Here is a 144179-nt window from a genome sequence, read left to right as displayed (position 1 = left end):
CTGACCTTATTATCACTTCATAAATACTTTATGGCACGGGTTGACACAAGAAGATAAGAAATTCAAGAACAAGAAAAGGCCATTCCGCCAGCATGGTCCGTTAGCAACCAGGAGAAAAAAAAAAAAAAAAAAAAAAACCTAACCAGGTTACTAGGGGAAATGAAACCTTGGAGAATTTGTGGCTTGATGGACTGCCATTTCTCGTGACGGCTGGCTAAAGGTCTTACTGTGGTCACAGAGAGGGTTATACATTATTGGTTCAGCAACTCTGTCCGAAAGCCTGTTCCAATGGTTCACCAACCTTTCTGTGAAAAAACTCCTCCCCTCAGTTCTGAATATGCCCTTCTTCAGCTTCTACTCATGGCCCCTGACTCTGTTCTCTTTGACTTGTGAAAAATCACCCACAGCTGTTACTTTGTTAAACCCTGTGATAATTTGAAATACCTCTATTAAGTCGCCTTTGACTCTCCCTTTTTCTAGGCTATATAGATTCAGCTTTCAGCCTATCTTCATATGATATGCCTTTAAATCCTGGAATTAATCGTGTTGCTCTGCTCTGTACTCTTTTCAATGCCTCTATGTCTTTCTTATGGTATGGGGTCCAGAACTGTACACAGTATTCTAGGAGTGGTCATACCAGTTCAATAAATAATTTTAATATAAATTCTCTAAATTTTAATTCAACTGCCTTGGCTATATACCATAACATTCTATTTGCCTTTTTTATAGCTTCTCCGCATTGTCTAGCTGGCTTAAGAGTTTCATTCGCGACTACCCCCAAGTTCTTTTCGTACAGAGCTTCCTCTATTTCGTTACTATTCATATTGTACTTGCCTTTGATGTTTTTACACCCAATGTGCATGTGCCATGTGTCAGCCTAAGCTTTACTCTTGTCTAAATCTCTTTATATTATTAAAGCTGCTGACGTCACATTTGCAGACGTCAGTTTTGTGACGGCTGCAAATGTGCATAGCTTACTGATTATGTCTTGGTCCAGGCCATTTTTATAGATTAGGAATAACAATGATCCCAATACTGATCCCTGTGATACCCCACTTGTTACGTCTCTCCAGTTTGATACCTGGACTCTCTGCTTTCTATCTTGTAACCAGTTATGAATCCATGCTGCTACTTTACCATTTATTACCACTGATTTAATCTTTAGGTATAGTCTTTCATGCGGTACTTTGTCAAATGCTTTTTGATAATCTAAGTAGATTATGTCACACGCACTATTGTCGACTCTAACCATCACCTCCTGAAAGAAATCTAGCAAATTAAATAAGATCTAACCTTCCTAAAGCCATGTTGGCTGTCACCTATAATGTTGTTACTATATAAATATTCCTCTATTTTGCTCCTTATTGTAGTTGCCATGATTCTACATGATTGATGTTAAACGTATAGGTCTGTAGTTCCCAGGGTCAAATGTATCTTAAATATAGGAACAACAATGCCAATTTTCCAGTCCAGTGGGATGGCTCCTTTATTTATAGAGTTGTTGAATATGGAACATGTTGTTTTAAAAATCTGTTCTCTAGTTCCCCTGAGGACTCCTGGACAGATTCCATCAGGCCCTGAGGATTTGTTTATTTTAAGTGCTGCTAGCTCTCTTAGTGCTTCATTCTCTTTTATAAAAAAACTCTGGCAGTGATGTCTGTACATTTTGTTAACTGTGTTATATTGTATACATCTTCATTTGTAAATACTGATATTGATTAAGTACATCTGCGATTTGGTTGTTTTTTTGTCACCAAATTGCCATTGCTGTTACATACACTACTGACTCCCTCTTTTAGTTTCCTTTTAGCATTAACATATTGAAGAAACCTTTTTGGGTTAAGTTAATTATCTACCTGTACTTGTTTTTCTAATTCCCTTTTCTCTCTCCGAGTCTGTTTTTTAGGTCTCTACAGACTGTACTCTATGTGTTAGGCTGCTTCCTTTGATTTTGTAGAAAGATATACTTTTCTTTTGTTTTTAATACCCAGTTTAATTTACCCATCATAGTTTATTTATTAATTTGTCTTTAACATTATAGAGTAATCCATTGCGTATCCGCCCGTCACATATCCGTCCTAATCATTTATCCACCATGATCAATCTCTTCAGCAATGTTAGTTTATTAGTGAACAGAGAAGAATAGTTTAGAGACTGTAGATCCTTCCAAAGTTTTAGTACACTGTGTTGTATGTGCTCCAAGCGCAACTATTGTTTGGAGAGTCACATGAGCTGTTTAGTGTGTTGATATGTAAATAAATCCTGTTGCCTGCGGGGCGTATCAACTTCAACCTCCGTCTCGATCTCCTGCCTGTCACTCAGCAGTGAATGCAAACACCCCCACAGCAGACGGCTACTCTGTCACAGGCATTAATACCCTGTATCTTTCTAAACAAGGGATTTAAGGGAGCTCCCAACTAAAAGCTGAATCTCAAAACAATAAGTGTGTGAATATAGTAATTGCTACAGCTGTGTATAATGGTATTTAAAACAGGATTCATTCATCTGGCTTTTTACATATCCACCCTTACTCTGGTTCCACTGCAGTCAGATTACTGTATCCCTAAATTTAATCCAATTGTTTTCAACTTAATTATCTATTTATTAGTATTCTATCCCAGTCTCTGTTTAGAAGTTCCTGTTGCATTCCTTTGTAATCTTCTCTCCTGAAATTGCATAACATAGTCTTTGATTTATGTACTGCCCTTGATTTATTTGCCACAAACTGTATCATCTAATGGTTGCTTATTCCTAATGGCTCCCTGACCTGTAAATTGTGTATCATTGCTTCATTGTTTGTTATTGCCTAATCTAGACATGAGTTGTGTCTAGTCGGAGCATTCATCAGTTGTGATAAGAAACAATCGTGCAATCATTCCCATGCCTGAGCTGTTGTCTGAGGTCATGTGGTCCCAGTTTATGTTTGGGAAGTTGAAGTCTCCCATATTTAAGGTGTCCCCTTCCTTACTTATTGTTTTGATGCGTACATATACTTTTTTGTTTAATTATTCATTATTAAACAAAAATGATGTGTTCTGAGTGGGTAAACACGACTGTTGGGGGGGGGGGGGTACATGTGGTATGGGGGGGGGGGTAACTGGTGTCTCAGTGTTAAACAACTTGATAATGAATACTGTTGAACTTCTTGCACTGGCAAAAAAAATTCCCTCAAAATGTTGTTGAGACTTATTTCCTTAAAATCAATGTCCATATTTTAAATACATTTAAATATATTAACAGTCCATGTTGTAGTCTTTTTAGTATTTTTTTCATCTTTGTTTTCTTCTATTTCATTTAATTTTATGTGTCTACTGTAGATGGTTTCTCTTTTTTTCAGGTGGATTACTGTCTTCACTAGGAAAGATGGTACTGTGTCAGCTCTCTGGGACCACCTTGGTTTTTGTTTTCCCATGGGCAATGGCGAACTGGCCTCCCCAGACGTGCAGGCTCGGCAGCCTCAGGCACGGCAGGCTCGGCAGCACTAGGTGATGCAGGTTCGGCAGCCCTAGGGGATGCAGGCTCAACAGTCCTAGGTGATGCAGGCTTGGACAAGGCAAGAGTTGACCATTGGGAGGGTACGACTGGAGCTGACCCTCGGGAGGTAGCTTCAGCTCCTCTGGTGGTGGAGGTGGGAGTAACAGGTAGTCTCCCCCCTAGGGGCAGAGGCGGGAGCAGCGGGAAGTCTCCCCCTGGAGGTGGAGGTGGGAGCAGCATGTAGTCTCTCTGTCACTGGGGACTAGTGCAGCTCTCCTTCTTCTCTCGCGGGGGCCTGGTGTGGCTCTCCCTAAGACTTTGGGGACTGGTGCTGCTGTCCCTTGATCGCTGAGGATGGGTGTGGCTCTCCTCTGGGCCCTGGCATGGACATGCCTGCTGCCTGTGGAGATGGGATAGGCATGGATCCTCCCGATGGGACTGCAGATGGTGGGGCCCATCCCATATCTGCAGCCAGATAATTGAACACCATGGCTGCAATGTTTAGGCGGGACAATGTTGCTGCTCCCAGGCTTCCAATTTCTCCCCATCTCTAGCCTACAACAGGTTGCTCATCATCGGGAGCGCCTCCTGGAAGTTCCCCTCAGGGTCCATCAGCCAGTCCCAGATTTCCCTCGTGAGCATTGGATGCTCGTGCTCCACGCTCGTGGGTGCAGCAGCTCCTCCCTTACTTTCCTCTGTGATCATCTTCATTTTCTCACAAAAAAATCCAGAAATAAAAATTGTGTACCTACAGTACCATTCCTGGCTATGTATTTGAAGGCTCTGTTTCCCACTTTCTGACACCAAGTGTAACAAGCTTTGTGGGTGCTGTTAGACCAGGAAAGGAAGGACACTATATGGTAAGTGAAGGTGCTGCTGTGCAGATTTTAGTAATAAATAAAAGGTTTAATCAAAACAGAAACACTTTATAAAACAGAAACACTTTACAAACAAAACGGGATGATGGTCAAAATAAACAGACAAACCAGCACATGTAGTGATAGTTTTCGCTATTATTTTATTCTTACTTTACCTCATGATTCACATCTCTTGTTCCACCTCTGAACACACTAACCCCAAGTGCGAGAAATATCTCTCTTTTAAGCAGCTGTGGCAGGACTTGATTGCTAATCATTCAATCTGACCTGGTACAGTCTGCACGTGAAGTGATTGTGCAATCCCCGTGCCCACATACCAATATACATTTTAACTCACCCGTGCTATATAACCCACACCATACAAAATAACCCAAAATACACCCAGGGGCAGGTGCTACCCCGTCACAGCAAGATATTTATAGTTACAAATGTATCAGCATAGCATAAAACATATAACTCATGCACTTTATGACCATATCTGTCCTGCTATCCCAAGGCTATAAAGATTAAATAAAAATCTGAAATGAACACCATTTTTTATAATGAATTTGATGTAGGAGATAAAAAGGTCAATACCAAGCACGGCTGGGTTGACAATCTTTTTGTCTTCAAATACGTTGAGTTCACATGTCATCAGTCCTCTCATGAAGCAAGATGCTCTTGTCTAGGACGGAATTGACGACCTCTGTTTCAAAAATCTGGAAAGTGCTACCTCCCCTTATTTACATTACATAGCATATAAAATAATGAGTGTGTATGTCCCCCATACCTTTGCAGATGAAAAAGCCCCAAAGCATAACAGCAAAATAGTGTTCAGGAAAATAAACTTGCATAACATTATTTTCAAAGGGCAATCCCAGTGGATGAAAACATGATCAATATCCTCTGTCAAATCACTGAAGGGGTGAATGATCAGAAATTGATTTCAAAAAGGTTTCTGCCTTTATTGACAGAAAATTATATTAGTCATGTCAGACATTTTAGAATCTTCCTAGACCAAGCAATTAGAGTCCTTTCTGATGGTTCAAAGAGCACTGTGGACATCGATGGACATCTATCTGGAGAATTCAAAGATAAAGAGATTGCTCTTTGTCATCACCTCAGGTGATGCACAGATTAAGGGAAAAATGTAACCCTTTCCAGATACACATTCACCTTAATACCCCGTCAATGTTAAACGTGTACAGGAGCAACTTCAAATGCATAAAGATTTTGCAGGATGTTGGATTACATATCAGCATAACTTAAAAATAAATGAGGGGACATGTTTTATTTGGGAATGCAATTAGTTATTTAAAGTATCTTGATTCAAATCTTCTGGAAGCAACATGAAGAATAAAAAAGATCTGATAGCTTGTTTGTAAAATGATACATATTTGTCAAGAATCCCATGTTTTTTCTTATATCAATATATGCTTGTTTGAACTAACCAAACTCATTCAGAGAAGCTTGAAGTTTACCACTGGCAATACCCTGACGAAACCCCAGTGGAACAAACATTACCAGAAAACACAATGGATTTAGAGTAAATATTCCAAAGGGTTTCTGATACTATATCACACTAGTATGGTACCACAATCTGCAATGGAATAACAGTTTATACAATTTTAATAATATTATTTTGAACTGTGGTATCATTCTACCGGGTTCACACCATTGCTGCTTCCTTAGTACTATTATTGCCCCACAGTGCCATTGTGCCCTCATAAGGTTTTACCACCTTATTTCTGCATAGCAATTTAGCATTTTTCCCATACTTTCCACATTGTTATACAATGCATTTACAATAGTTTACCACTGCCATGTTTTCATTATGCTTTACCATACCTATTTGGGTTTTAAAATGCTTTCACTTTGCTGCTTTATTACACTTTGCGATAGTAATCTTTTATAGAGGTTTTGCGACTGTATTGTCATTGAAAGTACATAAAGCTAACAACACAATTCTAGTAAATCTTACCTGTATTGTCATTGCTTTGTTGATTTCTAGTTTTTCTATATAAAAGATATTTAATTTCTACCATTTATTACTTTCACTGCTTAACTTAAATTAACTAAAATAATTTTAAAGCTTGGTTGTCACTCATTTAAGAAGATTTACCACAAGTTGATAAGGGACCAATTTGTAATATATTTTGCATTCTTTTAATATTGTATTTTTATAAAATAGTTTTTTTCATTTCCCGTACACTGTGTAAAACGTATGGGCAACTGAATACTGCACCCTGTCTTAAGGCCATTGCACACTGGATCCGATAATGCATCCGAATTTACCGTGCGTCTAAACAGAATAAAACATCACGTGCATTCCCTATTGCACCTTGCACACTGAGTCCGTAATTGTCGTACGACGGTGATGTGTCAATTTTGGAATCGAAACAAGTTCGATTTGATCCGATTTAACATGCATTAAAAATTACACTGACCAATGAAAAACGACTGGGAAGACACGCAGGTTCTTGAACAAAATAGAAAATCACATTGTGTGTGCTGCCAAACAAAAATTACTTTATGATAAATCCAACAAAGATTACACAGACTGTGGTTAAAAAAAAAAAAAAAAAAAAAAAAGAACAAATATGGAAAGGCATTGCTGTGGACTTCAGCATGAATGATATGTATATTATAATGCATGAAAACATGGATTTTGTGCAGTATAGGTTATTACAAGCATATACTTTTTATATCAGTTCTCTATCAGAGAAAGAAGAGTGACAGGGCAAGAGCGGGCAGGGCTTAAGAGTCAGAAAGGAGGGGCAGTACATGAAAGTGATGGAAAGTATTTTCGGTAGCTCATTGCTAGCTTCCCAACTATATAAATATATATATATTACAGGAGCAAATGTTTGAAAAATTAAATATTGGTCATATGGTTCATGATGCTATGACAACTGTGCTGTGTAATATCATATGTTTTTTTTTGTTTGTTTGTTTTTTTTTATGTATTGCGTAACAACATTATTGTAGTCTATTAGAAACTTAATAATTATAAAATGTTTTCCATCAGCGTTTGCTGATCATTAAGTTTATACTACATTTAACTTTTTTTTTTTTTTTGGTGTTCAAAGTTATGTACAACAGAATTTTTTATTTTTTATTAAAATACTGAAACTAGGTATATTTACTACAAAGCCTCCACTGCACACCAGCTCTCTGAAGTATGATATTAACACATCTAGAGTGCAATGGACAGATGATGGATGCTAAATGCCAGTGTGCAAAGGCCTTTACGATGTTCAAGTTTGCAACGTTCAATAGGGAATGCACATGATGTTTTTTTTTTTTCTGTTTAGATGCACGTTAAATTCGGATGCGTTATCGGATCCTGTGTGCAATGACCTTTAAGGAAAGCATTGCATACATACTAGTTATGTCTTTACGATGGAAGAAAAAAAGGAATGCAGCGAGCAAGTAACATAGGATTAGAAAGAAACTGTGTGCAGTTGATGCAGAGAAAGCAGTTTCACAGAATATTTTTTATATTGGCTGTGTTTGCGGGTGGGTAAAAGTTCTATTGATTTTCAAATGCATGCCCTCTATGTTAAATCTAGTCCCTAACAAGTCAACATTAAATACCAGCCATTTAAAACAATGGTTTATTGCAGTCACCTGAACATTTTACTGCCCCATATTCAGAATATATGTTATAGAAGACCTCAGTTGCTATAGAATCAAGGTGCTATTTATTCTGAAATGAAGCTAGATTTAATGAAGGCCTGGGGCTTGTAAGACTACGTGCTGAATGGAACTTTAATGGCTTCAGTGGGAGGTAGGGAGTAGGGGGGTGAGCTTAACAAAAGAATAACCTCTTAGAGTGAATTTCTAAGCCTGGCACTTTTTATCGGCATTATATGGCTGAGGCCATCTGCTTGTAAACCTATAGCAGTGTCTCCAGCCACAATATCTCAAAACAGTGCTATGACTTACCTGCAGGCTCCATGCTGCAACAATGAGCTCATAGATGAAGCAGCCGTGTTAGCAGTCTGGACCAGAATAATACTTATCTGTAATGAAACCTGACTGCAATAGGAACATGTACACTTATGGATAGAGCAGATATGATGCCATTTACAGCTTTAAGGTTTGTGAATTCATGAAATCATTCACACATACTGTGGTTCCGTAAAGAGAAATTATTATTGTAATACGATGACTTGTGGCATATGTGAGCCCAAGAATGTCAATAGCCTGTTTCTGTCTGAAAAGACTGTAATTACCAAGGTGGCCAGCAGGGGTCAACCTAGAGTCAGTAAGCCAGGGAAGCACACCTGTAGGCAACCTATAGGTGTTAAAAGTGCAATTAATCATTGTGTATAAAAGCCAGCTCATCTGTGTGGTTCTGGTGGAGAGATGGATGTGGAGTAAGGAGCTGGAAGAAAAAGAGAAGTCAGGAGAAAGAGTAGTTTATTTTGGCTGTGGAACGACAAAATTGATAGATTTGTTAAACACGTAAACAGCGTCCAGTACTGCTCAGGGTGAGTGCTATTTCTGCCGCTGGCCAGCTTTTAACACCTGTCCCATTACCACAATACTTTGTTAACCACAACAAAGTCACAGCTGCATGCATTGTGGGGATAGTTATGTCAAGGCTTGTTTTTCTGCATCTAGAACTATGTTAGAGTAGACAAAGTTCTAGGAATGAAGACTGGACTGCATAATGTAATTGTAAATACATCAGGCCATCCAGCAAAGCTCACATACTTCTGCAGTCATTCCTACAATAATCTCTGGATTTGAAGTATTATGGATGTTCTTGTATTTACTGCATCTTGTAAAGTGCTTTGTGTGGTGTTCCACTATGAAAGGCGCTATATAAAATAAAGATTGATTGAATAATGTGCTAATGGTTCATTGGCAGGGCCATGAGCAGCTTCATGAATACAATTTCTATTACATGCAGGCTTACTCAGCAACCAGTTCAAGATACAAAAGGGTGACCAGTGTCTTTCATTTCACATTAGACTCCAACAAAATGCACCTGCATTTTCCTGCAACCTGAACCCTTCTGCATAGCCCTGATTAATGTGTGTACATGTCCTTATTGATGTATACATTCCTTATTTGCATCTTTGCTGAAATATTACCTATAAAATGTCAGAAAATATCAGTATATCACCCATATTTCCTTAAAAAATATGTGCTAAAGAATGTCCAAACTAAGTTTGGACAATCCTCTGTATAATTACGTACACATTTGTGACATATGGCTATACAGATAGACAAATAACCTTCACATACCACATGTCTTTTTAACGTTTCAGAATACCTAGACAAGCAGTTCTCTAGATGTATTTGAGTGTGGCATGCAGTACAAACAGGCAGTGTGGCATACAGTACAGACAGGCAGTGGGGCAGTCCGATGTATACCTAGGTTCGTAGATTTTAAAAGATTCTTGTGGTTTTTTATATCTTTTTTTTTTTTTTTATGGCTGCCCACAAAACAATAATATGCTTACAGGTGACACTAGTCATATTAAGTTAAATATATTCTGCACTGTAAAAAACCTACAAATTCCACGGAAAATTACAAAACAGTTTGGATAAATCCAGGCGCATGTATATAAAAATACAACTCTAATGTGTACAGTAGCAAACCCACATATGACTGTATGTCACTGCAATGTAAAGTAAAAATCAAATACAAGGTCTCAATGTAATTTGTGTACAGTTCAGTGACACTGGTAAGCATGGCTAAAAAGGTTAGTAAACATACACTCTATTGGCATTGCCATTCACAGGAAATATAATCAGTGGATAAAAGGTAGCAAAACACTTTTGGGAGTATATGATAGTCACTGTAGCTGAGAAGTATGTCTCACTACAGAAAAATAAATTCTGTGGGTGAGCTGTAATACAGCTCATCTATATTGATGAATTATATAAAAAATATCCCACTCGCTTTTAAAATATGAAATATAAAGTAATACGATTATGTTAAATAGAACCCAATCCTGTATGACCTTTCTGTTGATACTATTCTGTGAATAATCTGTAAAAACGCTAGCCTCATATTTAGTGCTTCATAGCACAATCACTACTGTATAAAGTTTACATAATGATAAATGGTTTTATTGCACTAGTAGCAGTTATCATGCAGAGTGACAAAATCCCCTGGGTCATAATACTGCCTGAACCATATATCACTGGTTACAATGTAGTAAAGCAAACAGAATCCAAGGAAACTCATATAAGGAGACATTTGTTAAATGTATCACACCTGCAAGGTATTGACACTGTATTAATTATATCACTGTTTATTTTGTTTTGTTCACTTTGAGTTATTTAAATATGACCCATTTTATTGTGATGTGCATTTTTTGATAATCCCTGGATTTTGTTTTGTTTGAGCACTTGGCTTTGCAGGTGGACTAAGACTTTAACGAGCTACAGCCAAAACAATTGGAAGGAATGAGAAGATTGGCTGGCCATTTAATTACAGGCTAAGCTGGTTATCACATGTGACTCTAAAAACCCTTTCTCTGTTGTACAAGGTGTGAGCATCTTTTTGTGAGTAAAAGGTGTATATGGCAGAGATCGGTTAACCCTGAAGGACGGCAGTCTAGTACGAAGTTGGACTGAATCCAAAGGATTTAAGAGCCTCACCTACAAATAGTGGTTCCTTGGGTGAAGCGGCAGTCAGTATGGACTTGTTATCATGAGCAAGTGGGTCATTTTGAATGGAGCAGACTTTTGCCTTAATCTGTCCCCGTTTCTACTGGCCAGGAATTGGTGCCGATATACAAGCAATGGGTGCAGCATGTGAACAGTGTGAGGTTAGAAAAGCCCCTACTGAAGAAAGAGTGTGTTGGTTCCTATAAAGATTTCTGCACCTTTAGAATTGGTAGCAACTGAATATTTGACTTTGGGCAGTCCTAGTGATCAATACTAGTAATTTATGATAATTTTCCAAATTTGCTTAGGCAGTGCCCACTTGTGATCAGACTGCTGTTACAACTGCACAAGCTCTTTGGAAATGTGTGATTCAACCCTTTGGATGCCAGAGTAGAATCCATTCTGACCAAGGAGCCAATTTTGAGTCTGCCCTAATCAAAGAACTGTGTAAACTGTATGAGGGCGACAGAGAGCCCTATCATCCACAATGAAATGGTGGTTGTGAATGTTTCAACAAGACACTGTTGAACCTACCGAACACCTTAGAAGAAGAGAAACAAAATTGTTGGCCAGAATATTTGCCTGAGTTGGTTCATGGCTATAATAACATTGTTCATTGCTCCACAGGATAAATTCTGATGGCACACTTTTCGGAGGACGCATGTGTTCATCTTCATCTCTCTCGAATTAGCGCGGGGGTTGCAGTGGTGAGCCAGGCTAACGAATTGGTCACTTCAAATTAGGGAGAAAATGAGGATGGGCCATGACACGAGAGTGCAAGAGCAAGGCAAACTAATTGGGAGATGGCAGCCTGGACCATATATAATCAAGCCTGAAGAGGGTTTAGGCCCCCAGAAAACCATACATAGAAAACTGTTGTGCCTTTGTATGTTTCACAGTTGCCAAGTCTGCTTACAATAAGCAAGATTGGGCTTGTTTTTTTTTAAAAAGTTGCTTAATTTTTTTTTAGAATCATTAGAATTTTACAACTCCTATCCCTACTCCGGTTCAACTAAGAAAAACTGAAATGTGTTGAGCTTGTTTTGAAAGGCAGTGCTGCTCTTGGTCTCGTGAGACTTGGCAACACTGGCATGTTTATTTACCAAACCACTTGATGTAACAGCTCATCCCCCAACACTTAATCCAGAGGTTCCAATTTGTGGCTTTTTTGCCCATTCCAGCTGATAGAGGCGACCAGACGGAACCCCCTGAACTTATATTGAGGATGTCTGAGCGTGGTAACTTAGGTCAACCACCCACACTTTATTGTGAGTAGATGTAGCTTTATTCATTAAAAGTGTTTAGGCTTAGCCATGGGGCCCATGGCACTGAAAACCAAAAGGGAAATGTCACACCTGCAAAGTATTAACACTGTAGTATTTATATCACTGTTTATTTTATTTTGTTCACTATTTGAGTTATGAAATATTTCATGTTTTTATTGTGATGTGCTCATTTTGATGATCCCTGGACTTTGTTTTGTTTGAACACTTGGCTTTGCAGGTGGACTAAGACATTAACGAGTAACAGCCAAAACAACTGGAAGGAAAGAGAAGACTGGCTGGCCATTTAATTAGAGACTAGGCTGGTAATTTATAACACACAGAATATAAACTACTGTTGTTTAATTAAGAGCCAGCTCTGAAGATGAGTTCAGCTTGAGAGACAAGCAAGCCCAGGAACTCGTAGCCCTTTGTGAAAGGATGTGCCTGCATTGATGGATGTTTGTGCCTCCAGACTAAAGTCCTTGTGCTGATGAGCAAACTTGTCCTCAGAAAGTTGTGGTGACTATTATATATTTGGAATTTTAACTTCAAAATCTTAACCAATCAAAAAGTGACATTTCATGTACTTGTAACTACATTATATAAGTTGGGGCCCACTTAAATTGTGGTGTTAAGGAATTTCGTGGACTTTTTGTCTGGACTGACTTTCCAGTTTGTTTTCTGAAAGCTATTTATTTGATGTTCTGTTCAGCAGCCGCTGTAATAGCCTTTCATTTAATGTGTTATTCTGAAGCTAAAATAGCAATTGATTGTATTTTCTCCATTGTCACATTACAAGATGCAAAACAATTACCTCCATCTGCACATACAGTTTCTTTTGGAAATGTCTTGACACGACCCTCTGCCGTAATATACTTTGCTTTTTTTGCTTTCTCGTCCATTTTTGGTATTTTACCTCCAATGCTGAAAACTAGATTTTAGCAACCTAAATCAAAACAATGCAGCACTGACTTTGTCCCACCCCTACTGTACAGTACAGATCACAGAAAAGCCAGTACATTCGCACTGATAGGCTGATTAAAACATCGTTGAACAGTATACAAGAAAGTTAACCACTATTGAGTATTTTTTTTTAATGTTATTTGTCTAAAGTCATTTTTTTTTTTTTTTTTTGTTTGTTTTTTTTTTTTTTTTACTTTTGTATTTTATATAGACAAATGAGTGACCCCCCCCCCCCCCCCCCCCCCCCCCTGAAGTGACCACCCCACTAGTTATTGAGCTCAATAAGGAAAGTAATTCCTACTGCTTTTAAAGAGATGACGAAACTAGTTCGCCTTAAATACACATCTCAGGGATTTCTTTGTGTAAATACGTTCAGGCTGACTGCAAGTGACTGAGGTCTATTTTTTGTTTGCATCTACATTTAAGAGCCAATTGAAGTAAACTCATCTTTGGTGAAACCTAGTGCAATTTAAGATTTTTTTTATAGTGTTATTTATATATATATATATATATATATATAATATATATAATATATATATATATATATAAGATATTTCTATAAAAATTTCTATAAAGATCTTTACAGAAGTAACTTTAAGAAGTGCAAAATTAAATTTCAAGAGTAACCCTAAAAGTAATGTTATAAAGCATACCATACCTGCAATGCATGTCATATGCCTTACAAATGAAAAATGATGCCAAAAGTGCATAGTTTACCTCCTGTGACTAATGCTGTCTGGCCTTTTAAACCTCAATATAATGAAAGTGATTCTTTCTGGTTCTCTTTTCTAATATGCTGCCCACCTCGTCGTTGAAAACAGCCATCTTAAAAAAGAATCCCTGAATATTGCCTTCAGTCTTTTTCTCTTTAGAGAAAATCAAATTCAGAAAGAGCCTGTTAACCAATTTCCTGATGATTTCCCTTCCTATATAGGTAACATCATGTGTCCCAGGATCTCATCTGCCATAGTCATTGTAAATGTCTAACTGCAGAAATCAAAATTTTATACACCATGTCTGGTGATACATTTTAGTGATAAATCATATTATCACCTGCAGCCGAGATAAAATAAGTTGAAGATGGCTGTGCACAAGAGAAGTTCTCGGAATTTGAATGAACTGGAACAATTTTGCATTGAAGAATGGTCAAAAATAACTAAAGAATCATGCCACAAATATCCTAATCTTGCCTGCCCATTGGGTAGGTATTGCTGAGCTCTCTATGCCAGAGCTGCAGATAGGCCCCTTCCTTGGATGATGCGCTCAGTCCTGCCTACCAAGGGGATAAAACTGTCATCCAAAGGAAGCCATTTCTTTTTTTCCATCGAACCCATGAGGGTGACCGATGCGACCTCACATTTGGTGGTCGTCTTCTCTTTCAGGGAACCAGGGTTACGGTAAGTTACCTAACGTTCTACTTCTAAATCTATAAAATCTCCATATAGTTTCCATTAATCAGAACTTATGATTGAGTGTTAAAGTAAATAATGATGATAATACTACCTGTTTTAAGAGCTTTACCAAAAAAAGTCACAATATTAGCTTATTAGGCTATATTAGACTATTATGATCTGTGTCAGTATTGAATTATAATAAACTGTATGCTGTAGTTACATTGTAGCATGACTAGAATATTTACACTATAACTGTCTGTTAAGTGGTTTTGTAATAAGCCTATCGCTAGTTCATAATCATCAACACCTTTAATATGTATATTTTTATAAATAGATTATTAAACCTGTGTGACCATAAATACACTTGGTGTGGTCATTACAAGAGACGTCAAAAGAAAGAATCAGAAAATCAGGCAAAATGCATAGAGAAGTGCTGACAATGTAGAGCCTGGCATTTTCTTTTTATTCTTAGCTGCCTAAGCTCAATGCGAGTGACTGCATGAAGAGATAAGAATGGTTGGCTCACAAGGGCAGGAACAGCACAGGTAGCCAAAAGAGAGCTTTGTCTACTTGTCAGTCTAACACACAGCAACCTCAAACTTAGCATGACAGTATGAATACCGGACAGTCATGTAACCTCAATAGGTATAACGCATTTCTCAACAGAAAAAAATTGCTGTTAGGCTATGTTAAACCAAACCTCAGATTGATAGAACATGAAATGGTCTATCTAACGTAACAGCATGTCTGTAACAAAAATATTATTTCATCTCTATATGCATATGTTGGGTTTCTGTTTTAATAAACTAAAGAGAAAGAAGGATGGTAACAATTTGATCGAATACAAATGCTTCTAGTACAGAGAGGTATTAACACCAGCAGAATACGGGACCCCCAGTTTCTTGCAACAGTTGGGTTGTTGACCAAGCGTGTGTGAGTACGGTTGCGTAAAAATGTAGCTTAAAATAAACAATTGCATTTAAGAAATGTAGAATAAGAACAGCGAAAAACTAAAATGTGAATACACTTAAGGTCTGTGGGTTGCATGTGCCATTAACAAAATGCCCAGTAAACTTAAAATAAAGAAAATAATTAATGAAGGCTTGCAGTGCAGCGAACAGCTCAACAATGACACTAAAAAGGAAGTGCAAAGGTATCAAGCTGAAAAAATACATCTTTGTGAACTCCAATAAACCAACGTTTATTTCAGTCAAATTGTAGAGTGTCAGAATAAAGTTTTGAGTCAACACAAACTGATTTTTTTCATCTGTTGCATCTTGCATCCCAGATATAATAGATTGAGTTACATTGTTTACTGTACAAGTTTAAGGATGATTTAATTGTGAAGCAGATTCCCCAGTTAGATGATGAGCTGATAAAATATGTCTTCAGCCAAAGAAGCAGGCATGGTAATTTAAGAATACCGTTACCATAATGAAAAACATGTAGCGTGAGTTTTGTACTAAAGCAGGGTCAGCTGTTGCAGGGAAAATAAAGTTTATTTCTCAAACTGACCATTTCAAGAAACGTGAAAGCAGAACACGCAGAAATGCTTGGGACTGTAATTAGGAAGTGTACTGCTGAAACACAGAAAGGTGGATTAAAAATGAAATGTACTGCAGCTTATTCGATTGCACTAAAAAAATAAAAATAAAGCACATTCACTAAATTTAGCTCTCAGATTGTGCTAATGAAAATATCTAAAATTATGACAATGTGCTTTTTGTGGTGTATTTAATATTTTAAATATAGCAGAACGAACTCACTGCAATTTAAACTTGTATTTACTAACGAATAAACTGTAATACGTAATGTGTGTGTTGCATTCTGTCAATTCAGGACTTCACTAACACTGAGCATGGGAGCTGCAGCATGCTATTTCCCATAGTACAACTGTGCACAATTAAAGGTGCGGTCACCAATTCCATATACAACACTTGCAAAACATTTAAAATATAAACATGCTGAGTTAATTGCAGTCATCAGCTGCACAGATTAACCATTCAGCAGAATGAGGCAACAAACAAGTGAGTGCAGACACAACAAACCTGGTTGCAATGGGGTAGGGCTCGGTTTACTACAGCCATTTAAAATTGTACAAAGCCACTGGTACACTTGGTGGTTCCTACTGGAAACATTAGTACTTGAGATGAAAAGGTTGAATACCACAGATAAATTCAGTCAAATCACTTTGATATTTTATAATAAAAACACAAATGTTTGATCCCCAATCAAAGCCTGAAAATTGCTAAAAAAAAAAAATAAATAAAAAAACAAACAATGGGAAATCCTTAAAAAAAAAAAGATGAAAATGCGAAAAAACTTAACAAAACCAATGGGAAATAAATCGATTTAATAATATATATATATATATATATATATATATATATATATATATATATATATATATATATATATATATATATATATATATATATTAGACATTTTTTTTCTGTAGAGCAAATATACTGATTCTCCTTTAAGAAACAAGTCCCAGTAAACTAAACTAAAAAAGATATCATCATTGTACCATGATTTAAATTGATGCTGAAGGTCTGACCATGTATAATTCATTGTTCTAGACTCACCATGGCTAATTACTTCTCTGACCATGGCTGAATACTTGTAATTTGTCAAATTCATTCATACAACTTTCTGAAGACTACATTTAAAGACTAAAAATGGGTGCATGCTGGAATTTGACCTTACACTATAAATAGGTGGTTGTACTTTGCAGGGAGAATGTTTGATTCATTGCTCAAGATTAGTGGATTCACAGATGTATTACTCTTTCTTTTTCATCTAAAATATCAATGCTCATCAAAAAACGCCTAACACAATCTTGAATAATTGTGGTTTTGGCAATGATTCTTCTGTATAGTATACATTATAGGACTGAACACATAAGTATAAACAAGACTTAAAGCAAATATATTTAACACAATTTTAAATGTGGGTGAGTTTGATTCAATGATAAAAACAAACACATTGCACTAAGCTATACCCTCACTCTTAAACCTCCACTCCCTGTCAGAAATGGACAAATGGGAAAAAAAAAAATAAAATCCTATCATTTTGTTTTTGTTTGTTTGATTTTTTACTGTCATCAGCTTCATTTAAAGCATACCTGTACCAGTATAATCTCAGGTCAATGCATTTTGTAGAGTACCAGATGCTTTACTAAAGGCAGTATTAATTGCAATGTCTGTTGTTATCCTAGTGATACCTCACGCTGCAGCATTGTACTTCCTTTGTGTGGCTGCAGTACAAGCCTGCCCCCTACTGTAATAACATGGAAAAACTAATCACTGCTAACAGAATGCCAAACACATAAGCATGTGTGGTATGTAAAGTTACAACTGTGATTTAAAAAGGTAGATTTATTATTATTTAATAAATATTGATATTTTGCCTGCTCTTGCATAAGGAGCATATAGAAAGGAAACTGACATTAGGCCATTGTTATGAATGGCATCCACAAATCAATCCTAAAATAATCTAATCATGCTAGGGTAGCACAGTCATCTCTCACATAAACCCATTTTGGTACACACCTAGTTTGGTATGCAACTGAATTTAAAAAAAAAAAAAAATCATAAACTTGTTTTTGATTTGGTTGACGGAATGTAAGCTTGGATATGAAGATGTATCTTTCCAACTTCCAAGAAGGACAATAGGCAATAGAGAAACAGCAGCTGTCAAAATATTGGGTGAGGTGATGCATTCCATCTCTTAAACAACCCAATATTACACTGTCTATACCGTCAGTCTTTTGAAATGTAACAAATAAAACAGTAATCAATACTTGCTCTTGTGTCTGTTTACTCTACAGGAATCAATATGAACCTCTATTGAAATTGTGTGCATTGGAATGTGACAGTTCACATAATCACAATCGGAACCTACAGGTATATGATATGCCACATGTAGCAATATACAGCCAGTCATATGAGTGCTTATGTCACTGTAAACAACAGACATAGAATACATATAGCCTTGCAATTTATGTCAACATGAAATGCTGGAAAGTTTATCAGAGGGACAAAAAAAAATTATGTTAGTAATGTCAATAGCCTACGGGAAAAGCTTCATTTGCCTCATACTTCTCCTGTCTGACTGATTCATTGAGATCCGACATGCCTCATGGCGCATTTTGAACTGTAATGCTATTGGTGTCACCGTAAGCTAGTTTGTCTGTAGCCTCTAAGGACTCATCTAGAACTATGTTTATTCCAGCATACTGTAGCCACAGGGTGGCTATGACAAGGGACAGATGAAACTGAGGAAGCTTCTTTAGTTTAAAGAAAACAGGAATGTTGAAAACCCCAGCAGCTACAACACTGGGGGGCACTTTACTGGGAAACAGATGTATTTTTTTACAGCATAGCGGAACAACTTTTAACCATGTTACAGTTTACGTTAAGCAGTCCCATACAGTTAATTGCTTTGTCATTCAGAGCTACTGTAATTCTCTCTCTCTGACTCAACAACTCCTTTTAACTTGTTCTAAACTGCTCTCACCTAAGCTCTGATGTGGGAGCCCCAGTAAGCTTCCTTAAGCCAGTTGCTAACCACCAGTCTACCATAATGGCATAATCCCACACAATTAACACACCTCTGGAATTAATATATTGCCCCACGGACGGTCATTTTTATGTTCCTGACTGTCAGGTAAACTAGCTCTGATTAGGAGCCAAACTAACGTAAATACTTTGTGACACTACAGTTGTCCATTTGAATCTTCAGAAAAATATACGACTCAGCTTTTACAGATAACAAGATTTCCAATCAAGAGTTCTTGGATATGGCCACCCTTGAGCTCCAGCAGTCCTTGGATGCAAGACAGAATCTGGATGTGATAGGATTGTCAGTTATTCGTTTTATTTGACCAGAAGAGGTTATCCTCAGCAAAAGGATACTTAAGTATTATTTTTCTAATACTCTACAGAATGTACTGTATATTAAAAAATATGTACTATGCAATATGTTTAAATAACTAACTCTTTATGAAATATCAATTACAACACTCAGAACACCTAAAGGCTTTCAATTGTCATATGTATACTGCAATTAAATATCCCTTTAAATGTAATCCATGGTGTACGTTTTCCAGTTCTTTATTTTGAGGAAATTAAGAGTATAGAAATAACAAGTTTGTTAAAACAAAAGAAAGCTGACGTTAGTGCTGCAAATCACTATCTTCAGCATGTTGTAAATAAGGGTAATCAATTTCAAGAGCCTGGATATTGCCTGCATTTCTTTAGAACATAATACAGTTGCTGAACTGTTTTGCAAATACATAATGAAGCAAAATCATTCAGAATTGTGTTCTTCGTAGTGGAATGCTGTCCACTGATTGTTTTTGTCTGATTTTACTGTGTATCATAAGTTTTCTGTAAGCTTGATCACTTCTTTCACCATTGTTACAAAAGCATAAATCTCCAGCACATGCTTTTCATACCAAGTGGATTGGCACAGTTACAACATATTCAATGTTATTTCTCCTTTCCCTGTAGAAAATAGTCTTCCCTACCAAGGAAAGATTTTTACATTGCATGAATCAGTCTTGGGATTCTCTTTAAAGGGGGATATTTAATAAGGTCAAAGCTGGTGACCAAAGGGGCCAGTCTACAGTATTTAAGGGGTGTGTGGTCTGGGGGGGTGGGTGGGGGGACTTGAGGATTTTAAACTGCAACAGTATTTAGAGCATATTGAATAAACCCATCAGTAGTCAGACTGAAGTTGTACTTAGAAGGTATAGAAAAAATAACCGTCATCTGTGTATCTCTATCCAGTTAATTGGAAACACTCATTAAATATCTATAGTGTGAAAAATCTCTTGGGTGTTACTCAAGATGAGAATGTATGCTCATTGTGAAAACAAGACACTACCCCAGGGACAATGGGCTCAGCATATTCAGAATAGCTGTGTCTGCCGCTTAACCCTAAGCATCCAAACTATCCCAAGCAATCTGTTGCTGCAGTTTAGACATTTCAGTACCACACCCTTATTGAATAGCTAATGAGCAAATTCAGTGCAGCTTAATTTGATGTAAAAAAAAATGATAATAATAATAATAATAATAATAATAATATAATAATAATAATATAATAATAATAATAATAATAATAATAGTAATCAGCATTTGGGAACATAAACATGCTAGATATATTTGAATTCCGGACACTGGATCAATAACATATTACCCATAACTGCAGTCAATAGCTTACTTAATATGAATTAGCAGTACTACCAAAGAGCTCACATTTCCCTACACGAAAGACAGACATGGCGCTGATTCTACAGCGTTTAGACTAACATATGCGTCTTGTATGTGTGTGTGTGTGTGTGTGTGTGTGTGTGTGTGTGTGTGTGTGTGTGTGTGTGTGTATATGTATGTACTATATTTCAGAGTTTAAACTTGTCAGTGGACCGCAGATAATTGAAATTGCGGATGAACGGCGCACGGATAAATTAGGTTCTACTGTATTTCAAAACTTCTGCCTTTTGCTTTCCTTTACAGGAACTTTTAGTCTAGTAAAATACTGTATAAAAATGACATGATTTACACGTCTTTTATACAGGAATATATGAGACCTACAAAGTGATGGCAAAACATACAGTAATAGGTAAGAAAACTGAATAATTAATTGATATGTGTATACTATATATATAATATATATATATATATATATATATATATATAGTATATAATATAGTATATATAGTATATATATAGAGGAATATATAGTGGAGCATACGTATTGCTTTTAAAATTCATCCTAGGAATTTGAAGTCTTTTCCTTAACTTCAAAACACTGAAAATATAGGTGAAACTTAAAGACAAATATTTAGGTGAGTGGCTTCATTTGTCTACTAAACCTGTTTTTAATTCTGCTTACCAAATGCTAATACAATACATCTCAATGTGAATCAAACTGACTGCTACTACTTGCAGAACCAGTAAGTAATACAGTATATTACATCTTCAAATTCTGTTATAGCTCAGTCACTTTTTTTTTTTTTGTAGAGGAAACGAAATATATAATAATACCGGTATATGTATATATACACCATATGTTAAGATATATTATATATATAATATATATATAATATAATATATAATATATATATATAATATGTGTGTGGTGTGTACATGATATTATATATATATATATATATATAATATATATATATATATATCTATATATATATATACTCTGTGAGACACAATATCTTTAGGCAGAAGCTCTCTTGCTTGAGTGAGCAGAGATGAAATCTAATGTGAAAATGAAATTTAGTATTCCACTCAGTCATCATTATCATCCACTAGAAGGAAATTGGCACATCATCATCACCTAATTAAAATGTATTCCCTTCATTATCTTGGTTATCTGAATAGTCCATTTGAATAAATGGGTGCAATTTGTGACTTTTCATGGTCACAATTATGTCAAGAACACACAGAACACAAGAAAAGCCTGAACATATGTTGCAGGGCTTTCTAATTATACAATACAAGAATATGAGAGGTTTTTACTGACTCCTTAAGACAATTAGGGACTGGAGAATATGGAATTGCCTCCCTCCAGGATTCTCTTTAAGTGGACAAGGCCATAGACCCCAATCCTGGCCACTGACAGCAGCAGTTGTTAAATTTGCCTGACTGGATTATGAAAAGTATTTATTGGATTACCCAACTCTTTTTATAAAGGAGATGTAAACCAAGATTGCTCGGTCATGCATTTTATACATGCATTATATTGCAAATATTACGGTATGCTGTAATGCAGTGAATGAGTCATAAGTAAATCAAAACCTGTCAGGTTCTACATGCAAAATATGTTTTGATTCAAAGTTTATTTATTTATTTATTATTAATATTTGTATTTCCTATAACACAATTGATTATCACAACAGTTGGAATGTAAAAACAAATGATGAATAGTCTACTGTAGCAAAAAAAAAGGTATTAAAACAATTATGTTAAAAAGAGGATTAGGGTTATAATTATGACTGTCAACCAAAGACCTCTTAAATTTGCTTTTGGGGCTTCGATTAATAACCACATTAGTTTGCAGACATCATTTTAATGTCTTAATCAATGTCTCTGATTTACTTGTATTTATTTGGATGTGGTTAGGGTGTATGCATACAATATTGTAAACAGATTAACATTTAAATTAATTGATATATGCTTTTAAAAAGTTCTTGCAATTTTATTTAAATAATGATAATAATAAATATGTACATTTCACCTAGTTTATGTAATTGTTAGAAAAGTCTTTAAGATTTCTTATCTTGTGTCCTACCTACCCTTAAAAAACACATACACTTATGTGTGCTGTTAGTATACAGTCAGTATAATTGTGATGCACTACAAACTGTATCCACTAACGGTTAAGGAGTTTCTTAGCCCATGTGCCATTGTCTTCATTTGAGGACATTTTTTTTTATTACAGTATAAATTTAAGAGTAGTGTTTCTGTTTGTTTCAGTTGGGGCAACCTTAACCCCAATTGGTTTTACAATTATGCCTATTTACTTGGTGCTGGCCAAGGTTTCCCTAATTATTTCTTCTAACTTAACTTGCATTTTTTATATAAATTAGAACAGGGGACTCCAACCCTGGTCATGGAGAGCTACTGTGGCTGCTGGTTTTCATTTTAACCAATCTCTCAGATACTTAATATAACCAATTATTGGCTTAATTAGTCAAGATTATCAGGTGTTCCAGATCTTTAGCCACTGATGATGTAAAGACACCTATAAAACCTGCTGGATAGAGGCTCTCCACGACAAGGGTTGGAGACCCTTGAGTTAGAAGAAACAATTAGGGCAACCTTGGTCCCCATTGGTTTTACAGTTGTGTTTATTTGCTTTGTGCTGTGCAAGGTTGCCCCAATGGTTTCTTGAAAATTGTCTTGTGTTTTTGACATATCCACCTTAAATGGCCAGGCACTTTTGATAACTTGATGTTTTTTCACATTTCCATTTTTGTTTCAGATATCATTTCTTTTTCACTTAATGGATAATAACACACACACACACATTACGGGAATAGCAAAATTGTTAACCTATATTGAGGGAATGTATTGCTGTTTGGATAAATGTAAATAGTAGCCTAGTCTGTTGAAAGGGTTAAGTTGTGAATCTGCAGCATAGCAGTTATGTAGTTGGAGTTAAAGTATGACTAGTTAGGGTTCAAATCTTGCCTCAGAATGATGATGACTTGAAAAAAAATCTCGTCCAGCGAATTCTTATTTGGCTTCATCTTTCAAAATACTGCTTGTTTTCTCCACTAATCATGTAGTACTGACAATATAATGCAACATGCTTCAAACTGAAGGTTATAGTAGAAAATATTTTATGCAAAACTATGTTGAAGTGGCATGGTCTTGAAATCTAAATGCTATATTTATATTGTATACAGTGCATTTTTAAACACGCTGGCAGTGTGAACAGTTAAATTTATCAGAATAAAATATGATGGGCTACTGTTTCTTTTCTCTGCTGGCTAGTGAGAAAATGCGTTTAACAGACGAATTAGGGTAAAGCGTTAAGAAGATACGAAAAGTGTTGTCAGTCATGATACAATAATATTATTCTGCTGCTGGGGAATTAAGGGCTTTTTGTACATTATGGGGCTGATGTAAGGATATGTGCAAAGTGATTTGCAGGCTGCAAAACATCCATATTGCTGCAAAAAAAAATGTGTTTAGCTGGCGTAAAGTGGGACTTTAGCAGTCCCTAAAAATGCGCAATATGTAAATAATGGTTTTCACCTGGCGTTCTGCACCCGCTATCAGATTAGCACTTTGACATCATTAATCCATTTAAATGATATTAAAATATATTCAAATGAAAACGATTGTTGAAACAAATTAGTAAGAGCTGTATAAAACCACACCTCCAGAGACCTGTCATTGGCCTCAGGGTGGCTGCTGTGGTACACTTTCTGATACGGTGATGCTTGACTCTTGTTAAGGACAGGTAATAAAACCTTTGGAGGAGAAATGCAAGACAGAGAAGACCCTGCATATTCAATCCCAGGACCATTTTGTTTGGGATGGATTGTCCTTTCTGCTTGCCTTTCCACTTGGCTCTAGTGCTGGTCGTCCTAGCAGACTATACTGTTTCTACTACCGTATCTGGCAAACCTCGTTGGAATAGACAGCAACGTTCAACAGCCAGACCCAGAGTTGGAGCTGGGTTGGGTTTGGGTGCCATAATAACCCTTCTGCTTGGCTCAGGAGGTCCTTGCGCAGTGGGAGCTGCCACGGCTGAACTGACAACATGTCTGAGAGGAGAGCAAACCAGGGGTGTCTCGGCCATATGGGTGCATCCAGCAAAACCTGTGCTCTCTCCACCCTGATCCTCTCTAGTGTCCGGGGTAATAATGGTAGAGGAGGGAACCCCATACAAGCACCCCTGTGACCAGGGGTAAGCTAGCGCTTCTACTCCCAGGGGGCATCCCTCTCTCTCCTTGGAGAACCAAAGGGGGCAATGAGTGGTCTCGGCTGTTGCAAAGAGGTCGACTCGTGCAGATCGAAACTTCTCCCAAATCTGTTTCACCACTTGAGGATGCAGTTTCCATTCCGAGCTGTCTGGAGCTCTTCTGGACAGGATGTCTGCTGCCTTGTTGTCCACACTGGGGAGGTGAACAGCCCTGATGGAACGTAAGTTTCTGTGTGTCCAGGAAAAGGAGTCTGTGCTCTGCGAGGTGAAGGCCCTGCGAGTGCAGGCCGCCTTGGTGGTTCATGTACGCTACCACTGTAGTATTGTCAGTCTGGACCAACACATATTTGTGCACTAACTGCTGGCGAAAATGAGATAACGCCAGGTTCACTGCTTGCAGCTCTTTGGCACTTATGTGCGCTTGCTGCCAATGTCCCTTCCACTGACCTCTTATTCCTCTCCCATTCCAGACTGCTCCCCAGCCCAGGCTGGAGGCATCTGTAGTTATCACTTCCATTCTGTGAGGGGATCCAAGGCGTAGATTGCCAGGACGGAGCCACCACTCCAGTCTCTTTCGGCATTGTCTGGACACTCGCACCAGCCAGTACCGATCTCAGACCGGGTGCACCTTGAGCTTATTTACCCAGGCTTGAAACGGGAACATTCTCAGCAGCCCTAGTGGAACGATTCTCGAGGCGGCATGCCATCAGACCCAACAACTTTTGATATACTCTGACCTGTAGGAGAGAGTCTTCTCTGAATAGGGAGAGTGTGGCCTCCAACGACCGAATCCTGTCTTACAATAGTGAGGGAAACATGCTCACAGAGTTCAATTTGATCCCCAGGAACCCTGGGGACTGACAGGGTAGAAAGTTGCTCTTCTGTTGATGTATTGAGAGCCTTAACTTCATCACATCATCTATGACCTATTTTGTGTGTGCCTCTGCACATCTTTTGGAATGCACGCAAACTAGCCAATCGTCCAGATAGTTCAGGATATGAATATCCAGCAGCCTGAGGGGAGCCAGTGCTGCATCCATGCACGTTGAAAATGTGTGGGGCTCCAGCGAAAGGCCAAACGGCAGCACGCAGAATTCATACACGTTGCCTTGACCTTTCAAGGCGCAGATATTTTCTGTGCGAAGGATAGATCGGGACATGAAAGTAGGCATCTTGCAGGTCAATCGATGTGAACCAGTTGCCCAGTTGGACAGACTGGAGGATACGCTGTGCTGTCAACATATTGAGCTACTTCTGTTTGAGGAACAAATTGAGGACCCTGAGGTCCAGAACAGGTCTGAAACTGCCGTCCTTTTTGGGCACCCCTGGAATAAAAGTCGCTGAGGGCATTGCTTCGATCTACAAAGCACACAGCGTTCTTCTGTTGAAGATTTCGATCTCCTGTTGAAGGAGTATCGCTTTCGCTGGCTCGCCGGTGGTAGCACATCCTTGAAGGGTGGTGGACCTATGCGAAATTGTAGAGCATATCCATGTCTCTTTGTTGATAGCTCCCAGGAGTCCTGGGTGCAGCCTTGCCATGGGTCATTGCCTTTGGTAAGTCCGGTTGTGAGGGGGGTTGGTGGCTGCCGGGGACCGTCATGGACGCTCTCACTTGGGCTTAGAAGGGGCGGGTGTTTCTTATGCCCCGGCCTCGGTCTCCAGCCGGAGAACTGGTTACCCCAGGGACCACCGTGGTACCTTTCAAGGCTCACATCAGTGGTCACTCCGAATGTCTGCCCCGGTGTAATAGGGGCATTTAGCAGTGCTGCCTTCTCGGTCTTGACGACCTTGGCCTGCACTAGTACTGTGTCTGTGTCCCTGATGGTGGGGAATGTGCCTAGACCTGCTTATTGGGCTCCTGCAGTGTGTAGCAGGGCCTTTGCTGTCCTAGAGGCTGAGGGGGCAGATGCTGGGTTGCTCCAGGATGAGCGCACCAGCTCCAGAAAATCCTGGCACAAGGGGAGGGCATGTTGTGGATGCCCCTTCTGCTTTAAGAAGCGGTTCCCCTTTCCCTCCTTGTCCGCTGGCCAGAGAACGTCCGCAGCAGCAGCCGCACGCTGGATCAAGGCCCGGAACTCCTCCCTCTTTGATACATGCGGAAGGGGCAGTATAGAGCCCCCTGCTGTGGCCTGCGTAACTGATGTGGCGGGTTCAGACACGTCTGCCTGGGCTCGGAGGTCTGTGTGCCGGACATTGGGTGGTTGGGACTGCCCGGTGATATGGGGCAAGCTGCCCTAAGATTTTAGTAGGGTCTCTAGCATAGTCTTCTGAGCCCTTACAGTCTCCACTAGCTCCGCAAAGTACCGCTCAGCCGAGCTTTGGGCACCTCTGAGGTGACTCCGACGGGGATCATCTGTGCGGGGGAAGGGGAGCGGTGCCTGCGCGACCGCCTGTCCCCTGGTGAGTGTCCCCTTGAGCAGTACCGCCTCGGCGATGACCATCTTGTATCCCCTGAGAGGTGTCTACGCCTCTGTACCGGTGATAGGGAAGGGGAGGGTGACCCAGGTGTGCGGGGGAGCGCTCTGGTCACTGTAGTAGGGGCGGTCCAAGATGACCTCTGCAGAGGCCCTTGGACCACAGACCTCATTCTCCCATGGCTTGGGGAGAGAGACTCAGCTGGAGATAAGGGTGCTCTCCGGCACTTAGTTCTTCTAGAGAACTTCCTACATGGAGAGCAGTCCAGCTCACCTGGCAGTTCTTTGGCCACATGTTCTGGCCCTCGTCCTGCCTGGGCAGCTTCGCCACGCACTGGTCGCACTGGTGGAACTCAGCGGAGGACCCAGTCAATTGTACTGACGTGGCATCATATGCGAAGCTGCTGCGCTCGGTGCCGATAGTAGCGCATTGCCGGGCTGTAGATGGCTCTTAAACGATTCACCGGTGCCGACTCAGTCGGTGCCGGGATCGGCGTCTAAAAGAGTGCGGTCGGTGCCGAGAGGTCAGTGCAGAGTCAATTGGTGCCGAGGTTGGTGCCGATGAGTAGCGAGGTCAGTGCCGGGCTGTAGACGGCTCCGAAGAGGTTCACCACTGCCGGGATTGGCTTCGAAAAGAGCACAGTCAGCGCCGAACAGTTGGTGCCAAGTCGACCTGTTCCAAGTCGATGCCGATGGTAGACACGGTCAGTGCTGGGCTGTAGGTGGCGCCTAAGATGGTTACACCAGTGCCGAGTCAATCGGGACTTGGTAGATGATGTTTATGTTTTATTATTGAATTTGAATTGAATTTACACCAAACAAACTGAAATATACATACAAAACATAGCTCACACATAAAACCTTTTTTCTATACAACAAAACAGCAACATACAACAAAATATACAACAAAAACACCTGCTTATTCTCTTTACTTCTTGAAATATAAACATAGCAAGGCTCCAACAGGTCAGTATAAAACAACTGCATACACAATAATGACCAAAGGCTAAGCTTGCATGTAACAACGTTATTTACCCTCTGCTTCTGGTAAATCAATCCAGCCACAATCAAATCAAACATATACCCTTCAAAAATATATTATTTCTTAGCAGATATTTTTTCTTCAATTATTAAAACTTGAAACAAAACTTGATCAAAATAATTGTATTTTATTTAAACACGTTTTGCTGACAGCGTCACATTGTCAGCATTGAAAATGCATGACGTACGCCAAAACATGTGAATATTCTCAAAATGAACACCATTTACTTAAGAGTTGCAATATTCACGTGCATTCACTGCACGTGCAACATGCCAAGATGTGACTATCAAAGTGGAGGGTTCTCAGCTTGCTTTTCTTATTGGTGTTCACTGTAAACACGTTTGAAGTTATACCTAGACTTAAGGATGCTCAACGGAATAATGCTTTTGGACATTTTCGAATCTCAATCAGCCATGGCACAGCATCTGAATATTTCCCAGAGCACTATAGGACAACTTTGGCACCGATACCAGTAACGTGGAACAACACTTGACAGCCCAAGATCCGGTAGACCATGTGTGACGACAGCAGCCCAGGACAGATTTATACAACTAAGTCATTTACGTGACAGGTTCACCACTGCAACCTCTACAACATCTGCAGTATCAGGAATGTGTAGAATTTCCAACCAGACTGCCAGAAACCGCCTACGGGAGGCAAGTATCCGAGCAAGAAGGCCAGTTAGAGGAGTGATTCTTACGCCGCAACATCATCGACTATGACTTCAGTGGTGTCATAATCACAGAGTATGGCCTATACAAAGATGGAGAAATGTGGTGTTCAGTGATGAATCAAGATTTCTGCTTTAACGTGCAAATGGAAGAGCCCGGGTATACAGGCAACGTCCGTTTTGCGGACAACTGTGTGCGACAGGTGAGAGTGGCATGGTGTGGGCAGCAAGCTCAGACAGTGGCAGAATGAATGTCTTAATGATTTGTGTACAGGTTAAGGTTTTTTGGAACTGTCTATTTACTATGCAAACTGACATACTAATGCTGTAAAAGGTACATTCAAAACACTGATGCGTTTCTTTTTTACCACATGAGACAGAGGGAAGCTTGCTTGTTAGAATGAACTAACAGCCTTCATAACGGTGATGCTAAAGCTGTCACCAAAACTTCATCAGGCACTGTGGGAGAGACTACAAGCAACCACAACCGAAGCATCCTGGTCCTGTGCAGTGCTGCTGTTACCCAGCAGCTGCTCTCTTTACACGTGTGCCGCAGCACCACTTAAAAAATGATTATTATTCATTGTTATCTTTACCTTGGGACCCAATCCCAAGGTAAAGCTAACAAGGCTTAAAAAATAAATTAAAAAATCTATCATTTTTTCTTTCAATGAGCCATGAAAGAAAAAATATATAAACCAACTAACAATAGTAAAGGACTAATTTCACCCTCACTGGAGCTCAATGCACAGTGCAATGCTATAAATCACCAGGTTGCTTTAAGTATGTGTAGTTTTTAAGGTGTCAGTAACCCACTGATTTATTGTGGGCTGTTGAATCATCATGAAGTATAGCAGCTTTTGTACTAGCAGGCAGTCAGATTTCATCCTGGCTTGGCAGAAAAATGCTAACACCTCAGCATGATCAGTGTGGGTTGACAATCCTGTTTGAAGTGCAGCCTTTTAGATCAGGATGTAAAACTACCAACCTGCTATAAAAATAATGAATATCCATCTGTTATCAATAACTATCCTAACAGGGTGCAAGGCAGGACTACAGGATGGGACACCAGTCCATTGCAGGGCACCACACATCAACCTAGGTCAATCAACCTGACCAGCATTGGACTGTGGGGGGGAATCAGAGTACCCAGAGAAAACCCATGCAGATGTGGGGAGAACATGCAAACTCCACAAATCAGACCCCTAGGCTGGAATTAAATCCAGAACCATAGTGCTGTGAAGCAGCAGTGCTAACCACCATGCCACTGTGCCACCCACATAATAAAGATGGAAGAAAGTGTTACATTCCAATGTTTCCAAGAGCTCATCACACAACCAGACAGTGATGGGGCCTATTTAACACTGGAGCTGCTGAGCCCTGTTCAGACTTGCATTTTTATACTGGTATCATTGCGGAACAGTATCGCAACATCTTCTTACACTGCAGTTGTTATCGGTGTGGTACTGTTATAACTGTATCGATATGAAACCCAGTCAATATAAAGCCATACAGATCAGTAAAAGAAAGAAATGCATTAAGTTGTAAAACAGTTTGTGTAATATTGTAGGCTGTTTTTATTTTTTTAGTGCTTGCCTCTGATGATGGTTCTAGTTGGATTTGTAGCTGGACTGGGGTGTTTACACTTCAACCAGTGCATCTTTGGCTTTTTCTTATTCTTACTGTGATTGGCTGCAAAGACAACAGAGCTAGCCAGAGATTGGATAATGTTTGTTGGGTTGTTTTGTCTATTATACAGTTTTAATGTAACTGAAGACATTGTATTCTGGGAGATGTAGTTGTTAGTAGAAGTTTTAAGGGAGGCGGGAGGGGAGGCAGACCAGCTGTTCTATGCGTATATTTCTGATTTTTAATGTGTAAAAAAAAAAGAAGCTGCTTTGAACAGTTCAAGTGTGGACAGGTGGATCGGTATGACAAGGAAATAGATGAGTCTGAGGCATGTGCACACAATGTGCATAGTATTTACAATGTAGCAAAATACTTAATTTACTGCAGTAATATGGTAATAAGCATTATGTTTAGCTGGGCGAATGTATAGCAGTCAATAGTTTTAATATACTGTAATGAAATATTACATAAAATACCTTAAATAATTAGCTTAATTGATTCAGGAATTCACAATTCTCATTATATATATATATATATATATATATATATATATATTTAGGGGTATTTATTGTATCCAATAGTTAGCCTTATATAATATAAAAATATATATCATATATAGCTATATATAGATATATATATATATATATCAATTATAATATATATATAAACCTTCTCCAATAGTTTAATTAAATAAATATTACAAAATGGTAATCAATGAATTCAGGTGTTTTTATTTTTTATTTATAGTTTTTATATTTACTTAAGAAGTTACAGTAGTAAATTATTGAAGGGAAGTTCGATTAAATGGTAAAAACATTAAAAAACTTTAAACACCAACAAATCCCATTCTATAATTGCACGTGTCTACTCTGTTTTTCATCGACATTCTGGGCAAAAGTAAAACAGACTTCTTATATCTTAGAAAATCAGCTCAATCCGACACCACTTTATTGACTCTCAATAGAGAAACTTTTCCCTAGCTCTCTATATCGCACAATCCACATTGCATGCAGCATGACGGAAGTCCGCATAGAGAATCAGTGGAGTTGAGTATTTTGGTGTAATAGAATATCTTTGATATGTATATCGACATAAACCAGTTTAAATGAGGACAAGTATAGCCCAACAGTATCGGTCTTATACTGCTGTTGAAAAGTGAACTGAGGACAATTTGACCAGTATCATACCGATACAAGTGTTAACACAGCTTCTGTTATTCTTCAATACGCCAGCAACAAATTGGCTTCCTTTGAAACTGTGTCAACTGTAGGAGCAAGTGTGTGTGTGGCAGAACAGAAACTTTGGTTCACGTACAGTACCTGACAGACCAATTCAGCTTTCTGTTTGGTCATACTGTACATTAAAACGTTATATTAAAAATAGTATACTTTTTTCCTGATGAATTCCTCAGTTTACCATGAGTTTGTTTAAATGTGTTATACAAAAAATCAGTCACTGCTCTGTGAATAAAGTTTGTTTTGGTAGATCTATAAAAAAAAAAAAATCTAGACAACAATGAGTGCTTCCTGATCACAGGTGCAATGGAAATGTGCGACCATGTCGCTGTTCTTAACAGTAAGGAAATCACAAAATAGAAGAGGCTAACATAAGTAAGTCATCTTCTACACCATCAAACAAAACACAACAGGAATTTAATTTATTTTTATTTGAAAATAATTAATTTATATAAGGGGATTTAATATCAACAACGCTGTTGTGCAAAATATATAAATGCAATGCATTTTATATAAATTAGGAAATAACTTGGACATACAATTCTAAACAAGAAAATTAACAAAGACTAAACGACAAAATCTTAACTTTAACTGTGCGCCTGCATCATCAACAGTATTATGGGCCTGATTCACAATTATTATTATTTTTATTTTATTTGGTTTGGAGTTTTAAACGTAAAGCAAGTTTATACACGGTACAATAGCATCTAATTTAATATTCATACTACAGTCCATTTGTGATTAAATTGGCTATAAGTGTTAAAGTATGTGTAACTCTATGGCACTCCCTTTATATTTGTACTACTTTGAGACAAAAAAAATAAATAAATAAAAAAATAAGGCCTAACCAGTATCTTAACCCACAATTTTGGGTACACAACTTAAAAATACAGCCTCTCGTGTAAAAGGGTGTGTATTCATCTAAAATGACACTACCACACCCTCCCCCAGAAATAACAAGTCTTACAAATTACTTTTTTAGGGAAATTAGTATGTTTTGCTTTTTTTAAAAGGTACAACATATAATCATTGAAATGGAAAATAAACACCACAGTTTATTTGCCTCAATTTTATTAATTTATTCTACAATACAAAGATTCAAACACCACATATTGTAAAACCCTTAAACTTTGTAAACTAGTTTACGTTTTGTAAGCTAGTCAATGATGAGTTAAAAAAAAAAATGGTCTGCCCTGCCAGACTATCACCACCACCTGTAGAAGTGCACAGGGAAATTGAAGCCTTTTTCAGCTATTCACTCAAATACCAGACAGCCTTAGCTTGCAATAAATCACAGTGAGAGCCAAGCCCTGTGAACACAGTTCTTTACTGCAGGGCTTTTTTTTTTTTTTATCTGAAGCACATGAAAGGGATTGGGTTTATTTTCTATTTCAATGAAAACCACAGTCTCTCCTACTGAAACCCAACCAATAGGAACTCTATGTCTGTTGAAAAACCTTGAATAGAACTTTGTAAAAACATATTTTCCTCTGTACTTGTAGAGATCTTAAGAGGTACCATCCATGTCAGGAAAGTGGTAGTGCAACAAGCTTAGTCTGGTTCCAAAAACACCTTAGCTCTGTGCAAAGACAACTCAAGGCTTCAGTAAACAAGAACTCTGTTAAAGCTTAAGTGGTGCTTTTTCTAACAAAAAAAAAAAAAAAAAAAAACAATAAATATGCAAAAGTGACAGTAAACAGTCCACACTCTTCATCGATGTCTAGGTGATGGCTGGCATGACCTTTGACCTTTGAAGTCAGTTAACTATGAGGCTATGAGTTAATAAAGAGGCATTCCAAATGACTTCCAATTTGGGGCATCAAAATAGAGCTACATTCCATGTCTAAGTCGCAGACTTGGTTTTGATGACAGTCCTCCTGAAGCTAGCTGTCTTACTTTTTCTTTTTAAATAAGCTTTTTAACTTGGATGTCTTCTTATTCTTGTCAACATCATCACAGGAGTCTTGGGACATACTATTTATCTTCTGTTCCTTTGCTACTCTGCTCTCAATGTTCAGTGAAGTAAGAGAAGGGTAGCAGGTTTCTGAGACAGGCAGCCCACTGGTCAGCTGGCCCAAACTGTAAGACTTCTCCAAGATGCCATTATAGACCACCTTGCTGGCAGGGCTGTAGACCATGCTTTTGGATTCAATGACACCCACAGAGTCAGTGGAACCTTTGGACTGATCAAAGGATGTCGGTGAATCTGTAAAACTCAGTTCTTGATCAAACAGCTCATCCCTGGAGGTTTTTTGAGAAGGAACTTCCTGAACTGTGCTTGCAAACTGTTTTCTTCCTAAATAATTGCTATCTGACCATGCATCCTGTCTGTCCCTGTAACAGAACACACAACATTGAGTTTTTAAGATACATTTACTTGGTTCTACAATCCTAATCATCACAGTCAAGATTACTCAAGATTATTTAAGGCCTATATCAGTCTATTTGATATTTAACTGTGAGGAATCTGGAAAGAACACAAGTAATATATTATTTATTGATCTATATACTAAATAATAGTAGCATAGCTTTACAAAATAATCCCAATAACAGTACCCTGCAGGCCAAAACAAATGTTACTTCGGAGGTTAAAATCTAATTTTAAAAGTTTCTGCTAAAATTATAATAGCAAACAATAGGAAAAAAACATATTTGTTCCCATTCAGTACATACCATTTTTTCTCTGCACTAAAGCTGATAGCATCCTCTTCCTCCTCTGTGCGATAAGCTGGAGGACAGCTGGCCATTAACAAAAGATCAGGATCTGAGGAGAGCATGACAGGCTGGGGCTGTGCAAGTGAACTCTTTATGCTGCGCCGTGAGTGGCACTGGCTACTGCTTCTTAATGAGCCCACCTTCATTAGTGGAGCTAAATAGGGCAAAGGTGAAAAAACAATTAGTTATCTACTGTTGGTTACACAATGCAAAACACAAATGCAAAAGGTTTATTAGATTTCTGCTTTATAACAGGTGAAGGTAGCCTGAGAACTCTCCTTGAAATATTAGCTTTTTAATGGAACTGGATTTATGCTATATTCTACAAAAGTGTTCTATTAATTCCCCATAATGCTTTACTAAGCATATTTTTAATATTGACAAATAGCACTTTCGAAATTCAAGCTTTTCAGTAAGTTTAAATTCCGTCTCAGATTTTTCTCTCATTTAAATTAGCTTTTTGTTATAATGCCTTATTAAACAAGAGACTAAAGTTTTAAATAGTACAACAAACAGCCCCTTTACAATAATACTGCAACAGTAAAAGGTACCTATAGCAGGATAGCATCAGGAATGAGAATCAGAGACAAGAGCTGCAGTTTAAGCACTGTTGCACATTTTTAATAGCCAAAAACAGCAACAAATACACAGGCACAAGGGCCAAAACAAAACAGCAAGTGACTTTAGGCTGGGCATTCACATTCACTAGTTAACCATTAATCATTCAATTAAGACTCCAGCCACATTCTCACATTTCCCCTTCCTGCCAATCCTATAGTCCCAATACCCACACACTCTTTACATTCAGGGCCTTCACCCTGCCACAGTACCTTTACCTGCACAGAGCTTATTTATAGTTTAAGAAGTATTTCTAGGCCTCCTTTCCTGTCCCATTTGACTGCTGTCCCTGATTTGCATACTGGGAGACACATAGGTAATGCTGAAATGCCCCATTGTGAACATTGGAAGCACAAATTATATACAGTATTTTAGCTCAGAAGAGTGTCAAAATCACTGTATCTACACTACTGGAATGTCTGACCTTTTTCCTATATTATTATTCTACATGTGCCTGTATGCACCAGATGTCTTCAAGACAATCAACCACACAGCTTGAATTATCTTACTAGTTCAATAAGAATATGTTTTATATATAGTAAAACCTTAGTATCGCTGGAATTTGATTATTTTTAAAAGGGGCACATAACACATTATCAGTTTATTTAAACAGCTTGTTTCATGAGTTTACCTGTAAATACAGCCTACGTAATGTCTGTGGCACAAAATACTTCAATATACCATTTGTAAAAAGTGCTGCAGGAAGAAAATCTTTTGTTTTTTCTGCTGCTACAGAATAAAACCTGTTACCCGCAGGACTAAGATCTGACATCTCCTGTTGTAATTTTTTTAAACTGTTGTTCCAGTACTTAAACAGGCCTTGTGTATGTGCTGTGTAAATGTAATGTGTACTTTGTGTATTGTGTTGTCATTATGTGTTTTTCTTATTTTTAATTTGAAACCTGCTGCTGTACTTTCTAGACCACCTTTGTAAACAAGCTACCTGAAGCTCACATGGACTTCCTAAATCAAAAAAAAAAATCATTCAATTAAAAATTACAATTATATGGTTAAGAAATGCTGATTTTAAGCTTTCTAAATTTAGAGAATGTTTGTATTTAAAAGTAAGTAAAATAAATGCCAGGCTTTGACCTATTTTTAAAATTTAAACAAACATTGTATCTTATCTATCATAACTATACAAATCCTTGGATTAGGACGTACTGGAAAACTGTGGAATGATTGGAGGAGTGTCTTCGTCTAAGTCATCTACTCCACCAGCAATAGGGTATGGTGGAATGGAGACTCTTGGCATGACTACCCAGCTGTGTTCTGAGTAGAGTGTGGCTGTCAGGGTGGGTAACCCTGAGTTGTGAACTATAGGAAAGCCACAGAGCTTCTCAATCTGCTGCCAGCGATGTAGACGCTCACGCAAGCAAGCTGTTACCTCAGACAGCGCTTTCCTGAAAGCAAAAAAAAAACAGTCAGTTTAATGAATAAAATACAGTAGTTCTTATGGTTTAGGAAAAGGTTCTATAATTACACATTTAGCATTTCAACTGATTGACCGCAGCAGCCAAAAACCCAAGAAAAAAGCAAAGTTATTCATCTTACTTTGCTTCAATAATTTTGTGGTCAACCTCATCCAGAGATGAGCTATGGGCTACATGAAGTGTCCCAAAGACAGAACTCCTCTTCTTTTTTATCTTCTCTGCCTAAAAAGGAATTAACAGAGACATGTAATGCCAGTGGTGTAGAAAACTGAAGAGACACACCACAAATGTAATGCCTGGAAGGTGAAGAGGTTAAGTCTTGCAACACCTTTTTAAATTTGTTTTATTAATGTAGTCGTCTCCATTTTTTTTACCCTGGTTTTCTCCCCAATTTAGTGTGCCCATTTATTATCTGTATCCTCGGCTCACCGCTCGCAACCTCCCCGCTGACTCGAGGAACAGAGGATGACGCACGCGTCCTCCGAAATGTGCTCCTGCCAATCTCTCATTTTTCACACTGTGGATCCACAGCGAGGCCACCAGACCTATAGTGCCGGAGGAAAACACAGATCTGGTGGCTCCACTGCAGAACCACAGGCGCCCTATTGGGCGCAGGGGTCGCTGATGCACGATGAGCTATGGATTTCCCTGCCGACCTAAGCCCTCCCTACCCGGGCAGCGCTCAGCCAATAATGCGCCACCACCTAGGAACTCCCGGTGATATAGCCTGGACCCAAACCTGCGTTCCACAGGCTATAGGGCACACCCCACGCTCCATGTGGAACGCCTTTACTGGATGCGCCACTCATGCGCCTCTGTGTGAGCCCGATAGTGTGTTTCTTATCAGCTACAATATGATCCCCGCTGTGGCGTGATGCATCTATTTTTTTTACCATACTAGACATATTAGTGAACCAAAAATGTGCTTTTTTAAAGCAAAACACTAAACACAGAAAGTTATTTTTTCTTTCACTTTGATTAAACAGTTGCAAGAGGAATTTAGTCATTGGTCACCCTACACAAGGTGTAACAGAGTTGTTTTATGAAATGCTTTAATAAAGAATTCTCGAGAAAGTCAACCTGCCTAAATGCTATACAGGTGTTGTGCAGCCAGCTTTTAGACACAATATTAATTTGTTTCCCAAAGGCAGGGGTTCAGATAAGTGGTCTTCAGGTTTACATGTATTATACTGATCCCAGTGCAGACCAAAACATTTCTGATAGAATAAGACACCTGTAAAACAAGACAAGTCATAAAGGGAAAATAAATCATGGTTATTTGAAATCTGGCAGCTTGTTTACCTCTTCCTTGGCAATGGATAACTGCAGCTCAGCATTCTGTTTCTTGATATTATAGTACTGCACCTCCACCTCATGTGTCAGCTGGAGCCACTTCTGCAAAGCCTCAGCCACTGACCAATCCCCATGCTTTTCAAACTCTTTCTCTGCCTTCAATAGTGCCATACGGACCTACAATGAGTAAAAACAAGCAAGTTTATACCATAGGGAAACATTTTCCCAAAGTAGGGGCAGCAGCTCCTACAGGCCTGGGGTTGTTTCCCATGAAAGCTTTGTTATAATGTGCTGCAGCAAGATTTGTACAATCTAGTGCTCGCTGCAATCTATTCCCACTGTACCTGAACCAGCTCCTCTTCTGCATACTTGAGCTGGCTCAGCTCACTCTCTGCCCCCTCCCTCAGGGCCCGCAGCCGATGCGCTTCCCTCTTGGCATCGCTAATCTCATCTTTCATCTTTTGCTCTAGATTTTGCTTCTCCACAGCAACTGTTCGATTTTCCTCCTGGGCTTTTTCAAGTCTAAATGAGACAAAATGAAGACAATAGCAGGACAAAGACACCAGCATTTTTTTTATGAGCTTGGGGCAAAAAACAACCTGCTACATGTGGCTCCTACTACAGTTTCTTGGTGTCATTAGGCAGTAGTATGGACTAAAACCAGAACTCCTCATTAAAAGCCATGCTAGTAGTCCAGTGTCTTTCAAAAACACAGTATACCAGTATGCTATACTGTACAATAATGAACCCTATTCAAACATTTTTTAAAAAAAGGCAAAGCAATATTAACAGAGATAGCTTTAAACAAATGTAACTGCATGTCTGATTAAAGCCTGCTTACCGTTGCTGTAGCTCTTGAAGGCTCTGCTCTGCGCTTTGGAGGCTTTCTAAATCTTTCATCATTTTTGAAATGTGTTCCTTAGAGGATTTATTTTGAACATAAGCAAACCAGCAGCCTCCAACACCAATAATAATAGAAACCATCAGGACAAAATCCTTCACCCAGTTGTGGGAAGGACCTTAAAGACAAAATCTATATGTTTATTTTCATTTACAAAATATATTTTACAGTAATACAATTAAAGTTTGATTCATCTCGTGCTGGCTGTACACAGGTCTGGGATAGATAACTCCACTCAAAACTGCAGACTGCTTAAACACTACATGAAATAAACCTCAAACCAGTAATCAAATCTAATGTAAAAAAATATAACTGCACATTTTAATTTTGTTTTCAGTATAAAGGCTGATTTACTCATACACGAATAAAGCGAGGAGAGACGAGCGACACTCCCATTATTTAAATGTGTCCACACTGCTGGGAAGAGATAGCATCCTTAGCAAGGCAACTTTCCCTGACCACTCTCTAGTGATTTTTTTCTGAGCACACCCACGGCCGGTTCGAGTCCAGGCTATTCCACTGGCTTAGGTCGGCCAGGATGTCCTTGGCTCACCGCGCTCCAGCGACCCCTCTAGTCTGGCCGGATGCCTGTGTGCTTGCCTGTAAGTTGCATTGTCGTCTGACGCTGTAGCTCTGATGTGGCTGCATGGTGGGTCTGCAGTGTGAAAAGAAGCGGTCGGCTGACGACACACAGCTTGCGTTCGTCTTCGCCGCTCCCGAGTAAGCGCAGGGGTGGTAGCGGTGCGCTGAGATTCAAAATAATTGGCTATTTTAAATTTCAGAAAATGATAAAAAACAATTGAAGACTACTAAATTAAAAAAAAAAAAGTAAAGCAGGGCAAAACGGGTCTTACTTAAATGTAAGAAAGGATAAGAAACATTTATAATTGTGCAAATCTAGATTTATAATTACACATCAATAGAATTCGACTGAAATGATTACACACCACATTTGCCTCATAGAGATCAATTATAAGTCACTTCTACTCATATAGAGAAGCGCCATTTGGAACCAAAGTATTACAATCATGAAATACTTGGTACACAAAAGCATGTTGTCCCATTGATTTATAATTTAGTAAAGTACTAAGTATCCACATCATTCTGTCTACGCTATATCAAAGAAATACGTTTTTTGTCAGGTTGCATAAATAGTCTTGAGCTTTGCGAATGAGCTTTAATACCAAAAACTAATAATTAGTAATTTTCTGCTTTCCTCAAGGCAGTCTGCCTTAAGATACAAAGCGTTTCCTTTGCTTATACAAGTTTGATGTAACAGATGTAAATAGCTGCTGCACATACAGTGTTGGAAATACTGTAAAACAATCAAATTCATTGTGGTAGCCCAGAAGTGGATGGAAGTGCTTTTTGCATGCTGTACTGATAACTCTTTGCGTGGCTCTTTCCAAGGTATTAAAAAGTTAGAGATCCTTACTGAAAAAATGCAGTATAGCAAGCAAGCAACTTGAGGCATTGCAGCAGACGCAGCGCTGGCTTTGTTCCCAAAACATTGGACATTTTTTTCGCCCTGCTCCTTTTATCACCTCACTCGCCTCGGCATGTGTGAATGCACCCATCGTTCATCACACCAAATGCAAAACTGAGGTTGTCCTAAGACACTGATGTCTGAACACTTTGTTTGCCCTATCGTTTCGCCTCGCCCCAGTCTTGCTCAAGTCGTGTATGGGTAAATCCGCCTAAAGACACTGAAACAACTGTATTAGTTGTTCTGTTTTTGTATTCTGTTATATGTTTTTCTGTGTGCTCAGTGCTTTTTAATAATATGATTTGTCTGGGTACACAATGTTGTGAAATTCATATTCTACAAAAATAAACTCTGGTCTTTCTGGCAGCCCTGGAAACTAGATCTGTCTACTACATTCTATTGGCTGCAAAGACTAAGCTATACCATTGTCTTCGATTCATTCTGGCATTGCCAAATGCATCTCCTGCTAAAGCCTCAACTGCTCACTGATTGTGGAAACTGTCCAGTTAGAACCTAAGACAAGTGAAGAAAATAAACATTCCCTACTGACAAAGTAATTTTGTGACACACAACCTCAGCTGTGCTGTGCATACTGTAAGGATATCAGGTGCTGCTTTCAGTTCTCAGTGTGCACAGCAAGCTGTGGTATTTATTTGCATGTCAGCCCAAAGCAGGAGGCTGTTTGAAATCAGTCTGCTGTACTTAAATCAACAAAAGGCAAAATACTTGATTTGTAGGACATTAAATTAAAGTGTATCTCCAGAGGAATACAGTGCTCCCTCGCTATAATGCGGGTCTCAGGAAACACACAATATCAGCGTTGCACTCAAAGAGCGCTATAAACAAAAGGGGATAGGGGGTGCCACGGGACACAAAACAACACACATCTAAAATACAAAATTAAAAAACTCCCTCTCTAAAATGCACATATAGTGAAGCAAAAATTTAACTTTCCGTGAATTAACCATAAAGCGCCATGTAATCAATGCTATATTTATTTAAAAAAATAATAATAATAAAAATAAAAAAAAACTTAACATTCCCACTCATGGATCATTTTAATTAGCCGTGTTTAAACTATAAGCAGCCTGGCTAAATGGTGGTCGAGAGTTCAGTTCGAAGCGACAGACAAGCAAACCAAGCGCGAGAAGGAGAGCAGGTCGGGGGGGGGGGGGGGGGGGGGGGAGAGGGAATGGGGGCTCACCCAAGGTTCGGCTGCTGGAGCTGGGCTGAAGCAAAGGTGAAGCATCTTGTCTCCTGCAGAAAGCCGCAGCTCCTCTCGCAGCAAAAAAGTAAATACATTAGGAAAGATAACCATGTAGTAGGCCTAATATTTATTTAGTCCTCAACCTGCTGACCTGCTATGTCCCTCCTCGCAAGCTGAGGTCCTTCGACTCTGGCCTGCTTGTTATCCCCAAGAAAAAATGCACCACACTTGGAGAATGTGCATTTCGCTTCATGGCTCCTACTCTTTGGAACTCTATCCCAGCTTTGGTGTGTAATGCTCCCACCATTGCTCGCTTCAAATCAGCTCTCAAGACCCACCTGTTCTCTCTTGCTTCCCATGCTCTTTAAGCCTGATATCTGCTATTAGCTGCTGTGTTGCTGCTACTATTTCATGTATTATGTTACTATCATGTATTATGCACTTTCTGCTGTACTTAATGTATTATGCATTGTTTTTTTTTTTTGTTATTTTTACTGTATATCATGTGTTATGCATTTCTCTATATTTAAAGTATTATGTATTTTCTTGTCGTTACTGCATCTTGTGATGGTGGTGCTCTATGAAAGGTGCTATATAAAATAAAGATTGATTGATTGATTGATTGACTAGAAAACGACTGCTGAATAAGATGTCTGTGTTATAAAGTGCCAACGCAGCTTTTCTTCAGTTCAGATACTGTATCAAAAGGGACATAGACAGAAACGGAAGTTAGACTGAGAAGTTGTTTACAGTTTGAACAACACCAGTACCGTATTTACTGTAGAAATATTGCATGAATCATTAGTATAGGGAATTGGGGGACATGCTGTAGGAGGATTACATCCGAGGCGCATTATAACCGGAGCCTTATCGCGAGGGAGCACTGTACATGATGTTTTTAATTTAGGCTCCATAGCAGGCTTGAGTATTCTTGTTACGATGTTGCTTTATTGACACATTAAACTGACTGTTATCCCTAGTATAAAGATTAACTTTGCAACACACTTGTTTCTTAAATAAATGAATAAACCAAATAAACTAGCATATACTAACGAAGAGGCGGCCCAAATAACACAGCATCCAGGGCTTTGAGATTTAGTTTCTGCTTGTGGCGCTGATCCAAAATTTTCAACTGGGACGTCATGAATGCAGGTTCATTAGCAGCAATCCTATAAGAAAAAAACAAACAAGCAAAATCAGTGAACACATACAATAGCTTTATTCTTCTACTTGCAATGTATTGCATGCTGAAAGTGTGTAGAACTTCATCAAGTGTTTCTAAAAGCAATAGGTTTTCTTGCCTTTCAACCAGAAACCAGTATGACCTACATATAGAGACTGGAATAAAATAAATTTTAATAACATAAAACTGCTAAGTAAAATAACTGGTTCTGCAACAGATTTGTTTTATAAAGTTACATTTTTTATTCTGAAAAAAGGACACGGTTTTGCAAATGTCTCAAAATAAAGAGTGCATATATCAAATAGTTACTGGTTGTTTTTATTATGTTTTTATAATATCCATTTTATATTCAGTCAATAAGTAATGAGTAACATGTGGCTGATGTATGTGTTTAGTTGTATTCAATAAACTAATTATTTACCTTTGAAAGTCAAATTTTCAAGAGTTAAATATTAATCTTCAAACCAGGTAAAATGGTTGACACTTCTAGTGTTTAAATAAAGCATTTCTATAATCAGCATCCATTGCTGGTTCTGTTATCCCCGCAACATAAAATAAGAACAAAACAACTTTTACTGTTTTTTTTTTTTTTGTTTTTTTCTTTCTTGAAAGAGATTGAAATCAAATGGTATAATCCTAACTTCTATACATGGCTGCAACTTAAATTATTAATGAATTGCCCTACATTTCTGTTTGAAATTCACTTTTAGTGGTCACTGAAAAGTATAGCCTACTGCAACTGTCAGCAGTTTTATTAAGGACAATTGACAGTTAATTCTAAATTTCTACCATTAAAGGACTCAACATTTGGGGTTCCTTAGGGTAATTGTGTTTGGAATACAAACATTCTGGCAGCCAGCTCAAAATGTATAGCCTAGTGTGTTTGATTCAGTTTATAACTAATGTGTTTCTTCTGCAAGCTTTTGCAGCACTGTGTTGATTTCTTTCATTACCAGCAGTCTGCAGTATTGAGTCAAGACATATATAATTCTTGAAAATATTCCTTCACTTTAGTAAAACCAAACTGAGTGAGAAACCTAGGTTGTACTCCAAAAACACTAAACATAATTGTACAATGATACATAGGACACAGAAACAGCTTTTCTAACTACTATACAATAGAAACATTTTCACTGCTACAGCTATAAATACTAAGTTAGAGCTAAAAGGTATAAAAAAAGGCCAGCATCTTTTGAAACAGTCAGGGCAGTGCAGGTTCACGCTCTGGCCGTGCAAAGTTGCCTGTCTTAGCTAGAGATTCTGGAGGGAGCATGTTTTGGCTCCCACAGGGAGTGTTTCTCTTCATCGAGCTACAGCGGACCCTGTAGGCCAAGCGTCTGGTGAGCTCAGGTGGACGTCTGCAGGGTTGGCCCCACGCTAATGCATGTTAGAAGTCTTACTGGACTCATATCACTCAAACTGACTTATAGGAAATGTCACAAATGCATAATAAACCAAGACATGTTCGGTGCTAAGCCTTGTGTTTGTGTGTTTAATGTAAGAAGAACTAGGTATGTTCTGCCAAAGTGACTCACCGTGGCAGGGTGTTACCGTTGACTTTATAATCCCTAAAATTGGTCTCGTACTGAGGAAGTTCAACAGACTCAACCACCCACTGCACTGTTTCTTCCAATGTCCAGTTGTGTACTGTAAGAAAAAGGTTTACACTTGTTATTATGGATTCAAATAATCTGTTTTAGAAATGTATGCAGCTGACACAAGCTGTTTATAATACTAAAAACTGTAATTCATGTTGCAACAGAACCATTCAAACCCAGCATAATGTGAATCAAGACCAGATTGAGATATTGTTAGCTAGTATTAATCTATACTAGTAACAACTGTATACTATACTATTGTTTTAAGAGTTCATGTGGTTTTTTTTTGTGACATTATGATAATGATAACAAAATCCTAGACTTCACATTGTTAACCCAAGATTTTGATACCTTTCCCGTTTTGACTTTGTTTTGGAAGTCCTTCTTCTTTGGAATGTATTTAATTAGTTGTTGGTTTCATTGTAACATGGAGAGATTAAAAAGATATCTATATATATATATATATATATATATATATATATATATATATATATATATATATATATATATATATATATACACACACACACACACACACACACACACACACACACACACACATACATACACACACAGAACCCTGTATTAAGAGACCACTCAAGGGACAGTCTAATAGTGGTCTTTTAAAAGAGGGCCCATAACTTATAAATTTTCTATTTGTCTCTGACCTGCTTTCCTGTAATTATGTATGCCTTACATACACTGTACAAGCCAGCAGAGGTAATATGAACAAAAGGAAGTATGTAATTCAATAACAATCATTTAGATAATGCATTTACAAAACCAGTTTTGAAAGTAATGAATGCTTGCCTGTCTCGGGTCACACAAAATGTTTTAAATCCTTTGCAGATTTCAATGCCTGTGTCTGCCTTTCAGGTGTTGATTCATTACATCCTGAAACCAACGCTAGCATAAGGATAAGATCTTTCTCGATTACCGCACACATTGTTTTCCCAGTCTTGTAAGTGTGGCTCGAATGTTTCAGTGTTTATTTTCCTTTTAACGGTTTGCCTTTAAGTCTTAAGCCGCCACATCCTAATTAGGAGAACATTCTGTTAAATTAGCAGGAGAGAACAACACAACACGAAACAGACATATTGGATGCTACCTAGTAGCTAGTTTTTTAACTCGAGACATTTACAAGAGAAAAAAGTCTTGTGTAAAGCGCTTTTTTGGGTTTCCGTTTGCTCAGTTTATTTTACTCAAATAAACCGGGCTTTTCACCTGACATCATGCAAATGAATGGGAAGGTGGGGGTTGATATGTAAATTAGCAGTGCGTAAAATACTCATGCTGTTTTTGAAGATTACTAGTGAAATTGTGTGAAAATGTGGTTTCCATGCACAGAGAACGGAACTGTTGTAATAAATCAAAATACCTTCTGCCTGGTTGGTTAATAATGTGTTTTACTGCTCTAATTGTTTTCAAATGTCATTAGTGGGGTGTCATGCTGTTAGTAGTGAATACCGTTTAAACTAATTTATCTTACAACTCATTAATAAAAAATAAACTCAGAGGTATAAAATGAAACTTACCAACAGGTATTGCAGATCACCATAGCTGAAAACTATACTATATATATATATATATATATATATATATATATATATATATATATATATATATATATATATATATATATATATCCCTTTCATTCAGGCAATACAGCAGGGGATCAGGTGATGCTGCTTGAACTACCCTGGCTTTGATTTAGAAACCCTACCATCCGAACGACTGACTGCTGCTGAGGAAGCATTCAACACCACACATACATACCGGCTTTTTCCCTTAACATTCTAATCTACAACTAATCTGATAACATAAAAAAGCTACTTAAACATACTTTCTGGACACCATAGTGAAGGCTCAATTCGCAGCTACTGGACAGCAAATCAACAAGAAAGACACAATTCTGTCAAAAGCTGGATCCAAACAGCACTCTCCCTCAAAACCAGCCAGTCAAACTGCAAAACCTGTTTCAGTTCTTTCCGCATCAGCCAATCCACTCCCTGGCTGTTTGAATGACGCCCCGCCTCCAACAACAAGTTTCAAGTCCAACTCTAAGCTACACAAACTATTCAACAATCCTACAGCTAATTTATCTCATAATAACAATAAAAACTGTTTTCTCTACGTCAATGTTGTTTATGTATTCTAATTACTTTAGGGACTATTTTCCTCAGCGAAAGGTTACCTGGCAAAATATCAGAAGTTCAAGGTAAATATAGGTTTTAAAGTTTTCTTAAAGAGAAAATAAAGAAATAAATTGTTTTCCAATAGCAATAGAGCCCTCACGATGCGTGCGCTACTGTGTGGTAGATGACCTTGAATTTCATTAGTGCCCTCACCTACGGCTCGGGTCGCATAACTCCAGTCGTGGTCATCCACCACACAGTACAGCCTGCATTGACGGGCTCTATCGCATAAATATAACACTTCACTGATGCTTAGACGAACTACACAGCCTGAATGAGTTTTGCTTTAAAGCCATTATGCATCCAAGCACCTCCCGACAGCTTTAACTATGTATTGTGTCCTTTTTTTTAAATTAGAACATCATTTATAAGAAGTTGATATGTACAGTTGACCCTGTCTCTTATGGTGAAAGTGTGTTTCGCTTCCTCTTGCCCACCCAAAGTGTTTATGAGAAAACACTCTTACCATAAGAGACAGGGTCAACTGTACATGTTAACATAGAAACAATAACAGTCTGTAACATTAACATGTCAAACAACATAAACAAATATTTCAGTATAAATTGTGCACCTTGTTTAAATGTTGACTCAGCCTAGTAAACAAGTTTGGTAAATATTTAAAGTCACTTGCCAATTGAAGAAGTACACAACAAACAAATAGTGGAAGGCTCTAACTTGTTTCCACCGCACTACTGTTTTTTGACATAGTGTAGTGGATATGAATGTTATTATTTCAGGGCCTTTCACTTACATCTTGTACTGATTAAACAATTCTAAATGATATAGTAAATACATTGTTAGTTGTTTTTGCACTGTATGTTTCTCTACATGGCATTCCGATAAGAAACAGGCTTATAACCAGGAGGTCCCCGGTTCAAATCCCAGCTCAGCCACTGCCTCATTGTGTGACCCTGAGCAAGTCACTTAACCTCCTTGTGCTCTGTCTTTCAGGTGAGATGTTCTTGTAAGTGATGCTGCAGCTGATGCATTGTTCATACACCCTACTCTCGTATCTTGTAAAGCGCTTTGTGATGGTGGTCCACTATGAAAGGTGCTATAGAAAGATGATGATTACATTTATTATTATTAATTGCTTTTAAAATTACATTTTATTGAGCCAGCCCTTCATGGTATTACAAATATTATTAATATACCATTTAAATACATGTATATTACCATAAAGCAAACTTAACAGAATCAACATCAGTCCATGGAATATGTAGGTATGGAGCAGTAGCACACTGATATCGTTACTATTGTCACTGAAAATATACATTTATATAAAAAGCAGACCTTCATCAAGACTGCTAATACTCTATTTATAAGTATATAAAAATGTGGCTACTGTATTTGAAATGTCAGAAACCACATGTAGACTATTTGATTTAAATACAGATTCCTTAAAGCTGTTGTACTGTAGCTAACAAAATAACTCAACAACCTGTCATGCACTTCCATTCACCACATGCAGGTCTCAAAAATATGCAACTTTGAAAGAAACAGATATTGTAGAAAACATGCATTTTCATTTAAGACATGATATCTGATGCGACATATTAGAAGAATGTCCCTTAGTTTGCATTCCTTGCTTTTCTTAAGGATGTTGAGGATGTTATTGGCTGCAAAGCATGCCAGTCAATATTGTAAGCAGCTGGTTGGTTAATGGAAATAAGGCCCTGAATGGACAGGGACATGCATGCTTGCTTGAACTTGTGCTTATTTCAAAACTTTTTGAGAAAGGAAGTGCTGGACAGTTTTAGAGAATTATGTTTTAAGCAACAACCATATTAAATGGGTTAACATCAGAGCCCTTTCATTAAAAAAACTAAACAAAAACATTCAGCTACACATGTAATTTAAAGATTATTAGGCCTTAAATCTAAACTCCCTTGAGTAAATTTAATCTGGATTCATTAAAAAGTGTTCATTCCTTTTACAAACTAACTCTACTCTGTTGAGTACAAACTGTTTGGATACTCAGGGGTAGATGTACCAAGATAGGCCAGACACAGCGCAAACATACAGCAACTCGCATTTTCGTTGTGCCAATTAGCAAAGTATACATTTGGTAGGATGTACTTAATTGAGAGCCGCAATATACTAATTTAAGTATTTGTTGCATCCTCTTATTAAGATCTCTAGCGTTGCAAGAGTCATGCAACACTTTTTCGAATAAATAATGAAAAACATTTTAATCCCATCAGATTCTACAGTGGGGCTCCGACCTTCACCCACAATAAAAAATGTGGCAAATGTGTGCAGTCTAATGATTCCAGCACATTGGGGAAACCAGAAATGTCACAGAAATGTGTTTTAAAGGCTGGTAAGTACACCCTGCTTTGAGGGAAAAATAGGTATGTGGGTGTTTGAAATGTACGAAATACCCTTCTCATCCTACAAATCACTTGTTTTTGCTGAGGTCTCCTTCTTGCTGCAATAACATTGGCCATGGTTAGGGGAAAGTGTTTTTCATACTGCTTTTTTTTTAAGATTTGCTAATTGTGACTGTTTAAAACATGCTTTCAAAAGTGGTTAACAAATTGATGCAGTTGCTTTAGTACATCTCATTATAATATTTGAGAATCCTCACTTGAACTATCCACCCTATTTTTGTGAATTTATATATATATATGTGTGTGTGTGTATTACCATGTTTATCACACAGAAATGTCTGATAAACAATTACATCATTAGTTACGCAGAAATCCACTGAGCACCAAGTGCGGATCTGTTAGTGCAGTTGTAATACACACACACACACACACACACACACACACACACACACACAGAGTTACTGTGCATTAACTAACCGAACTGAATTAATAACTACACTCGTTACTTGTTCCGAACAGGATTAATCGCTGCCCTTTGAAACCGAATTGAGTGTGTATACAAACCATATTAAGAGCAAAAGTTGAACTTACAACCTCATTTAGCCTGTGTGTGTGCGCAGCCTTAGTTCCAACGGTGCATCGCTATTGCATACTGTAGCTAGTGGATGTGCACGTCTATTAACTTTTTGTTGACAGTGCAAATTTTTTTTATTTTAGTAAGATCATTAACCTAAATATTTTTTTTAAAAATAGGATCTTTGTTCAAACTAACCTTGTGAAGATTTCCAGCATTTCCACAATTCCTCTAAAGTGATGTGCTGATCTTCCCTGTGTAAATGACTGTGTTTGTTGGTTTGTTGCTGTTTCATATCTTCAATTATGAACTGTAAAAATAAATACAAAAATCAATGAAGAGGTAAAAAGATGACAATCATAATTGCCTTAAGCACATTTACTACAAAAGTTTTTAAGAGATTTTGTTTTAATGAAAATAAATACCTCCATCTTTATTTTATCTACATTCACAAGTCATTACCATCATGATAATGTATGCAGGCCCATTGCCTTAATTGTAACACAAAAGATGCAAACAGTACTTTTCTTCAAACGTGTGCTTAAAGTTATAGATGTTATAGATTACAGAACATCCCCAAACACAAGCTGTGCCATAAAGAACATGGATACTGTGGAAATGTCAGGAAAATGGGTTTCAGCACGTTAGTTATTTAATACAGCTTTAACATTTATTACAAATGTAAAACCATCTAAAATTGCAATGAAGTCAATCCAGCTAGGTAAATTATTATTTTAGCCAACCCATTAACTTGGCTCCTGAAATGATCAGGTAAGATACATTCTACTGCATGTCTGAAACTGTATCTTGACTGCCATGTTAAGGTAATTATTCATCTTAACATACTACATGCTAATACAAATAACCATTTAAAAATTATATAGATCCTGTTATCAACCATAGATACAGTATTGAATAGATAAGTTATGTCCAAAATGAGCAGTGCAACAGTAAGGTGCTTTATGTTCTATGCTGGTTTATGCAGGTTTGCAAACTGTCCAGGCAGGAATGTATTGTCAGACTCCCAAGGCAATTATGACAGCAACTTCAGTCAGATCTGAGAATAATACCCACATACAAATAAAAAATAAAAGCCTCACTCATTAGCAGCTCTGACAGTAAACATTTTTAACTCCCACTCTGTAAATACAAAGATCTGTAAAACACTTCAGAGAATAAGGCACACCTATTACAATTCAAATAAACATACATACATACATTCATACATACAATGGGGACATGATCTAGATGCTTACATCATATGTGTTTCTGTAATGGCCACCAACAGTAGAAAGTAGTAGTTTGCACTTAAGCTTAGCTCAGAGGCTCAGATATTATTTTACTGAATCATCTGAATAATATATGTTCAGTCATGTGTGGATGACTTCTACCTTTTTGCAACTAATGATGAGGCCAGCTGGGTCTTTTATCCAATTTAACACTAATCTTGTGAAAGTTAAATTAATGAGCTGTGTGACACATGGCTCTCTCTTGTTTCATGTATTAAAGTACGTCATCTGTGCAGCACAGAGGACTGCTGTAAAAGTGATTCTTGAGTATTCTATCCTGTTTAACATCTCATACTATTGTAATGACTGTTTTGCATGTTAAGTCAGTGTAATATGTTAAACCAATTAATCAAATAACAGATAAAAGTGAGAGAAAACAATAAGTTTCCCTTTCAGTTTTGAAACAAGTGTTAACAGAGCTGATCACTCCTCCTAGCAAAGGGGAGCAGCAGGTGCATATGACTGCTGTATAGCATGTGTTATCTGAATACTTCAAATATTTCCATCAGCAAATACTCAGACTAAAAAGGGTGAGGAAGTAAAGCTTGTTGCTTGTTGGTCAGCTGATGACTTAGGGAAATACCCCCTGCTCAAGAGCTGCTACCGAGTACAAAACAGCAGGCTTTGATCTCTGCACTGTTTCTCATCTGAGTAACAGCACAGCCCCCCAACACACTAATACTAGTTTCTTTATCGGCAGTAATTTTCACACTCATGACCTTCTCCTACCTACAGTATTACTGAGCAACACACATTGTACTGTAATTATGAACCAATGAATGCAAAAGACACAGCTGCAGAAACAACACAGTCCAGGTGCTGTGGAAAAGCATTAAACAGCACAGAGGCATGTGTGAGCTGTTTATAGGTGACTCTTTAAAATTATGAAAATTAATTGTTTATCTTACTTTCTTTTCAACAATAAAAATGTGAACATAAAAGATAGGCTGTTGTGTGGTGTGCAGGCTCAGATTTGTGGACCCAGTCTACGTACTGACGTTTTATTTGCCATTCAATAGAGTACAACAGCTGTTTTACTTCTGTGCAGCAAAATGGAATACTTTTACAAAGAACTGTAATGTAATCAGATATTTGCAGGCCAAAACCTTTTTGTTTTTACATGTCTTCCTGTATATTAGATCTATAACAAAAACATTGTCAATGTAAAAAAAAAAAAGTTAAAAAAACGCAATAGCCGTTTAAAGTGGTGATATCAAACACACAAGCCCAAGTTAGGAGAAGCAATTGGGGCAACCTTGTTAAGCATGAAGTAAATAGGCATCATTGGAAAGGTGCTGAGGCCCAACACTCATACAATTGTTGCTTCTAACTTGGCTTTTTTTTTTTTGATCGTTCCACTTTATCGCTCCACTTTACATTGAAATGCTTATTCTCTTATCAACTGGGTTGTAACCAGCATAAGGATGCTGAGACACGTGCCAAGGAAGGTGCTCAACAGACTGAAGTGTTCTTGGTTATCCTTACAAGCACTACTACAGAGAGAAAAACAGACAAGGAATGGGAGAGGAGTCATCACAGACGCAGACAAGTATGCTTTGGGAAGACACACAGACAACATGCAGGTAAGGCACAGGTAGATCAGGGCACACATGGACAGACATTTAGCCCATACATAAAAGAATACATGAAAGAGCATGAAGAAATACTTTTCCAACAATGAAGATGATGAACAAGACCAAAAATGGCAGCCAGTGCAAGGGATAATGAGAATGGAAGGTAAGTGTAGGAAGTGACAGTTGATGGGGCAGGCATTGCAGATCCAGGGCTGGGGTGTTGGAGCATTTTATTTTGGTTGTGCATTGTCAGTGTTTTTTGTTGCAGATGTGAATTTTGAGCTGATAAGGGAATGTTCATAATCCACTTGAAGTTGTACAGAGAGCATTTCATTGTAAAGAGGAGCGATCAAAAAAAGAAGCCAAGTTAGAAACAACAATTGTGTGAATCTTGGGCCCCAGCACATTTCCAATTTCCCCAATTGCTTCTCCTAACTTGGGCTTTTGTGTTTGATATCACCACTTTAAATGGCTGCTGCATTTATCTAACTTGTTTTTTTTACATTTACAATGTTTTTGTTATAGATATCACTTATTTTATTATTTCATCAAATAATGACTAAAGCAAGGGAAAGATATTAGAGAATGTGTATGGTAAATAGACAGACATACAAGATAGTAATAAGTAGAGTAATATAAGAGAAATGACTAAAGATTTTAAAGTAAAATAATGGTAGAAGGGACATTTTGACAGTATTGAAAGTGTAAACACTGTATTCTTTTAGTTGCAAATGTATATCCATCAGTGGTGAAAACAATATGTCTATTTTGGTAGGTATTGATATATTGATATTTACGTAGGTACAAAACTAGATAGTTATGAATGGTTAAAAAAGTACACATGCATGTCAGTGCTAAAGGGTAGTATACTAACACATTTTAATGCTGAAAAACATTATTCTCCTTGATATAGAGGTGTTAGGCACTTGTAAAGCATTAGATCTCTTCATAAAAGGCCATATAAATGTCCTTTGCATTTCTTGGCTATGGCTTGACTTCAATAGTGCATCATTTGCATGCACCCATTTTCCAGCAGCACCCACAGCAAGAAGACACATAGTGTCCTGAAGTAACACCCTTTGTGTATGATAATGGACGATAATTGGTAATTCCTGTTGTCCACAGTAATTTTGCTCTTCTGCACAGCAATATACTTGGTGTTTCATGATTGGAGAAGTTTTGCATTGCCTACATTTGCTACCAGGAATCGTTGCCCATTTGTCATTTCTATAAATGAGTTCTTCCAAACACATGGAATTGGTACCAGCAGGTACATGTGGAGAGTAAACATGGAACACCTCTCGGTTTGATGAGCAGTGCTTATATCTAGTACATAGAATGTCATGATTTATTGTGACTGAAACCATGCAAGATACTTCAGGACAAATGTCAGACAATTTGGTGAGAAACTCTGCCACATCTTGCTGCTCACCTCTATTGAAGGGTTATCCTATGAAGCGACTAATATCCACAGTAGTTAGAGATACTGAGGATGGAAGTTGGATTGTAGTTGTGAACAAAGGTCCTGACAGCCTCTTGTTGACTGTGTTTTAATGAATCCTTCAGAGTTTGTAAGTGAAGAAGGCACTGCAATGTTGTATTTGCATAGCATGAGGTGAAATTCAGGTTGTTCAAGCCTCTGAATGGATGGGTAATTGCAAGTCTTCTCTTACAAGATTGAGGCTTTTGCTGTTCCTGAACATTAGTGATGGCTCGGTGAATTAAATGCGCATGATTTTTTACCTTGTGTCCCTTGTGCGTGTTGGTTTCCTTCAAGCTTATCAACTTAGGGCAATAAATCCCTCCTGCAGTTTGAGGTGCCTTAATGCAGGTGTGGTCCAAAAATTGAAAAGGTGGACACTGCTTAAGAATGTAACTCTGGAAAGTGCAATGAAACTTTGTTCATAGGAGGAAATGGAGTTACCAAGATCCAACCTAACTGTTTTTAGAGTCATACCCTGGCATTTGTGAATGGTGATTGCATGAACACCAATGACTGGGAACTGCTCTGTCCATGATTTCAAACTTTGAGTGTAAATGTTCAAAGGTATGGGTGACTCCATTGTTAAATTTGATGGTTATGGTTTTGACCATTGTGACAGGTCAAGGAGCCCTGTACATTATTTGTTTTTTAGAACGGGGTCCCCCCTCCGCCCGTTATTTTGTGTTTATTTATTATTTATTGTATTTCTGTGACGGCGTAGCTGTGTTGTTTTGTTATTGTTATATCAAATGTGACAGCGAAGAGCCACAGGTTTTGTTTGGCAATTAAAATAACTTGTGTGAATGCGTGACTGTCAGCTAGTCATTATTGAACTAGCTGACAGTCACGCATAATAACTATCTGTGCAGACTATGGCTGAGGGGTAATGAGAGAATTCACAGCCAGTTAACCCCTCGGCCATGACATAAAAGACCTGCAGCTTTGGCTGCAAAAAGGGTGGGTGTGTTCGAGAGGAGGAACGGGAGAGCGAGAGGAGAAGCAAAACAAAACTGAAACTAAAACTGAAACTAAAACTTAGAAGTGTCGTCAAGGCTACTGCCCAGCCAGACCTGAGTGTTGTATTTTGTGTTTGTGATTTGTTTTGTTGAATTATTTCTTTTTGCTCGGCAAGCAAGTGTTTTTGTTTAAACCTTTTACATTATTTTTGTTTTAATAAACAATGCCGCAAGTGTCTTTTGCCTGCAGTACTGCCTTTTTTTTTTTTTTTTTTTTGACACTCTCAACCTTGAGCGCACACAGCTGCAGGCTTTTATATTGTGGCCGAGGACGTTAACTAGCTATCAATTGATTACCTTATTACTCCTCGGAAATAGTCTGCATGAGATTAATAAGGATGCGTGACTGTTAGCTAGTTCAATAATGACTAGCTGACGATTTCACACAAGTTATTTTAATGTGGCCAGAGCCTTGTTTAAGTTGATGTCATTCATGATGCCAAGGGCAAAACACTTTTCATGTTTTGAAAGGTATTTTGTAATGTAGCGGTTGAGGACTGTAGATTGTTCACCAATTAACTGAATATCCATATTGCCTTCCCAAGCTGGTTCTGACTTCTGCACTACTCTGTGGTATATCATAAAGTTTGCCGTGAAGTTTAAGTGATTTCCGGCCAGCAATGGCCTCAGCAACATCTTGGATTACCACCATGGTTTGTTCTTTTCTGGGAAATCTAAACTATCAAACTATCAACACCTTGTTTTCGATTTTCTTGGACCTTAGACAGTACTTGCTGCATTTATGCTGCTGCCATTTCATGCTATCATGTCATTTGGAATGGTACAGGTGACATGTTGATTAATGTACTGTGCAATTTGTGAGTTGGGGGAAACTCCAATAAGAGGTACATCTACCACCCAAAGAAGCATGTGAAAGTGCTGCATTCCACGACCCTGGTACTCTCTGCGCCAAAAGTAACATGTAACTTTTCCCCATCTTCCAAAGAGTCCGCCTGTATGTGAAGCATTTGGCAAAGATCAGTAGCTGTACCTTTCTTTCTTTCACTGTGTATGAGCTGTATTGTGTAATTGTGGTAAATGACAGCCTCTTCATCCTGTTGAACCTCATGTAACAAAGGTTCTTTGGGGTGAGGTTGCTCTTTGGTTATTTCCTCCACAGTGATTTCATCGTCATCTTCTTCGTCATTGTCAGGATGACATTGAAATGCGTTCAAGTTGTGATTAGTAAGCAAGTTGACAGAGCTTTGTGGCAAGATGATGTCTTTTTAGAAATGATTGATTTCCTTCAACTTCTGTAAAGCATTGTACAATTTATTGACATCCACAATGTCTTCCCAAATAGTTTTGGACTTTATTGGTGCACTGCATACCAGAATGTGGAGTTCCAAGTCATCTAGCAAGGCTTGTTTTGGCAGGGGCAGTTTGCTCAGTATTTCCTGAAGATCTGGCTGTTTGTGAATAAATTTGAGTTTGTTTGTCTAGCTGTTGATCCCAATGTTGTTGTTCCTGCTGTTATTGGGGTCTGGCCTGTGGCTTATTGTGATGTTGGTTCTGCTGGTTTGTGTTGAGGACAGTTGTACGATGGTATTCCTCAATGGGTGGATTTTGTTCTGAATATTTTACAAATCCAACATTGCAGGTCATAGTGTTACAAGAAAATTTTTCTCTGGGCCAAATGAGCGTATACTGATTCCTTTGTGGCCATGATTAATTAAAACAAATATAAGCCACTAAAGATATACACCGTATAGGCCTATTCCCAAAACAGCACGGCTAAATATTTAAAAGTTAATATTCAAAATAAGTAGGCAACTATTATTATTACTTATTCATTTATTTTTTTACCAAAAGAGCCACCTTCACAGTATTAGGAATCTTTCATCTACCTAACATAACCTACCTTACATAACAAATGTGTCCGTTTCATTTTTTAAACCAACGGCGGATAATGCATTGCTGAGTTTGTTGTGCTCACATGTCAGGTGGAGTCTGGAATGATCCAAATACAATTAAAACAGCGGGTGGAGGCGTGAAATAAATATATTTATAACTTCTCTTGTGCAATTATTTAAATAGTGATTCATAAAATCAGTCATAACAGTGCGTCTCAGGTGCCTTATAGAAAGTGAAAGAGCAGCACGCCGCGCCAGCATGCTGTACTGTAATGGAATCAGAGATGAAAAGTTCTGCTAGGAAAGAACAGTATTAAGTAGCTGGCGAGCGCAGCGACCAGGGAGTTTTTTTTTAAGGCAAGCAAACCTGCTGGCGTCAATAAATTAAAAGTAAATCAGCTAATTTTTGCTGTTTAATCTACTATTTGTTATTGTAAACAAGTAAAACCAGTGGTGCAGTGGTAAATAAAAAAAAGTGTGTAAATGCCCCTGTTTGCTGGAGTTGAACAAAAAGATTGAACAGATAGACATGAACATAACTCTAGATTTAATTTTGTTGCTGCAACATGGTGAAAACAGCAAAACTCTTGGAGCTGTATAGAAAGTCTTGGTAGTTTCCAACAAGTTTTTCTAACTTGTACGAGGAACTACCATTCCTCTCAATTCTTTTTAAAGAAGAACGTACAGCAAATCGCTACAGGGTGGAAAACTGACATTACAGTTACATTACAAGGGACTATGAATGACATAATTTTGCCTTACTGCAGTGTCATTGGTTAAAGGGTTACCCACTTTTTCCCTAATTCCCCACTGCATTCTCCAAATAGATTTTGTGTTATAGAGAATGCATCTGGGGGCAGACAAACAGAGAGAGAAATGAACACTTTCAAGGGTCATGCAGCACAGCTTAGAGGGACTGACTTGTCAAACAATATATATATAAAAACATAAGAACATAAGAAAGTTTACAAACGAGAGGAGGCCATTCGGCCCATCTTGCTCGTTTGGTTGTTAGTAGCTTATTGATCCCAAAATCTCATCAAGCAGCTTCTTGAAGGATCCCAGGGTGTCAGCTTCAACAACATTACTGGGGAGTTGATTCCAGTCCCTCACAATTCCCTGTGTAAAAAAGTGCCTCCTATTTTCTGTTCTGAATGCCCCTTTGTCTAACCTCCATTTGTGACCCCTGGTCCTTGTTTCTTTTTTCAGGCTGAAAAAGTCCCTTGGGTCGACACTGTCAATACCTTTTAGAATTTTGAATGCTTGAATTAGGTCGCCACGTAGTCTTCTTTGTTCAAGACTGAACAGATTCAATTCTTTTAGCCTGTCTGCATATGACATGCCTTTTAAGCCCGGAATAATTCTGGTCGCTCTTCTTTGCACTCTTTCTAGAGCAGCAATATCTTTTTTATAACGAGGTGACCAGAACTGCCCACAATATTCAAGATGAGGTCTTACTAGTGCATTGTACAGTTTTAACATTACTTCCCTTGATTTAAATTCAACACTTTTCACAATGTATCCGAGCATCTTGTTAGCCTTTTTTATAGCTTCCCCACATTGTCTAGATGAAGACATTTCTGAGTCAACAAAAACTCCTAGGTCTTTTTCATAGATTCCTTCTCCAATTTCAGTATCTTCCATATGATATTTATAATGTACATTTTTATTTCCTGCGTGCAGTACCTTACACTTTTCTCTATTAAATGTCATTTGCCATGTGTCTGCCCAGTTCTGAATCTTGTCTAGATCATTTTGAATGAACTTTGCTGCTGCAACAGTGTTTGCCACTCCTCCTACTTTTGTGTCATCTGCAAATTTAACAAGTTTGCTTACTATACCAGAATCTAAATCATTAATATAGATTAGGAATAGCAGAGGACCTAATACTGATCCCTGTGGTACACCACTGGTTACCACACTCCATTCTGAGGTTTTTCCTCTAATCAGTACTTTCTGTTTTCTACATGTTAACCACTCCCTAATCCATGTACATGTGTTTCCTTGAATCCCAACTGCGTTCAGTTTGAGAATTCATCTTTTGTGCGGGCCTTTGTCAAAAGCTTTCTGGAAATCTAAATAAACCATGTCATATGCTTTGCAATTATCCATTATCGATGTTGCATCCTCAAAAAAATCAAGCAAGTTAGTTAGACACAATCTCCCTTTCCTAAAACCATGTTGACTGTCTCCCAGGACCCTGTTACCATATAGGTAATTTTCCATTTTGGATCTTATTATAGTTTCCATAAGTTTGCATATAATAGAAGTCAGGCTTACTGGTCTGTAGTTACCTGGTTCAGTTTTGTTTCCCTTTTTGTGGATCAGTATTACGTTTGCAATTTTCCAGTCTGTCGGTACCACCCCTGTGTCAAGAGACTGCTGCATGATCTTGGTTAGCGGTTTGTAAATTACTTCTTTCATTTCTTTGAGTACTACTGGGAGGATCTCATCCGGCCCAGGGGATTTGTTTATTTTAAGAGCTCCTAGTCCCTTTAACACTTCTGCCTCAGTTATGCTAAAGTTATTTAAAACTGGATAGGAACTGGATGACATGTGGGGCATGTTGTCAGTATCTTCCTTTGTAAAAACTTGTGAAAAGTAATCATTTAATATATTTGTTATTTTTTTTTCTTCATCTACGATTTTGCCATTTGTATCTCTTAAACATTTAATCTCCTCTTTGAATGTTCTCTTGCTCATGTTGTAATATTGGAAAAACATTTTGGAATTGGTTTTAGCTCCCTTAGCAATGTTCATTTCTATTTCTCTCTTGGCCTTTCTAACTTCCTTTTTGACTTGCATTTGCAGTTCTGTGTACTCTTTCTGCGTACTTCTTTTTGGTCCTTTTTTAATGCTCTGTAAAGCGCCTTTTTTCGCTGAATATTTTTTTTAATTGATCTATTAAACCATTTTGGCAATTTAGTTTTACATTTAGATTTGTCTACTTTAGGGATGTAATTGTTTTGTGCCTCTAGTACTACATTTTTGAAGAACAACCATCCTTCTTCTGTGGGTGTTTTCTCTATTTTACTCCAATCTACTTCTGTTAGTCTCTGTTTCATACCTTCATAGTTTGCTTTTCTAAAATTGTAAACCTTAGCTTTAGTCATTACTTTTGGGGTTTTAAAAAACACTTCAAATGAGACCATGTTGTGGTCTGAGTTTGCCAGTGGTTCTCTGACCTCTGTTTTAGTTATTCTATCTTCGTTATTTGAAAAGACTAAATCAAGGCATGCCTCCCCTCTAGTCGGTGCCTTGACAAATTGTGTTAGGAAGCAGTCATTTGTCATTTCAACCATTTCTATTTCATCCTTTGTGCTACCCACCGGGTTTTCCCATTTTATTTGGGGGAAGTTGAAATCCCCCATTAGTATGGCTTCTCCTTTGCTACACGCATTTCTAATGTCACTGTATAACAGATTATTGAGCTCACCGTCTGAATCTGGCGGTCTATAGCATGCTCCTATTATTATGCCCTTTGAATTTTTGTCTGTTATTCTGACCCATATCGATTCTGTTTTATTTTCTTTGTCCAGGTTTAACACCCGGGCTTCAAGACTGTTTCTTATGTATAGTGCTACCCCTCCTCCTCTTCTATCCTGCCTGTCTTTCCTATACAGTGTATACCCACATATATTATATTCGTCCCCATCACTCTCAGACAACCACATTTCTGTAACACCTATCACATCATAGTTACCTGTTAGTGCAGTACCTTCAAGTTCTAGAATTTTGTTTCTGATACTTCTAACATTTAGATAAATACATTTAATGGTTGTCTGCCCTGAGTTGTTGTTCTTGTTTTGATGCGGTCTCCCTTCTGTTTTTTTGTTGATTTCTCCCCCCTTCCTTTCTAGTTTAAATGCTTTGTCCCATGACGATGTTTGTCATGGGACAAACGTGTTAAAACAACGGAGCAATTTATTAAATAATATTTCCTGTCAATTTTTTTTTTGTTCAAAACAAACATGTTTTACACTGTATACTAAAAATCATCTCATCTCAGGAGATAGAGTTGTCTTGTGTTTACAGTACCTGATTGGTAGGCTACAAAGCCTATGTTGCCTCGATAACTGTCATAACCACAGACTAAAAAAAACATCTGGCAGCATGAAACAGCATCACTGGCTGATGAACTTGTTTTGTACAATATAATAAGGGAAAACTACAGGTGGATAAAATCTCTAAGATAAGCAGAGACAAAATTCCACAGAATCTCACAGAAACCTGTAACACCGGCAAAAACATATCCTGCAAGGACAAAAACTACTGCAGCTATGTTGTCCTGTATTCCATTCTCATGGTATATTAGCTGCTTCTTATCTGCATATTATCTGTTTAATAATAACATATTTCTGAGAGCTACACATGTAGAAATTAATGAAACTACTCATTAATGATCATGGAAATGGTCTCTATTTCAAATGCTGCGCATGTCTTGTGCTTGCGAGCCCAGCGTTCTGTGCTCAGGTGTCCATCCTACTGAGACAGGAGTTAGCAGCTCTGTTTGCATTCTATTAATACGATAAACTATACCTTTTTTTTTTACTGCCTTTACAAGTTAATGGTGTGTGTTTTTCTTGCAGTTTGGCGAGCCGGCGTGGAGGAGGATTTTTCCAGACTGAAAAACAGGAGGAAAGCGATCGTAACTCCTGTTACAAAAAGAGACAGAAGACGGGAGGTACCCCGCATTAAGCTCAACTGCATATGCTCCACCTAAGAACATAGAGATGGAGAAGGGACAGTTCAGGAAATATCCCTCTTACGAACCCAATCTTTTGTTTTCAAGGTATAAATAGTTCCTGCATAAAATTGATATAATTTTATATAGGAGCTGCAGTAATATGAATACAGGATTGTAAGTTCCCACTACATCAGGGCTCAGAAGGTTGAAATAGTATACCGGGAGTTGTCCGATGAGCACACAAATAAGTCTTGGATCGGATCTCTCAAATTAGTATAGAAGACCGTTTTGGGTACGGCAGACAATTGTTTGATCAGGCTATTAGCATGGAGGAATATATTGACGCATATGTTGTTAAACCTGTTCCAAAGGACAGTATCTATAAGGGATTACAACACAAAGCTGACCCATGGGATTGGCTAAAACTAGTTTGAAGGGAATTGTCCAAAAACTAAGGAGGCTAAACTGGCGGTGATATTGTTGGACTTGCAGACAAGCAATACAATGTATCAAATGAAAGTTGAAGTAGTACAGGGCAACAATCTCAAACTTAAGGTAGTATAGTACTCACCACTTACACCGTACAGAATTATTTTGGGCGTTTTGCCATTCCCATTAATTTTAATAACAAAGGCATTGTTTATACTGTGTTAAGCATGTCGTATATTTTGGGCAAACTTAGGTGTTTGTGCCATCTTATGTGCCATTCACATAGATTTAAGTAACACACACTGCTTATTACTGTAGGAGCCGCTCTCACTAATCCTCCAGTCAGCTGTTTTTAGCTCCTTCCCTTGCGATTCACATATATTTCAATATAAAAGGCAGCACTTTACTGTATAAAAGCTTGACAGATCGATCAATCAGTTGTTTGCACCTCGTTACTGAGTGATTACCCCTGTATTCTACCTTGGCTATTTAATCCCTGTACACATTCAGTGTATATAAAATGCCTGTGTTAGATGCTGTGCGCTTGCTAAAGCATGCTTGGAACTCTGTCAGTCAGCCAACAATGTAATGTTGCTTCAAAAAAGCTAGGTTTTCTGTAGTTGAGGAGAGTGTTGACGAAAATACAACCGTAACTGAAACTCTGACAACACCACAGGACATGCCACAGGAAGAATTCTCAGCTGTGTCACCTTGGCAACGAGGACACTCTGCCTGAAACAGACACCGATGACGTAAGCGTGCGTGCTTCGCTTGTAACACTGCAGAGTGCTATGGAGCAGCATCCGAATATATAGCCGAATTGGGATTTTTTTGAAAACGCTTAAAGTTTTCCGTCCATATTTGCAAAAAACAACTGTCTAGATGCGAATTTCACAGCGTTCTTCACTGGAAACAATCTGCAGTAATGTAGCCTACATGTACTGTACATGTCTGCACCTGCGTTACTATTTTGCACTTACATTCATAAATTTTAATAAAAACATTTTTTAGTGTAATAATAATGTTTAACCGCATTCATGCTGTGGCAGACCTAAGGGCTGCCTATGCCTTTAATAGTTTATTGTTCACGTTGCACCCTTGTTTTAAAAACGTAGGGTGTGGCATTGTTGGCCGTCATCTTTTGGATTACACAGGGGACACCGCTGAATTCAAACCAAAAGTCAAGAACAAACTGAAAAAGTTACCTGTCTGGGGCTCGTTTCACCAACGTTATGCGACTGCAAGGTGCCTGCCACCTGCTTGCTAGAGGACTTGCGATGCGAGTGTTTCAGGAAGCAGCTCGCAGCGCGGTCACGTGAGACTGCTTTTCCTGCAAACTGTCGTAAAGCAATTTTAAAGCAGTGTGATTGGCTAAAAAGCCAGTGTGATGCTAGCAAACATGGCTGGCATAATAAGGAAGAGCAGCTATGTTGCTAGGTATTATGTTCTGTTTTTTACTCTTCGGTTGCACTTTATATTTCCCTGTTTGACTGTTTATTTGCACTTTTTAGTTATATGAGTTTACTGTTTACTTGCACATTGTATTTAAAATGTGTTCCAGTGTAAGTTATTGCAATTTGTTATTTATTGTGGTATGTTTTGTACTGTATGTACTTTTTTTTATTTTAATAATAATAATAATAAAAACATTCTGTGAACTGGAAAATATATATAATTTCTACTTCTGCATTCAATACAATGAAAAATTCAACAAATGAACAAATTAAACTTAACAATTAGAAACACGACTATTACTATAAAGAATGAAGAACAACATTACCATCACAACAACTAATAATAACAACAGAAATAACAAAGTGTGGTGATATAATTGCAAATTCAATGTTTTGTTTTTATTTGTTTAGTTTTTCTAATTTGCACCAAATCTTTGCTGAATGAGGGTGGCTCTAACATTTAATCTTAGCAAAGTGTCATTTTCCGGACAACTTTCGTTGTCCACATTGTCATTGCCGTCTGCTGGGATCTCTTTTGCCTCAGGCAACGGAATGCTTTTTGAAAGACAGATATTGTGCAGAATTAAACAAACACCTACTGTTCTGACTGCCCTATCTATAACCTAGACACCCCCAGACTTGTGGAGGCAGCGGAATCTCATTTTTAAGAGGCCAAATGCTCTTTCGATGATGCATCTCCCTTTTTTATGAGCTACATTGTAGCGTTCCTCAGCTCTGCTTGAAGGCCGTAACACCGGCATCAACAGCCATGGTTGCGGGGGATACCTAAAATTAAAACCAAATAATGTGAAAATATACGCTTGTGATTTAATTTTCAAAACAGCAATATTATGTAAAATGTCCCCATTTTTAAATAAAGGAAATACAGCTTTTTTTTTCAATATTTAAAATATTAAACTAGTTTACAGTGGATTTGTAATAACAATTAAAAAAAAAATAAACACTTTCATTATGTTAGTGAACAGTTTTATTTATATAACACACAACTTTGCCTTTTATTGTGTTAGTAAATAGTGTATTTGTTTACTTAGGTCTACATGGTTAAAAATGATCATTTGAATAAAGAAAAAACCTATGTTTTACTGTAGCAAGATAACCAAGTAAAATCATGGTTAGTGGGTGAAATAAAATAAAACCAGCTTACCCACTGTCTCCCAAGAGCAATCCACCACTTATTTCACCATTGGAAAATCTTTCAGCTATGCTGGAGTTCGCCCAGATGAAGCTGTCATGTGTGCTGCCAGGGCACCCAATAACAGCATTCAACACATTCACCTTGGCATCCGAGAAATGAAATCCTTTCCTGCAGGCTATCGGATAGGTATTTGGCTGCCATCAACTTCCCCCAGTACTTTTGGCAAGCCACATAAATCATAAATGTCTTAATCAGCTCCCTCCTTTCACCTGCTGTAGGGAGTGACATGGTCACAAAAAGCACTAGACACTTTAGTTATGCACCTTGATACGGTAGCTTTACTTATGCCACCATCTCCTGAAAACTGCCACTAGCATAAAACCGTAATGTAGCTAGCACTTGCGGTGACATAGAAAGTGACATACTTCGTCTGGTTTCGTGCCTTAAATTTTGTTCCAGCAAATCACATAGATTAGTAATTTCCAATCTAGGCAGCCTATACGACGAGCAAGTAAAATCAACCCCGTTGCAAATGTGTTCTTTGTCTCTATGCTAACTGTGGTTTTGTGATGAAAAAAGGCACTTGCAGTTGCTTCCAAGCACTCTCAGATTTTAGTAGAAAACCTGCGAGATCACAGGCTCTGAAAGATATGTGACGCCTTCGTGAAAAAACAAATTTAACTTGCGGCCTCACTGCGAACGATTCCTCGCAGATCGCTTTCATGAAACGAGCCCCTGGGTCTGAACAAATAAAAAGAAAGAGGAGCAGCACTTTAACGCAAACAAGACAACCTTTGCAGATAAGTGACACTGTTAATTGTTTTGTTTCATGGGGTCAATGCTGCAACTTGATATTTTGTTTTGTTTTGTTAGGAACTCTGTGAAGCTAGCTTGTTTGCGTTTGGTGATTTTAAGAATTATATCAGGTTTTGATATTATTTGAAGTAAATTCAAATAAAAAGAAACAAGGTTCTATGATGACCTATATTTAACTAACTATTAACAAAGTGAGTTATCATTTGGAGTTCTGCTCACAACCAGCTTTCGATAAGCTGGGATATATCTATTTTGTTTGTTTGTTTTCTGTGTATGTGTGCATGGGGCTGGCGTGGCTAGTTTCCAGTGTCTGGGATTACGATACTGTTCTGTAGGAACCGTCCGACTGTCACAACGGGTGTTTGTTTTGTTTACTGTACTGGTGATTGGGGGACATTTTAAACATCGGTTATTGTGTGGGAGTTTATACCGTCCATCGCTTACTGTGGGTGAATCACGTTAACACAAATGCACCCGTTCTAAGCGGTGATGACTGTAATTGAAAAAAACAAGAGACAATAAATGAGTTGTCTGATGATTCAGATTCAAAGGCAGACAGAATCAAACAAAACCCAAAGAAGATGTTCCTGTGGGTATCAAATTTAATTTGAGAATGATCTTAGCTACCAACAGTGAAAAAAGGGAAGGTAGCAAACGCACCGTTGGACTTGTTGGCAAGACATAAAGTGCAGATAAAGCGTCCCCAGGTGAAGCAGAGCTGGCAGCAACCCCAGGCGAAGCAGAGCCCTCAGTGTTCCCAGGCGAAGCAGAGCCCTCAGCAACCCCAGGCAAAGCAGGACCGGCAGCGAGACCTTCGGCAACCCCAGGCGAAGCGAGACCCTCAGCAACCCCAGGTGAAGCGGAACCCTCGGCAACCTTAGGGGATAAAAGAGAGACACAAGCAGCCCCAGGCGATGCGGAGCAACAGGCAGCCCCAAGCGATGCGGACGTAGCATCCTTGGGTGGTGTGAGGCAGGCATCCTGGGGCGGTGCGAGGCAGGCATCCTGGAGAGGTGTGAGGCAGGCATCCTTGGGCGGTGCGAGGCAGGCATCCTTGGGCGGTGCGAGGCAGGCATCCTTGGGGGGTGCAAGGCAGGGCAGCAGTGGACTCTCGGGAGGCGACGGTGAAAGAGCCAGGCCTAGCTGTGGTGCAGGGGTTGGCCCTCTTCGCAGCCATTGCGGCTGAGCATCCCCCCCCCCCCCCTCCCGATTCAGGAGCTGCTGAGGTCCAGCAGCATCCTGCCCTGGTCCCTCCAATGTTGAAGAGAGAGGCAGCTCCTGCTTCTCTCCCTCTAGCGGGGTTGGAGATAGAGGCAGCTCCTGCTGCTCTGCTCCTGGTGGTGAGGGAGACAGAGGCAGCTCCTGCTGCTCTGCTCCAGGTGGTGAGGGAGACAGAGGCAGCTCCTGCTGCTCTGCTCCTGGTGGTGGTGGTGGTGGAGACAGAGGCAGCTCCTGCTGCTCTGCTCCTGGTGGTGGAGACAGGCAGCTCCTGCTGCTCTGCTCCTGGTGGTGGAGACAGAGGCAGCTCATGCTCCTCTTCTCCAGGTGGTGATGGTGGTGGAGACAGAGGCAGCTCCTGCTGCTCTGCTCCTGGTGGTGGAGACAGAGGCAGCTCATGCTCCTCTTCTCCAGGTGGTGATGGTGGTGGAGACAGAGGCAGCTCCTGCTGCTCTCCTCCTGGCGAAGGTGGCAGGGGCTCCTCCCCTTCTGGCAGCGAAGGAGGCAGGGGCTCCTCTCCTTCTGGCTGCAGTGGGGAAACCAGCAGGCATGCTCCCCCTGCTGGTGGAGGTGGGAGCGGCACATAGTCCGCTCACCGTGGTGGAGGTGGAACCAGCAGGTATTCTCCCTCTGCTGGTGGAGGTGGGAGTGACAAGCAGTCCTCCCATTTGCTGTTGAGTACCTGGGCTGTGGACGCACCGTCTCCCCCCTCTTGGGCTGTGAACGCACCGACTCCCCCCTCTTGGGCTGTGGACGCACCGACTCCCCCCTCTTGGGCTGTGGACGCACCGACTCCCCCCTCTTGGGCTGTGGACGCACCGACTCCCCCCTCTTGGGCTATGGACGCACGACTCCCCCCTCTTGGGCTGTGGACGCACCGACTCCCCCCTCTTGGGCTGTGGACGTTTGAGCCCCTCCCACTCAGACGCAGGATGTTCGGGCTCCTTCCACTCAGGCGCAGGATGTTCGGGCTCCTCCCACTCAGGCGCAGGACATTTGGGCTCCTCCCACTCCAGGTCAATGTCCCATCTCTCCCGCTCCTTCCTTCCTCTCTGCCTCCTCCTCACCTGTTTTAGTTTGAGGGCTGCGGCTCTTCTGGGTTCTCCAGGGTGCCTGGTCCATGCTCACCTGGGCAGCCAACACCTCGCTCAGATATTGGGAGGGGCAGATGGTCACTGTGTGCCCAAATTACCCACAACCAGTGCACCATTCATCTACGACATAGACCCTGCTGACGTCCCACTGCAGCTGCTGTTGCTGCTTCCTCCAGCTCTTTCCTCTTCTTCCTCCCATCTTTTCTCTAAAAAAAATTTAGAAAAAAAAAAAAACGAAACTGCAATACGCTTGTGAAGTACCTCCTCTTCAGTACCTCTTCTGGCCTGAGTCCAGGAGGCGCTGGTGATCCCACCGCTCACACCACGTGTGGCAGGAAATGGCTGAGCAGTGATGTCAGACCAGAAGGACAAACAACAAAAGGTAACTGTAGTTCAAAGAGTGCGGCGTGCGCTGTTTTATTAAATAACAAAAAATAAATAAAAGATTTAAACAAAAGAAAATCACTGCTCACAGAGCAAGAAATAAAAGATTTAAACAAAAATAACAACAAACACAAAACGCTAAGGTCAGGCTGAGCAATCACCTTCACTGATCCTTAGTTCTTTATAAATGTATTTTTCTCCTTGCTCTCCCGTTCTCCACTTCCGAACACCCACACCCTGAACATGGAGAGCGGCAGGCTTTTTATACAGGTGACCACCTTCTGCACGAGGTTTTAAATCAACGTGGATGGGCTTCCCATCCACGCTGCAAAAACAATACAAAACAAAACAGCATGACAGATGATCCTGTTTCTTAATTAGTTGATGCGCGCACTTTTTATATCTATTCAAATGACAAAAAATGCAGTATATCACAGTATATAAAAAAAGATATATCCCTACAGAAAACAATTCCGAAAGACTCGCCACTATTCATGGAATGTCAAAAGGTGTATATAAACTCTGAGGTAAATTCTAATTCAACCCCCTGCTTTTGGGACTGCAGTTGGTCAGTTCATCCAGTTCACCATGCCTACAAACGTCCTTAATTAAAGATTTTAAATCAGACAGCTCATACAGCCTAAAGTTGGGAATGTGTCGTATGCTCATCCTGTTGGAAATTTGAATGTGCCCGTGTGCTATACTCTTCTCTCATTTTTTCACCATTATTAGGACCCAAAGCTATTGTACAGTTTTTACTTTTGATCATTAAGGGAAGTTGTGCTGTGGCTTCAAAAAACTGAACATGACTCAACTTTATACCTTGTCTTCTGTTCAGCTGCTATGCTTCTAAACAGTACACAGTGATACTACCCTATCAGATCCACTTTACATGTTTAGGTTATACATGATTGAAGAGCTATTACCCAGCAGTGTACACATGCTGCTTCTGGCATAGGATACCGTGCTGAATGCATGCATTTCAACATGCTCCGCAGATTTGCATTTTTGTTTAGCCAAAAATGCAAATTAGGAAACCACCGTCTAGGACCATCTTGTATTTTGTACCAGCAAAACTGTATATACCCCATTTCAAAATCATCGAAACCCCAGTCCATGGAATGTTTCTCGGCCAATATAATGGCAATATAAGTGAAGCGAACAGCCATATAGTAATAGTCTCTCGTATTCAATCTTGTTTCCAAATTTTCCCTGGATGACTGCTTACATTTAGACCAAAACAAACGTAAAAAACATTTGTTGTTATTAAGAGATTACTATATATTTTTGGCCACAACCAAGCTGTGACGAAGCATAGTCAGCACCCATTTATCTGCCTTTCATTAATACTTCACTCCCATTTAGCTGTCAGTCAGCGCTGTAACAGATTGATGCTTTACAAAATACTACATAAACTGTAGCACACATTTTTTCAACTCTGTCTGTAGTTTTTTGTTACATTTTGTTATTAACTTATTCTATTCCATCCTGCAACATGCACCTGGGTTAAAAACAAACAGGAAAAGGTGAGAATGCGCACGTCATTAACCCAACTGTGTAACTAGCCCACTGATATTATTTTTGTTTGTTGCTTTTGAATTTTTTGTTTTATTTGTTAACTAACTGAACAAAGGTTGCACGGCACTTAATAAAATAAGTTTTAACTGACAGTACTGCTCATATCACAATTGCCCTTTGGGCTTTATATTGTAACTACAATATATTTTTTATGTATTTATTTTTCATTACAGTAAGTTTTAGTATTGAAAGCTTTAGGTTTGCTGTTTTTGTTTTAATGCGTTTTTCAATGATCAAAATACCATTTAAATACCGCACAGAACAGAACTGTGACAACTAACTTAATTTGCAATACAAACTATATGCATGTTATTGTAAATGTAATGTTATTTGTAAATTAAATTTTTATAGAAAACTTTTTAGTGGTTATTTCTGGTATAATGTTAGATTTATTTATTTTCTAGTTTATCATCACAATCTAGTGGACATATAAGAAAACCATCACTCATTTATCCATCAAGGGAGAACGAGTGCTGACAGTATGAAACTTGAGATCAAGTAAAGAGCCATACGAGAGAGAGAGAGAGAGAGAGAGAGAGAGAGAGAGAGAGAGAGAGAGAGAGAGAGAGAGAGAGAGAATAATTCAGTAAGTTACATACAGGAAAATAATTTCATCCAGGGTTTCTTGACGTCATAATTTATAAACTGTCACAGAAACCCGAGATGGAATTATTTTCCTGTAACTGAGGCCCATCTTTTTTTGTTTCATAATTCATGGATACCCTTGTGATGCTAATATTAAAGACCAGGTTCAGCAGTATAGTTTGTGGCGTTTTTTTCATGTTTTTTTTTTCCATTTTTTCCATTCAATTGTCGCGTCATCGGGTGAAAATAGACTAACCCTCACCCTTAACCTTAACCTTAGAAAAAAAGTGGTCATTTTGGGATGCGGCCAAAACAAACCTTGGCGAAAGTGCGGAAGACAAATCGACAGACCAGTTGATTACATGTAGTACAATAAGCAGGGGAAACTGATTTCCACAGGGCGCTGAATTCTAAGCAACAAATGTATGATCAAGAGGGTACACGGTGTTTGAAAGCCATACGCTCTACTGCCTGTAGTCTAAATGTTCTTTGTGACCTCATGTTGATGGAGATGTTTACAGAAGCATATTTTGAAAAAAAAGAAGTTGCCAGACATTGACACACTGTAAACGACATACACTCACTACATCTAGCCACCCCAAGAGCTATTCCCTCTTTGACAAACCTCGCCTCACTGGCCGAGGCAGGAGCACTGCTGTTATTGCAAATTCTGTGCTCGCTTCCTCAGTTCTTTCTTTGCCTGCCTTTTCTTCATTTGAGCATTTTGCCATAAAGTTCCCTCTCCCATGTCCCTCACCCTTGCTGTAATCTACCGTCCACCTAAGAGCAACTCTGCTTTTACTGCTGAGTTTTCAGAATTCCTATCCCTTGTCTGCATTTCTACTGACAAAATCCTACTCCTAGGTGACTTCAACATTCATGTTGACTTGCCTTCCTCCCGCCTAGTGATGGACTTCAACACGACTCTAGACCTGGGCTCTCTCAATCTGTCAACGTCCCCACTCACACCCGAGGACACACCCTGGATCTGCTCATCACCAGGGGCCTTGATATCTCCAATCTTCCCACCTCAGATATCTCACTCTCTGACAATGATGCGGTGACCCTCTACAATGGCACCCTTACTCATGTCACTGACACTGTTGCCCTGCTTACAGCCAGAACCGTCAAGAAAGATTGAAACTGCACTGCCTTTGGTACACCCTCGAACTTCGATTGCTTAAGTTTGCCTGCCGCAAGCTTGAGTGCAAGTGGAGGTCGTCTAGACTAACGGTTGCATCTTGTAAAGCGCTCTTTATCTAATTACCTAAAGCACATTTACCTAATTTTGCTTGTTTTGTTCTCTCTCAAGTATTGGCATCGCTGGGTTTGTGAAACCAGCAGTTAATGTTCACTTATTATTTGGTATACATTCTGATTTCAGGTGTAATCTGAATTTTAACTTCCTTCAATTTGGGTTCCTGAGCAACAAATCCAACACTGCAGTGGATCCCAGATTCCTGCTCCCTTTTTTTAAATTTTTTATTTATTTATTTATTTTTACTTCTCCTCACTTTCATCTCTGTATTTAGCAGAGAAGATTAGTTAGAGATTGTAGTTCCTACCAAAATTTTCATATACTGTGTTGTATGTGCTCCATGCGCTGCCATTGCTTGTAGTGTCAGGTGAGCTGTTCAGTGTGTTGATATGTAAATAAATCCTGTTCGCCTGCATGATGTATCAACTTCAACCTCTGGCTCGATCTCCTGCTTGTCACACAGAAGTGAAGGCACACATCCACACGTCAGACGGCTACTCTGTCACAAGCATTAATACCCTGTATTTTTCTAAACAAGGGATTTAGGGGAACTCCATAATAAAAGCCGAATCTCGAAACAATAATTGTGTGAATATAGTAATTGTTACAGCTGTGTATAAAGGTATTTAAAACATGATTAATTTATCAGCCTTTTTATATATCTACCCTTACTCTGTCTGGTCTTACCGCAGTCAGATATGCCACAAATTTAGTTTGACAAGACATAGATAGGACACAGAAATACTAATGGTTCCCTGCTAAACCACACGAAAAACAGAAGAAAATACATACACATTTCAAGGTGCCACAGCATGAATGTACTGCTATAGACCTATCGGCGTTAGAGGTAAGTATTCTGAACAATCGGGAGAAAAATTGGATTTTAGCCAAATAGTTGACTATATCTATAATAGTAGGGCCACCTGAAATGTAAACAATTATTAATTTATGTCATGCTATCTGACCAATAAAGATTACATTTTATTGTACATTATAAATATGGATTGAAATACAACTACATTATATAAATAACTGGTACAATTTGATTACAAAATCTGAAATGCCAGTGGTCAAAATAACTTTTAGGCAGGTCAGTGTTAAGAGTACTGTATATTGGTTGTATTGCACTATTGCATTGTTTGAATGTCAATAATACATGCATATTATTAACAGAAATATCCCATTATAAACAGCTAATTTGGTAAAAACAAAAGGTTCTGAATGGACTCTCCATTAAGACTGGACCCCAAGCTAAGTTTAAAGAGAAGGCATTTAATAAATAATTGTTATGTATGCCATCAAATTACACATGCACATACCTGACAAAACTCCCTGTTGTTATAGACTGTTAATACGAATATTACATGGGTGGGTCACAACTGCTTTGTTTACAGCAAGCACAAAATGAGTAAGCTGTAGTTTCCTAGTGCATAACAGACTAGACTGTAGCATTTTAAAATAATCTGGTTTTAAAACGATGGTAGTAAGACTGAGATATATTTCATAGGAATGCATTTCACTGCTATCTAACAGTATCTGTAATTGCTGTTGTATAAAAAAAAAAAAGACGCAGTAAATGCCTCCCGATGTATTCACACGCAGCATTGCTGTGTGTTTGGTGTTAACATAGCAACAGATCCTGTTGTAATGTGGCTCCTGGGTTTTAACTACTTCGTTGCTTAAATTCTATAGCCTGAAACAAGACAGCAACCACTTTTCTTCCATGTGTAAATGAGAAAATGTTGCTGGGCTGGTTTTGTTTAATACTGTCAGTGCAATCAAGAGCTGGGCATATTTTCAAAGCATTTGCAAAAGTCTTATATTCACAAAGCTATAACTAATGAGTTTCTGAAGGTTATTATTTAAAGTCTTCTTAATAATCAAATACAGAGCACCATTCATGGAAGTAAAAAGAATATATAACTTTTTAATGAATACAAACTTTATGCTATTTACAAAAACAAACTATAAACAATATTAAAATGACTAACAAGCTAAAACTTGGTGAATAGTCTACACTTTGTCTCCAAAAAAAAAAAAAAAAATCCAGACATGAAGGAAGTACACCATGTGTTCACTGTGTGGATACAGTCAATCTGAATGAATCTGATGTATATATTTCAAATTAAAAAAAAACAGAAAACTAAAACTGAGAGTTTCCAAAGTACTCTTGGCCTTGGCTCTGTCTTGGTATTCCCACAGTAAGTGATGCAATTTGATCCTTTTAAGTAACTTCTTGGCACTACCCAAACTTAAGAGCAGACTCCTTTCATAGGCACACACCTGCCATCCCCTGTGACTTTCCATGCAGTTCAGGACTTTCTTTACAACAGTAAAGAAAAGTCGTTCCACGGCCTAAACTAATGCCCTAGTCCTATTTGAAAGGGGTTTCTAATATCCAGATAACCTACAGTACAAAACATTTGAGATCTGATTAATAAATAAATAAATAAAAAATAACAACAACAACAATAACAACAACAACAACAACAACAACAACAACAACAAAGCCCTGGTTTTCCATTTTATACCTTCATAATTGTCCAATAGTTTTAAGTTGAACATTTATAAAGCATTTTACTATTTAAGTGTCATGTTCACTATTTTTTTTTTTTTTTCCGGTAATACAAAAACAGAAAACAAAGACCGAAGAATAACAAAAGTACCTGTATAAAGTGCATCCCAAATTATATACATTTATATTTTCCTGTCTGGTTGTGATACTCAAGGATACATAAATATTTAAGCAACTATAAATGAAAGGGTATGAAATGCCACTGTACATCCTATGATCCCCAGTACATCCTAATTCAGACAATTTCTATTTGATGATATAATTCACCAGCTCTTTCAGCATCATAGGTCTAGATCTTAATGACCTTAAATTCCTAATTGTTTTCCTTGCATATGGTTCTAGTAGATGAGGGTCGGTACAGGGCAGATATTTTGCCTGTCATTTGTAAGACTAAAGGATGAGGTATTTGAATTTCTTGATGGAGATGAGACTGGTAATTACTTTCTGTCTCAGGACATGGTGTTTGGATATGACACATGGGATAATTACCTTTCTACGACAATCCTGTTAATTTACCAAATGTTAATCAATAGAAAACTCTCCAACTGCCTTTTAAACAGCTTATCTTCATGCTCTTTTTTAACATGACCCTTTCTTATTGCACAGACAAATTATTGTGGGAAAAACTGCTATTGAACCTCTACTACTGTTTTTCCATTAACCCAATTCTTAACACAAAGGGGTCACTAAAATCAGTATGTGATTATCATTGGCTCAGTTATGCTTAGCGGTTACTGTTTTGTCTCAGTCCTCTTGCAGGTGACATTAATCAAATGAAAACCTCATGTTCTATTTTTATATCCCAGACATGTACAATTACCAAAAAATCCTGCATTGTTCCTACAAATATGATGTGTCTGCTTACCAACAGTAAAAAAGGAGTTACCAAGGTTGTTTCTTAATTGTATGATTTTTGTTTTACTTCAAACCATCTGTTTTCCACACTGAAGACTTTTTTTGTGAATGTTATAATTTTATAATGATGACTGGCTTGAAGACTGTCAAAAAGTAATCTGGTTCAATAGTTTATAGTCTACATTTCCAAGCTAAATTCTGAATTCATACAACTGAAACCTCTACCTCACAACAAACATGACTATAAAACCGTCTCTTTCAGAAATCACGGAGAGTGTATTGTCCATTTCAGTTCCCTGATTTGCAATCCAGATAAGTAGCAGACTTTCTCTGCAGTGCAGGATGTTGCTAGTGTACTGGAAAAAAATCATTATACATGTGGCATTTTACCGATTTACAAATCATCAATATAAAGGCATTATTGCTACTAACAATACACATTACCTTAATAACCGTCAAGACAACAGATGCCTGTCTCAGATCAAATCGGATTCCTAAGGTTAATACCGATATGACATTGTTATTGCTAGGATTCTGCTTGAAAAGAAAATATAATAAAATCTTGAGTGGTTACATAATTATTAATCAAATGAAACAACTAGTACCGACAAAGTCAAGCAAAATATGAAAATATCTGTCACCTCAACACTTTCATTTACTTCAATCCCGCCATCGTTGTCATCATCAAGTTGCTTGTGGATATGGCGAAGTGCTTCCAAACTCAACCTGTCTGCTTCGTTGATGCACTGTGGTGTCACTGTGAGGCAGGGATCTGCAATGGAAAGGTCAAAAGGTCACTAAAAATAGATGAGAATGACTCATTAAGGTTCTTCAGCATCCGTAGCTATCCTACGAATGCCGAGGTAACAGTCACACCCCAATATCCCCTATAATGGAAACCATGAAAAATACATATTACAATTTGGTATAAATAACTATAAGAAAAATATAATAGAGGTTAAAATGTATTTAACTTCCCGATGTTTACATTGTGTATGCCCCTATAAGAGCTTCCATTGTTCTTCTAGTTCAGTGGCATTGGCAGTAATAGCCTTAAACACTCCTAGACACTTCGGGCAGGATTTTCAAAAAAGTGCTATTGTACTGAATAACAGTAAGGAGAGCTTCGGTAGCAAATGATTTTTGAACGAAATGTGTTAATTAAATCAATCCGTTAATGCTTTCAAAATGAGTTGATGAGGTCGTTAATGAACACATTTCTTGTTAAAATACTTAATTGTCGCAGGTCATCTACATCACTTCCTGTCTCAACGTCTAGATAAGGGGAAGTCATTAATCAAAACGTACGTTAACGAGATCAAGAACAATGAATGGAAGCATAATTCGCTGTTATGGAAACTACTACCATACAGGGAGACGGCTCTCGCACTAGCGAGCAGCAATCAAATGGAAATAACAAATAATGGAATATCTATGTTGTGTAAAATTTGTAAACTTCATTTAAAATTGTGGATTTTGTTATGCATAATGTACATTTATTCAGAACACTTCACATATAAAATGCTGATTTACGATTACCTGGCATGTGGGTATAAATTAGACAGCACAGATAAAAATAAATAAATTAATTAAATAACTATAAGAAAAATTTAATAGAGGTTAAAATGTATTTAACTTACTAATGTTTAATGTTTAATTAAACCCCATTATTAATTTACCCAAAATTTATTAAGCTTTTAAAATTAACCCCAGTCCTGTACACTCTCTCTATAGTCGGCCTCACAGACGCGGTCTGTTAAATGTCTATTTCAAGGTCAGTTACTCTTTTGTTAATTAAAACCTTCTTTTTCCAAGAGCAAATTAACTCCTGATAAATGATGACAATTAAATTCCTAGGCAAACAAAAGAAATAGTCGCAGGAAGCACTGCCATAAAGATATGAACATTATTTCATAAATAAACCCAATTTCAGAAATCAAATTATGGCAATTATTTAGTAACGAAATAGGCACAACGTAAATGCCAAAATCAAAGCTACATACCGGTTTCTTGATTAACACTGGAGATATCATTTACAAAATCCTGCCCTTCAGGTCATATTCCCAGACAGGGTTAAATAAAATTGAGAGTATTCATCTTGCAGTATGGATGCTAATATTTATTTTAAGGTTGTTTTTTAGATTGATAAATTTGCTTCTGCAGCTTGGTTTTATATGTATGCTTAACAAATATTTTATTATAAATGTGGATAATTCATTTTGTTCTAAATGGGAATCGTTTATACTACAGACAGCTGTGAATAGCATGACGCTACAATAAAATTAGTTCAGTCTATTAAAGCTTTAGCGCACTGCAGTAAGTCTAATATCATGTTTAGTAACAAAAGCCTGGTAAACTTAAAAATAACTGTCATTAATAAAGTCTGTAATTACATTACGCTTCTCTCTAGAATGCCTCAGTCTGCAACCCAAATATAGCAGGCTTTTCCATCAGTGACTATGGCTTTTGATTGTTTATCCATAGTGTTATGGACACAAAATGGATAGTCAGCACTGTCTTCCTGAAAGTGATATTGATTATTTGTTTTGTAAGTTTACAGGTTTTCTTCCTCCTGATTTAGGTTATATGATTTTTAGGTAGAAAGCTATATAGTAGTCGCCTACAGTATAGCTGTTTATTGTTTGCTTGTGGAACATGTCTGAAGAGTAGATTTAATAGTATTAACCCCTAAGGGCAACCAAAGCATCTGCAGGCAGGAAGACTCCCATGCTTGAATAACCAAGGTCTCAATACTTGCAACATTGTCTTCCTGTGGTGGGTTAATTCCCTCACTGACACTTGAACTTTTTAATAGTGTTTCACCCCACCATGCACCATGTTTTGATTCAGAGAAGTACTTGTTTTATTCCAATAAAGCTGTCACTTGTCTAAATAATTTTTCCTTTAGAGGTCTTAAACAGTAATAATAATAATAATAATAATAATAAATAATAATAATAATAATAATAATGCATGTTCACCCTCAAAGCTTGACAAATGAATTACCTGAATACAGACTGTGGGTGCTTTGGCATATTTTACAAAGTGTGCTCAAATAAAGTTTATGAACAATGCTGCAAAGCAGTTGATATATAAAGCCTGCAATTCATGTGTGTCGCCTACTGTATAACAAAATACAAGCACATAATTAAGGCAGACCTTATTTAAAATGTTTAAATTATGCTACTAAATAATTTATTATTATTATTATTATTATTATTATTATTATTATAATAAATTCAGTGATGTTTTGTGGCTGACTACTTTATACATCACACATAAGTTTTCCTTGGAAAAAGAGGGTTATTTTTTTGGCCCCAAAGACCTTGACGATAACAAGAGAATGTTATATTGTACACTTATATTTGTAACATAAGCCTGAAATGTGCAGCTTTAAAAGAAACACATGCTATTGCAAACATGTGTTTTCATTTAAAAACACAGGTAATACATTTGGTAAAATAACGTTTTCAGTTAGCTTGCCTTTTCTTCCAGGGAATTTGCACTTTTATTTTATTTGTGTTTCTTTTTTGTGATTTCATGTCAGCAATGCATTTGTTTAAAGCATCAGTTTCTCACAGGAACAATAACCATACAACCAGGAAGTAAGTCCCTGGAAACTAAACCTTGTGTTAGCAGATGCTGTCCTGTATAAATATTTAGGACAACTACAAAAACAAAAGCAGATATGACTAAATACTGTTCCACTCATCAGAACATTGCTTCATGTGAATATACAGTGCAGTAGAAAAGATAAACAAAAGGGTTTGATTTTCAATACTTGCAAAAATATATAACCCATCAACTGAAGCCTTGGAGTTGGATCAGTTCAGTCTCAGGCGTCTCTCCCTGAGCCAGGGGACAACCCTGCATCTTTTCTAACAATCCTATCATTCCAGGTTCCCCCTGGGGGCAGCACACATGCCCCCAGCCTTGGAAGCCGACCGGTTCGGTCTCACCTCTGAGAGGACGGTTCACTCTGAACCAGGGGGAAACCCTGTATTTTTTACTAACAACATGCTTTCATCTATGCCAGCGTTTCTCTCTGGCTCCTTCTGTGTATGTTCATTTCCTTCTCTTTCAGAATTCCTGTCGCCCTGTGGGGCTCTGTCTCAGAGGTCTGGCTAGTCTTCTCAAGTGTATCCTCTATCCTTCTGTTCATTTTCCCCTTGGGGGTAGTAACACTTGCTTTTCAGCCTTGGAGGCTGGTAAGTTTGGATCTCCGTGAGTCAAGGGGAAATCATGTCATCTTCCTAAAGTCACAAGCACATAATTCCTATTTCAAGTCCCAGGGCTTACTCCTCGTTGCCATTGCTCCTGTTCATTGAATGTTGAGAATTTCACCCCGGATACAGACAAACTAAAAACTCACTAATTGCAGCTTCACACATCATGGCTTTGTCAAGCGGGCTCTGCAAAATGAGTGTACACTGATGTTTCAGTGACCTTTCATCTCAAGGTACATTTGATACCACACACATTCTTACTAATATAAGCCTATTCTATGTAGGCCAATCTTTAATAACACATGGAACAAAATTTTATATAAAGTCTACATTTAACTTGGATACAAATCAAAGAATAAAATTACTGTTTCCAAACCTTAATATACAGTGCCCTGTTATTACTGTATGGCTACATTAGAAACTATACTTTTTACGTGACTTAACAGCAGCCGTGAGGTTTTCCCAAATGCTCTGTACTCCAACACAGAAGCACATAACTTTTCTTTATGTATCTCATTTATTTTTCTACCTTTATAGAAAAGTGTATAATGAACTACTTAGTGCAATAGCAAACGTGAAATACTGTTTAATGCCAACTGAAAGGTACTGTTTTTTTTAATTATTTTTAATTATTATATTTATTGAATATACCAGTCTTTTTTTTTTTCTTGAAAAGGTGCCATTTAATTTATTGCAGATATTTAGTCCCCCTCCCCTCCCCAAAAAAATGCATAAAAAATGTGGCAGCCTGGAAAATCTGACCCATAGTGCACAGTTTCATGAACTTAAAAAACGCTTGCATGGTACTGCATGCCATGGAGAACTGTATCCAATAACAAGAGTCAAGAAACTTTATTCTGCAAGGAGGAAGTAACTGTCCTTGACACAAAGAATAGACATAAATATGAACAGGCCCTTTTATTTATTCTAGATCAGTTATCAATTTAAAGTTACTTTTATAACATGTGTGGGCAGATACATTACAAGCAGAATGTGACTCATTTTAGGTCTGCTACACATGCCATGATCAGTGTGCTGAACTGAATAAACAAGGGATGTCGGTAAAATGCACGCCTTCCTTAAAGGTGGCCTGTCTAATTCAAAACATGATATGACTTATACCAAGTACTCAGCACACTAGTGAGTGGTGTGAAATTCAGTAAGAATAACAGAAATAACCTCCTGTATAAAAAAGACACATGAAAAATGCAATCCCATTTATGCAAGCAGTTCTAAAGATATAGACTAATGTATGCCAAACAATCAGTGGATAAGAAATCCCATACCAGGTTTCATTATCAATCAATCTTTATTTGATATAGTGCCCTTCACAATATATTATCGCAATGCGCTTCACAGGTACTGTACAACATAACAGTAATTATTGATATTATAGAAGCAATAGCAAACATTAAAACATGCAATACAAAAATCAATTAACATACAATACAATACAGGGTAAAAACATTACTTAATATTAAGTTGTGAACCACAGATTATAAAAGTGTGTCTTTAGTTGTGATTCAGAAACAGCAACAGCTGGTGCCTCCCTTACGGAAACAGAGAGTCAATTCCATAACTCGGGGGCCCTGAAGCCAAATGCTCTACCACCGGTGTTCTTTTTAGAAACCTTAGGGACAGTAAGCAATCCTGTGTCCTGGGATTGCAGTGGTCACATATGGGATTAAAATATCATCTAAATATGAAGGAGCCAAACTGTTTCATGCTTTGTAAGTAATAAGTATGACCTTAAAATTGACCCTAAACCTTAAAGTAACCCAATGTAGGGCTGCCAATGCCAGCGTAATGTGATCATGTCTTCTACTTCTTGTTAAAACCCTGGCAGCAGCGTTTTGCACAAACTGCAGTAGGGATAACACATATCTGGGAATACCAGAAAATAACATTGCAATAATCCAGTTTGGATGTTATGAAAGCATGCATCAGTCTATTGTATCTTCAATGGAATGAAAATGTATTAGTTTAGCAATATTTCTTAAATGAAAAAAGACACTTATTTTTCTAATATGAGGTTTGGATGAGAGATCTGGGTCAAAAATGACACAGATTTCTCAATTCAGATCTCAACTTAAATGGGAAGCTGTCAACTGCAAGGATATCTGAATTTGTTTTGTTTAATTATTTAATAGCATTACCTGTGTTTATCAGAGTTTCACAACACATATTTTTTTGACATCCATTGCATAATGTCAGCCAGATAGATAGTAAGGGAATTCGTGATTGAGTTGTCACCTGGTTTAAGGGATACATATAATTGGGTATCATCTGCATAGCAATGAAAATTGACCTCATATCTATGGATAACATCAACCAAAGGCAGAACAAAACTGGCCCAAGAACAGAACCTTGTGGGACGCCACATTTCACTTCTGATGAAGCAGAGGAATCTTGATCAGTTCTAACATAATGAAACGTATTTGAAAGATTTAAACCATGACAAGACTCTTGAGACGTCCAATCAGAACTGAATGGTCAATGGTACCAAAAGCTGCACTTATATCCAAAAGAATAAGAACAGAGGGTGAACCCTTGTCAGAAGACATCAGCACATTGTTTACCACTCTGATAAGGGCAATTTCAGTACAACTGCTGGGCGGAAGCCTGACTGAAGCTTTTCATATAAATTATGTACTGTAAGAAATGTGTTCCGTTATTTAGCCACTGCTCGCTCTAGAACTTTGGATAAAAAGGGGAGGTTTGAGATAGGCCTAAAATTATTAATAACATTTGGATCTGCGATTGACTTTGTAAGTAATGGTTTTATTGCAGCAACCTTAAAAAGGACTTGGGGACAATGCCAGATGACAAGGCACCATTTATAATACTTAAGACCATGGTATCTATCTTAGAAAATTACACAATTTAGTGGGAATAGGATCTAAAGCACATGTACTGTAGTTGATTTTGTACCATTAACTAAGACAGTCAGCTCAAGCTGGTTAATAGAAGCAAAAGATGCAAAGATCTGATCTGCTTTAGTTTTAACATTACTGGAGAATATCTCATCTATCTGATTTCTTATACACCACCCACTCGATATATTGCGGGTGTTGGGGTCCAATATAAATCCGCTATATATCAAGGGCCACGATATAGCCAGAGACCCACAGAAAAACAAATAGGCTAACAAATAAATACTGCACAACCACTCCCTCGTTTTATCGGGTGCATCAGGGTCCAGTATAAATCCTCTACGCAACCTGCTTTTTCTAATTTTTCATATTTAAAAAGCAGCACACTGTTTTAATTCGTACAGTGGAGGGTAATTGCTTCTCATCAACCTCAGTCTCCAATTAATTTAATGAGTTTTCCTGTTTCTCAAATGCACAAACCCACTTCATTGAAAGAATCCATTCCCAACAACAACATAGGAGGCTTGTTGCTAGGGGGCTGACGTCACTGTCTTTTGGCTTTTGCTTGTGCATTGCTGCCACACTTGAATAGCTTGTTAGCTAAAATAAAAACTGCTTCAGCAAGTAGATATTTAATTTGCTTTGTGTTCTTGTGCAATACGTGTGTATGTGATAACAGTACGATATTAATGCTTTGTTTTTAATTGTTTTGTATATTGTTGTTTGTGATGTGCAGTATGAAATAAAACAAACAGTAATTCTAAGTGCCTATGTATATTGTAGCTATGACACACGCAGTTAGACAGTAAAAATTGGGAGCCAACTCCAGGACCACAATATATCCGAATCCACGGTATAGCAAGGGGTGATATAACGAGGGGTGGGTGTATTAATAATTTTATTATTAAAGTGATCCATGAAGTCATCACAGCCTGTTGGTAATTGGGTATTTACAGAGGGCTTCTGTGTGTCGGTTAACTTTGCGATTGTTTAAAAGAGCAAGCATGGATTGTTTTTATTTTTTTCTATCATAGTTGAGTAGTATAATGATCTACCTGAAGACAGAGCAGCCTTATATTTAATCAAACCATCTTTCCAGGCTAGATAAAAGGCTTATAATTTGGTATTTTTCCATTTATGTTCCAGCTTACAACATGCACATTTAAGCTTCCGAGTTGTGTTAATAATCCACCGGAATGATCTTCTAAAAACTATTTTTTTTGTTTAAGGGGAGTTACAATATCCATGATACTAGTTACGGTGGAGTCCACCAGTATATTGATCCTGAATGAATAGGTGCTGAAGTGGATAAAGCTTCCAATAATTTTTCAGTACTGGAGCAATACAGGGACCGGTTTTTAATACAGTAATCTAGGGGTTTTATTGGGCTAGGTATTATTAGTTAAAAAATAATAGCAGAATGGTCTGAGACTGCAAGATCATTGATAGACAAATTCTAGATGTCAAAACCACAGGTGATAATCAGATCAAGTGCATGACCATGAATGTGAATTGGGCCTGATACATGTTGAACAAAAGCAACTGACTCATGCAAACTCATAAAATCTCCATCCACGTCAATATGCACATTGAAATCACCCAGAGCCACAATTCTATCATGCTTGACAGCGAGCATCAACAAGAGTTCGCCAAACTCAGACAAGAACAGAGAGTTGGGTCTAGTGTAGGACAACTAACCACAAAACAGAGAATCTCAAATGACACGTATGTGTATAAATCTTTATGAATAAGGTCATTACCAAACATTGCAGCAGGACCTGTAGGGCGTGCTTTCTGATTAAATGAGAAACCAGTTGGACAAGCCTCTACTAGTGGTATGTTATCTTGTTTCAGTCAAGTCTTAACTAACATTAAGATATCCAATTTTGTTTCCAAGATAAAATCATTAATTAACAAATACTTGTTACCAAGAGAGCTTGTGTTACATAATGCTAACTTGAACGAGGTTAGTGCAGAGTCACTGGAAATGCCCCTTATTGAGGTTTTAATTTTGATTAGATTTGCAGTACAAGACACTTGGGAGGAAGCGGGTAGTTTACAGAGAAGGAGATACCATCTCAATATTATACTCAACCGATGATTGAGTGGCACATCACTAGGCATTACAATAAGCCATGCATTTTTACAGTAGTTCTGTAGGATTTTTACAAAAATTCAGTGTGCCTCTACTATATCCTTTGTGCTGGAAACGTTCAACCCCTGCATGTGATAAATGAGTGCTGGCACAATCTTCCGAATATCCAAACAAATCTTTTTTTGCATGTTATTTTGTTACCTGAAATACACAATACTGCAGTATGGCTTCATTTCCTTTGTAGTTACTTCACTAGGGTGAAGTAAGAACTTCACAACATATTTTTCCCTCAAGGATATTTCTCAGCTTTAATTGTGTCACATATAATGGCTTTGATAATGTTTTGAAAATGAATGCTCAAAATTCAGACAAGAATTTGAATATTCAGATATACGAACCTAAAAACGCCATATTTATCTCAGCACTATGGTAAATACAGTAGCTGCTTATAAAACACTGTAACTGGCCATTGTGTAATGCAGGGCTAACCGCATATTTGCCATCTTACTTAACCCAAAATCCTGTAAAAACACACCTTCCTTTAATGGGATATAATTCCTATCCTTCCACAAAACACACCCAGTATCCTTTCTTTTGCTTTGGAGAATTCCGAGTGGACATCTACCTGCTGTCTATTGAGTAGGGATAGTACTGTAACTTTAATAAAGTTATCACTGGTGGAATTATACAGACATGCTACTATACAGATTTACTGTACTTCCCCTTTAACTGAAACCATCCCCGGAGCCCATAATTCATTTAGACATCCACGTGATAAAAGAGCGTAAGTAAAGATTCTCAATGGTGTAGTATTTCAGATCATCAGCAGCTATTAAGACGCACATATCATTTGCTAGTTCAACAGGACAGAGAGGATAGGAACTCTACTGCAGCTTATAATGTTTTCAGTCACAGCGTTCTTACTCATCTGTTTAATTACCACGCATTAAAAAGATTTCAGCTTTTTTTGCCAAAACTGGCTTATCATTACCATTGTCTCTTTGCCTATAAGACACGTATGTGCAAATGGTAAAAACGTGAGCTATAGAAAATTGACTGCACCATAGAGTACTGTAGAAGAATGAAGCATTTTACTGTAAAATGTTAAATGACTGTAAGACACTGCAGCTTTAATGGTAAAGCACAACATAATGTTGCAACCTTACTATTCATGTACTGCTTGGCACTAACAGGTACTGTATGTAGCAGTTTTCAGCCTGTAGTTTCAGATAGGCTTTATCCCATGTCGCAGGTTCCTGCTCAAACCCAGGGGAGGCTGTGCGGAGCTCAAAAAGCACAGTGCAGTTGGTTGTCAAGATGCACAGGCAGAACCAGGAGATGTGGATGAAAAGCCAGAGAGGGAGGAGCTGGAGCCCTAAAAGCAGGAGCCCTGAAAGCTGGATGGGGAGTAATTACCATCCTCAAAGGCCAGAGGAAGAGTAACTGCCTGCCAGTCAAGAGCTAGAGGAGGAGCTATGGTCCAAGAAGGAGTAGCGGCCGTCCCGAGGGCCAAAGGAAGGAGGAGCTACTGTCCCAATAGCCTGAGAAGGAACTGCTGTCCCTGAGAGCGAGGAAGGAGAAAGACCTGCACTCTAATCCTGCGCCTATGCGTCAGCTCCCTCAGACCGTGCTTCCAGACATCCGACCACTGTGTCTGGAATAGAGGAACCAGCTGGAGATATTGAACAGACCGGTGGTGCTGTTCTGCGGGGGAGGATATGTTACAGGGACAGCCCTGTCGCTGGTTCTTGCACAAATGTGTGCAGCTGGGATGTGGAACAGGAGACGCATTGCTGGGCAACCAATTGAGCAGTTAGGCTCGCCCAACGCTGAACTGATCGGAAGGTTCGGATTGGCTGAGGGGCGTGCCAGGGGAGGGTCTGCAGAGCTCAAAAAGTGTTTGCGCCACAGCTCGAGGCTACTGCACGGTCATAGCCATACAGACAGGTGCTAGGTCAAAGCTGGCTGTCGAGGAGGAGAGTGTCCGCTCCATGCAGAGAACTACTACACAAAACCCTTCCATATCAATTCTGGGCTTGTAAAGGCATTGCCCAGCCAAGGCCGAATGAAGAGGCCAGAGTTGCTGTGAGGATGCCGGGACCCCGGGAGCCCAGAAGTAGGTCAGTTTATGGGAAGTTGATCCCAAACGGTATAGAGAGGATTTGCGTAGTGTATTAGGTTGCTGGAGCGGGACGTTCCTTTTAGTGGGACTAGCGCTCGCATTCTGTGGTAAACTTTTATTTTTAGCTGTTTTGTTTTTTCTTTATTAAATCTGACACTAGGGCTACCATTGCTGGTAGCCAGTGGAAGCACCTGTGTTTGTTTATTAAATCTGCGCGCCTGTGCAGCGTGTCAACACCCAATGCTCTGTGTCTGCCTGTGACAAGCTGCCTTTAGTGGTGACGTCAGTCCAGAAACGAACACACGCAGCACTGCAAGAGGATATGGTCAGTGAAATGTGCTGCTGCGCTGTGTTAAATCAACAAATAGAAAATAAAAGTCCGAACAAACAAAAAACACTTTGTAAAACAAAACGACACAGTAGCCAAAGTGAACACAGACAAACGGTGGACGAACAAACAGGTATCATGCTGGTTGAAAGCCAGCACAAAGCAATTGTTAATCTTTAAATTATTCTCCTCTTTCCCTCACCAGTTCTCCAATGAGTAAACTGTGCATCTATACTGTTGTGCCAGGATTCAATTAATTATTCACTTGTATCTCAGCACATGAACAAATTTGTGCAACCCTGTGCTCACATACTATTAATTACTTTAAATGCACATGAAGTGAAGTGCAATCCCATGCCTAAATACAACTACATATTTTAAATCACTCGTACTACACAGACCCATTTATATCCCATGCACCAATCGCTATACACCAACATTAACAAATAACACAAAAATACACACAGGGGTTAGGCACATTGCCACAATGCCTCAGTATTATTCATTGACAACCCACGCACGTGGCACTTCCCTGTTACATTTCACTGTCAACTTTCTTATTCCTTCCACCAAAACCCTCCCCCACCCCCTCTTCCCTAGAGAAGGGAACAACCTTCCCTAGAACACACACTTCTGTCTTGATAATCAAGTAAAACACTGACACTGTTCCAAACTAAAGATGTTGAAGGTAAACACTTGGTTTGCATATGGTTGCTACAGCAGCCACATCTAAAGCCACTTTCACACACAAATGCCGCTATTGAGCAGTCTCAGAGATGTTTAAAAAATTATTTAAAAAACCCATTCACACAGCACAAAATTGCACAATCTATGCCAGTATAATACCATCATAACCCTTTCACACAGCCAAAGGGATCATGAGAGTACAACTTTCAAACCTGCCAGTCAATAGATCGTTGTCATGGAAATGGCAATTCACCCTTATAGGAGGCTGTGGGGTTAAAGAAACAGGCTTGTAATCAGGAGGTCCCTGTTTCAAATCCCAGCTCAGCCACTGACTCTTTGTGTGACCCTGTGCAAGTCACTTAACCTCCTTGTGCTGTCTTTTGGGTGAGACGTTGTTGTAAGTGACTCTGCAACTGATGCATAGTTCGCATACCCTAATCTCGTATCTTGTAAAGTGCTTTGTGATGGTGGTCCACTATGAAAGGTGCCATATAAAAATAAAGATTATTATAAATTACAGCTTCACGCACTGTCCCTTCTATTTGTGAATTCAACCCCTTGTCAGTCCGTAAAGTTAACCATCCCTTAACTTACTCCAGACTCCAATTACTACCTTGTTCTTGATCAGCCATTGTATTTGAAAAAAACATCAAAGTGTGTAACACCAACAACAAAAATACCCAGCACGTCCGGTATACAGTCATGTGTGATGCTGACTTTCAATCCACGCCCACTGCAGTGCTTCAGTGTCGGCATAGCCTTTCAGACAGGAGTTAGGAGGGCTCGCAAGGTGGTTCAAAGATGGCATAAGATACGACAGCTTTGTGAAAAGGGTATAAGAGGGGGTAAAAAATAAAATTAAAAAGTCACATGACATACGACAGCCATATTGGGTCAAAGGCCACAGTGAAGTTCTATTATAACAAACACTAATATTCCTTTACATCCTCGTGTTTTTCATCATGGTTTAAATTTGTTTAAACTTGAATGTGTTAGTTCAAAGAAGAGAATGCAAATATACAATTGGTTGACAGCCCACATATTTGCTAGTAAAATAGCTTGCTTGCTTTCGTAATGGATTCTAGACAGGAATCTCATTACCTCTAGGGTTTTGAATATTCCATGCCATCTTACGTGTGAATCTTTTACAAGTACTGCTGATGCAACTGAAAGCACAGATATGCAAACATATAACTAGAAATCTATGTAATATATGTTTATGATTACAGCAACAAAACATCCTAAATCAACATGCAGGGCATGCACTGGAATGCTTTACTAGAATGATGTACATGTGGATCCTAATTACTGTCTTTCAACTGCTTTTAAACTGGTGTTTTCCTATTATAGCAGACGAAGATTGGTTTGACTGCATGCATAAAGCTGAAACTTGAACCCTACTGCTTGTCTATTCAGTACAATGTCAAGGCGGAATATCTTTAAAAAATCTTTTGCATTAGAACTTTTTCAGGTTTTTGGGTCAGCCCAGGCAAGGAATGTAAACTTAATCTACAGAGAAGCTGGATGTGTAATGTGTCCCATCCTCCTTCTAGAGGCAGTAGCTGGCAGGAAATCAAAATGAAAAAGAAACATATGACATTATTTCCTCAGGGTGAAATACTGTAAGTGAAGTGTTAATGCCCATATTATTTCTAACCCCTCAGAGTCAGGGTCAGACAAAGCTACGTGTGAGCAGCAGACCAATAAAGCAAAAGGGGGCCAAGGACAAGCCGCAGACTACAAACAAAAAAAACAAACAAAAAAAAACTATTCATAATCTAGCATCTGAACTCTTGTCAAGAATTTCCTGGACTGACATCCTCAAACTGTTCAATCACATTGCAAATTGTATCTTATTGACTCTTTACAAGTCTTATTCACATACAGTGCAAAGTATATGGAACCTGGACACAGGTAGGTTTTCTCTGAGAATGTTCATGCCACAGTATACACAACCCCAAAAGTAACCATGAATCTTTGGGTTCTCAAAGTAGGCTTGGTGTTTGTTTCAGTTGCTATTACGTTTGAGATCTTTCTTCAATGAGTAAAACAGCTTAAAAGGTAGGTCACTTATAACTACCAGTGAAGTGTACAATGTGATACCTTACAGCTCAAGCAGTACATCTTACAAATATCAGTGGTCACTCTATTAAGGCTGAGCTCTACCCAATGATGTTAAACTGAATGAACCTGTAATAGCGTGATTTTCTACTGATTTTACTGTATTTTACAACTGCTATTATCTGTAATGTTATATTCTGTATTGTGATATTTTGTAAGAACTGTAAGTCGCCCTGGATAAGGCCATCTGCTAAGAAATAATAATAATAAAAAAAAAAAAAAAAAAAAATTATATAATAAATAATAATAATAATAACAACAATAATCATCTGCTGGGGTAGTCAGGCAGAAACATCTTTATTAGCAGTTAGCTACTCTCAAAATGTTACTGAGACAGTTCTAATGAAGAGGTGTGCATCATAGCATGCCTTTGTAAACCAGTCTTTTCAATATTCTTGGAAGCTTAAAAACCTTTAGAAAGGGTACTTTCTAAAAGAGATTTACAGTGAAATACTTGAAAGATCTGTTGCTTCGTTTTAAAGGTGTTGCATTCTCGTTCTGTTGTTGGTTAATCATTTGCTTCCACGGTAGCTTTTTTATGCCACTGTTGTAGTCATCATCAATGGTGTATTTTTAGCTACAAAGTTAGAAAAACAAGGAGTTGGAAAATACCAAGCATGTTTGCAAAGGACAATGCCTATGTGGTACACCAAAGCAATGTGTTAAAAAAATAACTGACATGTATATAGTCATTCATGCAATTTAAATTTACTGTAGCATTTGCGTTACTTAACTTCCTGTAGAGTGGATTTAGCTAAATTACACAAGACTATCTTAATTTACATACAATTCAACCAAATAGACCTATGTTTCATGCCCTGATCTGTTTTAAGACACATTAGGCTATTTTTTATTATTAGTTTTGGTCACATGCATTTGCCTGACTCACCACTTTCTAATTACCCAGGAGAAGCTAAAATACATTTATTTTCATTTTATTTATTTCAACGTGTTAAACTACAATAAGGTAAGGTATGCATTTTGTTTCAATCTGACAAAGTATCTGAACGTACTGTATGTAGGACTACCCATGGATAAATGGCTTACAGTGCACTAAAATTACCTCTCAGTAAGAGTATTAAATAGTACAACTATTGATCATGTGTTCTTTTTTAATGCATGACAGACTGGCAGTTCATAACATTTTATTAAATTATGTTTCACATATACTTGTACACACTCAAAATCCGAAAGCCTTTTTTAATTTTCATCACTGTAATATTGGGGGATATACAAATCTGAATCGGGTATGGTCACCAGTGGGCACAAGTACTTTTTTTTTTTTTTTTTTTTTACCATGTATTTCTGGAGTGTTTTTTTCACTAATTTTTTGTTACACTAATCCTCTGCTAACTCTACGTGTAAAATGTTATCAATATAAAAAACAGCACATTTTAAATTTGCTTGAGCATACTGTATATTAGTTAATTGAACGATAGACTCACAGTATTTCTAAAATTGACTTGTCAGCTCATGAAAAGTATGGTGAGAGATTCCTGGAGAACCAGGAAGGTTACAGGAGTCCTGTGTGCTTAAAACCACCCAGCATTCATAACCAATAAATCTTTTTTCAGTGTACACCCAGGGCTCTCCAAAACTTTCCCATTGAGGATCCAGGACTCACAACTAAAAAAACTGAAGGTCCCAAAGGAAATGTTGGGAGTCCCAGAGGAAACATTGGGGGTCCCAATAAAAGTACAAAGTCTTAAATGTCATGGTACACAAATCTCTGTTTTGTCTTCATTTACTTATGTGTTGTCAATTAGTTAATAACAATAAGAAACAAAAACTAAAAGTCATAAAGAGAAAGTCTTAATGAAAATTCCACAAAGATCAAAGGACGACCAAGCATTCTACTAAACGAGGCAAAATGATCCAAATTAACAAATTATAATAGGGTCATTCCACACCAACTCAACCAGAAGACACATTTGTTGCCCGAACGTCTCAGATTAATCTGCGGTTTTTCAGGCTCAGCGAATTTAGAAATGCTAATATTTTTTTTTTATTGTTATTATTTCTCCTTTGAGCTGTGACCTGACAAAGGTCAACTTAAAATGAAAGTGTGACCCTGACCAGAAAAATCATCCTGGCCTCAACTTAGATGCTACCATCATGTGTAGCACCTCATTCGACTCGTAATGAATAGGGCTTTCGAGAAAAAAAATACCAGGAGCACCTAACTCACTTTTGGGCGGTTGCCAGACGTGGGGTAAGTGATGAGTTTTATTCGACCTTCAGCCCAATCCTTGTAGGGGATGTGGGTCCTAAATTATTAGTATTGCTGTAAGAACCTTAGGGACCACTCTTCCAAATTTTGTGAAACACTTTTGGTTTCAAGTTCCCCCACTGGTCATTAACCCCCACTGAAATTCTATTTTTTGGTATTTCTACCAAGTTTAGGCTGAAATAACTCATGTTGGGTGGGGAGGGGGAAGCTCCACAAAAATCACCCAAATATATTTTTGGATAGATAATAAAGAGATCTACAAGAATCAAGCAAAACATATTGGTATTTGCAGATTTTGGACTTTTGGTAGATTTTTTAAGTTGCATTTGTCACGCATTCGAGCACTGCTTATGGCCAAAATCCTAACTGAACTGGTGTTGGAACATTTTATTTAGATGTACAGTAAATGCATTTTTTGTCTTTGAATACAACACACAGAATGGGTGAAACACTGAGGCAGATTGTGATTAAATTACTAGTTTGACAGTAAGTTGATAAAGATATTTCTGGTCATGTTGTCTTGCTAGGACAAGGCTCCAAGACATTTTGAAATAGGTATTGACCTCTCCTTTGATGTCCAGTTCTAACATGTAAGGCATTTGTCATTTAGGGTGGATCACTCTTTTTGTGTTAGAGGTACCAACATATTGTTTATCTTTACAAACTAGATATAAAACAGGCTTTCTTATGAAACTACAGTTGATTCTATGAAGGTCATAAAAAACAGCTACTTCAAAGAGAAAAAAACAACAGCAAGAGTCTGAGACTGCACGGATAGAACCAGAAACTCAGATAAGTACAAGTTTGTGTTGATATAATATGGTGTAACAGTTTGGAAAAAAATGTATAGCATTTGACATGAACAAGGGACTGAGATATTTACAAAGATAAATGTAAAGTCACTGTGTGCGGAGTTATACAGACCTGATGTAGGACTTTTTACAGTATATAAATGTGTCTATTGTATGATGGGTATGAAAATTGTATAGCGTTAGATGTGGACAGGAGACTAGAAATTTACAAGAATAAACTTTAGATCAACCTGTGCGGAGGTTATACAGACCTTGGGCAATACTTGTAAAGCACTATAACCTTTTGCGCATTGAAAATAGTGTTAAGAGTATACTGTTGGAGAACCAGATTGATCACCTGGAAATGGGAGAGGATCCCAAGCATGTCAGGACAAGAAACGTATATCACAGTATAAGAATCTGTCTATTGTTTGTCTATCATAACAGAGGTTATGATTAGATATAATTAAGAATGTGAGAGAATTGGAGTTTCTGGGCTGTGAGATGGACAGCAAAACATTGTAAGGAAGGTCCTTATGAAATTTCTGAGAATGTAAAAATGTGTATGAACACATAATGAGCACTTGTGGGAGACGCATTCGAAAAGAAAAGAAAAAGAAAACCCAGCAAGAAAATTGTGTAATGGCTATGAATCAAAACTGTGGAATATCTGAAGTACAAAGCTGATGAAATACCCAAACTAAAATGTCCAATTGCAAAACTGGAAACTCAATTAAAAGAAAACAAACTAGAGCTGGAAGTGTTTAAAAAACAGTAGAGACCGTTCTTGTTGCTACACAATTAGAACTTGGGAAAGAGAATGACAATCATAGGGAAACATTAAGTTCCACAGAGACAGAATTGGGGGAAATTCAGAAAGAACTGATGGATGTTGACATAAAACATGTGAAATTGTTGAATAAGCTAATGAGAACATGTGGAAATTTGGATTATGAATGTTGTAATGAAGAGAAGAATGGCAATTTCTAAACAGAAAGCAAAAGAATGTGCTTGGTTGTTGATCATTACTAAGTTCTGCAGGAATAGTCTGGCCAAGATGAGAGTTCTGTTATTTATGATTCACAAATGCTGCAGCCAGCAAAAACAGAACAGGTTACCAGAGTTACACACAGGGAGTCGAGTGTAACAGTGGAGCCTGGTAATAAGAAGGTGTCAAACATGCACGTTTACAGAAACAGGGACACACCCAGCTGTGTCGCAAAGATACACTGACAGAACCTCTGCTAAAGCAAAACAGTTTAGCATTTAACAACCCAGAGCTCCCAGTTAAGAAATCGGACAGTTTATTACAATTAAATTCTGGTAAGAGTCAAATGGATTAACATACTGAACTCAGAGTTGCTACATTAACAAAAAGTAGCCCAGATATGAAGTCAGCTTTGCAGGAATGCTTACAGTCATACAATGTTATTAATGATGTTGATGAATTTGTTTCAAGCAGATACCACAGAAGAACAGGAGGTGTTGGAAGGAGTCGGGTTAAAGCTTAATCCCCCCCAAAAAAAGCTAATGAAATATTTGTTTTCCAGAAGTTCAGATCGGGGCAGAGAAACTGTCTCAGATCAAATTGCAGCTTAGGCAAACAGTGCCACAAGCAGACAGAGCAATTTACTATTTTCTGAGAAAGAATGATATGAGAGTGCATTTGATAGCTACACACACACACACTTTACATGTTAGTTTACTTGCTCTGGCAGAAACGAGGATTCTGCATTGAAGGCAGCAAACTAATTATTCAACACAATGAGTTAATAGATGTGGGCAATAAGAGATAGAGAGACAATAATAAACTGATACTGTAAAAACCTTACGACACTCACCTGTTGTTTTTCATTGGGCTAGCTAAATATATCACACCTCACACTAAATCAGCAGGAAAGTAAGTGTTAGATCCTTACAAGGAAAAGTTAGTCTTAGAGGGAATTCTGTATTGTACTACTCACAGCTATTCTGGGTAGACTCCCCCAGTGCAGACTTCACATCCTTAGGTATTTCCCTTCCCCCATTACAACAAAGGGTTATAAATTATTATTACTATTGAATGCCCTATTGCAGGTAAATATTGCCCTATTAAACTTGCAGGTGCTGTTAACCAGGACACAGCAAACAGACAGCACACAATACTGAATTCAGATCTGAACCCAGAACCCACTGGGATAATTTACAAATTGAGGATTTCAATAAATAAGTAAAAAAGTGCAAGCCAGGTCTGCATGAAATGATGGACAAAATTTTGGGAAACTGATCTGAAATTGATAATACAAAGTGTGAAAGAGCAAAGTTTTGGTATGAGGTGATCAGCATGAGCTGTATGACAGAGCTGACATAGACACCAACGTTAACGTGAATTATGAATAAAACTGCAAAAGGATATACACTCGCACTTGATCGTTCTCTCCTACAGAATTCATCTTAGGATGAGAGGAGGCATCTACTAGTTTGGAGTGGACTGTGACTGGGAATCAACACGAGATGGGGCTCCCAAACACAACGCAATAAGATGATACAACCAGCTGCAGCTTGATCTACAACTGGGAATGCAGAGATGAACCAGAGAGATTTCTGATGGTGTCACTCCTATATGAATGGTGAGATGATAAAATGACTCTTCAATACCCAAGAATTGAACAATTTGACTTGATAATAAAAGTATTTGAATGGACACACATAAAAAAAAAAAAAAAAAAACATAATTATGAAAGCAGCTATAGTTTGAATCAAAGAACATAAGTCTGACTTGGGAACATGTTACGCATAACCCATGGGGAGCAATTATAACATGTCTGGTTGTAACTATACAACTCTTACTATTATCTTCAATAAATTATACTTATCTGGACTGAAATAGAAGAAGCATGCAACTTCTCCCTTTCGATTTTTCTTTCTTTTATTCTTATTTCAACAACTGCCGTTATTCTTCAATTTTGCATTGTCTGGGGTTAGATCTAGAGTAAAAAGTGACAGGGTGTGCTTCCACTGGCACTAGCTTGGAGCTGAGGGGTTATGAACTTGATTGTGGAACTTAGATTTCTTTGATACACTGACACATTCGAAACTACCAAAACCTCAATTAGGTGTGTTTTAAAAACTACAAACTGTAGAATCAGGAAAATAAGGAAGTATTTTTGTGACTGCCTTTTACAATTCATGTTTTTTATTTTGAATATAACCTATAATATTCTATTTTATTTTTTTTTATCTACAAGCCTGTTCTTATCTCTACTGGACCTGACAGCCATCAATTCCTTTGTTTTGTTCAAGGAATACAATGAACAAAAATATAAACGCAACATGTAAAGTGTTGGTCCCATGTTTCATGAGTTGAAATAAAAGATCTCAGAAATTTTCCATATGCACAAAAAGCTTATTTCTCTCAAATTTTGTGCACAAATTTGTTTACATCCCTGTTAGTGAGCATTTCTCCTTTGCCAAGATAATCCATCCACCTGTCAGGTGTGGCATATCAAGAAGCTGATTAAACAGCATGATCATTACACAGGTGCAACTTGTGCTGGGGACAATAAAAGGCCACTCTAAAATGTACAGTTTTGTCATATGACACAATACCACAGATGTCTCAAATTTTGAGGGAGCGTGCAATTGGCATGCTGACTGCAGGAATGTCCACCAGAGCTGTTGCCAGAGAATTGAATGTTCATTTCTCTACCATAAGCCGTCTCCAACGTCGTTTTAGAGAATTTGGAAGAACATCCAACCGGTCTCACAACCGCAGACCACGTGTCCATGCCAGCCCAAGACCTCCACATCCAGCTTCTTCACCTGCAGGATCGTCTGAGACCAGCCACTCGGACAGCTGATGAAACTGTGGGTTTGCACAACCGAAGAATTTCTGCACAAACTGTCAGAAACAGTCTCAGGGAAGCTCATCTGTGTACTCGTCGTCCTCACTAGGGTCTTGACCTGACTGCAGTTCGACGTCATAACAGACTTCAGTGGGCAAATGCTCACCTTCAATGGCCACTGGCACGCTGGAGAAGTGTGCTCTTCACGGATGAATCCCGGTTTCAACTGTACCGGGCAGATGGCAGACAGCGTGAATGGCGTTGTGTTGGAGAGCGGTTTGCTAATGTCAACGTAGTGAACAGAGTGCCCCATGGTGGTGGTGGGGTTATGGTATGGGCAGGCATAAGCTACGGACAACGAACACAATTGCATTTTATCAATGGCAATTTGAATGCACAGAGATACCGTGACAAGATCCTGAGGCCCATTGTCGTGCCTTTCATCCGCCGCCATCACCTCATGTTTCAGCATGATAATGCACGGCCCCATGTCGCAAGGATCTGTACACAATTCCTGGAAGCTGAAAATGTCCCAGTTCTTTCATGGCCTGAATACTCACCAAACATCTCACCCATTGAGCACGTTTGGAATGCTCTGGCTCGACGTGTACGACAGCAAGTTCCACTTCCCGCCAATATCCAGTAACTTTGCACAGCCATTGAAGAGAAGTGGGACAACATTCCACAGGCCACAATCAACAGCCTGATCAACTCTGTGCGAAGGAGATGTGTCACGCTGCATGAGGCAAATGGTGGTGACACCAGATACTGACTGGTTTTCTGATCCACGCCCCTACCTTTTTTTTCAGGTATCTGTGACCAACAGATGCATATCTGTATTCCCAGTCACGTGCGTTTCGGCTGTGCAGATGTCTGATATGTGCTTGAATAATCTTTTGAGTTGTATCCGATAGTTTGTCTTTCATTTTAATATTGATGTTGTTTAAAATGTAACCGTCATAATGACTGCCAGAGGTGGTTTTAGGTATGAATATAACCGCAGGGGTTCTACTGTTAATCCTGCCAAGAATTAACAAGCAAACAGTAGACCATTAAACATAGCTGTATTCTTACTACAGTGCAGCCAAATAGACAGCGAAGAAAACATTCTCTGAGACATTTCTGTCAGCAGCCACTAATTTCTTTCAAACAAAGTTGCTTATGCTTGGGAAGTTCGTCGGTGCAGCCAGAAATTTCTTTTCAACAATGCTTAACCCTTCGTCAGTCAAGAAAGACTGGATATATATATATATATATATATATATATATAATCATATATAATATATATCTATATATATCTGTATATGTGTATATATATGTAAATCCACTGGTGTTTACCGAGAACCCACAAGGCTCTTGGCTGGTTACCGACCAATGAGTACGTACTCAAACATGGTTTGTCAGTCCAACCGTCAAATATAATATATATATATATTATATATATATATATATATATATATATATATATATATATATATATATATATATATATATATGAATTCTCTCACTCCCACGGTTCGTTGCCCCTTTTAAAATAGACCCAGGACACAGAAATGGAATTGACTTAAGCGCTGACGCGCACTTTTAATAAACACCAATCAACAAATTAAACAAAAAAACAAACAAAAAGCTCAAACACCTAGCTCCTAACTATACAGTCTGGAACCTAACTCAACTAGGACAGCTAAGCTGTTTACCTGTAACTTAAACACAAAACTCACACGGTTTAACACAGCACTTTACCTTGGCTGCTTGGAAGCAGACCAGAACTTCTGCCTCCCTACACACAGCAGCACTGAACAAACTGCCTGTCTCTCTTAAATACCCTGCACCTGGCTCTAATTTCCAACTAACACCAGGTGCAGGGGATTACTAACCAATAAAACAATTAACACAGTTGCATTTTCACGTTTTGGCAGGGAAGGATTTTAACCCCCACTGCTACCCTTTCTCTCTCTCTCTCTCTCTCTCTCTCTCTCTCTCTCTCTCTCTCTCTCTCTCTCTCTCTCTCTCTCTCTCTATATATATATATATATATATATATACACACATGCTATAAATGTTGAAACACAGTCTCACTTCATGGATTTGCTATGCAGGTTCCACTGAGACTACAATCTACTAAAGGGTTAACTGCATGGTGTACCCTTGTACAAGGCCCTATAGTTTCAGTTTTTATTCATTTCCAATTGATGAAAAATTCTCAGCTTTTACAACAGCTACTTTATAGTTATTTTTTCCTGCTTTCCAACTGCAAGATGGCATGTGAAAATACTGAATTACTGTAAAGCTAAAAAATCCAAGACTGTATGTGCCAACATTACACCCCAAATGCATGTGGAAATCAAAAGTCTGCCTGCACTTTGATTATTGGATGTGAATTGCATACTGCCTTGTATGACCTTCTTTCCTTACTCATGTGTCAAGTCATCTTAAACTCCTTTCACACTTGCACGATCTACTGGGTCAGAACCTACGTCATGCTGGTTGGGTATGCGATTTCACACTGCTTTAGATAAAGCAGGGTTGACCTGGGTGACAGACGCAAGTAAACAATAAGCGTATCAATGTCCCGGAGCCAGCTTATTACAGACACTTGCATCCACGTTTCTCTGGATTGAACCATCAGCCAAAATGCTGATGTCTCAATCAACAAAAATATGGCTAAACAGAATAAACAGAAATGTTCCTTGCAGCAATGAAACCTTTACGTAGGCGTGGCTGTTTGTTATTTTGTCACTTACAAACGGCCATCGTGCATTTTGTCTCGCCCAACCGGGTCAAAGAGCGTCGACTCACATACTGAGGTGGGTCGCTGGGACCCGGCCAGGAGTGCCAGTGTGAAATGGGCTTTAGGTTATAGAGATTTAGGCCTAGGTCTAGGTCGGCCAGGGTATCCTCGGCTCACCGCGCACCAGCGACCCCTGTAGTCTGGCCGGGCGCCTGTGGGCTTGCCTGTTAGCTGCCCAGGAGCTGCGTTGTCCTCACACGCTGTAGCTCCTGGGCAGCTGCATGGTGAATCCGCAGTGTGTAAAGAACGGCACGAGCTTCGGAAGACGGTGTGTGCTCGTCTTCGCTGCTCCCGAGTCAGCACAGGGGTGATAATGGTGAGCCAAGCATAAATAAATAAATAATAATTGGGAGAAAATAAAAAAAAATAATTGGCAATGACTAAATTTAAAAAAAAAAAACAAGAGCAAATAGCTAGCTATAACATTACCGTGATCCAAGTAACAGTTTCCTTGTTTTATCAGTACGAATAATAGACTAAATATAATCTTGAGGTGCATTAATTTAGGTTTACTTTTTATAATAGATCATCACTACCTTGCATACTTCACCTGTCTAGTCTAACTAGTGAAACGCATGCTTTAACAAAAAAAAATTATATATATATATATATATATATATATATATATATATATATATATATATATATATATTGCACCGTCAAACTATAACTTACACACATAGCTAAGCAATGTCACATGAACCCTGCGTTTGTTTTTTTTTTGTGTTTTATTTTTAATCTTGGTTGATATCCCTTATTCTGTTATTACTTTTAAGTTAATTTCTTCAAAAATGCAGTCAAAAGGCAGGGTGCAAGTATAAATATTTTATGAACAAACCAGTTTATATAACATGTTGCATAAATCAATTTTAAATGTAGCGGTACCATCCTGAAATTAGCTTTCATTTTCAAAACAGCTCCGTTGTGGTTGTAACCTTATAATGTATAAGGTCATATAATGCAGGATTCAACAATAATGTGGCACACATAACTTATTTATTTATTTAAAATCGCTGGCTTTATAAGTGTGTATGATTTGTTAGTTACCGAAATCTCAGTCAATAACTAAAGACAGGTATGAGGATAATTCCATGCTACATCATACACATGGGAGGAGTCATACGCAAAAATCACTCATTATCATTTAATAGCAATATGGTTTTCACTACCTATACTGTGCAGAATATATATTTTCTATGGGTAAATAATTTGGACTTTCTTCCTATGCATCGGGACGTGGGTCATTTGCTAGGAAAGCGGGACTGTCCCTACCACATAGGGACTGTTGGCATGTATGAGGTAGAGAGTCCTGGTATGGACAATATACCAAAACTTTCACAGATTAATAGAAAGCAAGACTACAGTAAACACTCAACGGAACAAATGAATATTCTTGCAGAGGCTGTGGTGAATGCAAAAATGATAAACAATAATAAAATATAATACTGGAAAGATCCTGTAACCCTTATTAAATATGTTTTTCAGTACTATTTAATGTTGTTTAGATAAAAAAAAGAAACCAAATAATTTGTGAAATTTGCAAAAAATATTTACTGATATAATGATGTGTTTAACAATAGTATTAAAAAAAAAAAAAAAAAAAAAAACACTTTATAACTTTAGTTAAACCTACTCTTCCACCATAGTTAAAAAAAAAATTCTGATAGGTTCAAATTACTAAACACAGATTCTAACATAATTTCTTATCACATGCACATGGAGTCCACATGAACCCTTGACAAGAACAACATTTTTTTCAATAATGAGGGGTATCAAAATTGTTGTTACATTAACACACAGCCGTAACTGCTTACCCTTAAAATAGAGGCTAGTCCAAGACACTCTAAAAGAGGACAAAGAATTTTAAACTTTAGATGCATGGGGTCCAAATGGACCATTGAGTCGATGGAGGGTTAATCACAAAGAGGTATCAAAGCTATAGACTTGGCTCATTAGCATCTCTTCTATAAAACAGTAAAGCCACTTCATATTCATACATGCTTTGCTTTTGGACATCCTGGCAGTACACTTCACTTCAGAGCCACTATCGAATGCTTAATTGTCATATAATACTGTAATTTACCTTAATATAGTACCAAAGACTTGTGGTTTGGTTTCTCACAGAGAAAACAAATGCAACACACACCCTCAATGTCATTGTTGAATGGGTATTGGTAACCAAAAAAACCCTAAAGACAAATACCACACATTGTATGCTCAGCAGACCTGCATAATACAAGTCAATATTATTATGTTAAGAACATAAGAATGGTTACAAATGAGAGGAGGCCAATCGGCCCATCTTGCTCGTTTGGTTGTGAAAAGCTTATTGAAATCCCAGAATCTCATCAAGCAGCTTCTTGAAGGATCCCAGAGTGTCAGCATCAACAACATTACTGGGGAGTTAGTTCCAGACTCCCACAATTCTCTGTGTAAAAAACTACCTCCTATTTTTTGTTCTGAATGTCCCTTTATCTAATAACTTCATTTGTGACCCCTGGTTCTTGTTACTTTTTTCAGGTCGAAAATTTCCCCTGAGTCGACATTGTCAATACCTTTTAGAATTCTGAATGTTTGAATTAGATCGCCATGTAGTATTTGTGTTCAAGACTGAATAGATTCAATTCTTTTAGCCTGTCTGCATATGACATGCCTTTTAAACCCAGAATAACTCTGGTTGCTCTTTGCACTTTTTCTACAGCAGCAATATCCATTTTGTAGCGAGGTGACCAGAATTGAACACAATATTCAAGATGAGGTCTTTTTAATGCATAGTAAAGTTTTAACATTACTTCCCTTGATTTAAATTCAACACTTTTATATATCCAAGCACTTTGTTGGCCTTTTTTACAGCTTCCCCACATTATCTAGATAAAGACATTTCTAAGTCAACATAAACTCCTAGGTCTTTCATAGATTCCTTCTTCAATTTCAGTATCTTCCATATGGTACTTATAATGGACATTTTTATTGCCTGCATGCAGCACCTTACACTTTTCTCTATTAATTGTAATTAGCCATGTGTCTGCCAAGTTCTGAATGCCAATCCTATTTTTGTGTCGTCTGTAAATTTAACAAGTTTGCTTGCTATACCAGTATCTAAGACATTAATGTAGATTAGGAATATCAGACCTAATACTGATCTCTGTGGTACTCCACTGGTTACCTCGCTCTATTTTGAGGTTTCTCCTCCAATCAGTACTTTGTTTTCTACATGTTAACCACTCCCTAATCCATGTACATGCATTTCCTCAAATCCCTGTGTTCAGTTTGAGAATTAATCTTTTATGCGCGACTTTGTCAAAAGCTTTCTGGAAATCTAAATAAACCATGTCATATGCTTTGCAATTATCCATTGTCGATGTTGCATCCTCAAAAAAATCAAGCAGGTTAGTTAGATATGATTTCCCTTTATTAAAACCATGCTAACTGTCTCCCAGGATACTGTTACCATATGGGTAATTTTCCATTTTGGATCTTATTATAGTTTCTATACGTTTACATATAATAGAAGTCAGGATTATTGGTCTGTAGTTACCTGGTTCGGTTTTGTTTTCCTTTTTCTGGATCGGTATTACGTTTGCAATTCTCCAGTCTGTCGGTACAACCCCTGATCTCAGTTATCAGTTTCTAAGTTACTTTTATTTCTTTGAGTACTATTGGGAGGATCCAGCCCAGGGGATTTGTTTATTTTAAGAGCTCCTAGTCCCTTTAACACTTCTGCCTCGGTTATGCTAAAGTTACTTAAAATTGGATAGGAACAGGTCAGCATGTGGGGCATGTTGTTCGTATCCTCCTTTGTAAAAACTTGTGAAAAGTAATCATTTAATATATTTGCTATTTCTCATCATCTATGATGTCGCCATTTGTATTTCTTAGACATTTTACTTCCTCCTTGAATGTTCTTTTGCTGTTATAATATTGGAAAAACTTTTTGGAAATGTTTTTTGCCCCCTTGGCAATGTTCACTTCTATCTCTCTTGACTTCTAATTTCCTTTTTGACTTGCGCATGCATTTTAAAGTACTCTTTCCGGGTACTTTGTTCTTGGTCCCTTTTATACGCTCTGTAAAGTAGGTTTTTCCTCTGAATATTTCTGTTAATTGATCTATTGTGTCTGAAATCACCAGTAGCACATATCATGCTCCGATAAAGGGTTACATAAAACTGCAATGTAGTCGCATAGGAGGAAGTGGTTTAGCACTGTTTTAGTCACTATAACTATAGTGAGGCAAACATTTGCTAAATATATTTTGTTGATGTTTACACTATAACGTTTAGAAGAGTTATTACATTAAATCACCTACAGAACCAAGAAATCGCCATAACATTCAAGCTAAATAAACCTGTGGCTATAATATCTTTCTATTTTGCGTCCAGATTTTCCCATTTTTTCCACCCCCTCTCAAGCATTTCAGAATCAAACAATTCACTTATTTTCACCATGTCATAGAGCAACTGACCAATATTGTGTCATTCAAGTCACAGATCCCCAACTTGTTTCTATTTTAAAATATCCTTGTTAGGGGAGCTGGCGAATTTGTAAATCTGCCGCTGGTAAAAGTGCTAATATATCGTACGCATTGTATGCTGGCAACTTCATAAGTTCAGAGTTATTTGTCTTTTTCATATCCATTTTAATTTATAAACCATTTAAATTGACATGACACTCATTCCCCTAAGAAACATTTCTTATGCTTATCATTCACTCTGCTTGTAACTAAATACTACCATCTGCAATTACAAGGCAGTTCAATCCCCCAAGAAATTCTATTGTGGTTTAAATCTTAATATTAACCCTTAGCGGTCCATTTATTCAGCGCTTGTCAGGCGTCAGGTCCAATTTATTTTCACATGCGCTGTTTATTTTACACATCCTGTTTACATTTTTTTTTTTTTTCAGAGTAAAACAGGTTTAAAAGGCTCTGCATAGCAAAAGGACATCAGTACTGCATCTCTAGCCAAGCCCCACCCCTTGTTCACTGAATTTTTCACAAACCTCTTTATACTCTCTATAATTCTCTCTTGATCCCTCGTTTTTATATCCAAACTCCTCAATAATGCGATCCAAGTCGTTATTTTATTTCTATAACATCGAAAAAAACTCTGCAAATGTCCTTGATATTCTCTGAACGTTGGATGCGGAAGCAGCTATCTCCTTTCTTTGTGTCGGTGTTATCTCTGTGGTGCAGGGGCTACCTGTATTGCTCAGATACGCCCCCTCCCCCCCTTTTCCACTTCATTTGGCTCCCATTGGTCTTACTCGACCATTGAAAGGTTTTCTCTGCTTTTTCCAGACTAGAGACCCGTGCTTTACGTCTTTTTGACGGACTGGAAAGGGAAAATTGTAATGTCAGACATAGGACCACAACGGTTAAGCTGGAAAAGTATGGCATTTACTGAATTACACATTACTTAGAAAATAAAGTAATAATCAATATATTATTTTCATACTATATGTTTAAGTCTTGAATATTCTGACATACTGGTTTTTCCTTTAGAAAACAAAAGTTTTCTCTATCTCCCAAGTTAATGTCTAGGATACTGTTCAGAATATGTAGCACATTCTGTTCTCAGTAGATCGGCAAAGTCACAGCCTTTCTCATGTGTAATACAAAAGATGAAATGACCAAACAAACATTTCACCTTTGTTTTTGTAGTTATGTAATGCATAACCAGGGCTCACAATTAATGTCAGATGTTGGAAAACATGGATCGAGAATTGATTAGATGTTTGCTACGCATGTGGACTGGCAGAGCTATCCTGGTGTTATTTTCTGAAAAGAGACCAATATTGCAGATAGCAGACTGTTTGGTTCAAATTGCATGTACTGCTAACAACTGATAGAGACCTTACGTCTACAAGCTTCTTGCCCAACATTGACTGCAAGCTAACAAGATAACAATGCTGTGGACCAGAAGGGCCCAGGCCCTAAGACTTTTGGAATGCAAAGCATAAAGGAGCTAAAAGGCTCCCAGGGACTGACGTTGGACCCAAAGGTTCTCAAGGAGAATAAGAGATAACGCCACTGGACTCAAAGGGTATCAAGCAAAACGGAGAAATACGAACCAGGAAGATGACAAAAAGCCCTTTTGGGGCTCCAGGGGTCTGGAGAATGCACTTCAGTTCAGAGGTCGTCACACAAGACTACACACACACACAAACACATACACACTAAATGAAATACATGTTGTACCCTTGCTATTGGTTAAATGTCAGAGAAAGAGGTGGACCATCTATACAGAAGAGTATTTAATGTCATGCAAAAATTGTAAGGACGACTATTCTGTTTGTCCTGTACCTGGGACCAGACTCCCTGCATATTTCAATAAACCTAACAACTGATCGAAGAAAAGGACTCTGTGCATTTTCTTGAATCTACTTACTCACCATCCTTTTTTTTCTTAAGTTACATCACCGGCCATGCGGCAATTGCCGTGTGTGCCAAGATGGACACCCTTGCACAGCCACATGGCATTGTTTGATTAATTGAGTGATTGAAGTTTGAATGGAAAAGTGTGGAATTTGACTAATTGGTGATTGGATGATTGATTGAATCAATCAAGCCCCTGACCACATTGTATAAAAAGGGAACAAAAAGTGTTTGTTAGGTGAGAGTGTGTAGGAGATAGTTTATTGAAGGTGGATTAGAAAGAAAGAATGAACAGACTAGCTAACATTGGGTTAACTGAAGCTTGGGTGTTATATTTTGTTTATTTGAAGTTGTGTAGGGTTTCTGTTTAGCCCTTGTCTTTGTTCCTGTTTTGATTTGTTTTGTTGAATAAATTAAAGTTGTGTGTCTGACCAGCCTTGAGCGCCCGCCACTACAGCACAGTGCCCTTCTCAATTACTGCAATGCCCCTCAAAATGTATGTGTATTCATGGTCATTATGACTGCAGCACCCTTTCCGCTACAGCAACTAGGGACTGTATTTGTGAGTGCTTGGATCCAAACAATAACATGACTTGCATGGTTAAGTCACATTGGCTGGAAAAAAACAACAAACAGTGAACACTACCCTTTCAAGCACATGGATTTCTATTGTTCATAATAATGCCATCTCAGAAAGAGTCCATTGTACCAATCTGCAAATACAATTTGCAAAACTTTATAATTTTGTCAGGTCAGTAGTTTTTTTTGCTGTAACTAATGTAATGCTGGGGTTCGTATCTGGTGAAGAAATTACTCATATGAAAAATTCACCTGGGTGCAGACAGATTGCAAATTGTATTACTGAAGCTTCCACACTGTACACATTGCTTTCCAACCTCTCAACCCAACTCACTTCCTGGTTTGTCAATAAAGCTTATTGAATATAAGATCCTCAATAAACTTTATACAAATAATTAGACACCGAACACTAATGCATGACTACAAAGCAAAATGCTAGAAAAGTGCTTGCGTCACTTCCTAAGCAACCGTCTTCACAACCGCAAGTCTATTTCTATACAAACAAACATGGCGTCATTATGGCATTACCGTTCAGTTTAGAGATTAACCTAAATTGATAAAATATGGTGAAATGTCAATAGAGTCTGAGCATGTCATCAGTTTTTCTTTTGATGGCACCAGTGGTATTTTGTTTGGTGATGTGCAGGCTGGAGAAAGCGTGTACGAAGTAAAGATTGGTAGACATTGTTGTAGGATACGAGACTCTTAGTGTTCCGCATTTTTTTTATTTTTTTTTTTTTCCCCATTTCCTGGGAATTTTTCTGAGCTTATTTTTCAAATATTAATTGGGATGAAATTGTTGATATTAATTTATTAATCATTGTAATCATTATAATTGTGTAAATACACCCAAGTTACATGATACATCTAACATATTGCACTTTTCCTGTTCCAGATGTATAGCAATAATGATGATACATTTAAAAAAAAAATCAATAAAAAAGCTGCCATTTTTCACTTGACCTCCTCTGATTTTGACAAATGTCTGCACATATCATTGTCTTTGGAAGAAACAGTTACACTGTTTATTGTAGGCCTGAATGACCTCCCATTCATGAGATACAGGTCATCAAAGCTTGACCTGATTTGGACACCTGTCCTCATTATATATTTATAATATCGAAATTGCAAGACAATAAAAGGTGTGTGAATCTGTGAGCTTTGACCTCACCCAGGTCAAATTGCGTAACCTTGGATTTTCATCAGTTTTAGATAGCTTGTAACCTAAACCCTTTTTTACTTTTCCTCCAAGTTTCATTTTGTGCCTACCATTGGTTGAGGCACAGCACACAGTTTAATGCAGTGTCAGGTGAATCTTCTAAGTGAAGCGATTACACACCTAATACAATTAAACAAAAATATGTAGTTGCAATCGAGTATACTCTCCTCTCCTGTTAAATTGATGCTGTAGTGAACTGGAGGTGCCCTATTTGCACAAGTGGCTAAAACAAAACAAAAAAATAATATAAATCAATGCTGAATTGTGCATGTTTAATTTTGTCCCCACCAGTGGTACTTCTGTCAGTTCATGTTTGGTATTTTAAGTGATGCTTCTCCAGGAGCTGCAATTACCACTGTTCAAATCCAATGAATCATTGAGCCTGCAAAAGAAAACATGTTGTTAGATGTGGTGGAAATGTACATATTTCATTTGCAGGTGTCTGTCCTTATATGTCTGTATGCAACACAATTTACCGCTCACCTATGCTTAAGTTGCCCTTTCCCGTTTTAGCCACTCTGTCAAGGCTTTTGATGCTTTGGCCAGCTCCTTGTCTCTCAGGGTGTATTTCCATCCTGACGCAGTTGTAGGCCCCCCATGTCTACAATAAATTGATCTGGACAGTGTGGGAAACAGAATGATCGTGCTGGTCTATTCGGTTGCAGGAAGTTACTTTCAGCCTGAGCCACCAGTGACTGTCATACTGAACAGTAACATATCCTTTCACTTGGGCAAATGGTAGGACATCCTCTTCGACTGTGATGGATTATTCTCTTTGTTTTGTTGACTAGGAGAACTCTCGTTCAAGGACTTTTGCTTTGGAAACTGGCTGAAAGAAGTGGAGATGTTGTGAGTCAGGCACAGCTCTTACCTTGAGGAATCATTGCTCCAGAAAATCTTACTCAGCTTGCCATTGTGCTATCGTGAAGTATTCTACTTCAAGAGTAGGAATGTTGTCTTTTGCAAACCTGTACAATTGGTGTGGATGCTGCAAACTGGCTTTTGTTGCCAATCGTTTAGTGGTTCCTCCTACACCATGACACGGTCCTTTGCCATGAGATGTTGCAAAGAGTTTCCACTCTGCTTCCACGCAAAATCTTCCAAGTGCTGGCAAATGTTGAGGACATTTTTAGTTCCTGTATTGCCCTGCACACCTGTCACAGAAGTAATAGATTTTTCTCAGACGTCTCCCAAATTTGTTCTCCAAGAACCTCAAAAGATGCTTTTTAAAGAGATAAACATCGAGCGTGTCATGAGTCATGCATTTTGATATTGAAACATATGAGATGTGCTCAGAAATACCATCTTTGTCTTGCCAATATCAAACAAAATAAATTGTGGTTGCCTGAGAGTTGTTCCAGTGGTGTGATAGTGCTTCATCTAGCATGACGGAAGTGAAGTTTTCTGCAAAATCACCAACAACTTCAACTGATATTTGAATTACATTTTTCTTTCAGCTGGGCCATCATCTCTTGATATGTCTCAGCCTGCCCCTTGAATGTTTCATTGTCTTTACTTCTGTTTGTGGGAAAACCTTTCTTAGCTTTCTCTTCATTGCTTCTCTGACCTTCTTTACCTTCTGAGCTGCATATACCTTTTGTGACAATTTCCTTCTCTTCAGTGTACTTGTATTGCCTCTAAGGCCTTGTTTATTTATGAAATCGCATGTTCCTTTTCAGCTTTGAAAAATGTTGCTTTCAGATTGTTTGTCTTGAACAGCATGAGGGCTGGATTCTCTGGAACTAGACTCCTTGGAGTCACTTTGTGTTGAAGATGATGTTTGGTCTTGGTCAGGAAGACGGTGGGCTAGCAACTTCATACAAGGGTAACATAACTTCTGGCCATACACAAAGTTTTAGCTAAAAACATTTAATGTCAAGATTGTTAAACTGATCAGTATAATATATAAATAGTTAGTAGAGTTATGGTTGGCTTTTCTTGTTTTTCACTTTACAAAGGGCACATTTCAGTACTGATTTGTATTTAATTCACCTGTGCTACAGTTTAGTCACATGTTATGAGGCCAAATTTATTTTCAATTAACATGAATCTGTTACAGCTGCACCAGTTCACTGCTGCAGGTTCAATTTATCAGGTGAGTATACTCTATTACAACTAAATATTTTTGTTTAATGGTATTAGGTGTGAAATCGCTTTTAGAAGATCTATCTGACCCTCTGCATTCAACTGTGTGCTGTGCCTCAACCAATGGCAGGCACAAAATGAAACTTAAAGGAAATGTACATAAGGGCCTAGGCTACAAGCTGACAAAAATTAAAGGTCACAAGATTTGACCTGGTTGATGGTCAAAGGTCACAGATTCACACAACTTTGTTATCTTGTATTTCACATCAACTTTGATATAATGAATATATATAGTCCTATTTGAGAGCTTTAGAAAACCAACACCAGCATTCTGTGTCAATTATGGAGGAAGTTATGACCATGTAAATGTAGGGTGGGAGTCCAAATCAGGTCAAGCTTTTATGACCTGTATCTCATGAATGGGAGGTCACTCAGGCCTAGAATTTACACTGAAACCACTTCTCCCAAAGGCAAACAAGCATGGAAATGTTTATGAAAATCAAATGAGGTCGAGGTTTCAGTGATTGATTTTATATGGAATGACCCACTCGTTAACACATGCTTTTAGTCTTTGTTAATCCATATCTAAATATAATTGAAGTGAAGTACTCAGCCCACTGTTGCTGCATGAAATAGTTTACTCAAACAACCTCTTGGTTCTTTATTCTAAGTGGTCAATTATTTCACACATTAGTATTTTTTTCCTACATTAGAGTTACAGTAGCTAATCAAATAAGTAAGCTATAATTAACAGTACAGCATATTTGCAACATAACATTTTCATTAAATTCAAAGGTACTTTGTTTTTTAAACAAAAACAATTATTGCACGCTTCATCCTAAATCTCGCCGCAAACAAACCAAAAACAAAACATAAACTGTCATGCCAACTGTATTATTTCCTACAATCCAGCAATTCAACAACATTTCCTTCAAACACAGTCAAGTTTTAATATATGTGTGATGAGATCCAGGAAGTGTCACAAAAAGTAAAAAGCCAAAATTACTTCCTCATAGCTACAGTTAACACAGTACTGTAACAGATAGGAACACAGTAATGGAAAGGGCCTTTATAATCTAGTTGGTCCAACAAAGCAGTTAAATATTATTTGAGTAGATTATTTAGTGTATATTGCCATTACTTTTTATACTCACACAAGTACTGCAATTGTGTTTCCATCTTCAGATTCTACAAGCTAAAAACAGGCAACTGTGGCAGCTGTTCAAACTTTTTTTTTTTTTTCACAGAAATAAGTTAATCAAAAGGATTAGTGTACAGTGGCTCTCAAAAGTGTTCACCCCCTTGGGCTTTTCCACATTTTATTGTGTTACAACATGGAATCAAAATTGATTTAAATTAGGAGTTTTTGCCACTGATCAACACAAAAAAAGTCCATAATGTCAAAGTGAAAAATAAAACCTACAAATTGTTCTAAATTGATTACAAATACAAAACAGAAAATAATTGATTGCATAAGTATTCACCCCCTTGAGTCAATATTTGGGAGCACCTTTGGCAGCAATTACAGCCATGAGTCTATTTGGATAAGTTTCTACCAGCTTTGCACATCTGCAATGTTTGCCCATTCTTCTTTGCAAAATTGCTCAAGCTCCGTCAAGTTGGATGTGGACCTTTGGTGAACAGCAATTTTCAACTCTTTCCACATATTCTCAATTGGATTGAGGTCCGGGCTTTGACAGGGCCACTCCAAGACATTGACCTTTTTGTTTTTAAGCTACTCCAGGGTGGCTTTGGCTGTATGTTTGGGGTCATTGTCCTGCTGGAAGATGAATCTTCTCCCAAGTCTCAAGTCTCTTGCAGACTTCAGTAGGTTTTCCATGTTGCCCTCTATCTTCACGAGCTTTCCAGGCCCTGACGCAGGGAAGCATCCCCATAGCATGATGCTGCCACTACCATGCTTCATGGTAGGGATGGTGTTCTCAGGATGATGTGCGGTGTTACACTTGCGTCAAACATAGTGCTTAGCGTTCAGGCCAAAAAGCTCTATTTTGGTCTCAGACCATAGAATCTTCTTCCACTTGGTCTCAGTCTCCCACATGCCTTCTGGCAAACTCTAGCCAATATTTGATGCAAGTTTTTTCAACAATGGCTTTCTTTTTGCCACTTTCCCATAAAGGCCAGTTTTGTGAAGCACCCGGGCTATTGTTGCCGTATGCACAGTGTCTCCCAGCTCAGCCATAGAAGACTTTAACTCCTTTAGAGTTGTCATAGACCTCTTGGTGGCCTCCCTGACTAGTGCCCTTCTCACCCGGATACTCAGTTTTTGAGGACGGCCTGTTCTAGACAGATTCACAGTTGTGCCATATTCTCTCCACTTCTTAACAATGGACTTTACTGTGCAGCAGGGTATATTCAATGCCTTGGAAATGTTCTTATATCCTACCGCTGATTGGTGCTTTTGAAGAACCTTATTCCGGATTTGCTTTGAACATTCCTTCGTCTTCATGATGTAGTTTTTGTTAGGAAATGTACTAACCAACTGTGGGACCTCCCAGAGACAGGTGTATTTAACCTGAAATCATGTGAAACACCTTAATTGCACACAGGTGGACTCCATTCAACTTGTAAAGACAACTGGTTGCACCAGAGCTTATTTAGGTGTGTTATAGCAAAGAGGGTGAATACTTATGCAATCGATCATTTTCTGTTTTATATTTGTAATTAATTTAGAACAATTTGTAGATTTTATTTTTCACTTTGACATTATGGACTTTTTTGTGTTGATCAGTGGTAAAAACTCCTAATTAAATCCATTCTGATTCCATGTTGTAACACAATAAAATGTGGAAAAGTCCAAGGGGGGTGAATACTTTTGAGAGCCACTGTAGGATGTTGTAGTGACAAATAATGAAACTTTCTGTATTTGTCATTCATGTATAATCTGCTTTACAATATTATTTATTTATTTACATTTTTATAGTGCCTTTAGCCAAGGCGCTTTACAAGTTTAAATAAAACAGTACAATCAATAAAAAGTATGAAAAAATAATGTAAGTTTATTGGTCTTGGGTGGGGAGATACAGAGGGTAGGGTGGGGAGCCATAAACCTTAATGCTAGTGGAACTGTTTGCCTGCCCTGTCTCTCTGCAAGCATATGCACAATGAAGCAACATGACAGTCCGTGATATTTTGTATTTTTTTTTATTATTTAGATATTTTCTGTTTATGAAATAGTATGCTGTAAAATTATTCACAGAATACAATGTACATGACTTTTTCATGTGTTTGAAAATAACTTATGTACTGTATTGTGTGTTACTGTGCAATAACTGTACCCAAACTTTTAGAAATCAACTCATTATGTCATAATGAACTCATTATGACACTTAAGTCTGTTGTCATTTTGATAGGGGAGTATCAGACAACCTTACAATTTGTAACCAGATGATGAACTCTGACCTGTTTTCTTAGATCACATTCTGGTGTAGATTTTGCATTGAAGCCTAGTATTTCCTAAAACTCCAGATTTTCAGAAAATGATATGCTTCTTTTTCCCATTATTGCTTATTCTTGATTTGACTAGGTTATTTTGTTTCCCTTGACTTTAGTAGCAAAACAAGGGATTCGGGCACTGCTAATCTGTAAAGAAACACTTAGTACTCAAATTCAGGGCAAATTGATTTAAAAAAAAAAAAAAAAGAGAATATTTATTAAGTATTAAGACATTTTTGACAGTTAATAACTGACCCATATTGCACGAGTATACTATAAATCTCGTAAAAGTTTAATGTTGTAAACATCCTTCCTTGTTACCCAGGGCTGTGCATTTAGGTTACAGTCTTAACAAATTAAAGATATTAATTATTAGGAACACAACACACGCCAACAGCTTATCATTCTCAAACTAGACTTGAAAACCTGCAGCATGCCATATTATTAATTACAACATTTTAAGTTCAAGACTAAAAATGTATGACCATGTAAGTCTTTTGAAATTTAACAGGACACGTTTCCACTATGTTAAGAGAAGACAGGCATTTACCACCTGATTGTTTTTTAATTAATTTTACAAATTAGAGGGTGGAGACACTACACAATACAGCAACAATTAAAACAGAAGTTTTAGTTTGGTGGTAGAGATCAACCCAGAGCACATACTTGTTGCTGACGCAAAACAGAACAATTATCCCTAACTTGCACTCAATCAAATACTTAGGGATAAAACACAAGGGTGCTTGTAATTTCTCTGGACTGCAGTGGTGATGAATTCAGCCTGCATGCCGTTATTGTACAGCAATGCACAAAAGTGCTGTTAAATACGAATGGTAGACACTTGACTATGCATCTTATTGTGGAATAAACATTAGTCTGATTATCTTGTAAATATAAAAATCGAAATTAAATCACGTAAATAATTACCTGTAGGAAGGGCTGTATTGTCAGACGAGGCTCGTTTTGCCTGGTCTTTAGAATAAACCTCCGATCCAAGTACTGCAGAAATGAGGAGTCCATGTAGCACCAGAGCTATTGGCTGAGTGAAGTAAATCATCGCGAACAGATAGCTTCCCGATGCCTTTCTCCAAAAAAAAAAAATAATAATAATAATAAATATATACACCAATCCATTCAAAGGCTCCAGAAACAATGTGATTACCGATTGCGGTTTGAATTGAGTTAGTGTGACTCAATCCAGTACAGATTGGAACGAAATACACAACGCGTATATTTTATGAACTGTAGGGCTTTTCAAAATTATCACGTGTTTTAATAATTATATATATAATTTGTTCTCACATATATATATATATATATATATATATATATATATATATATATATATATATATAAAAATGCTAAGAAATTTTGGCAAAAAATGCTAAGAAAGTTTGTATAATGTAAAAATTACATTGTTCCTTAAAAATGTTTAAATGGAACGTTTAATAAAAAGGAAGTCGAATTTAAGACTTAACTCTCGGCGTCAAAGTGAAAAAAATACTCCAGTGCTCTTAGTACTAATCAAACATTCGTTGTGGTAAAACGAATACATCACAAAACATAACACTAGAAAAAATAAATAAATATTCAAAATAAGTAGGCAGAAGTGGTGGCAAGGTAGGCTGTCATCTTTGTTCAAATCAAGAAAAATAAAACGTGTAGTTTTTAGGGTAACAAAGCAATATGGGAGAAATGCTTGCTGTCAATATGCTGATGGCTTCTGTCTACTCAAAATGTAATAATAATCCGTAGTATTTCATTAAGGAGATATTCGCGGTATCTCCAGATATGGGGGTCTCCGTGGTGTTTAGCATATTGAATCCGCAGTTTGTTACAGATCCGCCTTCTCAGGAGATAGTGATCAAACTGGATCCCGAAAAACACAGGAAAACATATTTGCTTCACAAAACACGTCCACGATTTTAGAATCACAAAAATGTCTTAATGCCCTAGTCTAAAGCCTTTTACCCACTTGATCAGAAAAGTTTATGTTAAGATTTCATGCTTCAGTGTCCCATCTCTTCAGACTCCTTGCCTGATGCCGAACCCAGCCGTGGGGCGGAAGTCCATATGCAAATAATTTTCAGCAACCAACAGGAATGTATCGAGTCCTGCTGGAGGCGAATTCATGAAACCTGCACGAATATATTTTAGTTGGGATAAATTTGTGATATGATTGTGTTTGAACTTTTCATGCTAAAATAACACTGGTTATGATTTAAAATCGCGTTGCATTAGATTAACAACTAATATAAAATATTATGAGAAAATGTAAACTAAATGCTCAATTTGAAAAGCAGCATACATTATCATATGGCAGTGACGTTAATAAAGTATTTGTTTTTTGTTATTATAGCGAGTTTTCAATAGTTCATTTTCCAGTCTGCCATAGATCTTTACTTCAGCCACATACCCACGTCGCTCTCGGTGTAATCTGAGCTCCAGCGTGTCATTGGTCACAGTGTTTCAACATGTCTAGCTATGATTGGCTGCAAGACTGTCTAGTCTTCTGTTGTCAAAAACAGGACTATCAGAGCAGTTTGTGCTTCACTTACTTTAGGTGTGCCCCAGTCTGTAAAAATTATTTTATTTAATTTGGAAAAATAAACCTCATGATTAAAAATAAAGAAATGATATACTATGTAATAGACAAGACAAGCTGAGGTCCTCAATGTACAAACTTTAAAAAATATTCAAATAATATTCCAAAATTGGATCATATATATATATATATATATATATATATATATATATATATATATATATATACACACACACACACACACACACACACACACACACACACACACACACACACACACACACACACACTGAACAAAAATATAAACGCAACATGCAACAATTTCAAAGATTTTACTGAGTTACAGTTCATATAAGGAAATCAGTCTATTGAAATAAATTTATTAGGCCTAATCTATGGATTTGCCCACTGAAGTCAGTTACAACGCCGAACAGCAGTCAAGTCAAGAACCTGGTGAGGACGACGAGCACGCAGTTGAGCTTCCCTGAGACGGTTTCTGACAGTTTGTGCAGAAATTCTTCAGTTGTGCAAACCCACAGTTTCATCAGCTGTCCGGGTGGCTGGTCTCGGACGATCCCGCAGGTAAAGAAGCTGGATGTGGAGGTCCTGGGCTGGCGTGGTTACACGTGGTCTGCGGTTGTGAGGCCGGTTGGACTTACTGCCCAATTCTCTAAAACAACGTTGGAGGCGGCTCTCTGGCACAGCTCTGGTGGATATTCCTGCAGTCAGCATGCCAATTGCATGCTCCCTCAAAACTTGAGACATCTGTGGCATTGTGTTGTGTGACAAAACTGCACATTTCAGAGTGCCCTTTTATTGTCCCCAGAACAAGGTGCTCACACACACACACACACACACACACACACACACACACACACACACACACACACACACTCTGTAGCTTCTAGCCCAGTTGACTTTGGTTTTGCAACAGCCCTGAGCTAAATAATGGAACCTTTTTATACCTGACATCTCACTGGAACACACCTACCTGCTAATTAGATTCCACACCTGGTAATCACACACGGCAGAAAGGCTCTCCCAAAAGCATCAGGTGCTCCATTAATTTATTACATTAAATACACACTATTTACAATACACATTTACGCAAAACCCTCCATGCCCTGCCACAGTGCTGCATACACTCACATTAGTCATAGACCCTTCCAGAACACAATTACAGCAGACCCAGGGTAGGTTTAAGTCTTAAATGTAAGTGCTGCTGCTTGGCTGTTTTAGAAAACACAATATGCCTACTTTTTGGCTAGTTACTTCCAAAATCTGGTTGGGGGTTGCAAAAAATAAATCTGCCATTGCTGCAGAATCACAGAGACAAGCAAACTGAACACAACACACAAGGAAAATGGGGGGTTAGGAGACTAGTGCCAAAAAGGGGTACATTGTCAGAATACGGTACCAAAACTTGACCTAGAGAATGGTACACTGTCAGATTGTGATACAGGTGCAATCAATTGCAATCTGATGGCATATATATATATATATATATATATATATATATATATATATATATATATATATATATATATATATATATATATTATGTTGGCACTTGAAGATTTTGGAACCACTTTGTGGGGTGTTAAATATTTTTGATGAATGGAGTAAAAACAGAACTCAATTTGTTCTTGAAAAATTCACTTTTGAGAACATCATTATCATAAACAATGATTTTCATTTTTACACTGGTTATTTTTACTAGCTTTGGGTATGCTACTTTGTTGCAATTGATAAAGTTCATTTGGTGTATGTTGTTGATTATTTTCCTCCTGTTTCCAACAAGTCACCTGTTTATCACACAGAAAAAATGTTTTGAAAATGTATTGTTTGTGCTCCATGTTCAATAATTATCGGTGTACCCATAGAGTATCTTCTGAATTATAAAGGAACCAAACAATTGGGGTTAAAAAATAAAGGCTATATGGCGCAATGTTACATTACACTGCTTCATTTTATGAATATTTATTCAAAAAAATTATTGTAATGTACAACTGTACACTAGCTTTATTTCAGCACCTATAATGGCAGTTTGAAGGAACACATACATTTACAATTGAAATAGTCAGCATATGAATAATCACACCTTTGCATTTATGTCTGTTTTCCCTACAAATGTTAGCTGATAATACTGGTTACTGTTGTTATGCTAAGATTGTTACGTGCAAACTTTGTTAACATCATGGCTTCATTACTGTAAAGGCTAAATAGCATTTTAGAATTATAATATGATATCTATGGGTGCAAATTCCATTTGTAGAAACATAAGACAGATTAACTAAACAATAATTAATCGCATGCTTTCAAGACCTGAAAGGTCTCTTCTTCCAGTGAAAGTACAAATGAGAGATTAATGTTTACATTCCAAAGTTGGCATCAGAACTTTAACAAAAAGAACCCATTTTGAATTAATACAATTTAATGTAAGGAAAAAAGTTGTGCCACACAACAGACAATGACAATATAAAATACAAAATAAATAAATAAATACATAATATGAATAAAATGCAACTAAGCAAAATTGGAGTGGCACATACTAATACATGTAAATAAAATGTGTGTGTGTGTGTGTGTGTGTGTGTGTGTGTGTGTGTGTGTGTGTCTATATATATATATATATATATATATATATATATATATATATATATATATATATATATATATATATATATATACAGTGCCTATAGAAAGTCTACACCCCCTTGAACTTTTTTTCACATTTTGTTGTGTCAGTGCTTCAGAGTTTCATGCATTTAAATGAGGATTTTTTCCACTTATCTACACACCATACTCCACACTGTTAAGGGGAAAACGTTTTTATTGAGAAAAAACTTATATATTAAAAATACAAAACTGAAAGATCATAATTGGATAGGTCTCCACCCCCATGAGTTAATACTTGGTGGACACACCTTTGGTAGCAATTACAGATGTGTGTCTGTTGGAATAGGTCTCTACCAACTTTGCACACCTTGATTTGGCAGTATTTGACTATTCTTCTTTACAAAACTGTTTAAGCTCTGTCAAGTTCCTTGGGGAGCGATGATGGACAGCAATCTTCAAGTAATGCCACAAAGTTTCAAGTGGATTTAGGTTGGGACTCTGACTGGGCCACACAAGGACATTTACCTTTTTTATTCCTTAGCCATTCCAGTGTAGCTTTGGCTGTGTGCTTTGGGTCGTTATCATGCTGAAAGGTGAACTTCCATCCCAGTTTCAGCTTTCTTGCAGAGAGCAGCAGGTTTTTCTCAGTGATTTTTCTGTACTTTGCTCCGTTCATTTTCCCTTCTACCCTGACAAGTACCCCAGTCCCTGCCGATGAGAAACATCCTCATAACATGATGCTGCCACCACCATGCTTCACAGTAGAGATGGTGTTCTTTGGGTGATGCGCTGTGTTGGGTTTGCTCCAAACATGACACTTTGCATTTGGGCCAAAATGTTGCATTTTAGTTTTGTCAGACCACAAAACTTTTTGCCACATGGCTACATTATCTCCTGAGTGTTTTTTTGCATACTTCAAACAGGATTCAAGGTGGGCTTTCTTGAGTAATGGCTTCCTTCTTGCCACCCTACCATACAGGTCAGATTTGTGGAGTGCTTGAGATATTGTTGTCACATGCACACTTTGACCAGGCCCGGCCATAAAAACCTGTAGCTCTTATAAAGTTGCCATTGGCCTCTTGGTAGCCTCTCTGATCAGTCTCCTTCTTTCTCGGTCATCCAGTTTGGAGGGACAGTCTGATCTAAGCAGGGTCTTAGTGGTGCCATACACCTTCCACTTCTTAATAATCGTCTTGACTGTACTCCATGAGATATTCAAGGCCTTTGATATTTTTTTATACCCACCCCCTGATCTGTGCCTTTAAACAACTTTGATCTGTGCCTTTTTTAATATGCCAGCCAACTACAGTGTTCAGTGAAAACGCCAGATGATATGTTTATTTGAGTGACAAAAACAAATCAACAAAACAAAACCTAACCAATCTTCGGGTCAAATAAACACATACAAGATGCTAAGAAAGGTGTGGTATCCGAAGAGTAATAAACAAGTACAGAGAAACATTGTCTGTAATTGACAAACCCAGGCCTGGAAGACCCAAAAAGCTGCCTAACAAGGATGAGCAATACTTGAAGATAATATCCTTAAGGAATAGAAAGAAGACACGCATTGAATTGACAACAGAACTGACAGAAGGCACAGGTGTTGTTGTCCATCCATCAACAGTCCAAAGCACCTTTGACCATTGTTCCATAATCCAATTTCTGTGTTCTTGTGCATATTTTAGCCTTTTAGTGTTATTCCCCTTTCTTAACAGAAGTATTCTTACTGCAACACATCCTCTAAGTCCTGGTTTAAAGAGTGACCTTCGTACTGTTGATTCAGAATCAGGGCACCCACATTAGCAGCAACAGCAAAGATTAACCAGTATCTAATTAAAAATATGGGGCACTGGACTTCATCAGCAGTTGAATCATACATCTGTTCTTCCCCATTTGAGATATCTTTTACAAAAAAGTCTATTGCTAGTGTGTCCGGAGTGGGGACGACCCTTCAGGTGCACGTACACGGCCTTGTAGCAATGTATGCCCAATTTACATAATATTAATTTTATAGAACCATTTACAAGCTCTGCTTAATTCAATCGGATGTCGTAAATACAGGGTTCATACAGTTTGTCTGGTACAAATTTCAAGGACTGTTCAAGTCATTTTGCCCATTTTTTAAAGACCTAATTTAAGGAGTTTGACATCATTTTCAATGTTGATAACTAATAACCAACTGTAAAAATAAAGCCTGTATTTAACTGTATAATAACAACAATCTAAATTATACTCATTTTGAGTATAGATAAGCTATGGACCAGTAAACTTTCATATTTAGTAACAAAAGTGGAGGGCAAACTGAAGGACTGACTGCCAAGTGTAGAGGCAAGTGTATTTTTATTAACAATTAAGAAGCTCTAAGAAACCAATGAAACCTTGCTGTTGTGAAGTTACATTTTTAATAATTGCAAACTAACAAAATTGGGCCGCTGTTTCAGCATAAATGCTGAATATGTTCTTACTGAGCACGCATACATTACAAATATATGCAAGTAGCACCAAATGGCAAACCAGTATCAAAAGCATCTCTGCACAGTGCTGTACCTAGAACTCCCACATGTAGTTTATTAAAAGGAAAGTACTGTACTTTTTTTTTGAAGGTAAGATTTCCCTAGATCTAAATACTTGTGATGTCAGAAGCACAGGTTTGCTATGTAAAAAAAAAAAAAAAAGACTTCATTGTGAAGCAAATGCAAATATTTCTTTATTTCTTTATTTCTTTTTTGCTGTATAAAACCATTTCAGCAGTATATATTTAACAGTTAGTTGCAGGAAGGATCAGTCAAGAGTTGTTTCTTATACCATTAATATGGTATTATTCCTTTAAGAAATTGTGTCTTTTCCTTTGTGCTTGCTTCTAAATATGGACCATTGAATTTGAGGACAATGATTGCCCATAATAAATTAACTTAAAACAATCATGTAATGCCTGCTTCTGCAACCATGTCATTTCTTGCTAGTAAAATATTTATATTTTTTACTTTAAATATCGGGGCAAGTTTTGCACTTGCTTCGGATTGGGTACATTATTTTATATATTTAACAAGGGCTGACAGTGCTTAAAATAACTGGGAGAGTAATATAAGCAACATATTTGAATTACCTTACGATGTTGTCCTCTCTTTCAGTTTTGGTGTTTCTGGTGATGGATCAGTGTTAGGTCCTGTGCTCTTCCTAATCTAGATTAATGATTTAGATTCTGGTATAATAAGCAAACTTGTTAAATTTGCAGACGACACAAAAATAGGAGGAGTGGCAAACACCGTTGCAGCAGCAAAGGTCAGTCTAATGATCTATACAGCATTCAGAACTGGGAAAACACATGGCAAATGACATTCAATAGAGAAAAGTGTAAGGTACTGCATGCAGGCAATAAAAATGTGAATCATAAATATCATATGGGAGATACTGAAATTGAAGAAGGAATCTATGAAAAAGACCTAGGAGTTTATGTTGACTCAGAAATGTCTTCATCTAGAGAATGTGGGGAAGCTATAAAAAAGGCCAACAAGATGCTTGGATATATAGTGACAAGTGTTGAATTTAAATCAAGGGAAGTAATGGTAAAACTTTACAATGTGTTAGTAAGACCTCATCTAGAATTTCGTGTTCAGTTCTGGTCACCTCGCTGCAAAAAGGATATTGCTGATCTAGAAAGAGTGCAAAGAAGAGGGACCAGAATTATTCCAGGTTTAAAAGGCATGTCATATGCAGACAGGCTAAAATAACTGAATCTATTCAGTCTTGAACAAAGAAGACTACACACCAATCTGATTCAAGCATTCAAACTTCTACTATTGACAATGTCGACCTAATGGACTTTTCAACCTAAAAAAAGAAACAAGGACCAGGGGTCACAAATGGAGATTAGATAAAGGGGCATTCAGAACAGAAAATAGGAGGCACTTTTTTTTTTTTTTACACAGAATAGTGAGAGTCTGGAACCAACTCTCCAGTAATGTTGTTGAAGTTGACACCCTGGAATCATTCAAGAAGCTGCTTGATCGTATTCTGGGATCAATAAGCTACTAACAACCAAACAAACAAGATGGGCCGAATGGCTTACTCTCGTTTGTAAACGTGGTGGCAGTTAGGGGGTTTCTTGACAATGTGTCACTACAATGAGCTCCTTTCTGGGAACATGCTCTGCCTTAACATTCAATTTTATTAGGCAATCAGCAAATGCTGGCATCTCAGCGGTGTTCTATCCAAATCATGGCTTTTAGTCAATGGCACCAAAGGTTTGTAATCAGTCTGAAGATGAAAACTGTCTAAGCCTTGCAGGTAGCAAACAAATCTCTCATGAGTCCAAACTCAAACTAAACACGCCTTTTCGATCCATGTGTAACTCTTGTCTGCCTCTGTTAGAGTTCGGGAACAGTATGCTATTGTGAGGAACCTATCTCCATGCTGCTGCAACAGTGCTCCTCTGAGACAAAAGCTGCCGGCATCTGCATTGACTACAGTGGGCTTGCTTGCATCATAAAATGGAGCAGTTACAAACAAGACCTTCACTCTGTTGCTGAGGGTAACCCAACATCCATGCTGCATCTCTTTTTAGTAGATTGGTCACTGGGTGTATTACAGATGAAAAGCTGGGCAGAAATCTTCCTAAATAACTGACCATGCCTAATTGTTGTCGAGGCTCTGTGACATATGTCAGACCCAGAGGTTCAGTGATTGCTTTCACTTTGTTTGGGTCTGGTCTGATTCCATCTCCACTGATGATATGACCGAAGTATTATATTTATTTCTTTCTGAAATGGCATTTGTCTTTGTTAACCTCTTTGCTGCCAAGGGTAGTTGCCACCTCCCTGGCCACAGGAATTCTACAATTTCTGTAATACATTCCTTTAAATCATGATTACTGTATTCTCCTTTAGGTGTATCCAAGCAAACCTATATATCATTTTGTTCAGCACACATTGAAGTTTCTAGTGGTGCAAACCCCGTAAGAGGACCAAAATCTTTCAACATGCTTCAATAGGTTTCTAATTTTCAAAAAGCACATCTGTAACCACAATATACAATGAAAAAACCAAAAGTTAAAAAAGGGTAAAAACACACACACATACACACACACACAAGCATAGGTCAAACAAAAAGATACACTAAAATACAATGAATCTCCAAACTACCTCCAAATAATTACACATAAATGACATAGGTAAGGAAGATTTCTATTAGATTATAAATGGTTACTAATAAAAAAAAAGGTTGCAAATGCAGTAACCAGAAGCGAGTATTTCTGTAACTGCAGAAAATGCAACAAATGTTGTTGGTAGTTAAGAAAAGAAAAATATGTCATGACAAAAAATGGTGAAACACTGACAAAAAAAAAGTACTAAAACACAATAAATTCCTTCGCAACTCAAAAAAGCTTCCCAAAATTATTTCTCAAAAATAGTTTTACGTGTTTGTATCTCAATGTGTTCAGTCAAATGTCTCTTTGGAATATTTCTGGGGTAGACATGATCCCAAATGGCAGTCTGCGAAAACAGAATCTGCCACATGGAGTGATAAAAGTTGTGAGCTTTGCGCTGCTGGGGTGCAAAGGTATCTGCTAAAACCCACTAGAAGCGTCAGGTGTGGAAAATACATAAGCCTCAGACAGCTTAGGAGCAATGTCTTCCAATGTGGGCAGCATAAATCTTTCTCTGTTGACAACTTCATTTAGACGTTTAAGGTCTACACAGATCTTCACTTTGCCATTCTTTTTTTATCACTGGGACCATTGGGGCACACCAATCTGAAGGCTCAGTCACTTCTTCTACAATGCCCATTTTTAGCATTCTTTTGGAAGAATTGGAAAGGGCAACATGCGTGATGAATTTACTCTGTAGAGAATTGCATTGTCTTTCAGTTCAGTATCGCTGGCTCACACTTTAACAGTCCGATGTCTCCAAGTACATCAACATTAATTTCTTCGGCTCTGTACACTAAGCCCATCTTACACGCAACACTTTTACTTAGCAAATTACTTACATGTCTTTCTTTTATAACAAAGATCCAACATTTGTACGTTTCCCCTTTTAACTTTGTCAGAGCCAACAATCTTCTCAAGTATTGCAGTTTTCCTCCAGGACTGTTTACATAAATTTCTGATGGCTCCAGCAGAGGGCGTTGTTGCATGCTCTGTTATGTACTCTCCAACATGACTGTAATGTCAACTCCTGTGTCTATTTTGAACTGAACAGTTCTGCCGTACAGCGGCAGCTGCACGTGCCATTTTTCATCAGTATTATCCCCACATATTATTGAGCCAAAAAGAATGTTCCTTCATCTTGCGCCCTTCCACTTGTAATAACTAATTTTACAATTTTTGTGAGGCATGGTATTTCAAAAGATTGTATTTTATTGCACTCGCTGCATCTTTTGTTCCTTGCTGGACATGTTTCTGTCTGCTTGTGCCTGCGATTACAGCGTAAAAAAGCCACACATTCCTTCTGTCCTGTGTACTTTGCTGTACTGCGTTCCCTGCCATTTCCTATCTCTGGCTTTTAATAGTTTTAAACTGCGGAGGCTTATGCACCATTTCATCTAGATCTTTAGCAGCCCCTTCCTGTGTTGTTCTGGCCCCTGTAGTTGGTTTGAGTTCATCTTTTAAGTCAATTCCATTTGGCCACTAGATGGCGGTGTTTACTGATAAGGTCTGTTGTTTGCTTAAGTTCCTATTTTCTGTAAAGAAGAATCCTTGTTAGCAACGGTGAAAGTCGTTCTGTGGAGCTGCATATATCATCGAACTCCATCCTTCTTGCAATTATTTGTAGAAGCATTGTCTGTAAGTAAAATCAATAATAACATACTCACCTTTCAATTCATGATGATATTTTATATGGATGATCATTTGCGTGATAGATATACGTATTTTCTTGATAGTTGCATGGTCGGAGATATCTGTTCTATGTAATTGATCTTGCCATGTTTGGGGAATTATTTTGCATAGGGCAGCATATTTCTGAGTTTATGATAATATTATACCATACCTAAAAATACATGCTGTGCTATTAGTGAGAATTAAGCATAGTATTCAGCATACCCATACATATGGTTGTTTTCTTTATTTTATTTCAGTTTTACTCAGTTCCTAACACTGTACCTACAAACTGGTGGAAATAAAGCATCATTCAATACTAAAGTTACTGGAAAGAGTTTATCTATCTGTTAAGCTTAAGAAGGGGTCTCTTGCGAGGGCAGAATAGTAAAAAGACATTATCAATGCTGATTGCAACCTCCGGTGGACTAGATATCCAGTCTGCTCTACTCCTCTGTACACATCCAATGCAATCAGCTTCAGAACATATGAGCCATGCAACCAGGTCAGAGTGCTCATGTTCATCTAAGTCATCAAGACGCTCCAGCAAATCTGCAGCAAGCTTGGCTGCATTAGAAGCTTGCGCCAAGGGTGAAGCAGCACTAGCAAGAGCATCATATACACAGAGAGAAATAGAAGTGAAAGTGAAGAAGGCCCAGCTTAAAGTGGAGGAGACCCGCCTGGAAGCCACATTAGAGGCTCTTCAGCAGGAGAAAGAGGCAGAGGCCGCCTTAGCTGAGGCTAATGTATTTGAGACAGCGATGGATGCAGCTGATGTGGCACAGCTGTCTGGGGTTGACGACAACAAACAAGGCTCATCCTACCATTCTCTTGAGAAGGCTGAGAAGTATGTACAAGACCAGCAAGCCTACGTGAACTACCATCAGCCGTCAGAATACAAGGAAGTCTCACAGCCAGACGTCAAGGTTGAATCGCCTCCCCCAGTTGATCACCTGCAACCATGACTACATCCTTTCTCTTGCGCCCCCACTCATACTGGAGTGCCAGCCAGCTCAAGACACCCAACGACTCATCTTATCAGAGAGCATGTGGTGAAAGTGCCTAATCCCACCTACAGGCTCCACACCTCACAGTCTCCCAGGTGCTACGCAGATGATGACAGCCAGCCACCTGGTGTAGAATGTCACGAGTCCAGTGGGACCCATTCTGATCGTGCCAATGTTGCAGATCTGGCGAAGTTCCTAGCACGCCGCAACCTCCTCACAGCTGGACTCACCAAGTTCAACGACAAGCAAGAGAACTACTGTTCACTACTGGATGACCAAAATAACAAGTCTTTGGCTAGGTCAGCCTTCTTCAAGATATTCAACGTAGCCAATGACACCTCACCCTACACCCTCAAGACGTGCTCCGGTATCTCAGAGACTGTAGGCCGGCGAGCTTCATTGTGGAATCAGCTGATGAAAAGACCTGTTTACCTCTTCCCACGCTCATCGAGTGCCGAGCTCCCGGACAATAGGGCCAAAATCCCTACACCAGATGTAACAAAGTACCACCCTCACCTCAAGTTCTTAGTCACCAAGATACCTCCTCTGAACCCCCAAGCAGAGATACTGCTACTTCTAGGGAGAGACATCATCCAGGTGCACAAGGTGCTAGAGCAGCACAACGGCCCCCTGCACGCTCCCTTCACACAGCGCCTAACCCTCGGCTGGGTGATAGTGGGAGATGTCTGTCTCGGAGGGGCACACAAGCCTTCACCAGTTAACGCCTTCAAGACAAACATTCTGGAGAACGGACGCCCCAGCTTCATGAGTCCTTATCTCAGCAGCTTCCATGTTATGGAAAACTTCAACCACACACACCAGCCTCGAAGTTGTGGCACCATGTCCCTGAAGCAGAGATGCACGCCAGCCGACACAGCAAGCCTCATGGGCGAATCTGTCTTTTGCTACACTAAGGATGATGACAAACCAGCTCCCTCAATGGAGGATCTCGCCTTCCTGAAGATGATGGAGAAAGAGTTCCATCAGGATGCATCAAACAGCTGGGTTGCTCCGCTCCCTTTCCGTAGCCCACGGCAACGTCTCCCTAAAAACCGCGACCAGGCCTGCAATCGCCTCGCCTCACTCACACGCACACTCAAGAAACATCCAGAGATGAAGGACCACTTCATTGAGTTCATGTGCAAAATCTTTGAGAATGGGCATGCTGAAATCGCTCTACCCCTACAAGCAGAAGAGTGCTGGTATCTTCCGATCTTTGGGGTGTATCATCCACAAAAACCCAGACAGATAAGAGTGGTATTCAACTCCAGCGCCCAGCACCATGGGGTATCTCTGACGTCCTGCTTACTGGTCCCAACATGAACAAGAGCCTGCTTGGGGTACTGCTATGGTTCAGAAAGGAACCAGTGGCTGTGACAGCAGACGTGCAGCAGATGTTCCATTGCTTCATTGTTCATGAAGACCATCGGAACTACCTGCGATTCATGTGGTACCGCAACAACGACCTGGATGACGAAGTCGTGGAGTACAAGATGTGGCTCCACGTTTTTGGTAACAGCCCATCCCTAGCAGTGGCCATGTATGGCCTCAGGAGAGCCACCTTAGAGGGCGAGAGGGATTACGGAGCAGAGGCAAGGCACTTCATCGAGAGGAACTTTTACGTCGACGACGGTCTCGTATCCCTCCCCACAGAGAAGGAAAACATCACTCTTCTTCAGAACACTCAAGAGATTTTGGCCCTCTCCAACTTACGCCTGCACAAGATCGCCTCTAACAAGGCAGAGGTCATGAGAGCCTTTCCTCCAGATGACCTAGCTAAGGGGCTGAAGGACCTTGATCTGAGTGTCGACTTCCCTCCCATGCAGAGAAGTCTTGGGGTGAGCTGGGACATCGCAGAGGACGTCTTCACATTTCAGGTGTCTTCAGCAGAGAAACCATACACTAGACGTCGAGTCTTGTCGACGATCAACAGCCTGTTTGACCCGCTTGGTTTTGCCGCCCCGGTAAGCATTCGAGGAAGGTCTCTACTCAGAGAGCTCACCATGGAGGCTTGTGACTGGGATGACCCTCTCCCAGAAGAGAACCTCAAGGAATGGAAGCTGTGGAGACACTCATTGAAGGAGCTTGAGCAGGTCAAGATCTCTTGCACATACACCTCTACCTCTCTCAGCCAAGCACACAAGAAAGAGATGTGCGTCTTCTGTGATGCCTCCACGAATGCCATCGCAGCAGTAGCTTACCTGAAGACAACTGATGCCAGTGGGAACATAGATGTTGGCTTCATCTTTGGTAAGGCTAAGCTCGCTCCACGTCCTGAGATAACCGTTCCAAGACTCGAGTTGTGCGCTACTGTTCTAGCTGTGGAAACAGCAGAAGCAATCGTCGATGAGATTGACATCCAACTCGATGTTGTCACATTCTACTCTGATAGTAAAGTGGTCCTTGGTTACATTCACAACGACGCTAGACGATTCTACGTATATGTGATCTACCAGCCCACAGCAGTGGAAGCACGTCCCTACTGACCAGAACCCTGCTGATCATGCCTCAAGATCAGTCCCAGCAGGCAACCTGACTCATAGCACATGGTTGACTGGACCAGCTTTCTTGTTCAGGTCAGCAGAGCCAGAAACCCTTCACACACCTTTCGACTTAGTTGATCCCGGATCTGACTATGAGATCCGCCCCCAAGTTGCTTGTCATGCCACCAATGTCTCCAGCAACAAGTTAGAACCCACGCGCTTGAGTCAAGCTGGCAAGCACTGACACATGCAACAGCAAGGCTTGTGCATGTTGCTCACTCCTTCAAGGTAGGCAGCAGCTGCAAAGGATGGCACATCTGCAAAAAACCCTGCTCCACCGAAGACCTGGATCAAGCCAAGAATATCATAATCCGCAGTCTGCAACACGACGCCTTTCAAGATTAATTGGAATGCATCAGAGAAGGTAAAGCCATTCCTAAGCAGAGCCCACTCTTCAGTCTGTGCCCCTACATTGATGCTTCAGGCCTACTGAGGATTGGAGGACGCCTGTCCCAAGCAAGCCTAAATAAAGATGAAATCAACCCTCTCATCCTGCTTGGACAGAGCCACATCGCGACTGTACTCATCCGGCACCACCACGAGCAGGCCCATTATCAAGGGCACCACTTCACTGAGGGTTCCTTGAGAGCAGCTGGTCTGTGGGTCATCGGTGGAAAACGGCGCGTCAGCAGCATACTCTATCAATGCGTCATCTGCTGAAGACTACGTAGGAGGATAGAGACTCAGAAGATGTCTGACTTACCTGTGGATCGCCTCAGCACTGACCCTCCCTTCTCTTTTGTTGGGTTAGATATATTTGGGCCATGGATGGTTACAGCACGTCGCACCAGGGGTGGACTAGCAAGCAGTAAGCGCTGGGCTGTGCTGTTCACATGTATGACCACCAAGGCCATACACATTGAAGTCATTGAGCCGATGGATTCCTCAAGTTTCATAAATGCTCTGCGACGGTTCCTTTCCATCAGAGTACCAGACAAACAAATCAGGTCCGACTGTGGAACAAACTTTATCGGGGCCTGCAGAGAGCTGAAGATGGAGGCCGTTCAGAGTGACAAGGAGGTCCAAGAGTACCTGAGTGACAAAGGGTGAATTTGGGTCTTCACCACACCACACTCATCTCATATGGGAGGCAGCTGAGAGAGAATGATTAGCATTACGAGGCGCATCCTGGATTCCATGCTGCTGAAGGTGGGTCCATCCAGGCTTACTCATGAAGTCCTGACTGCTTTCATGGCGGAAGTCTCAGCCATCGTGAATGCTCGTCCATTGATTCCTGTGTCCACGGATCCAGACTCCCCCCTCATCTTGACGCCAGCGACACTCCTCACCCAAAAGGTTGCTGTAGTTCCTCCTCCCCAAGGTGAATTCAATGAGAAAGATCCCTTCAGCTGGCAGTGGAGGCAAGTTCAAAGCCTTGCCAACACCTTCTGGCACCGCTGGAGAAAGGAGTATCTTCCTACCCTGCAGAGCCGTAGGAAGTGGCAGAAAGAGAAACCCAACCTTAAGGAGGGAGACACTGTAATGCTGAGAGACAGTCAAGTGAAAAGGAATGACTGGCCCATGGGCATCGTCGTGAAGACCTTTCCTAGCTGAAATGGGAAAGTAAGAAAGGTTGAAGTCAAGACAGCAAGAGAGGGGTCATGCAAGACCTTTCTGCGTCCAGTTTCAGAGACTGTCCTACTCCTCTCTCCAGACTGATAAGTAACTTTAAGTTCTAGTGTTAATGTTGGCATCTTTACAGATACGAGACGGGGAGTGTTCTGGCCCCTTTAGTTGGTTTGAGTTCATTTTTTAAGTCAATTCCATTTGGCCACTAGATGGCACTGTTTACTGATAAGGTCTGTTGTTTGCTTAAGTTCCTGTTTCCTGTAAAGAAGAATCCTTGTTAGCAACGATGAAAGTCACTCTGTGGAGCTGCAGATATCATCGAACTCCATCCTTCTTGCAATTATTTGTAGAAGCATTGTCTGTAAGTAAAATCAATAATAACATACTCACCTTTCAATTCATGATGATATTTTATATGGATGATCATTTACGTGATAGATTTATGTATTTTCTTGATAGTTGCATGGTCGGAGATATCTGTTCTATGTAATTGATCTTGCCATGTTTGGGGAATTATTTTGCATAGGGCAGCATATTTCTGAGTTTATGATAATATTATACCATATCTAAAAATACATGCTGTGCTATTAGTGAGAATTAAGCATAGTATTCAGCATACCCATACTTATGGTTGTTTTCTTTATTTTATTTCAGTTTTACTCAGTTCCTAACACTGTACCTACAAACTGGTGGCAATAAAGCATCATTCAATACTAAAGTTACTGGAAAGAGTTTATCTATCTGTTAAGCTTAAGAAGGGGACTCTTTTACGAGGGCAGAATATGTGTTCTGTTTTTTAATCAACTCAGAGTGGCAAGTTATTTGTATAGCCTTCTCCACTGTAAGCACTGATACCATTTATAATTTCTGTGAGACTTCTTTGTCAGCAATGCCGATTACAATTCTATCTCTTATTTGCTGTTCTTTACTGAGCCCAGATTCACAATACTCCGCCAGCTCATTCAAGTTCCTTACAAAAGCTTCCACCGTTGTCCCTGCTTTTTGACAGCGCTGATGAAAACAAGCCCTTTCATGTATTACTTTTCGCCTCGGCACAAAGTGGTCATCAAACTTGTTAATCATAACACCAGAAGCATTAGCAAAAATAAAAACATTGAAAATTGGCTCTGCTTCTGTACCCATAGGATGTAAAAGGGAATTCACTTGTATCTCACCATCCTCCTTACTGAGTTTCGTGGCGTTCTAGACTCTTGAGAAGCACTGTTTCCAGGCAGGCCACGATGATGTCAGCGAGCAGGGACTGGCAGTCTGCCACGTATGCACATCGGCCGCAAAAGAGGAGGATGGGGCAGACACCGGAAGTCAGCACGTCAGCGTAGGCTGGACCATCAAAGTGGAAGTGACGCCTGGAAGGAGGCGCAATGGAACCGGAAATGGTTGACAATAACAGGGCCTAGCTGAGCATCAGGTTCAATGGTAGGACCAATTAGCAGTTTTTTTTTTATTTAGTTCAAGTTAATTGCACAGTTATAAGGATGGACTGATAGGGACAAAGAGTTGCAATTAATAGCCAGTCTTACTGGAGAGGCCTTGCGTTACCTCTGCTTGATTAAAAGTGAACATTGTGGGACTATGGGATGCTGAGGGCTTTGTTGACATTTTAGCTAGCTAATCCCAGAGATGGGCCCCACGCCCATTGCAGGAGGGTTGAAGAGAGGCCAAGGGAGGACAAACAGGCTGTGGTGACGGGCAGAAGTGCAGTCAAGGCCAGGCGTTACCAGGCCAAACTCAGGATGGCTGCTCTGGGAAAGGGCTGGAGCCCAGAAGAGAAAGCAGGGCAGCTAGCAGCAGCGCTGGAGAGGGAAGCACTGCAAGTGTTACTTGATCTTGGCCCTGAAGAGCTTGTGGATTTCATCTTATATTTGCATTTAATTTTATTTTGTTTTATATGTTGCATGTGAGTGCAAGACACTATTGTTTCAGCAGAACGGGAGTTTAAAAAAGATGTATATAATGATGGCTCGGATTTCAGTAATTTTTCAAAGTGTGTGTCTCAGAGTGGTGGATAACGTGCAGAAGAGACTTTTTGTGTTTTTCTGTAGCATTTACAAACGGCAAAAAAAAAAAAAAAAAAAAAAAAAGATTATTTGAAGTGACAAAGCCGGGGTGCATGAGTATAAAATAGCGATTTTTTTTTTTCTTTGCTCTTCTTCCAAATCTGCATTTCTACTTACTACTTTTGGGATTTTTTTCTGGTAATTGGCCACTTAGTTTTATAGTTACTGTACCTCTGTAACTGTAAAAAAATGGCTACTGGTACTTTAAATTCAGTGAGGCAGTGCAGTGATTTCCAATATGTTGCATAGCTACTTAACTTGCAATTTCCTAACCTTTTACCTTTTGGACTTTTGCAACCAAACTTTAACAATGTGTGTGTGTGCGCGCGTTACATTTTGTAAATATTTATCTTTTTTTTTTTAATTGTAGAATTTATTTTTTTAAATCCAAACAATTGAGTAACTAAAATTGTTTTACCTACAGATATTTCATTTGATCTATTACCAAGTTTGAACAGGAAAGAAGGAACCCGAGCTGCAAATCTACCTCCCGACCAGGAAGAACGCTAAGGTTGGTGGTACGCCTTCACAGGGATGGGCTGACTCGATGTTAAGACAGAACCGGAAGTCGGACATTTTGGGAAAAGGGAGTAGGCAGTGCAGTGATCACAGGGAAGAGTTTAGCAGTACAAAGGGAACGCAGCTATGTGAGTGCAGCCCCTTACACTGAAATGTGATCCAGCCGGAGCACTGTGTGTTTGTTTTGTTTATTCTTGCAGACGGGGACTATGGGCACTGATGCTAGGATGCCAGCACAAACCCTGGAGTGCCTGCACTGCTACATCCACTTGGACTTTCCCAGGAGCACCTGCACTTCTCCATCACCTACTCATGTGTGCACAGGTGGAGTAACTGTTGGATTTATTGTTGGATTATTATTGTGTGGGACTGCAAGCTACTACCTCTCTTCCCCCCAATACCATTGTTGGTAGCAGGGGTAACTTGAATTAAATAAAAGACAGCATTCTTGTAAATAAACTTACTATGCTTCACCACAACACTCACACCCTGACATGAAGTAAATGACAAGTTTAAGGGCCCAATTTTTTAAAATATACAGGATTACTGAATCAAACAGCTGTGATTTCTATATTTTCAAAGATTGTGTCTAACTAGCACTTTATACATTCACATTACAAATGTACTGTACCCCTTCTGGGCCTTTTCGTTTAGATTAAATTTAGTGACCTATCATGTTTACTAAAACAGTCTACTATTTCACCTTGCCCATGATAAAAATAAAGACATGTTATGACACCTTTTCAAATAAACTTGATTGTACATGAGCAACCAAATAATGTCTGACTGGGACTTAAAACCTATTAAAGCTGACGTCAGTGCGTCAGCCTAGATTAACCAAACAAAGTCAATGTCACTATCATAGTCAATCTGTATTATGAGACATCCTATTAAGATCTTTAATATTTATTGGAACATCCCTTTCGAAGCATAATATTTCTGGTAAAAAAATATTTGTTTATATGAATATATTTTACACTTTAGGACAACATATAGTTTCACTACATAATTATATTGATAGACAACAGTGTGGGACATAAAATGCAATACTACTTTTTTTCTTTCAATTTAAAACAGAAGAAAATTGTGAATGACTTACCAATGTAGCTAAATTAGTGATCATCTAAAAGGCTCACTGCATGATGTAAAGAATTGTTAGAATTTCACATGAACAATAAAAGTTTTGTTTGGCACTTTTAGGAGCAAAACAGTTATTAATTTTCTATAGTTATTATATAATAAGACAATGCAATGTAACGTAAATAAGTATAAAAAGCAACACATTATATTACATATAAATGAAACCGAGTGTAACCCTAATGTGCAAAATCATCTTGTAGTTTTCAAAACTAAATGACACTTAAAGATTCAAATTGGTAACCTTCAGTGTTAAGACATCTGCATATGAAGATTAGATTACTTGGGCTGGCAGTATGTCAGGTACTATTTCAATCTGTACTTGAGTGTAACAAACACTTACTTCAGCTGCAGTCACTGATGTCACCTCCATCAGATTCTCTGCTAGGGAAGCAAACCCAGCAGCTGCCAATGCTGAAAAATACCATACACAGCATAAAACTGCTGACCTGCTAACAGGTGGTAAAAAGCAACTTGGACTCAAAAAGTTAATAAAAACCCAAAGGATCTATATGGGTTTGGATGGTATTTTATATGTGCATCATCCTCTGGTATATCTTAACAAACTGTCAAATCAAGCAAAAAAGGATGCCAGAAGAACTCTCTCTAATGCTGGGCTCGTCGCTTATTGCACAAGTCTCCAATATATTTTAGTGAAATTGTTAAAAACTCACTACATTTTAAGTTTATACTTAGAATGTAAAAAAAATAAATAAATAAATACATTGTCAAAGGTAAATAAAATGTGCAATTACTTTTACCCTATCCACTTTACTTAAATAAGGCAAAATTAACACATGTTGAAACCACCTGGGTATCATTTGCTTCATTCAAAATCATGTTTAGGTAGTGTACACATTGAGTACTTGTGAATGCAGGGCTCAACATGAGCACCTGCCCATCCGCTATTTAGTCTTGCAGTCAGCTGATGTCAGTTTTGACAGAGTTCTGGCACTAAATACAGTTTATAAAAATAATAATTAAGCAATCTAAACTGTCAGGCTATAATATAGCTTAATTAACCACATCTTGATTTAGGGTCTCTATGATATGTATTAATAAGCTCAGGTGTGGTTTATTAAGATCACAGTTGCAATGCAATAGTAGTCTTACTTACTGTCTCCTGATGAACTCTGTCAAAACTGACATCTGGTGGCTGTTTTATGAAATAGCTGGTGGGCATCAGCTAAAGTTGAGCCCAATAAAGCATTGTAGCTTCTCTGCAGTCTTAACCTGGTTAACATATTTATCTTTAAAAAAAAGTATATTACTACCAGCAAGAATTTCAAGTGGGTTATATCCAAGGATTCTATCCCACAAGAGTAGAAGCTGGCCAGTGGTGAGATAACCAGGAAAGGTTTACACCAACCATTTAAATGCGATGCATAACCTGAGAACAAATATGAAATTGGTGTCACTGTCAGCTAAGGAGACAGTCATTTATTTAAATTGACTTTTTTGTTTGTACAAATGATCTGCATTGCACAGTTCTCTTTTAGGAAGTATTGTATTTTTTTCTTTGTGAAGGGATGTATCAAGAATAAGATCCTTGTGTTTTCACTTGATCCCTTCTAATTAGAATCTGACTCCAGATTAACCATCAAGGATCTCATGTGGTCCTTTTCTATGAGACTCTTCTGTGTGTATATGCTACTGAATTATATTGATTTTGTGTGTTATATACATTTTCAGAATCTAACCCCAAAGATGCCCAAAAAAAAAGGTTAAAAAAGGATTAACTCACGCTCAGGGACAGTTACATTGTTTTTTGCTACTGAGCACATGCGTAAAGTTGATTCTAAAGAGTCTAGTTTTCATAATGGAATCATTTGTCAAAATACGTTTTAACTGGGATATCGGCGGTGGGGGATTTATTACAAAATCATAGCAGCTGGAAAGGATAAGGTGCTGCTTTCAAATGGAAAAGGCATTAGATTGTGTGAACAAAGCTGTCTCTACTTTGCTACCTTTACTAGCTAAATCTAAGGTGAAAAGGAAGCATGGAGGGATATACAGACACAAACAAACAAAAACAAAAAATACAGCAAAATTAGAAATCCTTTAGTCTTCAATGTATTCAAACTGTGCTGTGTCATGTAATCCATGAGAGCTACAGTAACATATGTTGAGTTATTCATAAGGCTCAAACCTGAATAAATTTAAAGACTTATGATAGTAGCAAAATCGGATAAGCCATAGATGCAATTATTTTGGCTTTTACAGTAACATTACAAACTAATGTAGAGAACATTATTAAAAAAACACATTGATTGTGTCTTTCCAAATTATGTGCAGTTCCAACATAAGGTCACTAGATGATGCTATATTACATAAACCTAAATACAAACAAATAAATAAATAAATGACATATATTGGTAGTTTTAAGGTCTTAAATATTGAGTTGCACACTAGCAAATTATTGATAAAAGCTAAGAAAATCTGAAAACTCTTATGGTTGTGCACCATTTGTATGAAGGTGATAGACAAATTGCATTTTACCTAATAAAAGAAAAAAACATGTTTCAAAAACTCATGATTTGAAGCTTTATGAACACGACCCATTATCACTGGTGTCCTTTTTTCTTTTATTGAATATTGTTTGTTTCTTTCCTTTTATCTTATACGTCAGTGTTTTTCAACCTGTGGTACGCACACCAGTACTGGTATGTGACACGCTTCCAGCTGGTAAGCACAGACAGTTGTCTTTATGGCAGTGTGATTCTCCAACCACAATACTCAATCGCGCTGCCGTAATGTATCAATCTGTTTGTACCACTGAACCACCGACAAAGAAAAGGACTCGGAGCAAGTCTTAGAAATTAGTCTGAGCTTTCAAAGTTAATGATGGGGAACCAGAGCAGCCACTCTGTGTTGTTTGTGGTAACTTCTTGTCAAATAATTAGAGGAACCTGTCACATCTTCTGGAGACAAAAAAAAGAAAACCAGTTGTAATGGAGTAGGTCTGTTTTACAATAACCATTTAAGATTGCACATAGTTACTAGTACACCTGGTGGTTCCTGCTGGAAACACTGGTACTTGAGATGAGATCGATGGTACCCACCAAGGACTTACCTTTGTGACATCACTCTACTTTAGGTTAAAAACCATTGTTGTACTTCAATCTAGAATATGCAGATATTATAAAAATAATAAATATTATATTATATAGTACAAATATAGATATATATAGTAGTATATATATATATATATATATATATATATATATAATATGCTTACTTTACTTACTTACTTACGCCTGTTGTCCCGCCTGGGACATAGGCCGCCAACAAACACTCTCCAGCCATCCCGGTCCTGAGTCAATCGCTCCAGCTGTCCCCAGGTGTGGTCTGTCCTCTTCATGTCTGCCTCCAGGTTACGCCGCTATGTATTCCTTGGGCGACCTCTCTTCCTTTTCCCCTGCGGGTTCCAGGTGAGGGCTTGCCTTGTGGTGCTGGATGCAGGCTTGCGGAGCGTGTGGCTGATCCATCTCCAGCGTCTTTGGAGGATCTCTTCTTCTGCAGGCTGCTGTCTCCTCCGCTGCCACAGTTGTTCATTACTAATTCTGTCTGGCCAGTAAATTCGCAGAATCCTTCTGAGGCAGGTGTTGATGAAAGTCTGGATTTTCTTCGTGGTGGTGACAGTGGTTCTCCAGGTCTCATCTCCGTAAAGTAAGACAGGCTTAACGATGGTGTTAAAGATCAGGATCTTGATGTTGACTGTCAGGTATGTGGATCTCCAGACGTTCTTCAGCTGTTGGAAAGCTGCCCTTGCTTTGTCAGTTCGGGTTCTAACATCAGCATCTGTCCCACCTTGTTTGTCAATGATGCTGCCAAGGTAGGTGAAGCTCTTCACCTCTTCTAGCGCCGCACCTTCCAGCCTGATGGGTGTGGTATTTGCTATGCTGACCTTGAGGATCTTGCTCTTCCCCCTGTGGATGTTGAGGCCCAAGCAAGCTGAGGTTTCCGCAATGGTGCTGGTCTTTTCCTGCATCTGTTGCTGGGTGTGGGAGAGAAGGGGCAGATCGTCGGTGAAATCAAGGTCATCCAACTGTGTCCAGAGAGTCCACTGGATGCCATTCCCGTTTTGAGTTGTTGTTGACTTCATAACCCAGTCTATCATGAGCAGGAACAGGAAAGGTGACAGCAAACCTTGTCTCACTCCTGTCCTTACTTGGAAGGTGTTGGTGAGTTGCCAGCCATGGACCACCCTGCAGGTCATCCCCTCATAGGAGTTTTGGATGATGTTCATGATCTTCTCTGGCACACCGTAGTGTCTCAGCAGCTTCCAGAGGGTCTGTCTGTCTAAGCTGTCGAATGCCTTTTCATAGTCAATAAAGTTGACGTAGAGGGGTGAGTTCCACTCCAGTGACTGTTCCAAGATGATGCTCAGCGTCGCTATCTGGTCAGTGCAGGATCTATCCTTGCGAAAGCCAGCCTGCTGATCTCGGAGCTGGGGGTCAACAGCGCCCTTCATCCTGTTCAGTAGGACTCGGTTGAACACCTTTCCTGGGATGGACAGCAGCGTTATCCCTCTGTAGTTGGAGCAAGAGCTGAGGTAGCCTTTTTTCGGGAGCTTGATGAGGTAGCCGTCTTTCCACTCTGAAGGAACTTGCTCCTCTTCCCAGCTCTGGCTGAAGAGTGGGTAAAGCATCTCCACGCTGGTCTCTATGTCAGTCTTCAGAGCCTCCGCCGGAATGCTGTCTGGTCCAGCAGACTTGCCGTTCCTTAGTTGCTTGATGGCCATGCGGATCTCCTCCTTAGTAGGTATACTGCAGCCGATCGGCAGGTCACTATCAGCCGGCTGGATATCCGGTGGTTCCTGTGGAGCTGATCTCTTTCGTAGATCCTCAAAATGCTCCACCCATCTGTTCCTCTGCCACTCTTCATCTGGTATTGTCTTCCCTTCCTTGTCCTTCACAGGTCTTTCTGGTTTGCTGAACTTTCCTGACAGCTTCTTGATGGTGGTGTACAGGTCCTGCATGTTTCCCTGGTGAGCTGCTTCCTCTGGTTCTGTTGCCAGCGACTCCATGTAGTTGCTCTTGTCTTTCTTGATGCTTCTCTTGACAATCCTGTTCACTTCAGAATACTCTTCCTGTGCCTTGGCTTTTCCAGCTCGCGTGCGACTGTTGTTGACTGCCGCCTTCTTCATTTTCCACTTCTCTGTCACCGTCAAAGTTTCTACAGACATCCATTCCTTTTGGTTGTGTTTCTTGAGGCCCAGGACTTCTTGACAGGTTGATGATAGTGCCTCCTTTATTCCTTGCCATTTCTCGTTGATGGTCTCTTCCTCTAGCAGCTCTTGTAGGACCTGAAACTTGTTGGAGAGTGAGATGGTGAACTCTTCTAGCTTGGATGGGTCTTTCAAGAGCATGGTGTTGTAACGCTTGTGTTGGTTGGTCCCTCCTATCCAATTCCTCTTCAACTTGAGCTGCAACGGGGCAACAAGGAGATAATGGTCCGAAGCAACGTCTGCTCCTCGTTTGATACGTACATCCTGAAGAGATCTTCTGAACTTCTTCCCCATGTACACATGGTCAATCTGGTTCTCCGTCGACAGGTCTGGTGATACCCAAGTCGTCTTGTGTATCCTTCTGTGATAGAAGAAGCTTCCTCCAATGACCAGGTTGCATGTGGCGCATAGGTCAGCAAATCGCTCCCCGTTGTCATTCATCTCACCCAGCCCCTGCTGCCCCATGACCTCCTCATAGCTCCTGTTGTCGCTGTCAATCTTGGCGTTGAAGTCGCCCATGACGATGATGACATTCTGTCCTGGGCGGTCCTGTACAATGGTAAGCAGTCTGTTGTAAAAGTCCTCCTTGTCCTCCTCTTCACTGTCATTCGTTTGTGCGTAACACTGGATGACGTCCATGTCCGTGGGCCATGTACCTCCCACCCAATGAGCCCTCCCTGGCTGTCTTAGATAACATCAAGGCGACTCACTGGGTGTGCGACGCGTCTTCATCCTCATGCCCAGAGAACAGCGGCAACTCCCCTGTGGCAAGCCTCCTCTGACCGGAACCAGTCCATCTTGACTCGCTGATTCCAAGGATGGCAAGGTTGTAATTCCTCATCTCGGCAGCCACTTGTGCGGTCTTTCCTGTTTCGTACATGGTGCGTACGTTCCATGTTCCGATGGTGATGGTGGTCCTGGTGGAGATGATGGTCATAGACCTGGCAGCTTCCAGAGATTGGCTTTTACTACCCAGCGTCATAAAACCTCCAGCTGGAGATCCGTTCTCTCCCAGTACCGAAATGTTTGTTGATGTATCTGTGGGCGTTTCTGTAGCAGTGGGTTTTTCTACGGGGAGGGGTCGCTAGCCCCTCGCCCAACCCTCCTCCTTTCTCATCACGGGCTTGGGGCCGGCAATGGCGGAGTTATGATGTTGCTTACAGGGAACCAAATCCCTTCATGTAATTAGTTAAAGCAAAGGTACCAGGATGCAGCACTACAGCATTGTGTTTGAAATATTTACATATCAGGAATAATCGTAAAGGCAGTGACAAACCAGACTGTCTGCACAATAAAAATGGGGAACAGTAATAATATTCATAACAAATAACTGTGGTTAACGCTCCGAAAAAAGTGAGGGGCAAGGCATTGGCTACATCAGGGGTGCCCAATCCTGGTCCTGGAGGGCAGGTGTCTTCCTGGCTTTTGTTCCCTAAATTACTTAATTGGATCAATCAGGCACTTACTAGAAGCTTAATTGGTCTAATTAAGCAATTTAGTGTACAGTTGGAACAAAAACCAGGAGAAACACAGGCCCTCCAGGACCTGGATTGGGCACCCCTGGGCTACATTACACAATGCTGGCAAGTTCCATGAAAATGTAACTTTTAGATATTCCACAAACACACACACACACACACACACACACACAAATATAAATTCACACACAAAATATAAAGTAGTAAAACTTACATTTTATATAAGTGTGTGTGTGTGTGTGTGTGCATGTAAACGCCGCCTTTTTTAGCTGGAATTTTATTTCTTGGAGGTAAATAGAAAGCGTTTGAAGGATTTGCTTAGGTATACCAACAATAAGACAGGTCTCTCTGAAATGGAAATACAAGTGAAAGGCAAAATAGCATGAAAAGGCTTTCAGGTCAAATTGTATATAACTGAAAAATAATGTACATATAACACTGAAGTTCAAACTATGATAAATAACAAATAAAACAAAATGCCCTCAATGGCAGTAAATGTATGAATACATGTATGAAACCCCCATTATAGTAAAAATAAAATGTATTAATAAGATATTAATTGGCCTTTTTTTTCTCATTCAGTCTTACAACTAAACAACATTTATTTCCACCCAACCACAGAAACTGTTTTTATTTTGTATTACCTGTAACACAACATAGTGTGAAATTACTGTATGTTAAGCCACTGAACAAAAATACAAGAAAGTTAGCTAGATTCTGTTTGAACTTTGAGGATTTTTTTTTTTATTCCTTTACAGTTATAATGACTTCAGTTTCTTTCCTTTAGAGATCTCCTTTCTTTACTGCAATAAATAAAGCTACCAACTGTCCCAGTTATCCCGGTACAGTCCCCTTTTCAGAGAGCCCATCCCGGTGTCCCCACAGGTTTAACAAAATCATACTTTTGTCCCGCTTTTGGGTAGTTGTCCCGTCTATGTCCCATTTTTCACAACTGTCTGTGTTTGGCCATAGGGTTAATGGTAATAAGGCACCACCATGATGGACTTAGGTAAATCTAAACCGACGCCCTGCCTTGCTATTTACTGTATTTCTGCCACACAAGCAGTGGGTGTGCTCTTCTTTTCCTGCTCATGTCAACAAGCATCTGATTTGTTGGTCCCATTCTACCAGCGAATCAGTTTTGAAAATGCTTTGTAATTATGCCCCTCTGTGTATTATTATTATTATTATTATTATTATTATTATTATTATTATTACTACTCGATGTAAACAAAACAAAAAAATCGTGCCACCTTGAATCCAGAGCAGGACGACAGACTTGTATTCCTGGCAAACAGTCTGTAAATAAATTGTGCACGTTGAAGAAAACTGACTGTATATAGTTTGCGCTTTTTTGGAGTTTCAACATGATGTTATATAATTAATATTTAACAATATTCAATAACATTAAAAAAGTAAATAAATAAACAATCTGTGATGTTAAATACAGTTTTGGAGTAAGTAAATCAATGTATTCTGTTTTATTTGTGTGTACTAGTTTTATGACATTATAATGAAAAATATATGGGAATATGTTATGAATATTTAATGTACATACATTTGGGTAGCCTGCCCTTTGGTCACACAGACACACACACAACAATGACTTGATTTTATAATTAATTATAAAACTGTTTGAACACTTGCTTTCTACCTGCTAATCATCTGTTCAAATTCTGAACAGAGATCGCATGTTACTGCAAACTTCCAGTTCATATACACACAGAGAACAAGAAAGTGGGCTTGCGCAGACTTACATTTTATTTCTTTAAACTTGTTTTCACACAATGCGCTGTAGCCAAGTAGTCTGTTGAAAATAAATGCTAATTTTCTCCAAAACTAAGCACTGCTTAACAAAATACTTCAGACTGCCATTTTGTTTTTATTTCCTGCAAACTGTAGATAGGTGAGAGGGTTATCTGTTTTCTAGTCTTTTTTCTGTGCTTTCTCATCCATGTTTCTTGGACACTGGAGAGGTGCCTATGTGCTGTGACCTTTCAAACAGTTGTTTTTGAACAAATTATCTGAATACATTTTCAAAGCAAATTTACAAAGGCAACCTTTTTAAAACCAACAAAAAACGAAATACATCACCCAGCCTTCTCGTTTAGTGCAACACTGATGGTAATTTAATAAAATCAGAAGGCTAGGGATTCTGTTTGCAGGTTTATTAAAATGTAAATGAAATATACAGAGATGGGGTTTTGAGTGATCCCCAGTTGTCTTCTTCAATCGCTTTTCTGATCCCAATTTTGATCTTTCAAATGTATTTTCATTATGAATCTTCTTCAAGTTATTGTCACTGTCAAATAACCTTTCTCTTGCACGCCTTCAGCTGCACTTCAGTCACGGCAGTGATGAAATCCCTCTGGTCATTAATGTGCAGGATTAGAAGTTTAAATAATGCATACACATGCATACCACTTATTAATGGCAAGAAGATTTTGAAAAAGACAGTCATGCAGAAGTTGCCTTTCCCCAGACGCTACTTCACCGTCTCTCTCCACTTGAAGTCTTGTGTCTAAAAAATTAGGTATTTTACAAATCCTGCATTTATGTGTCTGTGACCAATGTTATTTGTGAAAACAGTTTGTACCTAAACAAAAAGAATGAGAATGGTGAACCCTAACTGTAAAAACTCACATCTAATGATGGAGAAAAGGCAAAGTTTAAGAAAAAAACAATTTCCTTGTTGGATTGATCTATTATCTAATTTTCATTAATTAGTCCAGTTATATCACAGCGCGCAAAGCATTGTGGTATATAGAGAGTTAGGCAAGAAAATTCTATGGAGGTGTAAGAAAAATTGCTGGTTTTAGCCATGTTAAAAAAATGCTGGTAGTTTGTTTACTGTACTATATTGCTGTGTTTTGACAATATTTTATGTTGTAATGTTATGTATTTCTAAAATAACCGGTGTTACCAGACTGTTAAATGATTTAATCAATATGCTTCTTAGAGTGATGTTTCTGTGCATGCACCAACGAACGGGACAGTGCTCAGAAAGTAGCACTTTTCATAATAACGATAGTTTGTGGATGCAGCCCTGGTTCCCTGAAAGAGAAAATAACCATCAAGGATGGGATATCGCCCTCAGGGCGGTAGAATTTAGCTGAGCTTATGTCAAAGCTGCCGATAAGAATACCCAGTGCACGCAGCATCACTTTCTCCTTTGCTTCAGGCCGTGAAGGCTCCCGGTTCTCTTTCAGGGAACCGGGGTTGCATCTGTAACCTATCGTTCCCTTTCAATTTGAAAATAACCATCAAGGATGGGAACAGCGTACCTAAGCTGTCACAAGGGAGAAAGCATGGCAGCAGAACAGCCTTACGTCATAACTCAACTGCATAGGCGTCCATCTATGCATGTGCGGAGAAGCGCCTCAGTGTCTATGCTCAAAGTAACACCTGTCCGAAGGTAGAATTGTCACCACCAAAAATACTAGTCTCTCTAAGTGTCCGTATTGTGCGGCATGAGAGAGTCTAACACAGATGCTCCAAATGATGGAGCAGAGGAACCTAGCACATTCAACCTGTAGAACCTCGTGAATGTATGCGGTGTAGCCCAACTGGCTACAGCGCAAATCTCAGACACGGGCACACCTCTGAAGAGGGCCCAGGAAGTCGCCATTCCCCTGGTGGAATGCGCCTTCAACTGCCCTGGAGGCAGAAGGTCTGCAGATTCATATGCTAACTTAATAGCATCCACTATCCAATGGGAAAGACGTTGCTTTGATAACACCTGCCCCAAGGTCTTAGAACCATGACACACAAATAACTGCTGAGTCTGCCTCACGCCTCATGTACGATCAATATAACACTGTAATGCCTGCACTGGTCAGAGCGTGTTTAACCGTTCTTCCTCTAGGGAAGAGAAAGGGGGAGGATGGAACGCCATCAACTCCACCGACTGGTTCACATGGGTGGGGATATAACCTTCGGCAAGAAAGTCGGATTAGGACACATGGA

General features: G+C 38.7%; 1 protein-coding gene and 1 long non-coding RNA gene across 3 annotated transcripts; one reads left to right on the top strand and one right to left on the bottom strand.

The window, feature by feature from the left end:
• Positions 1 to 32495: 32495 nt before the first annotated feature.
• Positions 32496 to 115073, bottom strand: LOC121323820 (stromal interaction molecule 2-like). Its single transcript, XM_041265062.1, has 13 exons — positions 114647 to 115073; positions 113599 to 113752; positions 75516 to 75646; positions 49769 to 49880; positions 44406 to 44517; positions 42741 to 42856; positions 38935 to 39112; positions 38438 to 38615; positions 38103 to 38270; positions 36922 to 37022; positions 36532 to 36770; positions 34708 to 34903; positions 32496 to 34368 (listed from the first exon to the last, which is right to left on the bottom strand). Exons 2-13 carry the CDS (start codon positions 113726 to 113728, stop codon positions 33927 to 33929), a joined length of 2103 nt encoding a protein of 700 aa, XP_041120996.1. The 5' UTR covers positions 113729 to 113752; positions 114647 to 115073; the 3' UTR covers positions 32496 to 33926.
• A 9465-nt stretch (positions 115074 to 124538) lies between these two features.
• Positions 124539 to 133276, top strand: LOC121300542. Of its 2 annotated transcripts, none has more exons than XR_005947540.1 (3): positions 124539 to 124619; positions 132274 to 132360; positions 132569 to 133276. It is a non-coding gene; the product is annotated as an uncharacterized LOC121300542 (long non-coding RNA). The 2 variants fall into 2 exon arrangements; XR_005947544.1 differs by lacking the exon at positions 124539 to 124619 and adding an exon at positions 130095 to 130132.
• The last annotated feature ends 10903 nt before the right edge of the window (positions 133277 to 144179 follow it).

Source organism: Polyodon spathula, chromosome 1 (genome assembly GCF_017654505.1).
Source record: "Polyodon spathula isolate WHYD16114869_AA chromosome 1, ASM1765450v1, whole genome shotgun sequence".
NCBI classification, from domain to species: Eukaryota; Metazoa; Chordata; class Actinopteri; order Acipenseriformes; family Polyodontidae; genus Polyodon; species Polyodon spathula.
This window is presented reverse-complemented; position numbering and strand designations above follow the sequence as displayed.

Excerpts from the sequence above, each read along its gene's own strand:
- LOC121323820 (XM_041265062.1), bottom strand. The coding sequence starts at position 113,728 with ATGATTTACTTCACTCAGCCAATAGCTCTGGTGCTACATGGACTCCTC. Across the intron at positions 38,271-38,437 it reads CAGAAGAGGAGCTGGTTCAG|GTCCGTATGGCACTATTGAA; the intron begins GTACAGTGGGAA and ends TACTCATTGTAG. Across the intron at positions 37,023-38,102 it reads TATCCATTGCCAAGGAAGAG|GCAGAGAAGATAAAAAAGAA; the intron begins GTAAACAAGCTG and ends ATTCCTTTTTAG.